This window comes from Lepeophtheirus salmonis, chromosome 1 (assembly GCF_016086655.4).
Source record: "Lepeophtheirus salmonis chromosome 1, UVic_Lsal_1.4, whole genome shotgun sequence".
Classification (NCBI taxonomy): Eukaryota; Metazoa; Arthropoda; class Copepoda; order Siphonostomatoida; family Caligidae; genus Lepeophtheirus; species Lepeophtheirus salmonis.
This window is the reverse complement of record NC_052131.2, coordinates 43,306,612-43,430,037: the sequence shown is the minus strand read 5'-3', so window position 1 is coordinate 43,430,037 and position 123,426 is coordinate 43,306,612. Positions and strand designations below refer to the sequence as shown.

At 33.0% G+C, this 123,426-nt stretch overlaps 16 protein-coding genes and 3 long non-coding RNA genes across 29 annotated transcripts; 10 read left to right on the top strand and 9 right to left on the bottom strand.

The window, feature by feature from the left end:
• The first annotated feature begins 9,059 nt into the window (after window positions 1-9,059).
• LOC121130076 (uncharacterized) lies at window positions 9,060-20,714 on the top strand. Its single transcript, XM_040725782.2, has 14 exons — window positions 9,060-9,281; window positions 9,498-9,566; window positions 9,634-9,727; window positions 9,798-9,943; window positions 10,011-10,321; window positions 11,034-11,269; window positions 11,793-11,931; window positions 18,838-19,239; window positions 19,305-19,505; window positions 19,570-19,632; window positions 19,703-19,786; window positions 19,863-20,166; window positions 20,227-20,335; window positions 20,414-20,714. Exons 2-14 carry the CDS (start codon window positions 9,511-9,513, stop codon window positions 20,594-20,596), a joined length of 2,328 nt encoding a protein of 775 aa, XP_040581716.1. The 5' UTR covers window positions 9,060-9,281; window positions 9,498-9,510; the 3' UTR covers window positions 20,597-20,714.
• Window positions 9,168-9,519, bottom strand: LOC121130097 (uncharacterized). Its single transcript, XR_005868597.2, has 2 exons — window positions 9,385-9,519; window positions 9,168-9,327 (listed from the first exon to the last, which is right to left on the bottom strand). It is a non-coding gene; the product is annotated as an uncharacterized lncRNA (long non-coding RNA).
• Window positions 20,712-21,579, bottom strand: LOC121130088 (uncharacterized). Its single transcript, XM_040725804.2, has 2 exons — window positions 21,365-21,579; window positions 20,712-21,105 (listed from the first exon to the last, which is right to left on the bottom strand). The coding sequence occupies exons 1-2, from the start codon at window positions 21,492-21,494 to the stop codon at window positions 20,735-20,737; spliced, it is 501 nt and encodes a 166-aa protein (XP_040581738.1). The 5' UTR covers window positions 21,495-21,579; the 3' UTR covers window positions 20,712-20,734.
• Window positions 21,580-23,125: 1,546 nt separating this feature from the next.
• On the bottom strand, window positions 23,126-25,821 carry LOC139907213 (uncharacterized). The gene is made up of 3 exons (XR_011783668.1): window positions 23,765-25,821; window positions 23,594-23,683; window positions 23,126-23,511 (listed from the first exon to the last, which is right to left on the bottom strand). It is a non-coding gene; the product is annotated as an uncharacterized lncRNA (long non-coding RNA).
• Window positions 25,822-33,790: 7,969 nt separating this feature from the next.
• PolrMT (mitochondrial RNA polymerase) lies at window positions 33,791-37,702 on the top strand. Its single transcript, XM_040725747.2, has 3 exons — window positions 33,791-34,235; window positions 34,299-35,479; window positions 35,544-37,702. The coding sequence occupies exons 1-3, from the start codon at window positions 34,019-34,021 to the stop codon at window positions 37,629-37,631; spliced, it is 3,486 nt and encodes a 1,161-aa protein (XP_040581681.1). The 5' UTR covers window positions 33,791-34,018; the 3' UTR covers window positions 37,632-37,702.
• A 142-nt stretch (window positions 37,703-37,844) lies between these two features.
• On the top strand, window positions 37,845-39,957 carry LOC121130059 (uncharacterized). Its single transcript, XM_040725758.2, has 3 exons — window positions 37,845-38,292; window positions 38,348-38,679; window positions 38,741-39,957. The coding sequence occupies exons 1-3, from the start codon at window positions 37,998-38,000 to the stop codon at window positions 39,263-39,265; spliced, it is 1,152 nt and encodes a 383-aa protein (XP_040581692.1). The 5' UTR covers window positions 37,845-37,997; the 3' UTR covers window positions 39,266-39,957.
• On the bottom strand, window positions 39,350-39,814 carry LOC121130067 (histone deacetylase 6). The gene has a single exon (XM_040725770.2). The coding sequence runs from the start codon at window positions 39,812-39,814 to the stop codon at window positions 39,350-39,352; it is 465 nt and encodes a 154-aa protein (XP_040581704.1).
• A 5,634-nt stretch (window positions 39,958-45,591) lies between the features above and the next one.
• Window positions 45,592-50,928, bottom strand: LOC121130042 (uncharacterized). The gene is made up of 2 exons (XR_005868591.2): window positions 48,852-50,928; window positions 45,592-48,795 (listed from the first exon to the last, which is right to left on the bottom strand). It is a non-coding gene; the product is annotated as an uncharacterized lncRNA (long non-coding RNA).
• A 6,598-nt stretch (window positions 50,929-57,526) lies between these two features.
• On the bottom strand, window positions 57,527-62,346 carry AspRS (aspartyl-tRNA synthetase). Of its 2 annotated transcripts, none has more exons than XM_040725721.2 (7): window positions 60,435-62,346; window positions 59,564-60,376; window positions 59,212-59,504; window positions 58,839-59,161; window positions 58,404-58,766; window positions 57,890-58,328; window positions 57,527-57,818 (listed from the first exon to the last, which is right to left on the bottom strand). In XM_040725721.2, exons 1-7 carry the CDS (start codon window positions 60,503-60,505, stop codon window positions 57,655-57,657), a joined length of 2,466 nt encoding a protein of 821 aa, XP_040581655.1. In that variant the 5' UTR covers window positions 60,506-62,346; the 3' UTR covers window positions 57,527-57,654. The 2 variants fall into 2 exon arrangements, with proteins under 2 accessions (XP_040581655.1, XP_040581662.1); XM_040725728.2 differs by having other exon boundaries at window positions 60,427-60,455.
• A 759-nt stretch (window positions 62,347-63,105) lies between these two features.
• On the bottom strand, window positions 63,106-65,250 carry LOC121130007 (TLC domain-containing protein 2). 5 transcript variants are annotated; one of them, XM_071893440.1, is made up of 4 exons: window positions 65,113-65,139; window positions 64,975-65,039; window positions 64,516-64,901; window positions 63,106-64,441 (listed from the first exon to the last, which is right to left on the bottom strand). In XM_071893440.1, exons 3-4 carry the CDS (start codon window positions 64,866-64,868, stop codon window positions 64,033-64,035), a joined length of 762 nt encoding a protein of 253 aa, XP_071749541.1. In that variant the 5' UTR covers window positions 64,869-64,901; window positions 64,975-65,039; window positions 65,113-65,139; the 3' UTR covers window positions 63,106-64,032. The 5 variants fall into 5 exon arrangements, with proteins under 5 accessions (XP_071749541.1, XP_071749546.1, XP_071749540.1 ...); XM_071893445.1 differs by having other exon boundaries at window positions 64,516-64,886; XM_071893439.1 differs by having other exon boundaries at window positions 64,516-65,039; window positions 65,113-65,250.
• A 504-nt stretch (window positions 65,251-65,754) lies between these two features.
• Window positions 65,755-71,072, bottom strand: Cpsf160 (cleavage and polyadenylation specificity factor subunit 1). Its single transcript, XM_040725683.2, has 8 exons — window positions 70,937-71,072; window positions 70,699-70,875; window positions 70,434-70,638; window positions 70,181-70,383; window positions 67,590-70,121; window positions 66,744-67,526; window positions 66,311-66,674; window positions 65,755-66,246 (listed from the first exon to the last, which is right to left on the bottom strand). The coding sequence occupies exons 3-8, from the start codon at window positions 70,585-70,587 to the stop codon at window positions 66,038-66,040; spliced, it is 4,245 nt and encodes a 1,414-aa protein (XP_040581617.1). The 5' UTR covers window positions 70,588-70,638; window positions 70,699-70,875; window positions 70,937-71,072; the 3' UTR covers window positions 65,755-66,037.
• Window positions 71,073-71,259: 187 nt separating this feature from the next.
• On the top strand, window positions 71,260-73,975 carry CCT8 (chaperonin containing TCP1 subunit 8). Its single transcript, XM_040725667.2, has 2 exons — window positions 71,260-73,321; window positions 73,389-73,975. Exons 1-2 carry the CDS (start codon window positions 72,110-72,112, stop codon window positions 73,815-73,817), a joined length of 1,641 nt encoding a protein of 546 aa, XP_040581601.1. The 5' UTR covers window positions 71,260-72,109; the 3' UTR covers window positions 73,818-73,975.
• Window positions 73,976-74,886: 911 nt separating this feature from the next.
• Window positions 74,887-76,871, top strand: Rcd5 (microspherule protein Rcd5). The gene is made up of 3 exons (XM_040725669.2): window positions 74,887-75,818; window positions 75,880-76,139; window positions 76,206-76,871. Exons 1-3 carry the CDS (start codon window positions 75,084-75,086, stop codon window positions 76,657-76,659), a joined length of 1,449 nt encoding a protein of 482 aa, XP_040581603.1. The 5' UTR covers window positions 74,887-75,083; the 3' UTR covers window positions 76,660-76,871.
• Window positions 76,872-77,027: 156 nt separating this feature from the next.
• LOC121129986 (uncharacterized) lies at window positions 77,028-81,862 on the top strand. Its single transcript, XM_040725672.2, has 5 exons — window positions 77,028-77,234; window positions 80,239-80,328; window positions 80,385-80,903; window positions 80,970-81,209; window positions 81,286-81,862. Exons 2-5 carry the CDS (start codon window positions 80,247-80,249, stop codon window positions 81,534-81,536), a joined length of 1,092 nt encoding a protein of 363 aa, XP_040581606.1. The 5' UTR covers window positions 77,028-77,234; window positions 80,239-80,246; the 3' UTR covers window positions 81,537-81,862.
• scaf6 (SR-related CTD associated factor 6) lies at window positions 77,287-80,130 on the top strand. Its single transcript, XM_040725659.2, has one exon. The coding sequence runs from the start codon at window positions 77,526-77,528 to the stop codon at window positions 79,917-79,919; it is 2,394 nt and encodes a 797-aa protein (XP_040581593.1). The 5' UTR covers window positions 77,287-77,525; the 3' UTR covers window positions 79,920-80,130.
• A 5,868-nt stretch (window positions 81,863-87,730) lies between the features above and the next one.
• LOC121129897 (uncharacterized) lies at window positions 87,731-90,048 on the top strand. The gene is made up of 3 exons (XM_040725608.2): window positions 87,731-88,662; window positions 88,724-89,182; window positions 89,249-90,048. The coding sequence occupies exons 1-3, from the start codon at window positions 88,098-88,100 to the stop codon at window positions 89,854-89,856; spliced, it is 1,632 nt and encodes a 543-aa protein (XP_040581542.1). The 5' UTR covers window positions 87,731-88,097; the 3' UTR covers window positions 89,857-90,048.
• Window positions 90,035-93,197, bottom strand: LOC121129908 (UDP-N-acetylglucosamine transporter TMEM241). 5 transcript variants are annotated; one of them, XM_040725625.2, is made up of 6 exons: window positions 93,093-93,197; window positions 92,937-93,032; window positions 92,595-92,891; window positions 91,255-91,339; window positions 90,883-91,177; window positions 90,035-90,830 (listed from the first exon to the last, which is right to left on the bottom strand). In XM_040725625.2, the coding sequence occupies exons 4-6, from the start codon at window positions 91,300-91,302 to the stop codon at window positions 90,208-90,210; spliced, it is 966 nt and encodes a 321-aa protein (XP_040581559.1). In that variant the 5' UTR covers window positions 91,303-91,339; window positions 92,595-92,891; window positions 92,937-93,032; window positions 93,093-93,197; the 3' UTR covers window positions 90,035-90,207. The 5 variants fall into 5 exon arrangements, with proteins under 5 accessions (XP_040581559.1, XP_040581567.1, XP_071749532.1 ...); XM_040725633.2 differs by having other exon boundaries at window positions 92,595-92,878; XM_071893431.1 differs by lacking the exon at window positions 92,595-92,891 and having other exon boundaries at window positions 91,255-91,341; window positions 92,938-93,032.
• On the top strand, window positions 91,502-92,908 carry LOC121129930 (uncharacterized). The gene is made up of 2 exons (XM_040725641.2): window positions 91,502-92,025; window positions 92,109-92,908. Exons 1-2 carry the CDS (start codon window positions 91,641-91,643, stop codon window positions 92,342-92,344), a joined length of 621 nt encoding a protein of 206 aa, XP_040581575.1. The 5' UTR covers window positions 91,502-91,640; the 3' UTR covers window positions 92,345-92,908.
• A 4,754-nt stretch (window positions 93,198-97,951) lies between the features above and the next one.
• On the top strand, window positions 97,952-114,331 carry shg (E-cadherin shotgun). Of its 2 annotated transcripts, XM_040725596.2 has the most exons (8): window positions 97,953-98,014; window positions 98,072-98,649; window positions 106,406-106,542; window positions 108,274-111,549; window positions 111,618-111,862; window positions 111,931-112,194; window positions 112,265-112,487; window positions 112,559-114,331. In XM_040725596.2, the coding sequence occupies exons 2-8, from the start codon at window positions 98,463-98,465 to the stop codon at window positions 112,808-112,810; spliced, it is 4,584 nt and encodes a 1,527-aa protein (XP_040581530.1). In that variant the 5' UTR covers window positions 97,953-98,014; window positions 98,072-98,462; the 3' UTR covers window positions 112,811-114,331. The 2 variants fall into 2 exon arrangements, with proteins under 2 accessions (XP_040581523.1, XP_040581530.1); XM_040725589.2 differs by having other exon boundaries at window positions 97,952-98,649.
• Window positions 114,332-123,426: the final 9,095 nt, after the last annotated feature.

Below are 123,426 nucleotides of genomic sequence, written 5' to 3'. Positions count from 1 at the left end.
ATAATAACATTAATTGTCTAAATCTGTATAGATATACCGGGCCAACCGTTATTGTTTACCCATTTTAACACACTAAGTATTAAAGTCCAGGGAAGGATCCTGGTTGAATTAGGAAAAAAACTTAATTAAATATTATAAATATTAATTGGAACCCAAAGGGTTTTTTAGTCAATGTATCCTCCCTCAGAATTGATGGTGAGCTCCAAACGGTGGTGTAAACTGCCACAAACCCTCTGGATGTACTCGGCGTTCATAAAGGCCAAGCCCTTGTCGACGAAAGTGTTCAGGGGGCGGGTGATGTTGTGGCATCTCCTGCAGGCCATGCACCCCACGTGTCTACCTGGAATAGTTTAGGAGGCTAAGGTCTGGGATATATGGCCTGAGGGCACTCTTGGTTTTGCTTTATGGTGTAGGTAGATGCTCTACTTTGTTGGAACTCTCATGGATAATTACCAACAATGGATTTGATCCATGTGAGAACTTTGGTGTCCAGAATTATGATATACTCATCAACCTTCAGTCTGCGTCCTAAAGGGAACCACACAGGATTCATGGACTTCTCGTTGGATACTACCAGGACTAATATTATCACTGAAGCAGGATGCTTGGCGGTGGAAAAATATCAGTGCTCTTCTGCTACATCCCAAATCCAACTACTCGATCATTCTGCCCGTTAAAAACTAGGTCAACAGTAAAGGTCTTCTCATCAGAAAAAAATCACAATTCACGCCACAGAGACTTCCCTAGTACTTTTTCAATTATGTACTAAGAAGATAGAAAAAGAAAATCCTCAAATGGATGAGGAGAAAAAATAAATTAAAGTCTACTGATTTAAATCAAATACCTTCAAATCTTAAAAAAATGAATCAAGATAAACATTCTACCCCGATATCGGTTGAGGATCCTTGGAAATTACTCCAAGAATCTTCTCTCATTAATTCAACCACGGAGGAAGAAGCGGCTACCAATAAAGAGCTCAAAATTTAACTTAAATAGAGATAATCATAAAATAAGTTGCGTGATTTGTAGAACACATAATATCTCCCCTCAACCGAAAGCTCTCAAAATGACTACAAAATAATTTAAGTATGTTTGTTGAAGAAAAGGGATTTATTTTAAATGTCTCTTGAAACATGAAATAGGACATTAATGTATATTAACCTGACATTCTTGTTATTGCTAAGATGGCCCGAGAGATCATTCTATTTGTTATGTTTCGTATAAACCATACTACTTAAAATGTTAAAGATTAGTATGATTTAGATAAAAGGAATTCCATGTATAATAATCAAAATAAAGAAAATAAATATTTAATATAAAAAATAACTCACAAAGAATACCAAAACAGCTCATTCTAATTCACAATTTAATTATTTGATTAATGTTTAAAAGAATTACTTTTATTTCTAATCACACCAATGTTATTAAATCTATAATTATTATAAGTATTATTATATGTTATTTATTAAACCCATTTAACAAAAAAGTTGTCAAGATAAGAACACTACTTGACACTGATTTTAATAACTCTCTTATAAAGCAAGAGACTACTAAAAAGTTGGGTCTGAATGATCCTCCCAACGCTCTGTGAATGATCGTTGCAGATAGATAATCTAACTATTACAGTAATAATGTATGTTATGCTTCATTTAATGAGTTTAGACAACAAATATGTAATTATGTAACAAGTATGGATACTAAAATTAATGAAATTGGAGAACCACTTCAGCCAATACTTATCAATCTTAATTATAAGAATCATTTAAAAGATATACTTTTACAGAAAGTTATCGGATTTAAGTTAGAAGACCATTTCAATGTTTAATTGAAAGTTTTCGTAATACCAAATTGTAAATTGCTAAAATAGAGTGTCATACTTGGCATAAATGAAGAAGTAAAGTATATTTGATAATTAGACATTTTGTATCCTAAATTGAGATTTGAGTTTTAAAAATGAACAGAAATCTCAAAATACTTGCGGGTAATACACGGTACCAAAAGATAATTTTATTTGTTGGAAGCATGTTTGGAACTAAAATACTTATCCCGTGAGGCAAGTTAGAGAAAGATTGCTAAAATACAGTTGCAAAATATATACTTAATCTATAATACTTAATAAAATCAAAATTCTGTAACGTCATTCAAATAATTAATTTTCAAGAAAAAACATCCAAATTTCCTTTTTTTCTACATTTTACAGACTTTCAAATCAAAACACGTCCATGAAGGATTACTTTGGACGTTTGAGGTTTATTTTCTTGTTTAGAGGAATAAAATGCAATATAAAAAATATCCTGCGATACCAAATTCCCAACTTTTATCAAATGTGTACACCTTAATGTACACACATATAAACCGGTAGAGATAGACTGGTCACAACATTACCCCCATCAACCATTCGGCTAGGTCGAAGTTGATTCAGATGTCTGGTTTTAAGTTCACCATCGATGTGAACAGTCCAGATGGAAGTAGATATTTTCTCGATAGTAACGCTGGGGATCAATTTAGGCTTGCGATAGTTAAAATTTTTACACCAAATATTGGTGTTTCTCTGCCTGGCTCTTTCACAGGGGTGCTTTTCTTATGAAGTAAACCATCAAGTAAGTATATTATGACCAAAGAGGCCCGGACATTTTAAAAGGAGAAAGTTGAGGAAACAACAAAGTTACATGTTCTCCGACATGGATTCGTATCAGGAGAAGGCTTATTTAAGTAGAAGGTTTTAGGATCACATCCACAAGTTTCAAGATACTCTTTCAATAAGGCTACAAGTTGAGGTTTACATAGGCCCAGCAGTTCTTCTTTAGACTCGGCTAGTTCCATTCTGGAGCATTCCTCCCGTAGATCATTAACTTAAGGATTGGAAGTAGCTTCACCATCCTCGTATGTCTGGGTGTTATGTATAGATATATATTAATATGATGAGTAATTATATATCTAGGGTCGTCACCAGGATCGACTATTAGATTCCACAGAAGGATATTACAGAGTGAGTACAAAGGTGTACTCATGTTCTTTATTCATATGCAATTAAGTAACTACAAAGAATATAATTTAGCACAAAGAGTATGCACATTGTACACACATATAAACCGGTAGGGATAGACCAATTGTAGGGTTCCCACCGACCAACTACCCCCGTCCTTTAACCCCCAACAATTACTTCCTTTTACCCCCTAGCAATTCAACCTCTGAACCATCTACCACTCACCCCTCTCCCCAACATTTTACCCCCTATACAACAAATAGCAACCATACGACCAAACATTCAATCTTTTAACAACCATACAAACATAATTATTAATTTAACTTAATGACGTATGTATGAGTGATGTATCAGACTTCTCTTCACCTCTTGAATCTTAAAGTAGAGTTTTAATGAACTATATATCTATTTATGATTTATTAATTGTTATTATAATAATTAATATATAATAATAAATGTATAATTTAAGATACAACGGTTAATTATTGCCAGAGGTGGGAACTTGGATTAAATACTTGCGACATTAACGTATTGTTTCTCTGAAGTTACACTTCTCTCAATTAGTCAGACTTCCTGGAAAGATCTACAACTTTACAACCTGGGGATTTATCAACTCGAGTTGAAATTTAGTAGGATATAGAAACACGGGAAATGTCGTAATCTGACGAACACCGTCATTTTCTTGGGGGTCTGTTAGAATATGAGTCTTTTGCCTATTTGGCCATATAATCACATATTTGCAACCCAGATTATGTTCAACTGTTTTTTCCTTCCAAAAGGATAGGTGGGTTTTTCTGTTCTTTTTATTATATTATACATTGGAAATATAGAACTCTGTAAAGAAACACGTCTGAAATTACTGTCTAGTGTTTTATCATAGGGTAAGTATATAATACAGTCCATTAATTTCATTATCCTTGGTTATTGAGAGAGGCCTAATTCCTCAGACCGTCTTTTATAAGCACACACAAATGTTTAATTATATTTTGAATATAATAGAATCATTTTAGGGAAGGATGTTCACAACTCAGAAATTAAATAATATTGACAACTGCCAAGTAAAAGAAAAGTCATTCTTCAGATTACCAATTCCAAAAAAGGGGCCACCTAAAAAACACACGATTTACATTATTACCCTTTTCTATTATCCAGAGTAAAAAGTCTCAAGGCGAAAACGTCGCAAGAAAAAAAACAGAAGGAGACAACTATGTTACAATGGAAAAGAAAGATATCAAAATTGAATGAACATTTATTAGTAAATATATTATAGCTAAGTCTAATATTATTTCATAAAATCGTTTCTATTAACCTTGTTTTCCCAGTTAATTTTTCGGTCATTTATATTCGTTAATCAGTTAAAATTCAATATCGACCTTATTATTGATCTCAATTGTCGAAAAAGCTTCAAAAAATTCAAATTTCCGAAACAATTCTAAGATTTATTTTGACATTTCAATCCCTTGTTTGTGTATCTCATACCCTTTATATAGCACGATGTTAACTCTCGACTAAAAATCTACACTATACTTTGATTCTTAGCTGTCAATTTTTCAACTTCTTTTTCCCCTTATCAGTGATATGAGTGTTGATGGTTAATAACTACCATATTTATTTTCAGTTTGTTTTTTTCAAGAAAAGGGTGTAAGATACAATATAGGTAGTTCCAGAACACAGGTTTACCCCAAATTTTTCTCAGCTGTCCATTGTTTTAAAAATCATCCCCTTATTAGTGTTTTGAACAACGATGGGTGCGACTTTTTTTTTCTCTCTCGAAAATGAGACATGAGCGAATAATAGTTTCATAATATTTTCTTTGTATTGTCTTTCCTCCTTTGCTCGCCTCTTTCCTTCCCTCAATAAAATATTCTTAGCTTTTATATATTATCAACTTTTGACTAGCTTTGAACAATTATTATCTACTATTAAAAATATCATTACCTTGCTAACATTAAAAATTTAATGAGTATATCGTTGCCAACTGTCAATTTTTCTAATTCTTTGTCTCCTATCAGGGATCTGAACAACGTTTATTGGTTGAATTTGAATTAGTTCTTGTTAAGCTGTGAATACTTTTATTATTATTATTATTTTAGAGGGGGGAGTGAGGAAAGATTGCGATATAAAATAAAAGTTAAATGAAGAATAGTTTTATTTAGTGAAGATTTGGCTACCTACCAACTGATGATAGGCCATTTTTTTGTTTCTTTTTGGAAATAGGTTGCACAATATTATAAAAATAACGAATGTAGGATCATATTTTTAAATATGAGAACTTAAGAATGATCATTTGTGAAATCTATGCACAATTATTGTACATATACAGGGGTTCACGCAGAAGGGAGGAAATAGCCCCCCCCCCTCAAAAAAAGAAACTCACTAAACAAATTATTAGTATAATATGGATATGCAAAGATAAGGGGAGAAAGTTATGTTTATTCGACTATAGTCCATTCATTTATCTACTATAATTTAATATTACACTATGCAACAAAATGAAGATCTTGGAGCGTTTGCAGGCTGACCCCCACAATTATTATTCTTATTCCAGCCGTAGAACACAAAAATGAACATTCAAATCAAGTTTTAGGGGTATAACTATGATAAAGGCCTTTATTTTGAAATGAAAGAACTGCATAGGTGAAAATAAAAAGTAAATATAAGTTGATACAAACATTTCAGTATTTGAAAAATGAATTATTCATTACTTTATCTTGATTACAACTAATAAAAAATGTATATATCAAACAAAAAATCTTTTTAAATTAAGACCTTACATAGAAGCTAATATTTTTTTATTTATTCTTCATGTGCTGTATATTCTAGTTGAAGTTATAGAATATACCTTAAATTTCAATTTAAAAAAAATGCATTTAAAGAAAGTCGATTTTGATTGATTTTTGTGGAATTTATTCTTTAATATTTATTAGGATATTTAAATGTATTAAGTTGGCAAGGTTGCGTGAATATATATTAAAATAATATTCCGGGGGAAGGGGGATTTTAATCGTTTAGTATATTTTTTTCTAAAATAATTAAGTTGTAAGGGTATTAAAATAAGTTTATTGATTCTTTATATTCAAAATAATTGATTAATTACAATCACGAGTGATTAATTTTTCCCGGGTTATGAGTTTTTATTAACAAACATACATCTACTGTAATATAATATTATAGTTGTACTAGGATGTACCCTTATTATAGATTTTATTTCGAATTATTTTATTAATACATCCTAAGACAAACTCGCTAATCATCTTCCTAATTTTTTCCGTTAGTAAAGTAAGTCGTTTTTTGGATTTTTAATTTTTTGGGGCATTTTCGAATCGACAGCCCATACCTAAAAATAACCTTGAGACACGGGAAATCGATCTTGTTTCATAAAAAAAAAACTTACCCGGCAGAGCCCAGGAATCTGGTCTGACCAGAATGAAACATAGTCTAAGCTATGTAACTCAAAATTCTAAAAAAAATTATCTTATGTCTAAAGTCTGTTCCTGTCTCTGTTTGTGAAATTAACATCTATATTATATATTATATTATAGTAGATGTCTGTCCGCTAATAAAAACGCATAACTAAGCTAGTTATTTCAAAATTTGAGATAGATACATACCTTAGACATTAAATAAAAGTTGTTTTGAATTCTGTGTTCGTACTTGGGACTAAGTTTAATTCTAATCAGACCATATTCCTGGGTTGCGGAGGTCAAGTTTCTTTTTTTCCTAATAAGTTGATTTTTTTTCTATAAAACTAGATCAAAGTTATTTTTAAGGTATGGGCTGTCGATTCAAAAATGTACCAAAAAAAAATGAAAATCCAAAAAACGAATTACTGCACAAACAGACCCCTATCCGAATATTTGCTCTCTACTAAGAATTATCTGCATCCTACCAGTTACAACCTGTGATGCAAAAATAAGCTTTTCTGGTCTTAGGAGAATCAATACTGTACTGAGATCGACCATGAAGGACTTCAGACTGACAGTACTTACGCTGATGAACTTTAATAAAAGTATTAAGATGGAAAAGGAAGAAGTTGTGATAGGTTTATTCTGTTGCAGCCTAGGATACTTTTTTCTAGTATTTAATCAAAACTAGAATATAATTGTATTAAAAAGTATTTAAAATGCTTGGTTTTTTCTGTTCTCCTTTTCTCCCAAAGAGGAAATTGAGTCTATGAGTTTATTAAGTATTGATAGAGCAGTGGCGCATGTCCAAAATAATTTGCAAGTTTTATTTTCTTATTATTTTTTGTCGATGCTAAAAAATTACCTCCCCCCCCCCTCTTCCAAATAAAATCCTGCGTGCTTCCCTAATACATCATTATTACATAAAAATCTATTTAAAAATGTGAAAATGTTTATTTCTAAGTACGAAAGAATAAATATTCCTTCATAAATAAAATATTATTTTATGCAACTAATTAACGTGGTCTCCCTGACAATATCAAGAGGGTTCGGAAGGAGTGTAGCTTAGCTGTCAATGCTGTTCATTAAATTAGCTGTGAGTAGCTTTGTGATGAAGGAAATTCACACAAATTTGCCATAAGGCAAAGGGAATATACACAAACCCCACTCCGTATCTAGCAATAATATATGCAGATATTACACCAACGTTAGTCCTCAATTCTACTCCGAGTCTAACAAGGACTTAGACCTATAACTCCATAACAAATCCTCAGGCTTACTCTTCTTCTTTCACGCACACGTTCTTTCATGTACACTACAGTAATTTTGTATTTACACTTATAACAAAATCCCCGTTTTAAATCCTTTACAGGGTGCATGAGATAATTTTTCTGCACAGTTTTATTTGATTTCATCTTTATCTGAGGGAGGAAAGAAAAACAAAATATAATCGACCAACAAATTATATTTTCTTTTCAAACCTTTTGGAATCAGACAAAAAATTTGTGCACAACAAGCAAAAAGGCAATTGGTGAGTGATGGTCTGGAAGTTGAAATTTTCTCGTTAAGAAAATCTTCCCAAAAAGAAAGGTCATAAACTGACGAAATAAATAATTAGTTAGACTGTGAACCGAAGAGGTTAAGAGGGCCTTCAGAACAAATCCTCCAGCTGCTCAAGTAATGTGACTGGGCGTCGTTGAGTCTGATAACAAGAAGATGGGTCTATATTTCTTCGATTAAAGAAAAAAAGGCTGATGCCGAGCCTACTAAAAGGTCTTGAGGTGCACTTCCTTGTCGATTATGAAGGCAAACTGACCTGAGGGAAATTATTTATGGATGAGGATCCATTTCATAAGTGACGCATGGTCCAAAAGTTTAGGGTTGAAATTTTTTCCTATTTCTAAGATAAGTTAATCTGTCCCATCCTCAACAGTTCTTAATTCCTTTGGACTACAGTGTGAGAAGCATTTTCAAAGGAAAGTATCTTAAGACCTCTTACCACAATGTGAACGAGTTGAAGGCGGGCATATTGGAGCACTGGAACCAGATGTCCAAAGAATACATCTAGAAAACCTGAGCCTGGTTTCATTCTCGTTGTTGTGTATGTTCCATGGATGAAAGGATCTTCCTCTCTCCTTCCTCTCTTCTTATTGTTCATATTATTATTTAAGATGTGTTTTATATATATGTAAGGTACTTACTTTATTATTCTTAGTATAAATACCTGAAGATATTGTTGCTGTCAGACTAGTTAATATACCTTTGCCTTATTCCTCCATGTCACTCCTCTTTCTCTCGGCCGTCCTGGATTCCCTGTTATTATAGATTGTGTCTTACACACCTCGTCAAGACACAACTCTCGTTTCCAGAATCTGAATATTTCTAAGGATTGTCACGTTAAGTGATGCTAATTATTACATGGAAGAACTTTTTTTTTGTTGAAAAAGTTTTTTAAATCAAGTTCCTATATTTATATATTGCACGGTGATTTTAAAATGGTTAAATTTCGATAAAATTATCTCCTGCACCCTATACAAATACAATCCATGACAATATGTAAGCCTATAGCCTGTACATGATATTATGTTAGGTAGAAGTGCTCTCTTATTGACCTGATAAGTTTTTAGAAAGGCCATGCTACTTGCTCTCTAACCCCTACTCTTTCTACTGACTTCGTTTTAGAGAGCTTCTAAACTATGTATCAAAGTATTTTATTCGTAGGATAGACTTACTTTTTCAAGGTCTTATTACGAAAAATTAAAACAAATAACAAAAAATAATAGCGAAAATTGGAAATCATTCATTTTGATCCTCCTATATTTTCTGTGTTAATATTTTATTCAAAAAACCTTTTGTGAGTGTATAATTTTTAATATTTCTTCATTCATCAGGTAAGATTTATTTATCTCCTTTTCCATCAAGTACAGATCCAGATACCTGTAATATTGAGCTCTTTATATATAAATAGAAAATTAATTCAGATATCATATTTACCACTCATTTTATCATAAGGCCGTCATGCTTAATTCCATTTTAATAAACACCTTCTTAATAATACATTATAAGATTTTAAATTAACAACAAGACTACTTTATATTGGATTTCAGCTTTGAAAGTGGTATGGAGGTTGCTGAAATACCCAAGGACATTGTTTCTACAGATATAAGTCCGAATAGGTAGATATATCTGTGGGGTTTCATATAAAAATTAACAACTGCTTATGCTTTTATTTTTAACTCTTAGTGAGGATAGGAATGAAGGAGATCCTACTGATGTCGTCTCGGGAGAAGATATTGTTATAGAAAAGGCAAGGAGTGAGGAAAGGATCGGAGAGCATGTAAGTGACTCAATCATTTGAATTCAGATGAATACTTTATTCACATAGAATAACGAGATTCGTATGATAGGATGTGAGAAAACCACATTCTCGTAAGGATTGGAATACTCCTTGGATACGGAAGGACGGAAAGGGACTTAAAAAGATTTTCCGAAACGTTCATGGAATAGATCCTGTAGCTGCTCCCGTCAAAACCTCTCATAATCACTTTTATAGGTACATACATCATGAATCATGATGGTTGAGAAAATTGTTCATGAATGCTCTAATTTCTTCTTCTTAGTGAGCCACATTCCTTGTTGGGCCCAGAGCCAGAGCCCATTCCATTAGAAAAATTGGAGGAAATGAGAGAGGCTATATCTAGAACTCATGAGTTACAGCGAAGTGAGAAAAGACGTGAGGAAGAGTCACTCCGGACTCATCGACGAGTAGATTTTGAAGAGTCTGATCCCAGGGAAACGGGGTTTGAAATTATGAAACAAGAGAGTCACGAAAAAGGATCAGAGTCATATTGTCAAGTAGAGAAGTCACAATCTACTTTTGGATCGCAACAATTTGAACAGCAACAAATGGAAATGACGAGCCCAACTCCAGGTTCTATATTTATTTGATGTTTTATTATTAAGGATGTGTTAGTTCTATTCCTTCTACTTTATTCAGAGTATGAAAGAGATCCTTAATTTGATCAAAATAATTTTAATTCGAAATTTTTTGGCAAAATGTTGACTTTAATAAAATTCTTGAGGTTCCTCCATATTTTTTTTTTTCTTTTATGTTTATTGTCCATCAAACATATGAAGAAGAAAAAAAAATTCTTTGATAGGAATATTTTGACTCTATATATGTAAATGAAAGCACTGTTGTAATTATTACAGTGATCAAAAGTGTTTGCCCCTCTATTTCACAATGGAAGCAAGTCCATAGTTGACATATTTTTGAGACTATATATAAATATACATATTTATGAATCCTAACCAGTGATTTCGCCTTTTATAATGATATATATGTTTAATAAAATAACATTATGAGACAAGCAAGTAAACTGTATTATATCACTACATTCATGCAAACATAAGTCACATACCCTATATGCACGCAGGCACATAAAAAAAGGCCAAAGAGTTCTTTCGGACGTTTGAACTTTCTTTTCATTTCCCCCCTTTCCTTGTTATCCGAGTAACATTCATTAAATTCTATCCTACTTCATAGAGACTCCTGCCGTAATGAAATGATATCCACAACAGAATTTCATCCTATATCGTCAAGAGACAGTTAATTACTTGTACTATAATTATAATTATTATAGTTTGTCCAGAGGCTGAATTTTGTGAGGGAAGTGAGCCACCAGAGCTAGAAGAGATATACGACAGTCACAACCATATTCAAGAAGGTGGAGAAGGAATACCATCGTCAGTGTCAAACTCTGAAAATATTTTGTATGACGTTCAAGAAGAGGGCTCCCTGGATCATAAGGAAGAGAGGGAACAACAACACGACCACTTGGAGAATTTGCAAAGTTATTTAGATTTGGAAGAACTCAAGGTGAGATACTATTATATCAGTGACTATCATTTAGACTATCCCATTTTTTTCTTCTTGGGACAATCAAAAAACTGACTTTGGAATATTTTTATGTCTAAATAGTTCATTTTAATGACTTTTGCACCATCTCGAGAGTTGGGATGGCTGTTGATCAACAAGGAGGATATTTATCCTTTGAATAAAACAAGGAAACTGCAAATTATTTAACACATCTTATCCCCTTAAATGACTTAAAAGAAGTTGCCCAATGTTTTTTTACAGAAATCTAAAAAATGTATTAAGAATGTAATTTTTTGACTCATATAATCATACTTGGAAAGGTTTAGGGGCCTAAAAAAGATCCTGTATGACCCAATATCTCATTTTCCTTTTTAATTGAAAGGGCTTCAAATTTTGCCAAAGTAAGTTTTTTTTTATCGTCCCAGAAAAAAAATAACTTTGTACAAAGGGAATAAAAGTACTAACAAGCACAAAACGGGACAGTACTCATGTATAACTCCCTAATATACCTATTTGATCATAGAAAAGTATGGAAAAGTTTACCAGTATGTCGTCAGGGCACGAGCCCTCTGCAGACGAACTCATTCAAGTCCTTAAAAACTTGGAAAATTTGGCTTCCTCTAATACACCCATGTATTTGGCGCTTGTACAGCTGATTGAAGGTAATTATGAATTGAATTATCTTTCTCTCTCTCTCTCTCTTTCTATTTATCTCTCACTGAAGAAAAAGGCTGCATTTTAAAGTTATATTTTTTTTGTGTGTGAGTTTCTATCGTTAAAAAATCAACAAAAAGACAATTTTTTTTTTTTTTTTTGTGATTTTCTTCTCAGGAATTGTGTCTAGACCAAAAAGGAAGGATTGAACTTGGATAGCTAAAACATACAATATATTGTTACAAACATATTATAGCCTTTAATATAATCATTGATTAGGAACAACTGTCTGGAACTAACCAAATTTTATTTGCATATATTTACATATCTTAGGCCAAGTATATTTTTTTCTTTTCTTTTCGTGTCGTAGAGATTCTTCATCCAATACATACATATATACAGAATTAAGAAGTAAAATCCTGTAACATAATATTAATTGTGAATTTAAGAAAATTTGAGAAATATAATCCTTGAACCTATTTCACATTTTATTCTCCCTACTCTTACATTAACAGAATCATCCTTTCTTCTCAAATAAAATAAAACATTTTCTCTTGTGAACGATGGCATATAAACAAACTATTACTAAATTATAGTCTGCAAGGTGGTGCAACCGTACTTAGATATATATATATATAGTAATGCACAAACATGTAAAGAAGCAACTATAACTCCACAACATGAAGAGTCATTGATGGGATCATAGCAAAAATATAAAATACATAGAGGTATGATACAGAGGAAGTCAAAGGGAAATTCTTTGACGTCTCGGAATCAGACGAGAGAAAAAAGATAGTTGACCAAAAAAATCGAGAATCATTAGTATTTACAACTATAAGCTCCAATAATTTTATCAAGTTAATTTACATTTATAGAATGGTAACTTTTAAGAAAATTGATTGGGCCTTTCAATCTATTGATTCATCCTCTGAAGCAAACCATATATTCACATTAGTTAAATTTATTTCAAAATGTTATGCAGGTATAATTCAAGGAACCAAAGTTCGTGAGCATACTCACGAATTTTTTTCCATTTAAGAATAAATTATTATTGATTCTTGAGGTGAATTATGTTCAGAATAATCTCCCAAATCCATCATTAATACTTTGAAAGTCCAAATAAAATTATATTTAAATTTAAAAATTGGAATAAAATATTTATATATTTTATAAAATAATCTAAGCAAAAATACTTTATTGATATATCTAAACTCATATAATTATGGTAATACCTCCTGATTATTGTTATAATAAACATTTAAAAAATTTATTATAATCAAATTTCTATGTTTTTAACATACGTAACTATTACAATTCGAATGTTATGGTCAACTATTTCTTCTTTTTTGAGAGCGTCAACTACTTCTTCAACGCATCACTCTATGTATTTTATTTCTACAGATAATAGTGATAGAAAACAGACACGCCGTTACCTTTATTGTATGACGCAATCTTTTCTCCAAAAAGAAACAGAAAAAAGGCCAGATATCATTTGGCAGTTAGCCAAATAAGCAATCATACCAAATGGTATTTATCTTTTATCTGCTCTCAGAATATCACTCTCATGTTATTTATCCACCATTTTTAAAATGAATTACATATATACATTTCGTAATATTATAATCCTACATATTATTTTATATGATATATTACTTAGTAATATTTTATGAAAAGCGTAGCTATAGGTACTTAAGATTAGTGTATATAGCCAAAATTTCTTCGTAGAAATAATAATAAAATGGTAAATATACATACAACGACTACGAGGGATCAACAAGACATTGTAGTCCTGTCCTTTTGGGTACGGAGCATAAAGATAGAATAACTTATTACTTCGTATATTTATCAAAAGAATAAATTATGAAAGAGCCAAGACTAAAGTATGAAATATTTAGACAACTTCAGCCATGAAATATCTAGTGAGATGAGGGAATCGACTAGAGACAACAAAATACATTGGGTATTTTGTTGTTAGCGAGGTAACGCCGTGCAGAGTGGTGATGTGAAGAAAAGGCTGACGCCCTTGACCAAAAAATTCCAAATGTATTAGTAAAAATTGATGTATATCGCTTCAAATATCATTATGTTCGATCTTCACTGTATTTTACCTATGGCTATATTTTCCTTTATGGAACTCTTCAGATTTTATACAAGTATAGAGTGATTCATTACAAGATCTGGAGTAATTGATTAAGAAATAACTGTACTTCTTTTCAGTGTTTTGGTCAACTAACTTTCAGCTTAGAAAAATTTCCCTTGCTTTTGCTCAACGCCAGCACTCTATGACTATGTGAATTATCTCTATGGGTGGGATTTATACAATTTTAACAATATGATAAAGGTGCAGATTCTTAATCCATATGTACAATTTATTTTCTTATTCAATACATTATTTTTACTCCCTTATGTTTAAGTCACGTGGAATTATGCTTGTGTAGGGGCCTTCACTGGATTATATTTAGGGGTGGGCTTAGTTTTGAATTTTTCTTTTAAATAAATTCTAAAATTTGTTCTCCACAGCATAATTTGATCAAATTACACTCCCTTTTCCTAGAAAAGAAATCCTTATAAAAAAATTCCCTCATTCTTACTTATTTCTTCCAGAGCAATAAGTAATTTTTTTTGTTTAAATTCTGTCATTTGAGTTAGAGGCTACAGTCCCCCCCCCCTTTGGACACCCCTGTTATCTCAACCAAATCATTTAAATTTAATACACAAATAAAAACATTATCCAATTAGAATCGAAACTTAGACTGTTTTTTTTTCTATTTATACAAGACATATGAGTTTTAATAGGTTATTTTAAACGATGAATTTAGAGATCGATTTTTGAAGGAGTATGTGGAATGTACATACTCTATATTATAATAAAAATGGTGGTATTTGTTTTAGATGTAAACTTTTGCCAAATCTTTAGGCATAAAATAAAAGTTTCCAGAGTTTTGAGTTACTTACTGAGAGCTATGTATAATTTTGATCAGACCAGATTCCTGGGTGGGATCTCATGGGCAAGTTGTTGTTTTTTTCTTTCTCTATTCCCCCCATAAAACAAGATCGATTCTCCGTGTCTGCAAGTTTATTTAAAGGTATGACTCGTTTCTACAAAAAAAAAAAAAAAAAAAAAAAAAAAAAAAAAAAAAAAAAAAAAAAAAAAAAACGAATTATTATACCAACAGAAACGTATTGAATACGAATTAAAAAAGGGAATTAGGTGAATAACTACAACAATAACAAAGGAAGAAGAAGATTTTCTTGGGTAAAATACAGTAATACACTCTTTTAGCTCTTGCCTTGTTATTTTTGCGTAAAAAATTATTCACTGGACAGCTTATCATTGTAAATAAAGCATTATTTTTTTAACTGATCTGTTTGTGCAAACAATTTTTTTTTTTCATCAAAAATATCTGAAGTCTTAGATTTTTTATCAAATTCAGTTTTCTTAGTTTTTTTTCTCGTGTTTTTCATAAAAAAGACAATAACTATTATTTGATAAAGTAAATAGGATTTTTTTATAACTGATTTTTAAGGTGTTCAAAAAGACTATATCTTTAAAAGCAACTAATTAATGAATGGTTTTGGGTTTTATCTGAAAACTATCAAAACTTCAAAATAAAATTCTTTAAAAACATATTTTTATTTTTTTCTAATTTTTGTATCTTTTAAATTAAAACCAGAAGGATCCATTTTATGATTTTCATTTTAAAATAAATGCTAAATTTATTTTAAAATGAGAGGAAGAAATGAGATAAATGACGACTGCAAGAACAAAAAAAGAAGAAGAAATATTGACAATTTTATTATGTAACATTGATTTGCGGAGCACAACTATCACAGTTGGGTGTCGGTCAGAAAATCCTAGACCGGTCCGTGGTCGTTATGATTTTTCTTGGACCAAACTATTTCAATCCTTTCAAAAGTTCTGTCTGGACCAGTCTCATGGAACAAATCGCTATAGACCGATTTAAAGGAAAAATTTTGCCATATTTAAAATTAGTTATTTTCGAAAAGACAATTATAAGGCTACACCCCACTGGGCCCAGCTGACGAAGCCCTGCTACTGATTTTAATCTAAATATCTTGCTCAGAAGGGATTTTTGAACAACTCTTCAAGTACAGTGAAATAGAGCCATAGTTCATAAACATCAAAATAAGTTAATTATTTTGATGTTGATATGTTTTATTTCAATATTGAAAATCAAATAGAAGCATCTCGAAGTACATAATATCAACGGGATATTCAAAACTGAAGGTTAGATACATATATTATATCTCATATTTGAAGAGATATTAAGATATACCTATATGAAAACTTCAGAATACGAGTATTAGAAGAGACGGATAATGTGGAAAATTCAACTTTGTACCCACGATAATTAGAACATGTAAAGGTCCAAATAATTAATTGACCAATAGTTTCCTTAAATACAGCTATTAATAGAGTTATTAATATCAAAATATAATAGGTTGATTGTGATTGTTTGATTGTGAAATCAGTTAAGTCGCAAGTTTTTAAATATAAATTCAATATTCAATTTGAGTCTCAAGTCTCCAGTTCAAGCCCCCATCTCATTGATCGAGTTAAACTGTTGACCTCCACAGATTATAATTATGTTGGATACAGAGTTTGATTTTCTACATTATTCGTCTCCTCTAATTACTCGTAGATATCGATTAAGAATCTGCCTCTTTATTTTTTTTTTCTTAAAATGTTATTTATTCGACCGACATATATTTATAGAACTCATGGTCAAGTAGCAACTAGGTATTAAACAAAATTAAATTGTGTTGTATATTTTGTTTCAATCTTTTATCTGTAAGACGGCGCCACTATCCTTGGATTATGTTAACCAAGCTACTATTAAGTAAATAAGACTCGTAGCAGTCATACCCAATTGGTTCATAATACTTTTTAGATATTATATTTATTAATTTTAAATATATATCAATAACATAAACACTCATTAAAATATTTGTTTAAATGAGCAAATAATGAAATAAACATGCTTAACGGCATACCATGTATAAACTAATGTTCGGCCCAACTGCGTAATCCTAAGAGAGGCGTGGGGGTAAAATTGTAGATACTATTTCATGGAGTAGATTAGAATAGATTTAGATTTATTTTTTGAGAAAAGATATGTTAATCTTTTCGGCAACTGTAGAATGTTACTCATCGCCGAAGCAAATCTGATCATCTACTAAGATTTTGATTAAACTATACTCTAAATTAATTCATTTGAAAAATTTTCAATTGTGGGGTTTAAAATTAAATTGTTTTCAGTTTTTTTATTGTTTTGATAATTAAACGTCTTTCCAATAAGAACAGGAATAAAGTTTCTTGGCTATTTTATTATTTCTATGAAGATATTTTGGCTATCAGATAGAAATTAAAAAAAATAATAATATATAATTCATTTTAAAAATTGTGGAGAAATGGCAATGATACTCATGGAGTACTCAGATTTTCTATGTACATACATTTGGCATGTATGACTTATTTGGCCAACTACCAGATGATTTTGGGCTTTTTTCTGTTCGTTATTAAGGAAAGGTTGCCTGATGCAATTAACGTAAAGACATGATATATATATATTTTTTTAAGAGAAACTTTTGAATGACTTTTTTTAATACAAAATTGGACAAAAATTCTGATATTTTTTCATAAGACTCATTTTTATTTTTTTGACAGTTATTTCACATTATATTTGCGAATTTTGACCGGAGAAAAATATATCTTTTGTTGACATGAGGAATTTTACAACATAATTCCAATTGTGATTGATTTAGTAATGTCCCCTATTTTTATACAGACCGGCAGTTGCCGATACAAGCTGTTGTATAATAATCATAGCATAAACAATGAAATAAATATTTGTGGACAAAAACGCCTGAACGCAAAATTATATACTTAATGACTTGAGTAGTAGATATATAAATTAATCATAATACTCTTATATAATTATCTATTTATTCCCCACAAAATATGTCATGTCATCATGAATAAGTAATACTGATCCTTTCTTCTTTGTATGTATTATTAGACCCTCTTCTTTTCCTTCGAATCATTGTTTCCCTTAGGGCTGAAATAAATAGTACGTCAAACTGTAGTCAACATATGTAGATAATAAAATAGCTTGCATGTTTATTACACTCAAGTATGTTGAGATTGTTCTTGTATGTATGAGTATTCACGTAATATGTAGTTAATTGCCTTATAATATAGTAAGACTAGAGATGTGTGACTCAACTCACAGGATTCAAATCACAAAGTTCGAATACTACTAGTAAATTGAGTCAAACAACTTAATTAAGATGGCACAAGTACACTCAACCATTTTGTAGTGCAGTGTAGTAGACTTGTTATATAAGGCTCCAGAAAGCCTTCAAACATTGGAGGGGCACAAACCAAATTTATTCCTTTTGGGGGAAAAACTACAGAAAATATGTTAGAAATTTTGTATTTAAAAAGGTGAGAATTACAGGTAGAGATGAGAAAATTGTCGAAATCCTTGCGATTTTTGTTAAGTTTATGAAGGTACCCTACAAGCTCTTGATTTCCACAATTTTCACATCTCTTATTATGGTGAGTGCAAATGCAGCCGCCAGCACACGTATATACAGCCCAGTATGTATTTCTATCGAGAGTAATTGTGTCTTCTTAATTAATTCATCTGGCTTCCGACTCGAGTACACATCGCTGTTCATCAAATTCACTGAATGATCTCATTTCATACTTATTATCATTGTTTTAATGGGACTTGCCATGAATTAGTCATAATCGTATGTTCGTACACTGCCTATGTGAATGTATATTACATAACAATATAATAACTAATGCTTAGCTTACTTGCATCTTGATGTTCTTACATTAAAAAATCTCATATCATAATCCTTAACAAATTTGGCTTTTATAGCTAACCAATCAAACTCATTTAACGATACAATGAATCACATGAATGAAGATGTTAATTTAACAACTAATGAAATCCTAAATACTCAAGAGCAAAGAGAGGACGTTCAATGTGAGAAGAAAGAAGGTGAGGATCGGTCAGTCGAAGAAGAAGAAGAAGGAAGAGGTGGTATGCCGGCAAGGGAGATGAATGAAGATACAGAAAATAATAAAGAAGAAAAAGTACCAAAAGAATCTTCTGAAGCCGAAAAAGTTCAGGATGAGGTCAGCATCATTCAAGAACAAGAAGATATTTCTATGAAGAAAGAAAAGGATCCTGCTGACCTTATGGAAAGGATTGCTGTCAAGAAACAAGAGGTTCGTCGAAGAGTTCATGCCGAGCCTAGAAAAATTAGAATTGTAGCGGGTAAAATCGACTTATTTTTATGTATTGCATTGATAATATATATAATCCTGGTAACTCTTTTATAGGTAGCCAACATAGGGCTTCATGGCCATGCGCACCAAATGTTACAAACACAACCTGTCCTAAAGTAATTGAGGTGATTCTTGGGGAAACAGAAGAGGACTCCTTTAGTAATAGAAAGGAAGTTGCTGAAAAAGCTGGTTTAAAACACATTGACGTCATCGTTGGGGATGATTCATTTTATCCTCAGCTATTTGAGGATTTTGGTAATAATTGTACAAAAAAAAATATTATGAAGCATTTTTAAACTTTGTTCATTTACCCTCTTAGAGTACCCATGGAAGGGCTCCCTCCGCCCTGTCTCTGACAACATGCATCGCCATGAGAGTAGAGGTTAGTAAATTGTACACTTAAAATTGATTATTACCCCCTGCTTTACTTGTATACATTTGTATTTACACAGATTTTGATGACGAGGGTGTACCATGGGCCAGTTCTCTTCGGCATGTACCTGACTCCCAGAAAAGAAAAAAACCCAGCAAAACCGGTAATAGAATTTTACATTTGTACAAAAAAAAACCTCACGGATTGATTAATTCATGCCTACAAATGTATTCTTCCAGAATCTACGACGGCTCCATGGGTAGGAACCCTACGACATGTAAAAGCCACAAATAACCCTCCCAAAAAGTTTACAAAACCCCAATTTAAAAGATATCCCGATGAAGATGCGCCTAATCCATTTCAATCTCTACGTGGAAAAGATGCACGCCCTGCCTATCCCCTCACTCCAGCTGCATATGTAAATAGCTCATCCAAGGATGGAGACGAGCTTGCAGGGAATGCCAATGATGATGTAGATCGCATCAGAGCCAATTTGAGAGAAACTCGAGCCATTTCCAATGCACTGCTTCGTGTCCTTATGCCGTAAGCATCATAAATACATAATATATATACATATAAATAAATTCACTTCTTTTGTGTTAGAAAATTGTTAAAGGAGCATGAATCAAAGTATGAACCTCTTAGCTTTGAGGAAAGTCAACGGATCATGCAGGAAATTTTGTCACAAAAAATTGGAACAAAGGAAAATGAGGTAGGTACATACGAGTATAACGGGTTTTTGTTTTTCTTGACTTGATTTGTTTTGGGTATGATATTTATTTTTTTATAGGCATTGAATGATTTAGATCTCAATAAGGAGATTGATGAGGCTTTATTGGGTAAAGTGGAGGATGACTTGAAATCAGCCATGACTGCAAAGAAGAAGAGTGATGGGAAATCCAAGAAGAAAAAGAAGAAGGTTACATCCCCTAAAAAGGTCGATAAGCCTGTAGAAGCCGTTCCTGCTCAATAATGAATATATTTTGTTTACATCCTTTGCTTTTTAGATTAAGTTAAACCTGTAATTTTATTTGCTTTGTAATAAATTGTTGTGTGCTTTTTTAAAATAAATAAAAAAACAACCAATATAACACACTATTAATTCCTTTATTTAAGTTCTATTAAAAGGAGGGAAAAGATTCCGATCTGCAGGTCCATGCGATGCAAGTGGTAGAACTCCAGCGTTATGATTCCCGTAATCTACAAAAAACTCCCCTTTCTTATCCCTAGTTCGGAGCTCCACTGTTTTCTCAATGATGATTTGTCCAAAGTCTGGAAGAGTATTTAGATTTTGTCTTTCCTTGAAAAATATCTTTTTCCGAAGAGGTTTCTTAAAATCCGGTAAAGTATCATTCTCTAAAATGGAGACCTCATTGTTTAAAATTATAGGTTCCCCACGAAAGTCCCTCATAGGCCGTATATAAAGAATGGGTGGACGTTCGTGTGGGCTATGTTTTTCCTTGAGCAACTTCTTTGCAACACCTGTAATATCAAAAAAACTACTTGAAACGTAATAAGAAAACTATAATGATATTAATTATTGTTATTTTGCAATACATTACAAAGTAATGATTAATACTGTTGTTTTTTTTTTTTTAAATCATCATCTTGTATTCCTACCCTTCACACAATTAATTGCAAAAACCTGTTTCATTTCAAGCTTTGTTCTTCAAATTCAGTTCTTGCATAATGGCTCAATCGTTGAGCATAAAGTCTTCTAAATTTAAATTTTCCAACTCACCTGGTTTTTTAAGTAAATCATTCCGAGATTCCTTTGCTGACTTTCCTAATCTTTTACACTCTCCTCCTTTGTACTCTGCAAACAGCACCAAAAAATAAAATCCCACTCGTATAACAACTGAACTTTTCATGTTAGTTCATGCATAGTTTCTATTCTTATACACAATACATGGACTCCTCACTTGGAGTCCCAGTACTTTAATGAGGATCATTTTTTAGTGATAATACTTTAGTTAATTCTACTACTCTTTAAGTGTTGAAAAGATGCCTTTATAGGCTTTACATAATAGAACCTGCCTAGCTTATGTTACGCCTTTGTCGGTCTAAGAAATAAAGAGTATCGTATAATACTGAGGCAATGATGAGATGATTATACGTATATAGGATTCTTATATAAATTGTATGCATACTACGTTAGGTCAAAAGACAATGAAAATATTATCTAATCCACATATTCGCAGTCCCATCTACAATTTACAAAACAGCTCGGAGGTTTTAATAGATCAGAAATCCTTTTGAAAATAGGAAGGGGGTTCGAATAGAAATATTTTTGTCAAAAAGGGGATTTCTCAATAAAAAACCCTCTACCAACCATATAAAATCAGATGAAGAATTCATAGTAAATAAAGACAAATCCAGAAAAAAGAAAAGGCTATTTTTCATATGAAAAGTGGACTATATTCGGATTTTCTTATATGCGAAGCATATTAAAAAATATATAATTTTTAGATACTTTAGAAAATATGTAATTTCGAAACTCCCCCATTTTGAGGCAATAGTTTTGAGGTAATCCTGGTGACTAACAAGTAAACAGAAGGAAAAACATAATTAATTAGGGTGAGCCAAGATGAATAGAAATACAAGGTTAGACAATAACGTAATCGGGCTTGCTAGAACTTTTCAATTTGATGTATCGTACCTACTGCTCGGCAAGAAAGGCAGATTTCGACAAAACGCACAAACAATTATAGTCCATGACGTCACTATTGCTAGAATTTTCAATTTGATGTATCGTACCGACTGCACGTTAAGAAAAACGGATTTTGACAAAACACGAAACCACTCATACACTATGACGTTTGTATATTGGAGAGCGTGGGGGAAGTCAAACCTTGATATTTGAAATTTTTAAAAAAAATTCCTAAAAATTGAATTTTGTTAATTAAAACCGAGCCCCCTCTTAAATATAATCTTTTTTTTTTAATAAAATCAAATTTGTACGATGGTATTTCTATATTTCTAATTTTTACTTTTACTTTAAGTCAATTATCAGATTGACTTAACCCATAAAATCAATTTCGGGAATTTATAAAAAAAAAAAAGTCACCGGGTGCTCCGAGCAGGATATAAAAAGAGTACAATTAGTCACCCTAAACTAAATAAGTAATTTGATAGTTAAAATGATCAGAGAAATAATCACAGTGGGGACCAGCATGACTAGCTTTTTTTTATCCACACTCAGCCTCCAATGTTAAAAGAGAAATGAAAAACTTTTTAAAAAAATGATAGGTAACATTTTGTATTTTTCCTATTCCCTACTGTTAAATAGATATTTAGCTATTATATAAGTTGAATTAATATCCTGATCCCTGACTAAGTATGAAATGAGACGAAATCTAAACGAAGGCCCTTAATTGATATAAATTAATATATAAAAATCAAAATCCCATATAAATTCTTTTTTGAGTTCACAATAGGTAAAGTCAGCTCCATTGAATGATACAAGGGTCAACTTATGAAAATTAATGAAAACACCTATAAGGAAAATATAATACATTTTTATTTGTTTCAAATATTTTTTTCAATAGTAGTATAAATCGACCCTATTAGTAATTAGTCATCATCCATTGACTCCAACAGTCCCCCCTCCCCCACCCAATAACAAAACCGCACTCATGATTAAAATGGCTAATAAGGTAATGAAGTAATACGTAATAAGACTGTAACTCGTACAATCTACTTAGTTATAAGTTATTTTACTAGTGACAAATTTTACAGAAATTGCAACTTCCAGACAATATACGTATGTATGCATTGTTCATTATTGACTTCAAGTTAAGCCCTCTCATTGACCAATCCTCCTATTTTATTACTCCAATATAACAAAAATAAATGGAAGTAGCACTTAATAGTGCACAAAACCTCCTCCTGAAATGTAATTGAGTTATTTATCTCAATTAGTTCTAAAGTTATGGTGGATTATGCATTTTTAATTAACGTTTTGTGTTACCTTGAACATAACCTCTCGAAATTTAAAGGCCCATTGCCATATCTTCGTTACAAGTTTGATCAAAATCGATTTGTAACTTTTGCTGTTGTCCTGGTGATAAACAGAAGCAAAACATAACCTCCGTTCAACTTCGTTGGCTGAGGTAATTAATATCAAACACATAATATGTACCTTGAGATGCAGGATGGATTCCGAACAGAAATTGCCATTGATATATGAGCTAGTGCAGAGGTGTCTACCTTTCAAACTTCATTGCTTTAACTAACGAGCTTGATCCTTTATTGAAGGAATTAGAGTCGTATGTGAAGGTAGTGCTGTCATTGTGGTACCATATGCCTCCTAATGATATGGAAGTATCACTTTTAAATAGCCTTTATTAATGAATCCCTGACATTTAATTCAGTTCATAGTTCATATGAGTACGTTATAGTATCACGTATTCTGTGTATTTGTAGAGGAGTGAATACAATGACCTCATACACAAAGGCAAAGTCGTCTTGTATTGTTATTGGGTAATAAAGATATTTTTAAAGTCTAAATGGGCATTTTTGTTTTGTCTTGCTTTATTCTGTTTGAGATGTGGCATTAAGGTATGTATGTAAGTTAGAACAAATTAGTTAAAAGTGGGATCACAATAATAGATAAACTACCACAAAAACAACAAGAATTAATAGCCTCCCTTGAATATGAATCTCATTATTTTATTTTACAATATGCGTCATTCATTAAACATACATAATAATAACTATTGCAGGTCTTTCAAATCTCATGCAATTGATTTTGAGAGATTCAAATTATATTTAACGCCCTTATATTAAACAAATAAAAAACCGAAAATTAGCCTGATCACCCAGGCAATTTGAAGAATGTTTGAGAGCATCTTAGCTCTCATGACGTTGCATTCAATTACCTGCGAGCGGCTATGAGATGAACTGCATTAAAACGTGTTATCGAAGTCTTCCTTGGTCTTATAAACCTTTTTTGAAGGCTGCAACTGTATCTTGGGTGTCGTTATAAAAACTAAATTAATTTTCCTTAAATAAATGGTTTAATTTAAGCCTGAGATATGGTGATTTTGTTCTACCAGAACACTAATAAGACGATTATAATAGTATTGGATGTTTTATCATTTAGATACATCTTTTGTTTCATTGCTCTAGTTTTACCAGTTTTTTTAGTAATTTATATTTAAAAAGTTTGGAAAAAATTTAAAAATGATTTACTTCGTGCTAGGGTTCGATAGGTCTAAAAACTAAAAAGACCGCAGTCTCATCAGTCCGATTCTAATAAAATTATACGTTCCTAGGACGATCCTTATTTTATGGTAAGTATATGAGGTGAAATGACCTAGTTACGAACTCTGTTCTTTCAGTTGTTCAACATAACCTCTTTCAAGAGACAAGATACCTTAAGTTTAAAATAGAAGGTGTGTGGTTTTGACAGATATATTTACTTATATATTATTATTTATTATTTTCTTCGTTTTTATATGATTCAATCCTAGAAATATGACGTAAATCTTTAGTATATAATTAGAAAAGAAATAGCAGATCGAATGGTTGAATGATGATTACTTGATTAATAGTATTAATATTATAGTAGACAGTATTGTGTACGTGCCATTTTACTTTTTTAACCAATATTATGAATTAATTTTGTGCATCCTTCGCCAAAGAGATGACTCCTAATTTTAACGGATAAAATGTTCGATCTAAACTTTACTTTTGGTAATTTTTTTGTAATTGACTTGTAGAAAATGTTAAAGGTAATATTTGGATCACTCTCTGATTTAAACACTTACTCTACGCAAGTTTTTTTTTCAATCAAAAGCATTTTTATTTCAGTTCAAATTTTTGTCTTGGTGGACGATATATTAATTGTAGGTCGTGACTTCACATACATTTTTAACCATAAAATACACATCTCCCTACATGAGGTTAAGTGATTGAGCCTTGGTTCACTTCAGATATTAGTAGAACTCATCGTATATCAATTAGGAATTATGATTGGACTGATGTGTGTCTTCCACCATGCGTTTTCCTTTTTTCCTTTGTCGATGAAGCGTGACGTCACAGCCGATATACGATTAAATTCATCGATTGAATTAAACCTATAATTATAAAATGATTGATCTAAATAATGAAAACTTAAAAGCTTTTCAGTTTTAAACAAATTTAACAGCGTTTTAGATACAACTTCTAAAAATGTTGAATTTGATAGTTACAGATTTATGTTCCGATATGAAGAGCCAAATTCCTTCTGTGAAGATATTAAATGATATTTTAAGTAAATATATTAAAATAATGCTAAGACATATGGGTTTACTAAACTAAAGACATTCAATATTATACATAGAAAAAACTGATTAGAATGCCAAATATATATAATTTGAAATAATATAACAACCTCTTTATCAAAAGTGAACTCATGAGAACACCTCTCAAACGTATTCATCCAAACATTTCCAAAGACGAGAAAGAATCCTTGAAAGAAATAGTTAGACTCCAAAAGAACCTACAATTGATCATTAAAGTGTCAGATATATGTGGAGGTGTTTTTCTTGCCGATTTTCATAACTATTTGGAACCTTGCAATCTCCCATCCAAAACAGCCAATGGCAATCCATACTACAAAGAAGTTACGGAGAAGGCATTCAAAAATGCCAAGAAAGAAATCAAATAAGTTCTAAATGATGGGATATTAAATGGTTTTATTGATAAAACCATGAATTTTCATGTATGAACCCCGACAAAAAGAAAGCTGCTCGATTTTATGATATATTTAAAATTCACAAAGACCATAAAATAGGGAATCTTCTACCAGGACGTACCATCATATCCAGCGATGAGTCCATCATTGAGAAGATAATCCAGTTTGTGGATTTTCATTCGAAACCCCTCGTAAAATCTCAAGAAACCTACATCCAGGATACTCCAGACTTCTTGAGCTCCATCAACGAGATCAGCCAAAAGTGAAACTCTTCCCACAAACGCGACATCTATCTCAATTGATGCTGTTGGTTTATATAGAAATATTCCCATTAATAAGGGAATCGACACATTGAAAGAAGCTCTTAAAACTCGAACCAACAAATCAATTCCAACATCGTTTTTGATATCATTGTTGAAACTTGTTCTCTGTCTGAAAATATCTGAATTTGATTCGAAGCTCTTCATCCAGTTGTGGGACACCACAATGGGAACCACGTTTGCCAATATTTTCATGGGCAAAATAGATATCATTATCAAACAGATGGTAGCACAATCTTTGAATCAAAATATTTTTGATCCTCTCTATTTTCTGCATAGACTTACTCAAAAATTGCTTGTAACAACTTAATTCAGTTCATCCCACAATAAAATTAATGGAATCATACAAGTTTGTGACAAAATCTACCCAGTTTTTAGACACCAGGGCTTACATAAGAGGCATGAAAATCCATACGGATTTGTACCAAAAGAAAAAAAACACGATCGAATTATCTATCTTTCCCCCTCGTCATCACATCCATCCCCTTGTGTCGTAATATTCCCTAGAGTCTGTATTTAAGAATCTTTAGAATTTGAAGCAATGAAAATGAGCAAGAAAATCATTTTCAAGAACTTGAAGAAATGCTTATAACACGTAATCATCGATAAAGAGGTATTGATGCTTCCATTGAGAAAAAAAAGCTAATGGAAGGAATGAAGCACTCAAGAAAACCTAATGATCGCCATGTGTTTGCCATAACTCATTATCTGCAGGTCCAGCAAATGTCATACGTGAATGAAATCATCATTGGAGAGCATTAATACTAGATCCAAGAATGGAAAGAATGGTTCCAAAGCCAACTATGATTGCCTACATGCAAAAAGAAAACATCAGGGATCTACTTTCTCGTGCAAAAGTTTTTCCAGAGACTCCAAGTAGGTCATCACGTAGTGTCAATGAAGTGGGTTTGAAAAAGTGCTTAGAAAACGGATATAGAACCTGCTCATATGTATGTTCCACCAGGCTTGGTTATCAAATCATCGGCGTCAGGTGTTACACAGAAGCTGTCTCACGTGATTACATGCAATTTCACAAATTTGGTGTGTGCGATCGGTTGTACGAAATGTTCAAAGCAATGTGTTGGCCAAACCAAAGAAAGATTAAAAGATCGGATATGTGATCACATTATTTTTTTTCGTCTTCTTTGTTTCAAACAAAGGGCACCATTGGGAATATAGATCAACGTGTTCATGCAAGAAAATACAAAAAAAAATTATAAAACAATGTAATGGATACCAAGCAATTTAATGACAGGAGAAAAGTGGGATATGCAATTTTTACTATACTGCAGCTTAGTTCGAAAACTTCAAGGGCTCGCCGCCCCCCCCCCCAGGAACACCTACGATTAGGCTAATATTTTGCAAATATTTTTTTTTTCACTAAGTCACACATTAAAGAGAATAGACAAGAAAATCAAAGAACATAAGGGCGTTTCATGCGTTGAAATGCAGTTATTAAATGGCTGAAGCCTAAAATATGGACAAGTGATATGGACTAGTTTTATCCTCTCACAAGGAAAGCATCCCTCTACCCCCAAAGTCTTGCATTAATGTCTCTAACAATAAATAATAATACTAAAAACAGAGCCCACCTGACTGGAGAGGTTAACACTTTAGACAAACTAGAACCACTGTGGGTATATCAGAGATGAACTCAGAGGAAGAATTAAAAACCTTCTGAAAAAAATCAGCAATGCAATTGAAAACCAATCAGAGGCCTCTCCAAAAAAAGTTCACCCATAAAATAAAAAACTAAAATCCCACTGGGCCTGACAATTCAAGACCGACTAGACCCCAGTCTTATGGGTGCAACTTGGCTCAAATATAATGTTGGAAAAATAAGTCCGACCCGAAAGTCGGGTTAGGCTCGGGGTCACCTTTATTTTTTCTTCGCAAAAAATTATGCCACCTCTCAATAAACTGCTCACTTAGCATGTGGCTATATTGTCTATGCCACGGATAATCCTTTCGAGTAAATAAGGTAAGTCAGAAAAAATATGTCGGTTCAGCTATTTTTTTAAAGGAGGGAGGCTATTAAAAATAAGTTGGATGTTGCCTTGAATAAAAGTACTGCCTCTATTTTGAGCCTATTAATAAAAACAATTTGAAGAAAATGAACACCATTTTATAAAAAATAAGTGTATCATTTTAGGACGCCTGGGATTGCCTGTTTTGATTTTAGTAGCCTACGCCCTTGAGGCTCATTTTTATGTATTATGAAACAAAAAGACCTTTATATATTAATGAGTATTTTTTTAGGTTGGACTTTTTATACTAGATAAATATTAAATGTTAAATAAAAATTCAAAAATGAACGATTGAACAGGGGAAAAATGACCGAATAAACGGCGAACGGAAAGTTTTTAAAAAATGAACGATTGAACAGAAAAAGAGTGAACGGGTACAACCTCATAAATATGGAATGGAAAAACACGTATTTACATCACTATCTTTATGTATCAACAAAATATTTAAATATCATTGTACCGACACCCCTGAATTAATCCATAAATAAATATAAAAATACAACATTAGTAACTTGATTATAATTGACAAATTAAAACCAAATTATGTTTATAAAAATTTCTATAACGCTTTAAGTTTTTTTCCTGATTCATTAGTTTTTTTATAAAGATGTTAGTATCTACAGTAATAATTTTTTGAAAATAAACCAAACATTTTAAAATGAATTAAATATTATAAAAATTTGCAGAGTATTATTTTTTCGATACTATATTATAATGTTGTTTTGTAATATTTTATTTAAACTGAAGTTATAAATTATTATTAATTGTGCAGGATAGCCAAATTTTCTTCATAGAAATAATAAAGTGGGCAATATATTACCAAAAAATTGAATTGCTGTTCTTTTGAAAATTGAGCATAAGTATAGAATAACTTATTACTTTGTGTATTTGTCAAAAATAATAAATTATGAAATAGACATGATTTATCAAGGGAGAAGAGGGAATCGGCAGCTGACAACAAAAACACATAGGGTATTTTTGTTTAAGTGAGGTGCTAGATATATGAATGAGTGGAAATTTTAAAAGTGAACGAAACCTCAGAAGCTCAACTTTTTCTATTAATAATTAGTAGGCTTGTTGATCGGAGATTTTTCTGATGGGCGATCAATTGCTATATGGCGATATTATATAACTGATTGCAGTATTGCAATGTTACATGTTACAACATGAGGAAACATAGAAAAACTGTAATTTATTATATTCAATCATTTATTTTTATTTTAATTACAGTTTGTCAGCATAAAGTTAATACTTATAACGGTATTTTTCTATTTATGTACATGGTTTGGAAGGAAAACGTGAACTGTTAATAAATGCTAATTATGTAGCTGAAATAGAGAGGTTTTGTGATTTTTGCATATTCCGAATCTCCTTTCCTTTTTGATAAGTAAACAATAATAAACATGTCTCAGTCCTGAATACTCAAATGCCATAACTTCTTAACTAATTACGAAGGACTTCAAGTTGAGTAAAGGAAGATCTTAAATTATATGCGGAAGATACATTTATGCTATAATATATGCATGAGGGTGAAACTGTACAGGGCGTAACTTCCGGTCACGCTCAAATTGTACTTAAAGGGGCAAAATTCACCGTCACAATTTTAGAATGAGAAAATTAATTAACTATATTTCTAAGAATTTATTGGGACCAAATTAAGGGCAGGGCGAAACTTCCCAGGGCAGAACTTCCCTGGTGAAACTGCCTTTGCCGTAGCATCCTAAAAACCCAATATGAGGTACATTCAAAGGATTAATTAGAATCATTTGTTGATTGAAATGAACTATAATTTGTCGGAAAATATATTTCATATTCACTTTTGAGAAAAATTATTTTAGCTTCGTTTTGGGTTAACGTGCTACGTGCTATTTTTTTAAATATTTAATGAATAAGAATGGGCATTTTTTACTTGAATTGCATCAGAATTAGCATGGAGATTTTTTTTTAAATCATCCCATCACTATTATTAACCTTGAATTGAGCAATCATAGATATTTCCCACCGGAGTTAAATTGTGCTTTTTAATCCATTTTCCCCTATATAACATAAATCTTGTGGCCACAGTCGAGAGCAAGAATGCGTTAAACCTGTTCAGCGAGGTTTAAAAGAAGAAGAACCATTATTATATCTTTGGTCTCCTCCAGAACTTGTAGAATTAGAGCAACCAGTCGACGAAATTCACAGACGAAGTGAGGGAAAATTTCTCCCACCTCTTCATCACTCCTACCGACACTAGGTGGAACAGTGTTTTTGATAGGGTCAAAAGGGTGAATGAACTCAGAGAATCGTACTGGATTCAACAATCTGCTAGCTGGATCTAATCGACTGAGACATAGTGTTCATAGAGGAGTGGCTGCGTGTTATGCTGCACCTAGCCACCGCCCTTGAAGTGCTCCAGGGAGACAAGAGCATATTTTTGGGGCACTTGTTTCCTACCATCACGTATTTAAAGGCATACCTAGATAAGGAGAAGGACAACGTCGACAAATGCAGCCCCTGGTCGACGCCTTAGTAGACGGGGTTGACAAACACTTCGGAACGGAACCTACTTTGAAATGTGGGAGATGCTAGTCTCCTCAGCTTATCTCCCTCAATTCAAAGTAGCCTTTCTTAATGAGGAGACTCAAGAAAAGGCTAAACAGTTCCTTCTATAGGAGACCACCTTATTTGAGGATCAGCTATCCACCTAGCTGTCTCAGGATGTGCAGAAAGATACTAATTTATTCACCAAACGTCCCAAAAAGATGGATACGGCCAAATAGGAAGTGGAAAGATACCTGGCATGACGACTGAAGGTTTGGAAATGATATTTGCCTACCAGAAGATCAAAAAAGGTATTTCAAATATACAATGCTCACCAGTCGTACCAGCAGCGAGCATTTGTTCTCCAAGACCAAACTGATCCTCAGGAGGAATAGACAGAGGCTGATGAACGACACTTTTGAGAAGCATCTTCTGTTAATGTCAAATAAAGACCTATTAATATCATAGTGTAATATTGTAGATAAATATATATGAAAAAGGTGTAAAAATCGTAAAAAGGTACATATACATATATAGGTTTAAAAAGTTGATATTTGAGTATGATCTCAATTAAATTGATCAAATTGCTGATCGCAAATGGTACTGATCGTTATATCGCAGTGAATTTCTGATCGCTCACAAGCCTAATAATTAGTACGAAGGACAAATATGTAAACTTTTTAGTAGTACTTCATAAATACATAGAATGATGATAATTAAATATTTAGTAGTATTTGAATTTTTAAACAATAACTGAACTACAAGTTAAAAAATGGAATATTTTGGAATCAAAAAATAATATAAATACAACTGACTATAAGTATCCGTATAAATCTTCTAAATTCACAATATACTAAATTTTATAACAGTATTTTTTATTAAAAAATATAAATGCCATCTACATACGTAATTCCATCTAGTAAAATTGGAAAAGTTGCTAGAAAAGATGTTTAAGAGCATAAAGAAGCTTCTTTTCATCTATTTCTTAGCAAAAATCTCCATTTCTAGAAAAACAGAAATGTATCGCACCTCGAAATTGGATGCTTATTAAGTCTATTATCAAACTTATCTTAATTTTGGTATAGATAGCAATACACTCAAATATAGAATCGGTTTGTTCTAAAAAAACTAAACTTACTAGAAATAACTAAATTAAACATTCAAGAGACATAATAACTGCAATGAGTTTGTATTTAATTTAGATTTTGAAAACAACTTATTTACTTTTGAAAAATCATTTCAAAATTATATTTTACTAAATAAATTTTAAAAGACCTTACTTATCAATTTTTTGTAATAATTATAGATGGAAAATTAGCTGATAGTAAAAAGAAACTTATTTGTTCCCTCCATTTCAAAGACGAAGATTTTCGCATAGAATATATATGTTTGAACTTAATGAATACTGTTTGCTAAAGGAATATAAAATTCCTTCATTAAATCTTTAGATTTACTTACATGATTGAGAAAAACACCAAAACAACATCAAATGTTCTTGTGCTGAAGCACGAAGGAAGAAGACAATAAATGAACGTGATCAAATGTCTGATTTTTTTGTTTTGGACCAAGATAATGTTTCATCTTTATCTGAATTGAAGGAAAGTTAGATTTGAATTGCGTTCCAAAAGGAATTCAAGTTATTTGGGTGGAATTGAAAATAAATTTTTTATTAAATTTTACACTTATACTGATAACTCTTTCTCGAAAACCTCAACGTGTTTGATCATTTATAAAGATATTCTAGATATAATCATATATGTTGACGTAAGTAAATTAGGCAATCCCGTGCACTAATGATCCTGAAATATATCCAGTTACATAGATTATATACGATGATTCGGTGAAAGATCTTTAGGAATTTATGTATAGGCACAGAAGTCACTAACACAGATCTTGATTTGAAGAAGTACCGGCACAATGAGTGATCCTTCGGTTAAAGGAGATGAGATTCACCGAGTGAAGCACTTATTTAAGGGATCTTGCCTAAACCCTTAACGGACAAATGTTTAATATTAGATACATAAGTTTTTAACAGAATATATAGGTATTGGTATATTATATTCATCAAGGAGGGATATAATAATTATTATTATATCCCTCCTTGTTTAATTTTAAGGTCAGAGGTGCATCCAAATTAATGAAGGATCAGCTTGGTGTTTTCATCTTCCTCTCATTAAAGTCTTTCTCTAAGGAGGAGGATATCCTCCACCACTATAAATAAGTAAATACATTTGCTGTCTCGGAGTAAAATTTGACATCTTGAATCCCATAAGACAACAATGAAGTAGATGCATAAATCAGTTCAGGAACTGATTCCTTTACTTTTTACGAGTCATATACATGTAATTAATAGCATTATTACAAGTCCTAAGTGTTATCACAACAGTAATAATAAAGATAATACAATATGTGAATATCCTTTGAATAACCAAGGACTAAGTAGTCCTTGGAATAACTAACTGAAAAATTGAGCTTCAGAAGTTGCGTACCAAGTGGGCATCCATATAGTATAGTAATTGATGTATTATTATTTATTAGTTATCACAAACGAAAATTTCATTATAAAGAGGTTGGGCGGTTTAAGGGATAGAAACTCTGTTCTATTCTTAAATATGTTTATTGTTATTATTATCATTATGTGAGTACGACCAAAATAAAAATAAATAAAATGTACGTACGTATGTTTATTTTTTTAACATTAATAATGATTGAGCAGTAAATCAATCACATGTTTTAAACATGTACCAATCAAGCTCTTAATTTGATGTTAATAATTTGTAATGGTGCAACTGTAAGAAATAAAAATTGATTCAAGTACTTTAATTTAATAATAAAGTAATGGAGACATGAGGATGTTTCGACTTATTGGGACTTCACGGAAACTTGCATCGATCCGTGCATTAGGATCAAGGCCCCAATCTCAACGTGTTTACAAGGTTAATAAAGCTAAGAAATTGGATTTGAATGAGATTCGAAGTAATCAATCCAGGATTTTGAGCTATCATCAAAAGGGTAATTTAGCCGAGGCCGGAGTTTTACTTTCTCCTCTGAGCAAGGATAGTAGTGAGTCTATTGATTAATCATGATGTGTCAGTGTATAATGTTTTATGTTTGTATGTATTCAAGGTACATCTGAAAGCAATAGCAAACGGAAGTGTTTAAAGGATAGCCCCTCTTTAACTTCAACGCTGTGTGCCTATGTGGATTGTATGCTCCAAGTGGGTGAGCTGTATCTCGTTTCTAAAGCAATTCAACTTGCTTCCTTTTCCTTATCCTTCATACCACTCCCTGTTCTCTTGAATTTCCTAAGAGCCCTTGCTACTCAGGGACAGCATCCCAATGAATTCATAAAAATTTGGAACAAGTATGAAACGCAGGAAAAGCTGTGTCGTCCAAATAATTGGTATGAACCAAGAGCTTTTATGAGTTTTGCTATTTGCGTTGGGAAATTTGAAAACTTTCCATACAAACATGTAGAAAAACCGCCACATCCTCAGTTTATGAACTATGTCATAAATGAGTCCCTATATCTTAATTCCGAGAATCGTGCACATTTTTTAAAGGGAATTCAACAACTTGAATGGTTACCTTCTTCGAGCTCTTCAAACTTGGAGCAACCCCGCTATCAAGTCAAAATACTTTCAGATCTTATGTTTACTCGTGTAAAAGACTCACAAATTACTTCTCAACTGAGTGGGTACATCAAGTCAGACCTCATGAACTCATATAAGATTCAGTTAGAAACGGAGAAGAAGGGATTCACGATTATTGATTCTATTCTTCATGCTACTGAAGAAGTGGATACTCTCAAAGCTGTTGAATTAGTCAGAGAAGAGCTTTGCAATGAGTGGAAAACTAAAATTAAAGCGTCGCTCAAAACTCGTCTAAGTCGCCTCAAATCTACTGAATTGGGGGCTAAAAAATTAAATAGTATGTCTGGCTATCCCTTTTTGAGTGTTTTGCCTTTAGATACATTGGCTGATGTAGCTGTTGAGGAAGCTACGCGGTTATTGACTCAGTCAGAAACTTATTGTCCTTCTGTATATTTTATTCAAACAGATTTAGGTAAAAAAGTGTTTCGAAGGTTGGAAGTGGCGTCCAATCTTGATCCGGATTTTATAAAGTCTTTTGAATCTACGTATTCTTCATACTGTGATTGGTACCTGAATCCTGAAGCTAGTGAATGGTGGTGTCATCGTGAAGCCCTTCTTGGGATATCAAAAACAGAGACATATAGACATCCTGAACGCCCAGTTCAAGGTTGGACTCATGCTATACATATTTTTGTGGGAAAGGAATTGTTGAAGGTACATATCTATTAGGTCAATTGATTTAATCAATTTGTTTATTTTGAAATATCGCAATTTTCAGGCTATTATGGACAATGTTTTAGTGAGGTTAGACCACGGATTTTACATTCATTTTGGGTCGAAAGGGCAAAAAATAAAATTTACAGCAAAAAACTATCCCATTTTTAAAAATTCACTTGAAAAGGAGGAACATCCTATTCCTCCACTATGTCCTGGATTGTACAAGATATATCGTCAAAGAAAATTCTCTCAAGTTGAAGAAATTAAACCTCATCCAATATTGGCAAAGCTCTTTAACTATGCCAAACTCTCTTCACTTAAGTTTAATACAAATGAACTACCTATGATTGCTCCTCCTTTACCCTGGATATCATCCTCCAGAGGAGGGTATTTACTCACTAATTCAGAGTTTATTAGAACTGGTGAGATGGCAGATGACTCAAAAAATAAAGAAATAAGTATATATGATATATCTGAAGAATCTCAACAAAATGTCAAACCAGTAATGGACTCTATAAATATTCTTGGATCAACACCTTGGAAGGTCAATACTAAATTACTTGATTTAGCTATAGAGTTATTCAACTCCAAAAAAGAAGAGCATATTCTTTTAATTAGGAAATTAGATATTCCAAGACACCCTGATAATCTCTGTGCTCCCGAATTAGACCCTCACGTTCTGCAAAAGGTTCAAGCCAATACATCTCTCTCAGTGAAAGAACTTGAACTTTATAAAAGTTTTTCAATCAACAAGCAGGTGTTTTTGCGAATTAAAAATGAGAATTACTCACTCTGGTGTGATTGTTTATATCGTTTGTCGCTTGCAAATCATTTTCGAAATAATATTCTTTACTTCCCCCATAATTTGGACTTTCGCGGACGAGTTTATCCTATTCCTCCACATTTTAATCACATGGGTGGAGATCTTCCTCGTTCCTTACTTGTCTTCGCCAAGGGTCGTCCCTTAGGGCACGATGGTTTGAAATGGTTAAAACTACAGGCTGTTAATATGACTGGTTTAAAAAAGCGTTGCTCTGTCCATGAGAGATTACAGTATGCTGATGAAATCCTTCCGGATATCTTGGACTCAGCTGTTAATCCTCTCACTGGGAAGAAATGGTGGATTGAGTCAGAAGATCCATGGCAAACTCTCTCTGTTTGTAATGAAATAAAAGCAGCTCTAGACTCAGGAGATCCTAAAAACTATACTACTCATATACCTATTCATCAAGATGGATCATGCAACGGTCTTCAACATTATGCTGCCATCGGGCGGGACGTTTTGGGAGCTGGTAGTGTTAACTTAATACCAAATGAGCTTCCGCAGGATGTCTATTCAGAAATAGCTACACTGGTCGAAAAGAAACGAGCTTCCGATTCAAACAGTCGTGATATTGCCCGGATCCTTGAAGGGTATGTCAAACGCAAGGTTATAAAACAAACTGTAATGACTACCGTGTACGGAGTTACGGCATATGGGGCTAGACTTCAAATTGCTCGTCAATTAAAAGACATTGAGGATTTTCCTTCTGAATATGTTGAGGAAGCATCAAAATACCTTGCCGTTAAGACTTTTGACTCATTAAATGAGCTTTTTACTGCGTCACAGGAAATTCAACTATGGCTCACAGAATCAGCAACGGTCATTTCAAAAATCTTTGGAGCTAATGTAGAATGGGAAACTCCTTTAGGTTTAAAAGTAATACAACCTTATCGAAAAGCTCTCAAAGGAGGTAACAAATCAAATAACCTTTGGGGATCCTCTACAGCAAAACGGGATACTGTGAACTCTGCCAAGCAACGAAATGGGTTTCCTCCCAATTATATTCATTCTCTTGATTCTTCTCATATGATGCTTACTTCTCTTCATTTGTGGAATAGCGGAGTTACTTTTGCTAGTGTTCATGACTGCTACTGGACGCATCCAATCACTGTTTATAAAATGAATGAGTCCTGTCGTGAACAGTTTATCAATTTACATTCTCAACCCCTTCTTGAAAATCTTTCAGACTCTTTTAAAAATCGTTATATGAATAGTTCTACAAATAAAGTAGATACTGCTAAGGCCGTACTCCTATTTAAAAACATACCCTCCAAAGGATCATTAGATCTTAATGTTGTGAGAAATTCTGTATTTTTCTTTAGTTAATGTCATGTAGTGAAGTGTCAATATATTTGTATTATATGCATTGATTATTGGATAAAAAAATGTCGATAAAATGGATTTATATTTTTAGGGATAGAGCGATGAATTAATATTCACAATTAAAATATACCTAGGTATATGATTAAAAAAAATAATATCATGATGATTTCATATGTAACTTTATGTTCAGGATCTCGTCCACAAGAAAAATTTAGAAACAAGGTCACATAGTCTCATTTACTTCAAGCTTTCTTATAGACATAGATAATTAGGAATTCTGAGATATCTATTAATTATTCAATCAAGTGGAAATCATTTTAGTTTTAGTTTAGTCATTGCTGTGTTCCAATAGTATACATATTCATTTGAATGGGAAATTCGAAGAAACTCATGTTGAAGAAGCGAAATAAAAAGGGGAAATATCTCTGCAGCAAAACAGTGGATGTAGCAATAGCATCCGTATGTATTGTAATTTTATTCTATCACATTTTGGTATGCCTTGAGAAATACCTTAGTAAACGAACGAGGGTCATATCCGAATTAAAACCCTCTCATTTGGAGGTTTTGCCGTCTTATACCTTTTGCCCGGGATTCACAAATTTTTCATATAAGGATAGCGTTTTTGAGGCTTATAACACAAGCAGATTAAGGTTCGTGTATAATGGTAAGGTTCAAGAGTGCATCCTTTGTAGTCATAATCTTGATTGTTACTCTTATAGGAGATTTTTTTAACAATGGAACAGACCCTATAAGAGTCTATAGGGAGGCAACACATGAGCTAAGCGAATTGATCTCCAATATAACAATTGAATGTCTTGCAACTCCATCATCGAATGGTCAAATTTTCATCTACATTTCCAACAAAAAAAATTCCGATTTCTTAACATGGAAAACGATTTACACACAAAACCTAGGAAGATGTTATGAGATGAGAATTAACTCATCAAAGATTCATTCTCCCATTATATCAGTAACTATTAACGGAAAGGCAAGTTTTTATGTATATCTACATTTCCCTGGCCAATTTGGGTACATCAATTCAGCTTCAAAGGTAGGTCATTATCGAAATAAGATAGGGAATATAAAAATACAGGGTAATTTATTTCCCCAAGATTCCAATCAATTTAAGCGATAAGGTATTTGTTGATATTTCCTACCAAGTGAATAACAACAAAATAGCGCTTGAAGATTGTAACATGGATTCAAACTACAATTTCAATGCCTGTTTGGATCGAAAGATACATCAAAAACTCATGAAGAAATTTCAATGCTCGGTCCCTTTTGTAAGAGACACTGATGTTATTTGCATATCAAAAAACAAATCATTTCAAAAAAACCTCATGCAGCTTTACAATCGATATTACAAATTGAAACAAATAGTTCTTTGTGGACCTCCCTGCTCCACCTTGGATATATTTAGTGGAATGCCGCACAGATCTGTCCATAAGGATCCACATCAAAGCTACATGAAGTTATATATGAAGACAACTATACGTGTAAAAACGTCTATTATTGATTACTCTGCAGATACAATGCTTGGAGAAATTGGAGGGAGTACGGGACTTCTCTTAGGAATATCCTTGATGAAAAGTGGAATTAAAATCAAGAGATGGATTATGGGAAATGAGGATGAGTAGGAATGAACGTTCTCATGTATTTGTATTATGAAATATTTAAATTGATGTATTATGAATCAAATATAACAACATGTACTCAAGAGGTTAAGAAAATTCTAATGTTGGGGGAACGTCTGGGTATTTGGGTTTTATCATTTCTTCATTAAATTTGTAGCGATGAACCCTATTCTTAAAGGAATAGAGTATTTCATTATCCACATATGAGTCACACACGTAGCACCAAACGCTCAGATCAGAAAAACTCAATGTTAAAGGATGCTCTTTTTCAAGTCCATGGAAAAGTGCATGTTCTTGTACGTATCGACCACAATACACGGCCTCACAATAAAGGCAATACCAGTTCTCTCCAACGTTTTCACAATCAGAACAAGGAGTGTCCGTATTAATGACAGTGTCCTTAAGCCTGGGGGACTTTGGGATATTCTTTAAATGTGGACACCAAGGCAGTGGTACGACGAGAGAGGCACCTTGGTTTTCTTGAAGGGCTAAGATATCATTGAGGGTCGTAGGTTTGATATTCCCAGAACTAGATCCAGGTTGACTCTCCATTGATTATATTAATTAATTATTATCAATTATATTGAACGAAAATTTTACTTTGTTAAAATGTGTTTATATTGACTAATAATTAATTAAATAGCGTATTTAAATTTTCGTAATTCTTTTTAAAATTTACTTGATTATTTACAATTTTGTCAGAAAAAAGTAACAACAATGAAATTTATCTTGGCGTTGTCACATAACCTCTAACTTGAGTAGAAAAGATGGATACTATTTCTGATTTAATAGATCAAAATAAAACGAGTCCTATAATTTACAATGGTAATTTTAAAAATACCCTCGAAACTATTTTCTAACTTCCTTGTTCTTAAATTTTATATTCATTGAAGACAATTTAGATACCTATTGTTCTAGCGTATTTTGTAAGACGCAGTTGTTGGTTTATCTACGGACTCAGGTTTAGGATTCATAGATTTAGTTACTTCAGCTTGAGCATAATTGCTTGATAATTGAAGCAGCAAAATTGAACTGACTTCAACTATCGCCATTTTTGAACCAAAATAATCTTTACCGAAAAAAATTATTGATAGAAGAGAGCCTGGAAAACTATCATCATCAAATTACACTGATTTGAAAGTATTGGGTGGGGGGAGAGGTAGAGCTTCGGCATATGTAGTCAATGCAAAGGCTGAATTTATATTAACTTCTCTTTCATGAGAATCTGATTCACTATTTATTGACCTTAGAAGAAGTTTTTTTTATATCACTTGACACTAAAGGCACGATATTTCTTAAAAGATAACCATTATTTCCTTTATATAACTTTGTCTTTTCCGATTTAAATTTTTCGGGGATATACAATGTTAAGTCTTGAAATGATATTTCACTCTTAAATAAACTAAGAGAAATTGTTTCTTTAATGTCTGACTATACTTCCACAATTCCCGGAGTCCCAGATTTAAAGGTAAATACGTAAAATTTCTTTAGACCTATTATTGACCGGAAAAACTTATTAATAAAGGTTCTCCAATCATACAACTCTATTGCACGAGATCCATTTATTGTTGACGGTATAACAGAAAAATAATGAGAGGCTCCATCGACAATAACGACCAGATCTTCCATGTATTCTACATTTTTTATACATATGACTTAGGTATTATTTCAAAGCTATGTCTTTCTGAAAACTCCGAGTGGCCTTCTATATGAAAATGTTCGGATAATTCATTAAAATATCCACACATCACCATATATGCCAAGAACCCTAGCACAGAATGGTTTCTCATTTGATCATTCAATTATCAAATTGCATTTTAATATGAGGAACTTTCGGATTGTTTGAAAATTCGTGAAAAAGGAGGGATATTATAGAATTTGTGCCTTTTTTTTTGCATACTTTCTAAGATTGGTATACGAATAAAAAACCATTAATGTGATTCCGACCATGAAAAATACAAAAATATTTTCCTCCTCAATCTCGTCATACATATAAATATGAGATGTTTGCGAACCTTCGTTTCCAATTGCAAAAAGATTGAAAAGGGAATTAGACTGGTTTTTGTCACTTTGTAAACAATAATAAATATGGGTTCTGAAAAGTTCCTTTCAGTTAGCATATGGTAAAAGTGCTCTTTGATATCTTTTTTGATGTTCAAAGTCAAATCATGCAATGGATTTCTACACTAGAGATTCCTTAATTTAAAAATCTATTTGATCAGGATTATTGTGACAGATCTAAGTAAAGTTTCTTCTTCGTCCCAAAATATCAATCTGAGGACACGAAACCTACCAACGGATTTTAAAAGTTATATTAGTAAAAAAAAATTACACCCTTGCTTAATGTGTGATTGGATATATTTTTTGTTCACTATTTCCTTGTTCCAAAGATCTGGAAAGTGATATGAACTTAAATCATTAGGAGATACAACTTTTCCAGGTATGGGAACTCCATATCTCTGCATTAAATTCTCCAAGAATAACCTAATTCCTTCTCTTCCCTCATATATGTATATCCTCGTTATAAGGATTTTTGGCAGGCTTTCCAATAGACTGATGTACTCTTTAAGTAAACCCATTTCTCAAAGATTGATAAATAATTACCAACCTGTACTAAAATTTAAGGATATTGAATATTTTAATTTTTAACCTCAACAAATGTTATTTGGCTCTTAAACGTTTCTAGGGCCGAGCCTCCCATTCTTGATTATGAACCAGGGACGTCCGCATGATTATATTTGGAGGGGGGCTTGGTTAAAAAAAAAATCCATAGTTATTCACAAAAAATTTAAAAAGTCAAATTTCGAATAATAAATTTCTTGAAAAAATTTCAAAAATCCATAGCTACACAGAGAGAATAAAATTTCTTGGAAAAAAATTGTATGTATTAAATTTTTTACTCCACTACATAATTTGACAGAATAACGAAACCCAATTTCCAATAAAAGACAAAAAATCCTTAATTTGAAGAGGAGCGCAGACCCTCCATGCCCAATCCTTGCAAACACACCTGTGACCACCTTTGCAACCCCAATAGGAAGTCAAATGGATCATATAATTAAAAAAAGTTGGTTATATTCTAGAAGTCAAATAAAAAAACCCAGTAAATTGGCGTGGGGATTTGAGCCCATTAAGTGGGCGCTGGTATATTGCACAACTTGTGTGTAGAAAAAGTAAACAGAGTCTCAAATAAGGGTTTCTTTTGCCAATTACAATGATTTGGGTGTGGATTATGAACCTACTCCGGGCCATATTGACAAATTTTTTTACTACTATAAGCTTCTATTTTTCAAACGTTATTTTTTACTAAGAAAATATAAATAAACTAGAAAGAGTGTTTCCAATGCAGAGGAAACTCCGACAAAGACGAAATTCAGACGAAGATGAAACTATGACAAAAATCATGACGATGACAAGACCCAATAAAAGATAACTATGACGAAACAATGACGACGTCTGACGAAGATAATATTATGACGCAGACGAAACTATGACAAAGACGAAAGCGGACGTAGACGAGACGAACCTGAAAATAGATGACGAAGTGAACACTGGAGGAGACTCGGAGGAACACCACTATCGAATTATTTAATTCAAGAAGAGCACAGTCAACGAAGTCTACAGCCGCTGGAAGTAGGAGGGACATATAAGAGAAAATCCCACATGTACTGGAGTGATAAAAAACGAAACGGTCCGTGAAGACATCTCCTGGAGGTCTGATTAATGTTCTTGCCAAATAGTGCCAGTTAAACCGTGCAGCAGTCTCTAGGCCATAAACACTGACCTGAGGATGAAGCCATACCGCTTCTACAAAAGACATATCCTTTAAGACAAAATGAAGGCGACCCGGTCTACCCATGGAAGGAAATTGAAGAACGATTTAAGTCCCATAGTAACCGATATTATTTTATTCGAATGATAAAAAATGGACTATCGACAGATCTTGCAACCTCCAGAACGACAGATGGTTAGCCACAAAGAGAGATAATGCCTCCCACGTCTTTAAAACCAAGTTTCCGGCCAACATCATGCCCCTTAGAGTCATAGAGAGCAACGACGGTGTCATATCTTCCATCTTCTTTGAGCCAAAGGAGAGAGTGGATGCCGACAGGTACTGTGAACTTCTGTCTGACCAAGTGATACCTGGGATGAAAGCTGATACCAATGGTGTCGAGTTCCTGTTTCAACGAGAAAAAATGGTAGGAGAAAAAAAAAGGATAAGAGTCTAAGTGGAAAAAATGCCAAAATTCTTTTAAACTGATATAATTCGGTTCCTATAAGCAATATATTAAGATAAAAGAAAAATAAACAAACACGACCGCGGTTCGAACGGAAGAAGAGCTAATCACTTAATTCTCCTGTTACTCATGAGTCATGGATCGACGAACTATCATTAGAATAATATTAGACAAGAGCAGGGATTTTCTCTCCTTTATGATCCAGGATGTGTCAGAAGAACAGGCGCTTGGCTGTGGCGTGACAAACCACTGTGAGGATTTGGAGAGGTAGTTGGAGAAGTAGTCAAAGTTCGAGTTGTTGGGGAGTGGTGTGAAAACTGTAAAGCTCAGTACAGTTGGAGCAATCAGAAATTACAATAGAACGATGGTCTTCTTCTCCTCAAAAACATTATTTCTTGTCCAAATTGAACGAAACAGGCTGCAATACGTAATTACCTAAAGGACTCAAATCCTCGAGTTGTATATCTCGGACTGTCGAATTCATTCTTCAAATGTATAAAGCCAAGTTATGAGAACTGTAATGTATTCGTGTCTCCTTCCCTCTGATTCGCTTATTTCTTGTATGTAAATATATTTGTAAAGTACTGTCTTTACCTCTTTATAAGTATAAATAGTTATGTATATACCAGAGTAGTGCTTTCTATTCATAAGAATATAATTGTTCCTATTAAACAATTCTTGTATTCCTCCACGTCCTTTCCTTCTCCTCATTTTTTCCGTTCGTCATGGATCCCTCCTTTGATTAAATACTGGTACCTCGGCAACCTTCGTCAAGACACAACAAGTGACTTTTAGGATCTTTCAACGAATTTTTATGTGTTATTTTTCTAGCATGATACAATGACATTTGAATATGTAACTATGATTGTAATAAATAATAATGGTCTTCAGTGATATTTATCATCAAATACGAATATTACAATTCTATATATTCATTCATTTCAATTTAGAATGAAAAACCGGCTCCAAATTGTAAAATAAATATTAATGTAAATTCCTTTGTCAATGTTTCAATACATATTTAATGACGAGAGAAACAACTCTAAAAAAATATATTCTACACTAATGTAGTTATCTACATAATTTGGTTAATTTTGGTACGTATGGTTAAAGTCAATTTAACGAAGGTTTCAGCCCTTCAAGATTTCAGGTGCCTAGTATCTTACTCTTAATTGTATTGTATTTAAAAGTTTGGCATTTGTGAAACTGTTTTGTCTATTTAACTCTAGGCTTACCTTTCAATTACAGAAAAATTCAATCTTTTTTATTTATCATGGATCATAGATCAGTAGACCATTTCTGGTGATCTTAAATACAATAGTGATTTTTCAAATGCCCATAAAATGTCGTTTTATGAATAAAATATATATCCTCAAATTAGTGAATTCGATCGTTATTTTCTGCTTATATATATTTAAAAAATTTAAAATTTTCAACTAATTTAGATGAAATATCAAAAAAGTGACATCTATCAATTGATGATAAAATAGATAATGTTAAATTGGTCAATGTCTAGTCATACGCCCTCTTCTAAACATTATAATGGAATAAAATAAGAGACTTAATGTCGTATTTGTAAATATAATGCAGTAAAATATGTCTACTTAGGATTATCCATGGATCAGTTAAATAATCCATGGATTATCACAACATGAATATGATAAAATAGTCATTATCTCAATTTTGAAACATATCAAACATTTTTAATTTAGATGAGATTTTATATGGTTGGATGGATCTTCATTCATTAAACACAGAAATACTTCCATGTTCTCTAAGAATTAGGACAAAAGAAGAGATTCGAGATATTTTATCCTACACAAGAGATGCTCAATTTCTTATATACGGGGATGATGATGGGATAAAAAGGTATGCTAAGAAGTGAACCAAAGAAAGCAATGCTTCATACGAGAATAGCTTAGATTGCTTCCTGGGGTAGAAATCTATATATAACAATGAATATATTCCAGGGTTGAAACTATGACGGGATCCATTCACTTTGAGATTCAGATATAAGGCTCCGGATGGGAAAAATTAAATAAGATATGTGAATTACAAATACTAATAGGTACTACAAAAATTTGAATGTACTACTTTAAACTAAAATATATATTTAAAAAAACACATTTAAACAATTGAATCATTCTAAGAGAGATAAATTTGATATTTTGATGTGCTTTTAATTTCACAATTGCTAAGGCCGAAGAGCATTGAAGAGTTGGAGCAAAAGAAGGTATAAGGAATTGAAGGGAACATACATCTATCTTGATCATCCATCTCAAGAGATGTTCGGATTCCGAATTCTACGAGGGACGACGTGATGAAAATTCATCAAGGAAAACTAGGAAGCATCTTAAGGGAGTAAAGTGGACTCCTTCTTTGCGACGGAGATTCCACCCTAGAAAATTTTTAGGTACCTTGTATTTTTCAATATATTATGCTAATACTTGTTCGTCTTTCCAGCTCCCTTTCATTCGAACCGTTGTTGTGTTTGTTTATATTTCTTTCATCTTAACTCTTTACCTCCTGAATTTTATCTAATGAATTAAAAAGAAAAATTCTCATTTCTGTAAAATTTTATAAGCATCAGGATATTATATAAATGAAAAAACCTCAAAAAAAGACTTTGAGATCCACTTGGTAAGTAACTATTTATATCTATGTACCATGGCATTCAAAGTACATTCGGGCTACTATAAATAATAATACTAGAAATTTAAAAAAAAATCTATAAAGAGAAAAATATATATAATTTCCTTGAAAAAGATATTCCTTATATAAACATAAAAATATATTTCTTATATTGATCATAAACTAGCTTTCATCACAAATAGGTAGAAGATATATACTTGGAAATTAATGCTATACCTGTTTATTTTAAAAGAGGCTTTAAAGTACATCCAGGCGGTAAAGGGATAATATATATTATATTGGTGGTAGGTATTATATCAGTTTAAAAGAATCTTGCAATTTTTTCCACTTGGACACCTTTTTTTTGTCCTGACATTTTTTCCCATTCCATTTTTTCCCTGACACCGTCATTTTGATACCACCATATTGACCCTCTAACTTCACCCCCCTCCCCTCCTATATGAATCCCATGGAATACTTCTTGTATGCGTTTTTAGAGAAGAAGGTATCTGCCAATTCACACAACAGCATCGACTCCTTGAAGATCTCCATCATCAAGTAACGTAACAAAGTATCCACCGTGATCGTGGGCAAGGCCTCCAAATCCTTTAAGCATCGAATCGAGCGAATGAATGGCAAAAATGGCAAACACATTAAATAACATTTTCTTTTATATTATTAGAACTTGTAAATAAAATTTCAAACCTATGCTTGCTTCCCTTATTGAACGGGATGCAGTTAGTTAGTCCTGATTTACCTGTACGACCCTCAAGATCAATTATGTCTTGCAACGATATTTCATTGGTCAATCAATACAGAAGATCTTCACATATTTTAATTATGGTGGATACTGCTATGTTTCGGCCATAAGCAATTAATTTACCTCAAGTACTAATCACTTTATTCAAGGTATTAACAAATATTATATGATATCATGAACTCGTATACTTTTTATTTATATGTTGATATGTGTACCCGATAAGTGATATCACAATTAGATCTTACTCGAATTGTCTTGTACCTTCTCACTCCTACTTCATGTTAATCCCGATTTCCTTCAACACATTCCCCTTCTCTCCCTCATTCAGTCTCAAGAAACGTCTATTTTATAAAATATTCATCGTAATCAATCACACTTGATATTTTTTATTGTCTCACTTAGCAATAATTCGATAAATAAGTATAAAGTAATCACTAGTGTGTCAAAGACGAAGTGTGACACTGACGATTTTTTTGCGGAGCTATAAGGATAAGTCATAGAGAAAAATTGGACTTGGAGTAGGATTGAGGATAGATACAGGAGTAAATATATATCATTGCTGGATACGGAGTAAGATTTGTCTCATAGCTACTCGCAGCAAAGTTATTAAATATTATGACAGTTAAGCTCCACTTCTCCAAATGTGATGTGACCTATTTATACATGATAAACAACTTATTCCTCGTCTCTGAAAGGGTAGGCTCTAAAAGGCACCAGGCACGCAAGTGATACAGAAAGGAGGATGAGGGATTCCCAAAGGCGAAATACGGTAATACCGAATCAAGGACTATGAGCAATAATTAAAGGTCTCAGCTCATAAGATTCCCATGTAGAACTGCTTACGACTTAGTTTATTCTATTTTATTTTTATTTACAATGTATGTACATAAAGGAAGATGTAAAGAAGGAAGGATTAGAACGACTAATAGTATCTTAAAATCTATAATACTCTCTCCCCCCAAGATCAGGATCCATAGATAGAGGAACAAGATTCACATTAGCTCCTAATTCTAGAAGAAATTTGACACTTTTTCGATGTGTGGACAAATATACGTGTGTTCGGTCGGCATCATCTTGTTTAGAAAGTCTAAGCACGGTTGAACATGAAGGAGTAGGAATCGCCTTGCAAGAGGAACTGAAATCGTTGGCCTTCACACATTTGATACATTACTTACCCATGACAGGACAACCCTTTTTCATGAATAGATGAGTAGTATTGCAAAATTTACAAAGTTGGGAAGGCTTCATTGAAATCTTGATCATCTTTTTCCTTGTTGCAGGCCCTTAGCACCTTTGTACTCCGACATAGAAACAAAAGCGGACGCACAAGTTTCCATCTCAATAGAATGAATATCGGCGGATTCTATAGATCTTCCAAGGGAAATTACTTCGTGGATGTTACAGAGATCATTCTCAGAAGCAGCGTAGCGGAGCTTGAGATAAAGAATACCCAAGAGAAAGGGAACTGAGCTATATGTCCTCCTCATAAGGCGCTTCACATCCCCGACACAAAAATGAACAGAAGCGTGACTGTTTCCTAAGACGAGTAACGAGGTCATCCAGAGTCACCCTGACTTTACTTGAGTTTAGTCAGGCGATGACGCTCACCAAGAATTGACTCGACTAGAGAGAAAGCATCGTTAACACACCTTACCAGTGTAGAATAAGAGTCCACATTTGGGTTTTTCTCAATGTTCAAGGTATTCCTACATTGTTGAACCTCAGGACCAGCATAGTGTAATAGGAGTCCAGACTTTTATATCCTGGGACATCTTACCCATTCAAGACACTTAGTTGTTGAACTCGTCGAGCCATGATACTCATCAATGACCTCTTTGGGGACCAGATATCCCGAACAAGGGGTTGTTGAGTTACTCCTAGTGACAAAAATGACAGTTTGACTGCTGCAAAGACACCGGAGCAGTCCTTAAATTGATAAGATTTAGGATAAAACCCTTACTTGATGAGAGGATCCTTTGTCAACATAATAAGCTCGGCGTTCCTAAGTTTAAGAAGCTCCTCCTCACTCGAAACAAATTCCATTGAGGTACTTATTAGTTATTTTCCTCGTCGCCAAAAGGGTGGACCCAAAAGGCACCAGGCATGTAGTGTTCCACAAACCCTACCTAAATACTGAAGTACAGGACTGAGGAAAGGCCAAAAAAGGAGACGATTTGATTGGGGGTACAATCATACACTGAATTATATTTTTAAGGGATTAATTATTTAAAAGGATGTACATTAGACATGTTTTAACTTTTTTTTTTCTTCAAACCTTTTAATATTTGGTTTGAAAATGTATTGTTAGAGGCTCTAGAAAAGGCAAAAAAACTTAATTTTATTGTATTCTTTTGACTATAGCTTCACAATGGCTTTATATTTTTTCCATTTTCCCCCAGCCTTTTTAGATATTCTCCTAATTTATTATTATCTTGACGTATACTTATGTATACAAAAATAGAATACAATAGAATAAAATACATTTTTTCCTTGAACAAAGCTTATAACTCTATACTAAAAAAACAATAATATAACATACTAGATATACATTAATTAGATTTCTTGAAACTAATATATTTATTTTCTGTGGTATTCCACAACATGCAGTAAACAGTTTCTCTGCTCTTGGTCGATGGCAATCCTAGTTGCAAAGTCACTCATGAGTTTTACGCTTATTTAGTAACATAATTAGTCACTTTTACTGACTTCACAATCTCCCATTCTGCTCTATAGTTTTCATTATTTTCCCAAGTTGTAATAAGCCAGTCACTTTTCAATCCAAGAGAGTCAAAAATATAATGTGACTAAGGTCCCACCAAGTCTGTAAAGCATGCAGCATCAGTGATGACTTGAAAAACTGGCTTATCTTTTCCGCAACACTCCAGCTTTTCGGTTTTTGATAGCTTGATTGCCAGCTTTTGTTTTATAGGCGTTGTCATTCTCTCATGTGAACTGAATAAGGTGAAATGAACTAATTTCTGAGTCGGATACTCACCGTGATTTCTCATTTTCTTCAAAACAGAGGTTGCGAGTTTATTATTAGTATTTTGATACTGAAGCATGCTCCATTGCAAATCGATGGTAAATTTTGCTGTTATGCAGTACTTTATATAAAATAAAGCCAGGTTTTTTTTGGTTTTTTTAATTATCTCTAGTTCAATGATGTTGTCCTTTTCATATTTTAGTCCATTTGAAACATTAACATTTTCATAGCATATATATACAAGGCCATGATTAGATGATTTGCACCGGGCTTGATCCAATGAATACCTCTACTTGGTTTCTTACCGAGAATAATCAAGCACAGCTCTGCTACTTCTCTGAAGTCTACCCTTGGAGATGTCTTCTCTAGAAAATTGTTTATGGTATTAATTGATTTTTTACTTCATGAGGTCCAAATCTTTTTCAACATTGGCTAAAATTCTTGGATTGTTCTTATCAAACATGGACTAAACTTCCTTTAATTTACCAAAAATTGTATTGTCTAGACCCTGACTCTTGCCAAAAATAGCCTCCCAGGCTCCTCCAATTATCACCTCTGATATATGATGTCTGCAAGCAACGTAGAAAATTTTCTATTTTGTATTTACACTGTATATAAAGGAACAAGTAAAGAAGGAAGGGTTAGAACGACTACTAGGATCTAGAAATATATTAGAGAAAAATTCTTCAAACTGGGAGGATTACCACTTTAATTTTCGGTTATTTTTTTCATAGCTTAACTGTAGATCATATTATTTTCATCATCGCTTATCAGTTACCTGAATTAGAGGGATTTCCCTTAATCACTTCAAAATGCGGCACCTAGGGGCAAAACACTTGTATAGCATGATGAATTATGACTTATAAATTAATGCAGGGGTGTGCATTATATCAATTATTCCGAAATTTGTAAGTACATAATATATTACCATACTAAATACCTGGAGTCAAATAGATGAGTTTAAAAAAAAAACCTGACACGTACCTGTCTACATCATTTTTATTCGAACATACCAATGGGAAATATTAAATATTGTAAGAATTTCAAGCAAATATATTTCAAGTTTTTTAGAAAAGCAAAATAAAATTTGAAGGTTACATCTCCTTATAATAATCATGAAAATTCCAAATGTATTTAAGAGCTGTAATTCAAAACAAATGTAAGAATTTCTTTAAAAATTGGATTTTGTATCAAAATGTAAATAATATTGTTATTGAATTTATCTTTAGTAAGAAACAAAAATGATTTCATATCCTAGTAACACTCAAATCCATTTATAAATGTACTATATGTACTCGTATATGTCAATTATTAGTTTTAAGATTATCATGTATATTTTTGGGTATGAGGGATTTTAAATTTGCTTGTGTAATTGAAAAGTTGTATTTGAAACCTTAAATATTTTTTTTTTCTCTCCTTTTACGTTGAAACACAAATACGAAAGTAAAGAAAAAACTTCTTGAACCGAGTTACATTCTTGAGAATTTTAACCCTCGAATGAGAACACAGAAAATAATAGGTTTTTTAATAAAAAGGGGACGTTGTGAAGTTGTGAACCCCAAACACAACGGAAAAAGAACTAAAGTACTTAGTTTTATTCTTTTGTCACTTTAAAAAAATATTTCTCACTCTCGAGATCTTAATCCCCGAATGGAAAGGTCAAGGAAAAAAACTTCAGAAAATACACTAAATTAACCAAAATTAATTAAGGAGCTCACTTTTTTTACTCCCAAAGTTGAGAATAGAAGGTTCAAGCAAAAATAATATCAATTGAATTTGAGTCTATTAAGATACCTCTCTAAAGGATGCACCAGTTGAAAAAAAAGTCTTCTGAAGCTCACCGTCTACTCAGAAAAAAGAGATCCAAAGATCTTCACTGCCTCTTACAAACTGGTGATATTTAAAAATAGAATATTTATTTATTTATTTTCAATTTCTACAAATTATATTTCTTTAACTATTTTTTTTTTTTGTAATATAAGTTGAGGAAAAAGTAATTTCGTATTTCTCGCCCCTTTTTTTAAACTAAGTATATATTGTTATTATTGGTAACATCGGATCATACGATAAGGTGTTGTAAAGGTGTGAGTGTATACTACAAACCCTTTTCGGACACTATTGTGCTTGGCTGGTTGAGTTATGAGTTATCCTGCGTAGAGTATTGAGGTATCAAGTGAAGAAATAGCAATATATTAAATTTTTAGTACTTGAAAGGGAAAAACCCGTCGAAAGCCACCAAGAAAATTTGCCATGTATACGGAGCCGATACTATTTTGGTTCGTATTGCACAAAAGTGGAGCGAATTATCTTCCCCCCCCCCCTTCCCTCAAATCTGTCCTCTACAGTGAACAACTCGACTATTTGAAGTTGGCAATCTGACAGAAGTGACCAGCATTGGTGAAGAGGAGATAACAAGACAACACCAGGCTGAATACCTTTATGAATGGGAAGTTCTTATGCATCCATCCTACAGTTCGGACCTAGCACCAAGTGACTACCACATGTTCCTGTCTATGGCCAACGTGCTGGGGGTACAAATTTGGCCTCATTAGAGGCTATAAAAACTTGTTGGAGTTTTTTACCAATAGGGGCAAGTACTTCTACGAGAAGGGCGTTATGAAGTTGGCTTCTCGTTGGTAACGGGGCATACTTGGCATAAATCAGATAATTGAGCACTTCTTATAAAGCGAAAAAAACGAAATTACTTTTTCCCAACCTATATATTATTATGTATGAATATTCAAGAATACCTATTTGTAAGGAGATCAAATACATATATATTATATTATTTAATATCTGCCTAAGAAAGACTTATGGTATCATTGTTTAAAATACTGATGTGATTATCAACTGCCTGACTTATTATGATTTTTGAGGGTATAACGAATGTATTTATTAGCAAAATGTTTAATGAAGATATACTACGTATAATTTACTTGACGTTTTTGATCCGTTACAGTAGATTTGAAAACGTCACACTCCATGAAATTGTAATTCATTTTGAACCAAATTCTCAAAATAAAAACTAGTGAAAGGACAAAGTAGAGTATTTCGAAATATATTTGAAGTTCAAAGTTTAAAAAAGAAGGCTTTAATTAAATATAATCTACATACTAAAAAATATACCATCATACATTTATGTTAAACATACAAAATTAAACAACTGTAATCATATAACTAATAACAATAAATTATAAATACAGAATATTGAAATAATAGATTGATCCAAGTAATATTTTCTTGTTCTGACATGAATTCAGTTAAATATGTCATAACTTTAAGTTGCAAAACACAAGCCAACCGTGGAGTTTAATCAAAAAGATAATCACCCTTTTTTCCTGATATGGTAATACAACTGTGCACAGGATAGATATCGATGAGATCTAAATAATTATTAATAATAAAGTAAATGTCAAAATCATAAAATTAGACAATAAATATACTAATAAAAAAAATGTTAGAAATAAATCCATCCTAAAGATTTCGTGCAAAAGCTAATTATGTAGTAATGTCCGGCAATATTACTCCTTATTAAGGGCATCAAAAAAGATTTCCCCCCGTTATTTATGCTTATATAACTGCATACTATTATCATGAAGAATACGCACAATTGCTAATTATAATACTATAATGTTAAATTTTTTGAACGTAGGATGATTAGCAATGGATAAAGTTATATTACGTGCAATAAGCATCTTTGTGAGATCAAAGTTAAAGTCTGACTTGATGTATTCATCGTTAACTTGTTTTATAGATGAATATCCATACTCTGGTTATGAGATGAGGATAATGAGTGGCGTGTAATTCTAGACAGGGGACTAAAGACCCATATATATCGACAAATCCGACAAGCCATCTATTTCTCATCCGGTAAGTATTTTCCAAAATTCTGGGCCTCCATTTTCAGAAATCCAGACAGAAGGCGACGTTATTTTAGGCATTTTATTCAATTCTCTATCAACTGTCAGAATCCAATATTATATTAATATTGAATAATAAAGGCGGGAATGATAACGTTCTTGATAGAGGAAGATGTATGTTATTTAATCAATGATGCCATAAGTATTTCTTCCCTTTTCCTGGCACGCTTTTGTATTCTTACCAAAATTATCAACCTTACAAGTTATTCTTCACCATTATCACCATGAAGAACCGCAAGTGATCTTCTTCTTTGACTTTGACTCACATACTTCACTACAACGTCGAAGAACATCAAGGGGTTTAAATGTATCATTCATTCCTTTTAGTAAAATGAAGACATTGTTGTGATAGTAGATTTGAATGCAGAGTCAGAGACTCAGAGGAGAGGGTCTTTTTAGAGTTCTTGGATGACAAATGATCCAGGAGACGAATGTGCTTCAATTTATTATCAGAAATATGAATTTCTTAAATCCAAAAACACAGTTTGATGGCAAGACGACAAAATTAAAAATATGTAGATGTTCATGTAAAATTAAATTTTGAAAGTTTTTAATGAAATGATATCGTTTGTCATCATTAGTATTGCTCTGTTCTAATATAAACTATAAATCCTCACTCCTCACTGCAAAGAATCCCGCCCAAATAAATTTCGAAAGATATAACAAAGATTATTTTAATAAACTTTTATTTGTGAAATTAAAAAAAAACATAAACAAAAAAATTATTAATCATAAATTTGTTTAAGCTACATACTTAGAGGATTGTTACGTAGCTATCCGTTGATTGTGACTGATTATTTGGTATCTTTGCAATTTATGTGGTTGTCTTCAAGGCATGCGTAAATGGGGAGTAGCAATACCTGTTTAGGAGTAACTCTGACGAATACACTTTTTTTATGAAACCCAGCGGGGTGGTTAAATTTTTTTTTTTTTTTTTTGCGTTTTTGGGTTTTTATTAATGTTCTGGATTAAATTAGGTACCTTTACATTCGATTCAAATAGACAAACATAAGTTATGAATAACATTATTTTTTTCAATTTTTCAATTATTTGAGCACCACCATTTTGTGCATTTTTTTGTCCAAATGCCCCCCCCCCCTATGCCCATGGGACGGAAAGGCTCATTCTAGTAGTTAATACAAATAATTGTAAATCCAGTGTTTTTTTAGATGCCCCGCTAATTTATAATTGGTAGTATAAAAAACGAAATTTATTTTCCTTAACATTTCTCATTATTATTTAAGTCCTCGTAGTGAATATCCTTTTCTAAATATATTCAATTTTATTCGAAACCTGATTGAACGTTTTTGTTTGCTGCTTAAAAGAGGGAGCATAACCCTGAGGATTTGTTGCGGAGTTATAATTGTAAGCCCTTGTTGGACTTAGAGTAGAATTGGGGATTAAAATTGGAGTAATTCTAGCAAATGTCCAATTATATATTCTTTTTTGCTTCCTCTCTTGTGACATCTGATTGTAGCTGATCTAATGAAACATCATGAGCATTATTATTTCTCTGTTCCATAACATTCTTCAAATTGTTAGGGTTAACATGTTGATTTTCGGTTTCTTTCTTTAACATGCCCATTTCACACCGGATCAACACCTTTGTTAATAATAATACGCTCTAGAGAAGGAGTATGCACTCTTTTTGATATTTTACAAGTTGTCATACAAAACATATTATTCCAGTTTATTCAATGTATTTCAATGATATCAGATTGAATAAAAGTAGATAATATTATATATATATATATATATTCATAAAATTAAACTTCGATATATTACCAATAAATTTACCTTATCTTAAAAGTCCTTTTTAACATTATGATGGAAAAAATATTCATATTTGACCCATTGTATATTTTCAAAAATTTCTCGAATAGTTTCTTATGCCATCGAAATTTCGTCTTCCCATCTTTTGAAAATAACAAAATTACATGGCATTGAACCTATTTTTGAAAAGGAAATAAGCATGGGAATCAAATATGCGCATAAATTAACTAATAAAGTAATTCATCCACATACTATAGGAAAAAAAAAGTTAACTGTTTACTAGAAATTTTATGAATCAACAATAGAGTCTTTAAATCATTATGGTAAAAATAACGGGGAATTTCAAAGTTACATCGAAACCTTTTCATATAAAATAAAGGGATGCCAGTTGAAAACCAATTTCAAACGATCAAAGAACACAAATATAGTATCTTATTTCATTTGGAGAATAGTAATTGAAATGAAAAACAGTTTTTTTGTAAGCGCAACAGTTTATCCAATGAATCATTTCAAACTGCAATTCACACAGTAAAAGGATCGGCCTAGGACTTATCCCCCACATATATGTATAGTTTATATTACTCAGAAAAATACATTATGATCCCATTGAAAGGAGATTCGGATGGTATTGCCAACTTGGTGGAGTTGTGGTCATTTTTTTAGAGGTGAAAAAATTGAATCAGGTCCTTCCTTATTGAAAATTAACATTAGGTCCTTAAGTTAATTAAAATGAATTTTCCCATTTAACTCTTTTTTACAAAACATTGAATGTCATTCATAAACATTTTTGTGAATTATTTCTCACATAGATATCACAGACTTAGATGAAATTACCAGAATATAAAATGTAATTTATCACGTCAGCGGATTTATAGACTTTAGCATAATGAAATGCCATCAACAAAAATGTTGTGTTGAATTAGACGGTTCATCAGAAAATGATGTTATTTATGTCGATGAAACTGGGACAAATTATATCTTACATTCATTTTTAGGATGCCGTGAATAGAAGTGGACTCAAAAAACCAACAGATGTCATGTATTTAATCTTTATCAAATATTTATTTGTCATTTTTTTTTTTATGAAATGAACAGCCAATATTATTATGTTAAAAAATGGAAAAATTTAAGAGATAAAAGTAAGTCTGCTAAATGAATTTATAGGATTTGATCATTAAATTAATAACTTTCGATTGAGTTCCTATTTATAAATAAATAAATATGGCAAGTAAAGTTGTAAAAAACCAATTTTTTTTCAAGTTTCATATAAATCATACAATTTCATGAATCAAGAAACTATTATAAATATTCACATAACATAACATAATATCGATTAATAGTTATGTTCTCCGATTGATTTCAAGAAATGATGAACTGATTTGTTGATTTTAGAAATATTCAGAAGTTGACGATTGAATCACACCCATATATAATTAATCTCTTGGGTTCTAAAATTGAAACAGTTTTTATAAGATTAATTTAAAATAATACTAAAAGTAATTTGATATCACATTCCTTGACATCGTCATAGATAGATAATCATAATCTAGACGCAGCTCAAACATGATCCAATGACCTTTGAAAGTTAAACACTGTAGCTTTGACGTTAATCAGTCTCTGCCAAGTATTACATATATTTAATAAGCAATTATATATTATGATAATAATTGAAGAACGACCTACATAGGAGAAAATAAGTATTTAATGGCTTGCCGATTTGGTATGTATCCTAATACAGGGGACAAAACCATTAATTTTTTTTATGGTATTGAGATTTGAGGAGTTTATGTTTTATAATGCGTCAAACTGACATTGTTAGATTTCTTTTAAAGATAATTAACTAATTATTGCCTAGAATAATGATTTTATAATAGTTCTAGGGAATTGAGTTCATACCATATTTTTTGAAATATACTAATCAACTCAAGCCTAAAGAATGAATAAGTTAATAGAAATAACTTTGAATTCAAAGCGATTTTTATTCCCGATAATAAATATCTCATATCCAACTCAAGAAGGAGTTAGAGAGAAGTATATTGACATATACATATATTATGTAGATAAGACAAAATAATAAAGATATCTCTTTAAGGAGTAAATCTCTTAGGATCACGAGGAAACATGGACGTTTTTCGGATGTTGTGTAATCCTAAATACAACATACAAACCCGCTCCATTCCAATTCCACCCCCAGCATGAGGAGGACAACCGTACCTGAAGGAGTCAACGTATGCCTTGATTGAGTCCAAAGCTAAACCCCAAGGAAGGAAAAATGTAAGTCTGCATGAGAAAATTAAAGTCATAAGTCTGCATTTTACATACCGACTCCATGGAACTTTGCTCTTTGAATAAGAAAATCAGGATCATGGATCCGTTGTGCACCGCTCAGAATCTCTTCACCCCTCATAAACATATCGTATGAATTAGAAAACTTGGAACTTTTAGGATCTGGCATCGTATAAAAAGGTCGAACAGCAAGGGGATACTTATCAAGAATATAGAAATCTGTGTCATATTTAGCCTTAACTAAACGTCCTAAAAGTTTTTCATTGGGTGTGGAAAGATCCTCTTCCTCGCCCATTTCCACGCCGGCTTCTTTGAGCATCCCTACACCTTCAATATATTCCAGGACTAAGGGTGGATCAATAAATTTAAAAGGCTCACAGGGGAATTGCTCACTGATGGCTTTGATTTCTGAGCTATAATTATCACGAAGACCCTTAAACATTTCTGTGAACATAGCTCCAATTGTATTTAAAACCTAGAATAGCAGATAAAGATACATAATTAATATGAATTAACGGGTCTAGAATATAGAAAATTTATGGGAAAATACCTCATGGTAATGAAACTGGAAGGCCATTTCAAGATCCAAACCAACAAATTCTGTCAAATGCCTATGGGTATTGGAATCCTCAGCACGAAAGACAGCACCAACAGTAAATACTTTATCAAAATCGGCAGCAATAGCCATTTGCTTGTACAATTGAGGCGATTGAGCTAAATATGCTTTTGTTTTAAAATATGAAACCGAAAAAACGTTTGCTCCTCCTTCGGAAGCAGCAGATATAATTTTGGGAGAATGCATTTCGATAAAGCCCATTTTTGTTAAAATTTCACGGAAAAGCCGACAAACTCCACTTTCAACTCGGAATATAGCTTGATTTGTTGGGGTTCGAAGATCCAAAACTCTATTATCCTGAAGAAAATTAAATTTTTACAATCATAAAAAACTCTAAATATTATAGTATGGAATATGGTCGTTTCTTACCAATCTTGTATCCTGATTGACTGTAATGTTTAGTGCATTCTCATCCTCTGTTTCTTTCCTCATAGCATCCTCGATTTGAAGAGGAAGTTTTGGCTCTGAGGCAGATACAACCCAAAATTGGATTAACTGGAGTTCAACATTTTTAATAGAGCAACCCTCAATAGGATTATTGACAGATGAAATTCTAGCTTGAACATCAACAATACTTTCCTTCGAGACGTGAGAGATGTACTTGACCATTTGCTTGCTCATATTTTCACTGACGAAAGCCACACACTGAATGGTAAACTCCTGCTGTCTAAGAACGCAAAAGCATTGCTTCCCTTCAAATAAGAAATCATATAATTGAATCACAACCAAGACAAAAGTTTACCTTTAGCTCTACTTGTGTGTAGCCGAGCTCTCATCCAAATAATTTGATCAGATAACTTAGGAGACAAAATCTTAATGGGGGTTAATTGAATATCTGGTTTATCAACAGATTGAATCATTGGTCGTTTACCATAATACCCTTTAGATACATCTGGCCCATCATTGGCTTCCTCATTTGATGAACTTTTGCCCTCAGAATTATTATTGGTGTTATTTGCACCCTTTATTTCTGCAACTTTGGCCTTTTTATCTGCCTTTTTCGCCTCTCTCTTTAATTGCTTTTCAGATTTCTCCCTTCATTCAGAAAACATGAAATTTAACTTAAAAATATTAATAATTATCTATTTTCTTACCCATCGGCCTTGGGAGGAGGTTGAGCAGATTTCTTTTCTTTCTTGGACTCTGTGCTTTGATCCGCACCTTTGGGCTTCCAATCATTCCCTGTTTTCTTTTTATATACTTGTTTCAAAAATAGCAAGTTTGAGACTTCCAAGTCAACTTCTTCCTTGGGAGACTTGTTTGTCTTTAATTTCCTAATAAAGTCTCCACACTGTGTGATTTTGAGATTGAGAATGTCTTCCGCAGATTTTAAAAGCTCAGTTTCATCTTCAGGAGTGTGTTTTTTACCCGGAGTATAAACAAGTACAACTGGTGCATCACCCGACTTGCTTCCTGAACTGGAGGCTTTAGGATCCCAATCCTTCCCCATAAGTGACTTGTACTCCCCCTTGAGTTTAAGGAGGACTTGAACCTCGGCAGTAATGAGCGACTTTTCAGCAGAGGAAGACTTTAAATCTCGAATTTTATCTCCTTGTTCCTTGATTTGAAGAGAGAGTTGATCCCCTCCACTCTCTCCTGCGGAGGAGCCGCCCATCTCAATATCAGGCTTCCAGTCCTTTCCAGTGGTTGTCTTAAACTCAGCCTTGAGTGCGAGCAAAGAGGATACTTCCGGTGTGATGAGAGACTTGGCAGCCTTGTCGGCTTTCATCTTTCTGATTTTGTCCCCTTGTTCGCGAATTTTCGCGTCTATTTCACTACCTGTTGTCATTTTGAAATCCTTCAGTAGTTGAACTTCTTCACTTTTGGTCAATTTAAGTCTAATTAAGCAAGAACTAACTTGAGTTTCCGATCCAGGAGGATCACGTTGTAAACAGAGAGAGATCAAGCTGAAAATGAAATAATGTGTAAAAATAAAAAATATACCCGATCTACGTACCTACTTACCCTACGTATGTACAGCAGCAGTACTCACTAATAAGAAAAGTGACGTATATTGCATTCAATTTTGACGTCATTTTGCATTCCACATTTTCCTCATGGATGATGATGTAATTATTGATGAAGGTGCCGGAGCTATTAAATTTGACAAGGGCATCAAATACAATAACGACCCAAGAAGATATTAAACTTTTAAATATGAAACGTATGATAATTGATAATATTTAATTAATTGACATCGAAGCCTCGACTTTAATCGGTTTTTTTATATCTCCAATTCATATACTTATTAGTAATTAATAATTAAGAAATAACTCAATAGGAAAGAGTCATTACTTGGACCTACTCTGTAATACAATGGTTAACAATTATAAAACCCTTTTAATTTATATTCATATAAATTAAAAACTGTGTTAATTGATGAAAAGGACCTCTAAGTTTAATCGTAATTTTATATTTGATAATGTGAAACCAAAATCGAATAAATAAAATATTGAATGATAGAATCACATCTTTAAATAGACACAATTATACATAGTATGATAATAATAAAATAGAATCAACGTAGGTACTCATTCAGTATCCTATACTATTTGAGTCATTATAATATCCAACAATCCCAATTTTAAAAAAGGATGTGCTTTTTTGTTTGTTTTAGTAATAATACTGTTCATTCAGTATAATCTATCTCTTAGATTTTCTATTGTATTTTAATATAAAAAATAAAGGAAAAATTTGCAAATAATAATTATGTATATTAATAAAGGCAAGTTTATCTAGATGAATGCTTGGCGTAGATCCATTTTGATCAAAGATATAACAATGTAGCAAAGCTCAGCCCGTAATATTACAAAAAGGGGATATTTATTTTTATTATTAAATCAATGTTAATTGACGCCTAATAAATCCGGGTACTCCCAGGGGTATCCACTCGCATGTGGTAGGCTAGAAAGACAGTAGCCCCCTCTACAAAAAATTAAATCCTTCAATTATTTTGCCATAAAATTTAATTTTCTGTAATTACCTATAGATTTTTGAAATTATTTTCGAAAAAATTTAATATTTATAATTTAATTTGGGAATTTTTATGTGAACAGCTTTAGATTTTTGAATTTTTCCCCGAAAAATGTAATGTTTTGTGAATAACTATTGATTTTTGAATTTTTTACAAAAAAATTGATTTTTGGTGAATGGCTGTAGATTTTTGAAATTTTTTTACAAAAAAATTTAATCGGTGAAAATTATTTCTTGAAATTTTGATCTAAAATTTGATTTTTTGTGAACAGCTGAGGACTTCTAAATTTTTAAAAAAATAATTTTTTGTGAATAGCTGTGCATTATTTTCCAAAAAATTTAATATTTGAAATTTTTTTCCAAAAAAAAAACTCCACAAACCATTCCCCCCATCCAAAAAAAAAAAAAATCCAGTGGACGCCCCCGACTCCCTCTGGTATTATAATGCCAAAAATAGAGAAACACTAGTCACTGACTCTGGTATACATAGACCATGGGTTGACGATATTAATGTTAAAAAAATAATATATTCTCAAAATAAAGGGCATAACAAGTGTTGAGTTACGGACGCTTTTTTTGTGTTGCGTCTTAAGTAATTTTTTCTAGACCCATCCAGAGCAATATTTCGTTCTTGGGCTATGATTTATTTTCTTAAAAAAAGGTTGCACATAAGAAAAAATTGAAAGACGATGAAGACAGATATTTTTTGTAAACTAAATTTTACTACAAGACCGGTCCAGACCGAAATAGTCCAAATCATAATGGTCTATAATTTCCAAACCGAAACGCAATATTAGGCATAACAGTTAATTTTATTTTCTATAAAAAAACATCAATTATATTATAGAAAAAATAAGTTAATTTTGGGGCTGGGGATATTAGTCAAATTCTGAAAAGATGTAAAAAGGGTTAAGAAGCACTGTTTTAGAGAAATCGAAAAAGAAAGGGATATTTATATGCATACTTATAGAAGGAGATACAAATGTCATTCATTCCATTCTAGCTTAAAGGAACTGCTTCTTCAGGATATCAGACGACCTATATCAAGGAGGATATTCATACCCATTAGACTTATCAAATAATAGTAGAGTATCAATTATATCCATTTCAAGGAGTAAAAGGATTCAATATTAGCAGTGGCGTCCACAGGGGGTGGGTTGGAGGGACTGTAGCCCTCCCCCTCCCAAATTAGGGAATTTTTGCTTTTTACTAGAAAATTTAATATTTGATTTTTTTTTTTCAAAAAATTTATTTATGAAATTTAATTTATTTATTCAAACTTTTTGACAAAAAGTTTAACATTTGATTTTTTTTTTTTAATTCAATTTTTCGTGAGAAGGTTTTTGAATTATTTTTCCAAGAAATTAAAATTTAAAAAACCCAGCCCCCCCCAAAATGTAATTCTGCAGACACCCTGATTAGATACATCATATAATTTTTAATCACCGTGCATACATGGATGATACAATTATACGGGAGTGAGGAAGAAAATCGGATTTGTTGTCTTGTGTCAACAATAAGGGCTTTCCTATTTCAATATAAATATATATATATTATTCTTGCTACAATGCAGTTGTATATAGTTGCTGTTCTAAAAACTATTCCGTACATCTGTGCCACACACGATCTTTTTCTTCTGTTAACATAGGTTTTTCTTCTCAAATTTTATAATTTAGAAAGTTTTTTACAGTATATTTACAAAAACAAAACAATAAAGATGATTGACAAAATGGATTTAATATGTAAATACATAATAAATGGGCTTATTTATCTTCATTTAATATTCAAGCCACTACAATATAATAATGAATGAATAATTATAAAATAATATCAATTGAACTTTAAAAGTTTAAACGAAATAAAATAGAACTTATTTTATACGAATATTATGCCTGCAATTCAAAAATGTTTTTTGGAAGACATTAAAAAAATGTTCTCAGACAAAAAGTATAATAATAAAACTTATAGTTCAAAAGAGCTGAATTTTTTTAAAATTGGATAAAAACATCACTTTTTGTGTGTGTGTTCGTTTCACGAGGTGCAACGTTAGCATCCTTGAGATTATGCTTGAACGTCTCCAAGGCAAAATTTCATCCAGACATAACAATGATATCAAGTATTTGTTATAGCACGACTTGCCATGATTTTGTTTTTATAAATGAAATAAAAATTATAATGGTGATATAAGAATTTAAAGCTCATTTTGTCTTTGGTTTTGGATTTAACAATAACAGTCAGAATTAATATTTAGTATAATAGCTTGGTAAGTATAATATGAATATTAATGTAATATTCTCTAATAAGTATTCTGCAAATGGTAAAACGTATCATCATAGTCAAATAAGGCACAAGCAAATTGTGACTTTTAAAATGACAATTCCCACACTAATTTCCGGTGCTTATAAATTATCTTTGTAACTAAACTTCTAACCTTGCATAGCTGAAATTTCAAGAATAAATCATTAACATATTTATAGAACCACAACGTAAAATGATCCTTTTTAAAAGAAAAAACCCACATTACTTTGGATTAGTTATAAAATCTCTGCCAAGTGTGCCTTTTAAAACAGGATGAAAAAAATCTTATTTTTTAAGATGAAGCTACAAATTTCTTATTGTGCAAAAAGTCAGAGACAAGAATACGATAAAATAAAAGAACATTGAGCCAAGCAATGGTGGCCAACGTGAATGCAATAATGGTTCCAGTAATATAAGGAACATTGTTTGTGTGAATTATGAGCCAGCGAGTGAGCCAGCCAATCAAAAGGATCCGAAAAGCAATGAATGTTCCAACGTTTAAGTATGAAATAAGGACATAGAGAGAGGAATTACGAGGGACACTATGGAGAATGAGGAGTTGTCTTGCATGTAAAAAAATAGAATTGAGCTCTATAAATAGGCATAGAGTTGCGTAGGGTAGGAATGTTTTCGTAGTAACAGCAATGGAGAAGCACATGATGACTGTGAAATGATGTAGAAGGAGTTGATATGTTTGTCGGCTGAAATACGAAAAATAATCAATTTATGAAGGTAGGTATAAGCATGTATGTAATATAGATGATCTCCGACTTACCTCCGCGTGTTGGCCGATATTTGCAAACTCATATCTACAAAATCATAGAGGAAATATCCAAGGCTGACAGCAATAATGGAATGGACATTCAAGTCATAGGCTCCTACAAGATCATTGGAGAGTACTGGATTGAATACGAAGCAGAGTGGTGCCCAAATCCCCGTTAAATTGGAATGAATAAAGCTCACCATGGTGTTTCTCCATTTCCAGGAGAATCTCTGATTATCGTTCCATGGGAATTGGAGACGTATACAATAGTTAAGAGCCCAAAAACAGGTGAAACTACCGGCAACGCAGAGAAGAGGATAATGGCTCTTATCCAATTGAGATATATTTAGTTGCATCGACATCATCTTGCAATTATAATATAACTAGAAGGATGTATTCTGTAGGTGGATACGATACGGCCAACCCAATGGATGAATTACTAATCACTGATTAGTAATCAGTAATCCTCACTTATTTGTTATCTACACCATCAAGTATCTGAAGTTCCGAAGTAGGTGTAACTCTTCTAATTATTACTAATATCAAATATTATATTAGTAATGTTATAACTTCTGATATTATTATTTATAATAAATACTGAATACTGACTACAAAATTAAAATCACTTGAGTCTAGCTAGCTACTCGCAACGTATCGAACACTTCTCTCTCTCCCTCCCTTTTCTCCTCCTCCAATGCCCCCAGATATTATTTATTATTCGCCAGCTCTTTCTTTTCCCTTCTTTGTATCTAAAGCTTTATTTTTGTATATAGTGGTCGCTCGTCCAACTAATAAGACAGCTTTTCATTCTTAATTTACTTCTCCTCCCACGGGCTTCTACTCCATCAGACGCTAATCCTTATATTTGATAGTACAGTGGAGAAATGAGAATATTTATTCAGCTATTTTTATGCTATTAACCATACCTATCTTAATGTCACATATTATAATTTCTCCCCTTACACATTGACATATTATGTACGTACAGTTAATTTAAAATGACATATACTATTTTCATAACAGGATTTGGATTTTGTTATCATATATTATGATAACAATGAAGAAGCACAATAACATGAATATTACTATAATGATAAAAGATTCTTGCTAGTATTACTACTGCATCTCAGCTCGAGTTTAATCATAATTACAATGAAATGACCCACATTCATGGACAAAGATCAGGATTGCTACTAACTAACACACAATAAATAATTAGGTAATACATAAGAATGAAAAGCATTTCATGAGTGCGTTTAACTTAAAAATTCTATTACATGAAAAATGTCAGAAATTCGTAAAAAATGAAAAGAAAATGACAATAATAATTAATTAATTATAAATAAAAAAAGTTATATGTATACTTATTATAACATATTATTGGGATGGGTGGATAGAAATGGCAATAAATAAAGATATGTATAACTTATATATTTTTTTTAAATCTAGGGCGGGGCATATGTAGGTATAATGACTTGAACTTACAACTACATTATCAACATACTAAGGCGAGAGTAGAAGGACGATCTATAATTTAAAAGTGAGCAGCCATTCTATCTAATTCTGCGAGATCCTCCATTAATTCTGTTAACTTTGTTCCAATCTTCTTTGATATTTCTGCCTTTTGAAGGAGAGGTAGATCGGTAAAACAATAAACAAGATCTGCATCGATGATTCCTCGACATGGATTTTGTAAATCTCGACGTCTTGTGCGTACGAGTCGAGAGCCTTTGGGATTTAAACCTTAGTTGAAGTGATATAAATAAATGAAAATCAGTTGGCCCTAAATGACTAAGTTCTAAATTACCTGCAATATGAGGTATGGCCGAGATGAGAACATTTTGAAGCATTAAGAGTCTTCGATACATTTTTTCGTTTATGGGTAGCATGTAGCCAATACCACCATCTAGGGTGGCAAACCAAGTAACTTGACGCTTTTCCCATCCTGTAAGGATTCTGTTCCCAGAGGATGGCTCCATGAGCTTTGCTCGTATTCTGAATATACTGCACACATGTTGTCCCAAGTTAAAATCAGCTTTTCGAAGTAAACGGGATCCACCAGATGATTCACGCGCCTCCGGTTGATATACAAAAACGATTATATTTTTGTCGGCATCAGTTACCAAGAATCCAATGTTTGTGTTATCGACTAAATATTCACATCCATAGACCTAAATATGAATATATAAATTGATGTAGACTAACAGGGTTACTTATAAATATATTCTTATAAAAATAACCTCTAATGGCTTGGAATCACGTGAGATCACAGAGAGGGTTCGATAGTCCTGTTGGAATTGAAGAAGATCAACGGACTTCATGACGTCCCCGACCAATATAAAATTTTTAATGGATGTAAGCTGATGAATATATATTTGCGAGTCAATGAATGCAACACCGAACAAGTCTTTATTCTTGAATTGAAAAATGTATATTTTTTGACCAACAGTAGCAACTAAAAATCCGTTGACAGAGGTTATAGCAGTAATAGGCCCCTTTTGCTCCTTGTCATACACTGTCTTTATTTTATTTTTTGTGAGGGGTTGCCCGGGCTCAGGAATAACTTCAATTACGTCGTATATTCGAATGTATCCCCTGGGTGTAACATCCTCTCCATAACAAAAGGATGTACTACAAACAATGTAACCTCTTTGACCAGTATGAAGTCCTTCAGATGACAAATATAAATGTTTCATAGAGGTACATCGTTCCCATTCATCTAATTGAATTTTAGTTCCAGGAATGGGCTCCCAAGAAACAGGAGAAAACAATTGAACGAAAAATCTATCTTTGGATGGCCAAGGAAAACGCTCACTCCTTTCTTCATCCCGTAGTTCCTTGTCATCACCGTTAAATTTCCAAAATTGCTTCGTAGCCTCACTCACAGAAGTAACAACTGCATATGTTTTTGACTCCAAGTGATACGTAATAAAATGTGGAGTACATCGAAGAGGAACTTTACGCACAGGCCAGGGCGCATCATAGGACAAATGTGTGGGTAAAACACAAATACGAAGTTCTCCCTATAAAATATGTATATCAAATTCATATAAACTGTGCTCACACTCTGCATGGTATGAACTTACCTTTCTATTGAAATAAATGAAACCATTTGGGCAATTAACATTATGAAATGGAGCAAAGAGAGGGATGGACCCATCTATTCCCATGGGGTGTCTTCGTAGCTCACCACGTCCAGTAAGAAGAACCCAATGTGGATAAGGCCCACCTACAAATACACCCTCATAGCCAGCAACGTTTTGAAAGTACTTAAGCGTATGTTTAGAGGACAGCTTTGGAACATCCTTTTTAGATGCTGCGGATTTGGACCGCCTTTCACGAAGAATTAAACCATGATTTAATTTGCAAAATCTCATTTTCAGAGAATTCTTATCCATTTCTGAATCACAGTAAGGATAAACTTCATACATCAAAAGCTCCTGATCATCAAGTCGAGCCATAAGTACAGGCCTTTTACGGGGCTCACTTCCAAGGGAAACCATTAATAGCTCCGTAACATTAGGAATAGTGACATCTTCCATTGGAATATCCGTCTCCATTTGGGCTTTATCTGAATGTGAAAGGATTTTAGACCCCAAATAAAATTGGGCAATAGAAAATTTAAGTGTGAAATTAGGTAATGAATAGATTTCCAAGTCCCCATTATCTCTTATTCCTAGAGCCCAAAAACTTGGTTGCACTGTTGTAAAATGACGATTCCAATTGGATTTTTTGTCCTTGGAATTGGAAGACACTGGCTTTTCAAGATTACTAAGCACATTTGTGAAAACCTCTGGAGCTGAATCCCCATAGAGTAAATCGTCTTCATTTTCAATGGCTGGTTCTTGATTAGATACATTTTTAGAACCATTCTTGTTGACTACAACATTACCCAAATCATCTGGCTCCATTTCAGATGTAAAGATACCAGATACATCCTTGAATGCTGTGATTGTTCTCATTTGACTTCTTTTGGCATTACTTTGATTGGATCTAATTATATTGAGCTTTGGATCACGAGATTTAGACGAACGTTTATGTGATTCTTCAAGGGTAACAAGAATAAGTTGCCCTTTTTCGGTGAGTAATAGAAGATGTGGATCCGCTGAGCTTGCAGAAACAATATTTTCTGTAAAAGAAGCTTGGGTCAACAGCTCAGATCCATGTAAAAGTCGTACTTCATTCTCAATTACTTGAACGATGTACTTGTTTCCACCTAAATTTCCAGTGAAAATCGTAGGACCTTCAGTGTAGAAACCCGACTGATCAAGTTGATTAATTTCTTGTTCTGTTCTTAAAATCATGGTAGAATCTTGACGAGAAAGTATCAAATATGCGTGTCCATCAGAGATATCTGAGGAATCACCAATGACTGTCCATACGTTACTGCAGCCAGGAAGCTCTAAAGTAGTAACGACCTGAGGCCTAACATTTCTCTGTAAGACACATAGGGCACCATTTTTACCATGCCCAGAAGTTGACACTAATTCAATGTCAGGATCCGGAGTAGTAGAATTCATAAATTCCTCAGAAAGGAAAGCAGGCTCACCCATGGTCACATTACCACAAGGCCCAATATTTAAGAGTGAATCACATACTTCAAAGGTAAATGTGGATATTTGATGCGAAGACGAAGTTTCCATTTGACCGTAGACTTCAAAGTCAATATCAATGGGCTCAGATACGTCAATTCTCTTTTTCTTTGTCGGAGGTTCTTTATCAGAGCTCAAAGAAAGGGATCCCAAATCTTTTTCTGTAAATTGAAGAAGTAACGAATTGCCAAGTCGAGAGCCTAAAAAGAGATATTGATCATCACAGACAGTGAGACATGTTGTAAGAACTGAAGCAGCGGATTTGTCCATATGAAAACCACGAATCATTCTCATAGAATCAACTAATAAGGTAAGAACATAAAGTTCCCCGCCCTTAAGGGATATCACAGCTCTTTCTGGAGACATAAACTCCGCCTTTGCACAGTCCAATGATATTTTGGTTCCTTCGAGAGGCTTAACGTGTATATCTGTTGTTACATCACGGTCTCCGATAGAGTTGAGGGATACACCATAAGGGGGCATGCCTTGATTGAGGTAGAACATAGAATTAACTGCAAATACCAAAGTGCCTCCAATTGGTTTTGGCACAGCCAAGGCTGCAACACAATCAAAAGGTAAAACTTCTCTTGACCAAATAAAGGCTGATATTCGCTCTTTGACATCCAAAGTAATAACATCCAGACGACAAGTATCCTTGCGAACTGCAATTCTCCCAGCAAATGTTTTTAGAGGTTCATATAAAATTAGTAGTGTAGGTTGATTATAGCCATGAAGGAACTGAATGTCTATGATATTATCAACATTATTAGTTTGGATGACAGACTTCAAATCCAGTGTGTATGAGGCCAGAACTTTAGAAGAAGAGGAAACAATTCCAGATTTGTTATTTCTAATGATGTCCTCGGCTTTGACAGTGTCCTTTTCAGGGAGAGCCTCTCCCCCTTTAAAAGGAAGAATGACGATCTGCCTTCCGTACACAAGCATTGCTGCACAGCGAGAATCTGGATCTGCTCGAACAAAAGGCACAACGTAATTATGCACAAATCCTTGTCTAGTTTCCTCATCCTAGACAATAGATCCTTAAATTAGCATTGGATTAGTAATGAAAAGGAAGAGCTTTTTACCTCAAATATGTGTAAGGAAATGGTTCGCAGATCGTTGGTCTCTGGGTCATACTCCACGACACTTAGCTTTGCTTCTTGAAATGAGAGGATAAGAGTATCACGAAGAGATCCTGGGAGAGAAACTTTGGCCATGGATGTGATGGGGGAATGAAGAGACCAGGAGGAGTAGCATTCCAAACGCATCTTGGGAGATTTATTTCCATCTAAAGTCACACATTACAATCACTATAAATAAACACAATCAAGGACTCACCCAAGGGCAACTCTTCCGGTGTAAGCCGAAATACTCGAAGAACATTCGCTCCAGCAACCACCAAATTTGTTTCATTTCGAGAATAAAACTCGGCACTTAGAGAATGCTCCACGCCGGTTGCCGCATGAGGCATCCGTACTAAAGAATTCGACATTGCTAATCACGCACCACAAAGGATCACATAAATGGAGAAATCAATCCAAATCTAAAAAATTAAAATTAATCAGGTTCAATCAGTTCCAAGTATCTGGAGATTCGATCGTACCTTCCTCGGATGTCTAGGATCGTAATTCTAGATGAGTATTTGATATTAATTTAGTATACAAATTTGAAGAAGTTACTCCATCCAATGACGTCACATAGAGGCAATGCTTCTATTAGTTCAAGAATAAAGCTAGAGCTCTATCATCCACCACTCAGCAATCAGGAAACTGCATGAGTCCTTTTTATAATTTTTTCTTTTAATTTAAAAACCTGTATAAAAAACTATTTATAAATATTACCTCTCATTAGAACTCCAAGTCCTCAGTAGACTTTTATCCATATTATTATATCATATTAAAACTCATATCATATCTACATATTAAATATGTAATCAATCTTAAGTTGCTGAATACTATAGAATATAGAATTAAACACATCTTATATTATATTTTATATATATTTTACGTCACGAGTGGTATTTCATATTTGTTTTTTTTTTTTTCCTGAATGTATGTTTATTAACCCGGTATGCAGTACATGAGTACATGAGGTATGCCAGAAATCTTCTGTGTAGTTTTGTCAGTAGTTTATTATTTTATTTAATAATTGCCATTTGGTCTCATAGGCCATAGCCGCATGGCTGGCTTGGATAAAGTACAATAGTGCATTATTAATAATTATTTTGTGTTATAATACACAGATTCGTTGTAATGATTAGTTAATAAATACTAAATAGTTATATGAACATGTAATTAAACTAATTTTATGATATTGTTTTTTTATCCAAATCCAAAATCTTGTTTATATCCGTCATATTTATTTTCATGATGCTAGAGATCTTTTTTTTAATACTTAATTTTGAACTTTCCACTCCTGCATCTTGTATATTTGATCGAATTACATGATTTAATCAACGATTATGGAACTATTAGTAGTTATTATCATTTATCAGTAATTAATAATCATTCATTACTATTTCGATACAATCTTTAATAATACAAGATATTTGATCTACTTTGTAATGCCCCATTCTATATAACAGCTATTTGTCTTACATAGTGGAAAAAATGACTCATTTTAAAATTCAAGAAAGATTTATAGAGTAAGATTCCAAATTTTACCTTTGAATTAAAATATCAAGCCATTTATTTCTATTTACCTATATTGAATATTTTTTTGTAGAATTGTGTACCTATGAGTGATAAACTATTAACATTTGTTTATATCAAATATCTTAGCATAAGCATTTATTTATTATAATAATGAATACCTAGTAGTCTTTAAAATTAAAAGTCTACCTACCGGCTAACATGTGAATTCGGGCCTTTTTTTTCTTAACAGCATTGATGTGGGAGAGGTTGAGAGACGCAGTGAGAATCCGCTTTATGACAAGGAGCGAGAATATTCCAGAAAATTCCTTCTCTTCCACCCTCTATTTGAATTTATAATCCAAGTCTATCAATACCATCGTGATGGCTCTCCATGTTCCTAAAGCTCCGGGGTTCTCCTCCATGATGAAAGATGGAGCCCGCTTCCTCTCTGGATTAGAAGAGGCCGTGATCAACAACATCAGCGCTTGCAAGGAGTTTACTTCCACTCTTGGCAGTGCTTATGGTCCCAATGGTATGAACAAAATGGTGATCAACCACCTTGAGAAGCTTTTTGTGACGAATGACGCCGGGACCATCATGAGGGAATTGGAAGTGGAGCATCCAGCCGTTAAAATCATGGTTTTAGCTTCCCAGATGATGGAGCAGGAGGTCGGTGATGGAACCAACTTCGTGGTCGTGTTTTGTGGTGCTCTACTCAAAGAAGCCGAGGATTTGCTTCGTATGGGTCTTAAACCAACCGAAGTTGCAGAAGGATACGAATTGGCTCTCGAAAAGGCGATTGAAATCCTGGAAACACTCTCAAATCTCTCTATTAACAACAATCGATCTGCTCAGGAAGTCCAAAAGGCCATTTGTGCCTCCGTTATGTCCAAACAATACGGATATCAGGATTTTCTCTCAGAGTTGATAACAAAAGCCTGCATTTCTATCCTCCCTGAAGAGACCTCATTCAACGTCGACAATATAAGAGTATGTAAAATTTTGGGATCTGGTTTGCTTCAATCACAAGTTCTCCCTGGAATGGTCTTCCTTCGCGCCGTCGAGTCCAACATCATCAATGTCAAGGATGCTAAAATTGCAATCTATACATGTCCCGTGGACCAAACTCAAACGGAGACGAAGGGAACGGTACTCATCAAAACGGCTCAAGAGCTTAAAGATTTTTCCAAGGGTGAAGAAGATTTATTAGAGGGACAAATCAAGGCCATCAAGGATGCCGGTATCGATGTCATTGTTTCTGGAGGGAAAATTGGGGATCTTGCTATGCATTATATCAACAAATATGATATTATGGCCATTCGGCTGACATCCAAGTGGGATGTTCGAAGATTGTGCAGAACAGTTGGAGCCACTCCATTACCAAAAATGACTGCCCCAACTAAAGAAGAAATGGGGTTTGCCGACAAAGTATATGTTGATGAACTTGGTGATACCTCTGTAGTCATTTTTAAACTCGAGTCCAAGGAATCTAGAGTTGCCACCGTCGTTGTTCGTGGTTCTACTGAAAATTATATGGATGATATTGAAAGAGCTATTGATGACGGAGTGAATACTTTTAAGGGACTTTGTCGGGTATTTTAATTATTTATATTTATATATTTTTAAGGAGAACTTTCTAATCCTTAATTTTTTTAACTAGGAACCACGCCTTGTTCCAGGAGCTGGAGCCACAGAGATTGCCCTCTCAATTAAAATTGGAGATTATGCAAAAACCTGTCCTGGGCTCGATCAATACGCCATCAACAGGTTTTCACTTGCTTTACAATCAATTCCACGTATTCTCGCAGAAAACTCTGGATTAAAGTCATCTGAGATGATTGCTCAACTTTTGTCAGCTCATCAAGAAGGAAATTCCAATGCAGGAGTTGATATTGATGCGCCCAATGCTGCTGTTGTAAATACAGCCGAGAAAGAAATTTATGATCTCTTGTTAACCAAGTTCTGGGGTATAAAATATGCAACTGATGCAGCATGCACCATTCTCAGAGTCGATCAAATGATTATGGCCAAACGTGCGGGTGGTCCCAAAGCTAGAGGAGGCGGTGCAATGGACCAAGATGATGATTAAACTTTACTATCTCATAATTTAATACTACTACCATTATAATCAACGTAATACCTGCTAATGTCCTCTTTTTAAAAATGAAAAGGCAAAGGAAGTGTTTTCTTTGTCCCCTAATATTGTAATGTTTTCACATTAACGGAAATATAACTGTTTTAAATGCGCGATCGAGATTTTTCATTCTAATTACAATATCCATCGAATGTGTGACGAAAAGTTATATTAACACGTCTCGTCTTGAGAGGCTGACATTCTAATTCTCAAATAAAAGCTATCATATTTTTACTTAATCTCTTAATATTTTTTGGATATCAATATGGATCAGTCTGTATTATACAGTTACTCCTATTTTGTGGTGAAGATGATTGAAATATTTCAGACTCAAGTTATTAAATCTGGCTGTCTTAAAAAAGGCTTCATATAATATGTACACTATTTATATGCTATAGATATTAGGCAGTTGTTAAGACTGAACATTAAAAAAACTGAGTACCTATTCGACAGATATATAATTATTGTAACTGATTCAATATTCATTTGAAGTATTTTTTTTAATTACATATAAATCCGATTATTTATAATGTGTATAACTTATGGATCGTTAAAAATGCGATTTAAGCTTTTTGTACTACGTGAGTCATATCTCACGGACTATGACTGATAAAGAAACTGCATCATCAAAATTGCATTATTAAAATAGGTGTTTGAATTTGTATTAGAATTTATCATATTGGGATAGGGTAGACCGGACAAGATTTTATACATTTCTTATTATTTTAATAAACTTGTCATGAAGAAGACGACCTTTCTATCATTCAATTCATGAATCGTGATCATAGAGAGTGGAAAAGGTTATTACGATATTATTTGTTTGATCATGATATTTTTTTTTATACATACGAGTAGGTAGTAAGTAAAATGGGGAAGCAATAATGAGCTAAATACAAAAATATCCAATGCTAATAAAATGATATTGGTTAAAAATGACTATTATAAGAAGACCTGTCTCCGGCTTCCCTATATACGTACCCTGGTAGAATTACAAACAACAGCTGAACTCGTGGCTGTTGATCTGGAGCTGAGTCGTCAGCAGAACTAGCTTGATATATACTGAGTATGTAATAAAAAAATCGAAGAAATAGCTAGAGGGTTTTGTGGCAGGTCAACAAGAAGTGACTTGAATTGTGAGACTTGATTGAAGGCTAGAGGCAATGAGACTGGATGGAAGCGGGATGAGAAATGAATGAACCTTGACTGAGGAGGAAAGGAAAAATGAGTTCCTCTTCTGAGAGCAAAGGCTTATCCTCTGCCCAAGTGGAAACGGGTAGGGCTCTGAATCTACCCTCCTACGGCTCTAACCTTCCAGTGGAGCTTCAAGGATCTTCTTGGGAAGAAGGGCAGCCTCGTAAGAGTCGCCGTACCATTAAAAGGAAAAGATTCGATGACGAAATTGTTGACTCTGGACCAGGGATAATTCTCAACAAACCCACGCCAATTAGTCAGCAACAACCCTCCCAACAAGGTCTAGGAGCCCCAACTCCTGGACCTTTACAAACAATCTCTACTGTGGTTGGCAACAGCAGTACTGTTGCAGCCTCTCCCCTTCCACCCCTAGACCCAAATCGAGTATCTCCACCTAAGAAGAAAAAGAAAAAGAAGAAGAAAAGCTCTAGTGGCGGGCGTAGCCGAGAAGGTGGGCGAAATTTAGGGCGTTGGAAACCATGGGATGACTATGCCTTGATTTTAAACACTGTAAGAGTGCGTGATCTATCACTCGTTTGGAAAGGAGTCTCTTTTAGCTGTCATTTCACGTTAGGAGAAGTGACTGAGCGATGGAGCTCACTCATGTACAATCCCCTTATTTCCAAACTAGCCATGAGAGCAGTTCGCAATCTGCATCCTGAAGTCGTCACATCTATTGAGAGGAAGCTCCTCTTCTCACCACAAGAAGAAAAAATTCTTCTGGACATACCCATTCAGAGTCCGCTTCGTCCATCCGACAAACCTGTAAATAATAGAACCTTCAGCAGCATTTTATATACATATCTTCTTTTCTTTTTTTCGGTAGGATCCACAAAAAGAAGAGTTTGATGAGATTCTTAGGAAACATCCACTTGAATTTCATTACTCTCGCACTCCCATCATTTTACTCAAACATTGGCAAGTCATGAAGCAAAATTTTCTTCTCAATGAACAGGCAGTTCATCCCTTACCAAAAGACAATAACATTCTTAACTTTCATGATGCTGAGGACTCCATAAATGATGGGGAACTTTTTGAGCCCAAGGATCAAATATTGGATGCGGAACTAGCTGCTTCTGATCGAAAGTAAGAGCTTTTTCATGTTGCATTAAATATGGTAATACTAATTTAATCTTATTTCTTCTTTTATAGATGTAAAATGGAAATTCGGCACTTGGAGGCAGAAGTGAATCGATGGCAGGTCATGGTCGACAAAGTAAATGGGAAAGGCCCTCCAGATTTTGATAATCAAACTTTAGCTGTACTACGAGGACGTATAGTTAGATACCTCATGAGAAGTAAGGAAATAACTCTCGGTAGAGTGTCCTCTGATTCTTCAGTCGATGTGGATTTAAAACTTGAGGGGCCTGCATGGAAAGTGTCCCGGTGTCAAGGAAGAATTAAGTTAAGGAACAGTGGGGAGTTTTTTATTTATAATGAGGGGAAACGCTCATTATTTGTGGATGGACGACCTGTTCCTCGAGGAAACTCTTGTAGATTGACAAATGATACTGTTTTAGAAATTGCTTCTCTAAAATTCGTTTTTCTAATAAATCAAGATCTCATTGAGGCTATTCGACTGGAGGCTGGAAAGCCGTATGTGTGACAATAGACGCCTGCTTTCTAAGATATTTGCATCTATGTACAAATAATATATAGATTACTCAGAATATTAATATTTATATATATATTATATATACATACACATGATAAAATATGATCGTTTTCTAATTATAAATCCAATTAATTAATGCACCGTATATTAGTTCTTTATTTTACATATATATATATTTATATTGTAATAAATCTTAATTTATTTTCTGTTGCACCCATTTCCTTGAATTGGCCCAACTCTGTCATTAATGTAGTATGTTCACATTCTTATATTACAGTATTGTATTCCACTCCTTGAATATTATGTACATAAATAATACAAACGAGTGGAGTTACGTCATGCATACATTTAGAATAATCATTGATGGACATTTTGATGTAGGAGGAGAGGGGGGGGAAGAGTATTTAAGGCTATGTTGCAAAAGGTCATTCGATCAAATCGTAGTTCTAGATAAATAAATAATGATGACAGGCACCAATTACACATTTGTTCGATCGAACGAAGGAGCTAAGGAGAAGCTGAAAAAGAAAATACGGAGGGATATTCAACTATATTGGAGTATAATGGTAATAAATAGAAAATAAAACTTAATTGGATGAATTTAAGAGATTTAGTCTGCGCGCACAGACGCAGCTCGCAAGTATGCTTTATGTTATTCACTTATAAATAATTTATGTGTATAGAAATACGATGTTTGAGAAGAGAGGAGGTTTTGTTGATTAGCTACTAGTGTATTTTTAGCTGAATCCGACCATAACTGATCAACAAAACTAACATTATCAGCATTCGATCCTCAAGTTAGTTCTGCAACGCCTCAGTTACAATTAATTGTAACTCTCCAAGAAATTCTTTGAAGAATGGAGCCTCTTCCTCCTCCTGATGCAGAGCTGCGTATCATTATTGACAAATTGGCCATTTTCGTTGCTCGAAATGGTCCTGAGTTTGAGGAAATGACGAAGAGTAAGCAGAAGAATAATCCGAAGTTTGGTTTTCTATTTGGAGGTGATTTTTACGACTACTATGCATGGAAAGTAATGAACCAACAAAAGGCTCTGGGACACCATGAGCCTGAATGGCCACCACAGGCATCTTCAGGACGTTCTGAGTTTAGAGAAAGGATTCAAGCACTTGAGAAGCAACAAAAGACACTGAGAGATCAAATTCGTGAGTCGGAGTCTAATTTGTTGGCACAGGAAGAAGTGATGGAACAGCAAACTTTGAGTGTATCCACTGAAGCCATTTCTAGTGCAAAGTTTGAGAGACTGGAACTTTTGGGCGCGGACACTGGGCTTTCACTCGAGGAAATGTCTCACGTTTTTCAACCCATCATTGACTCATGTACCAAAGACTCCATCTCTAGTGGCAAATCATGGATATTTGCTAATGCGACGTCTCATGACAAGAATCAGCTCATTGCTCATTACTTGTCATATCGAGTGACGCAAGAAGACGTTTCCTTCCTTACACGACTTCATCTCATCTATCTCATGAACGACGTTCTTCATCATTGTGTACGAAAAAATGCAGATGAGCTCAAGCATTCTCTGGAGTCTGTTGCTGTTGAAATGTTTTGTGCAGCAGCTCTTCATGCAAATGATGATCAGCAGCTTAAATTAAATAAGCTCATTAATTTGTGGGAAAGCAAATCCATTTTTAGTATGTCAACTTTGAGCAAAATGAGACAACCAGAGGAGTCATGGCAATCTTATAAGCAAGAACTAAGTGAAGACTATCGTAATGAAGTCCGGAATGTAACAGAGTCCTTCAAATCAACTTTGGAGAACTACAAAGCTCAGCATCATAACTTTGTTGCACATGCAAATGCCAACATACAGTCTCTCTCTCTACAAATTGATTCTATTCATGAACAAATGTCTGTTGAGGAAAATGTCACTGGAAGATCTCATGAATTTGTTGCTCCACCCCCTCAAGACACTTCATCCTCTTCTTCGTCACTTTACACAAACCCTAAGGAATTTTCATCAAGTCATGAGTACCCTATACCACCAACACATGATTACCCTCCGCCACAAGCACCTTGGAGTGCTACACCCCCTGGATCCGAAGATCAGTCTCAAAGACCAAGTCGATGGGACGAATCCTCCCAATGGCAACAACAACAGCACCAGCAGAAACAACCTCCCACTCATAATCAACCACCCTATGGGCCTCCCCCTCAAATACCAGTCCTTCCTGATTTATCTCGGCCTCCTCCTGGATTCAACCCATCATTACCACCTCCTGGAATTCCTCCACATCACATGCCACCACTCACTCCCCAACAACAACAACCCTCCCAGCAGCAACAACCTCAACCTCATCCACCTTCTCTCATGTCTATTACACCCATGATTGATGATAAAGCCTTACAACCCACACTTCCTTATTACGACCTCCCAGCTGGGCTGATGGTTCCTCTTGTCAGACTAGAGGACCAGGATTACAAAAGACCCATAGATCCCTCAAAAATACGATTACCTCCTCCAGCACCACCAACCGATAGACTTTTAGCCTCATTAGAAGCCTTTTATTCTCAACCTTCTCATGAATCTCCGCGTGATTTAGACGGATTTGAAATATTGGGACTGTTTGAGTATAGTAAAGAAAAAAATAGTGCTATTGAGAAGAAGAAAAACGATATTCTGTGTGGTAGGAGGGAAGAGTCGCCAGCTATTTCCCCTGAAAGATGGTCTATGTCCTCTACTCCTGAACCAAGAGCCTCTCCTATTCCCCAACACAATCGTCATCGACGTGAATCGAATGAAGGAAATCGAAAATCAAAGAGAAGATCCTATCGCTCTCGAACTAGGTCTCGCTCTGGCTCTAGAGAATCCACTCCTGACAGACGTAGAAGTGGAATGCGAAGATCCCCTTCTCCATCATCGTATTCAATGCCATCCTATCTCACCAAAAGAAGTCCATCACCACAACAAAGGCGATCTCGACGGAGAAGTGGAAGCCCTGATAATGATTCTTACCATGGGGGATCCAGAAACTCATCTCCAGCAGTTATTGATTCGTCTAATAAAGGTCATCAAATGATGCAACGAATGGGTTGGAAATCAGGAACAGGACTTGGTTCCTCTGAGTCTGGTATCGTAGAACCTATCTCTGGTGGTGAGGTTCGAGATAGAAAAGATCTATATAAGGGCGTAGGTATTAGTAATAGTGATCCTTTTGAAGCATTTCGTAAAAATAAGGCGGGATCCTATTATACAAGAATGAAGGAACGCTCTGATTCGAGGAAATGAACTATGAAAAATCTTTTTCTATGTAAATTTTGTATTATTTCCTTAGTCCTTGTTTAATGAAGACTGGAATCATGTTACTCTCAAGTTCATCTTTTTAATATGAGTAAACTCATAGCATTTTCTAAGAATTATTCACTAGATATTCTACCTATATAATGATTAATAAGTGATTCTTCTTTTGTATTTATATTAATAAATAATATGTGTCTAACTCATTTCTTTTCAATAATATTGAAATACATGTGGAGGTAAAAAAAGTTAGATCACTGTAATTGAGCTATATGAATTAAACATCAAATTCGTATTTTCTATCTTTTAGCGTTTAATATGAGCTATCAGCAAACTAATTTATATCCTAACATAGAGGCATCATCAAGAGATCGTCCTCAAGATCCTTCGTCACATCCAAGTTTGTATTCAGTGATTTGCAATTGGTTATTGTTTAACTAATTCTTATTCATGTAGATGCATCCGATACCACATCCGGAAAGGCAGCTTCTAAAGCTGGGGCCTATGGTGGGTCGGAAGCGGGATCCATGTTGGGTAATATGGTTGGCCCCCCTATTATTGGAGGGGTAATAGGTAACTTGATTGGAGAGCGGGTTGGTGAAAAAATCACAAAGGAAACAGGTCTGGATGATGCAGCCGGAAGGATTGGACAGAAAGTTGGGGGTGTGATTGGACAGAGAAACGCTGACAAGGCCGGAGAAATTGCTCTCTCAGCTTTTGGGTATTCAGAACGAGAAGAGTGCGTTTGCTGTCCCTGTTTGCCAGCATCACAGACCATGCTCTGGGTTATGATTGGTTTCTTTATCTTTAATTGGTACAGACTTGGTGTTGGTATTGATTTTGAAAAAAGTTGTGATGCTCAGAATAACGGATCCGTAAAAACCGTCACTGTTCCTTCCGACGAATTGGTTAATTCTACTTCTAGTATTTCTATTTATGCTCATAATACAATGACAAACGAAACTACCTACATGGGTATTCACGATATTTTACCTTTCTCTGATTTTTAATTAAATCCTTGATTCCTTTTACTTTTAATAGTATCGTATCCTTGCGAATTTGGCTTCCACTATTTAGTTTCTGGATCAACAGTTTGGTTGATTATTCTCCCCTTTACAATACTCACACTCTTTGGAAATTGTTGGAGGCAATGTTGTTGCTGTCTCTGTGATCCAATTGTCTGTGTCTCCACAATTTTTGATTTTATTCGTCGCTGCTGTTGTGAAATTAAAAGATTCAATTGCATTGACTTTATATGGTACTCTTTTTGTACCTTTCATTGTAAGTGATTCTTAAATGCATAATTCGTATAAAAATTTAATTACACATATTCTTTAAAAACACACCTTCTACATAGTTATATGGGCATGTTGTGCACTTAAATGGTTCATACAAGTCCTATACTTTAAGGACGAATCACTCAACTACGAGGTCTTAATGGATAATACTCTCAAAGACGCCATGATATCCTCTATTGTTTTGGACCTCCTAATTCCTGGTTCTGAAATATTTCACAAAATCCGTCTTTTTATCAAACATGAAAAAAATCCTACAAATGTAGGCACTGAATTGGATGAGTCCACTACGCTTCGTTCAAAATATCCTTAAATAAATATATTTACATAACAATATTCAAATTCATTCTTCCACTCCAATTGCCCTTAATGCTACTTTGATTAATTCCTATTAAAGAACCTAATGGCTAATTCATTAACCTATTTGTTAATCAATTATGATTATAAATTTGCATATATTTGAAAATGTATATTTATTTTATAACTTTAATAGTACCCAGCTCGTTCCACTCTTTATATTAAAATTATGCTTTTGTTGTTATCATATCATATCCTAACATGTTTAACTTTATTATGCCACATTAGTATACAATAATACTTATCAAATTGAAATATAGTAAATGTTATTTTTTAACTTCACTTCCTCAGTCGTATCTTTGTTTATGTGAACAAGTTAGTGAAAATGGTTTTTTGTATGTTCAGTAAAAGAGATTCCATATATTTTGTTGAGAAAACATGGCCGGAGAATTGGGGTGTATCCACCAATCAGATAGATAGGTGAGTAATTATGGGGAAATAATTGATAAATATTTCCACATAGATAGATTTAACTACAAAAACCTATTAATGTAATAGCCGTAGAGAAAGAAATTTATCCATAGGACAATTTGCAAAAATACTAAATAAATAGAATAGAAATGGGATAAAGTTCTTATACTGAAAGCCAAGTCGAGTCTCAAGTCTTTATTCTTAAGTCCAAATCCATGAATATTTTCATCGAGTCCAGTGAAAGTCTTCAGTAAATAAAATATACATTATAGCCTATAGGGTATGTGGGGTCTAATGTGTTCATTTTTTAAACTTTTTCGTGCATCATAACTAAGAAAAATGATACCTTTTGAAAAAAATATATAGCTTATCTACATTTTGACACTAAAGTTAATTCTGTTTAAGGTTACCATTTTGTGTTAAAGTACGTTAAAAAAAAAGAATGATTGTCATTTTTATAACATTATGTTTAAATATCACGTATTTTATTTTGTATCGAGAAAAAACCAAATTCTTAATCCAAGAAAACATGTAAATTCGGGGGAGATAGGTATGCTAATGCAAGGACTAGTCCTCCTTGGTGAATGTAGTAAGCGGAGGAAGGAGATTGGAATGAGTGGATGACACACTAAATATGTAGTTGACATAGCCATATATTAATTTCATTTTACCTATTTTATCCCTGTTGGATCCAACGTTAGAAAAAAGTGATTTTTTTATTAACCTAATTTAACCTAAATGAGCTTATATAAAAAGTTATGTCTATTTATTTTCTATGAGTTTTAGGAACCTGAATTTAGGTAATTTTTCCCGTTATTATTTTTTAAAGCATATATTGCCCAAAAAACATACAATTAATAATATAAATTTGATTGGAATCGATACAGTTTAATAACCCATAGTTTGGGCTACATTTAAGTATTTAAAAGAAAATTTTATGATTTTTGTAACTGTACAGTTATTATCCGTTAACTAAAATGCACCTATTTGACCCCACACTACCTATCCGGGGATCAAATTTAAATAATTTCAAGTCTAAGTTGAGTTGCGAGTCTTAGGTTTTAAGACTAAGTCAAGTCTTGATTTTTTTATTGTTAAATCAAGTTGAGCCTCGGGTCCTAGTCCCAACCACTGAACTGATTAATGTACTAAGATTTTGTAGGAACTTATGTTAAGTTATTTGCCAAAAATTGAAATGATTAAGTAGTATTCAGTTTTAATTAATTTCATAAATCATAATGAGGAGACTTTCATTTGTAGAATAAATATTTAATTTCTATTTTCTTGGTTTATTCTATTTAGGGACAAATATTGGTATAATATCGATAATGAACGAAAAATATCAGCATATATACCATATATGCAATATCGATATTGGGAGTGAAGAAATGGGATGCATATATTATGGGTTATTCCATTTTAAATTTTCAGAAGGAAACGGATTTGATTCAAATTCAATGATATTTGGTATTATTGATAGTAAATCAGCTCATAAATGAAGTTTTGGATCAGAAACTCAATCCAACTTTGAATTCTAAGTTCTATACGATGAAGAAATTAGCATTTTGATGAACGTTTGATTTGTGATATCTTGTAAGCCAAAGCAATGATAGGCAAGTATAATACATCATTGGAAAGCTATCAAATAGCTAAACTAAGATTTGTCAAATTTTGTATTTATTTTTAAAAGTAAACCATGACCCTAGACCTTAACCTTAATTTTTTCAAGGATTTCCCTTTGATTTTTTTAAAATTTTAACCATCTAAAGGAAAAACATATAAAGTGGAAAATTCATGAAATTAAGAGTAATGGTGCAGAAACGTCCGCAGTAGCCCCCCAAAGAATGAATTTTTGATTCTTATTAAAAAATTTATTATTTGATTTTTTTTTCAAAAAATTAAATAATTGAAGTTTAATTAAATTTTTCAAATTTAAAAAATTAATTACTTGTGAATAGGTATGGATTTTTGAAAAATTTCTCATTAAAATTTAATATTTGAAATTTAATTTTAGAAACTTTTTTCCGAAAAATTTAATTTTTGAGAGTAACTATAGATTCTCTAAATTTTACTCCCCAAAATTTAATTTTAGATTTTTTTTCTAAAAAAACTCATTTTTTGTAAACAAAATTTAAAATTCAGACCTATTCACATAATATTTATTTTTTTGTCCTAAAACTTCAAATATCCACAGCTTTTCACAAAAATTTCGAGTATTATTTTATTTTTTTCCCTAATAATCTTTTTTATGAAAATAAATCTTTTAAAAAAAAATTTTTACCCCTATTTACGCGTAAAATTTTTGATCTTCACCAAAAAAATTCTAGTGAAAAGTAAAAAAACAAACAGTTACAGTCCCTCCAGCCTACTCCCTACGAAACCCCCTGGTTTTCTTAAGTCAGTATTCCGAATTTATAAATAATCACATAAAAAATAAAAAAAATAGTATGAATTTAGAATTACTTTCAAGTTACAAGGGGACATAAATAACGGCATTATCAATTTATATCTTAATCTAACTTTTGAGGATTTTGATTTACCCCAGGAGTACCATAAAAGTTTTAAAGTTCACTACCGAGGACTAAATATGAACAGGTTCCCTACTAGAGTTTCTCTCTCGGTATTCTGTTTGCATGGAATTTCTCAGGATTTTATGGCTACAAAAAATCCAGTTATATAATCCACCAAAAATTAAATTGTTCATCACCTACTATTTAATTTTTTTACGGGTCAGATCGGTTTAAGGAATTTAAACAAAGCTGGACTTACAGATTTAAAAAAGTAAATCGCGCACTATTAATGATAATTATAAAAATAGAAATATAGCTTATATGAGTAAGACTAGCATAAAATTTATTATTTATTCTTAAAATATAAAAAAAACTTCAATTTAAGTATTTTTTATTTACTAATGGGATCCCGATATTTAGACATTTGTTCCCATAGATCCAACTCAAAAACAATAAGGGACCCTAGTATACACATTATTATTTAATTGAATATGAAGCAAACGTTCCTAAACTGGGGTTAATCCCTTTGCTTCTAAAATATTTAATACAAATTTAAATACAATCAGTCATATATTCGACTTAATTATATTTTATTTTGGAAGTATTATAGCGCAACCTTTATTGTTTATTTGTCCAATAAGAATATTAAAAGCTAAATTGAAAAAATCAATCAATATTGAGACTTTTTTTAGGGTAAATTGGTTTAATTTGTAATAAAAAGTTAATTCTTTATTTTGGCTATGATATAAAGCAATTGAAAGAAAGTGAAACCAATATTAGCTTCCAAATAAGATCCTTTATTTTACTCGATTTTTTTATTAGACACATTCCATAGGAATGAAGATAATGTCATAAATCCTGTATCCTTCAAGTGCCGGAGTGTTTTTTTACAATTGTTATTACCTTTGATTTTCATCTATATAGTTCTTTCACCTCGAAATATAGCTCGTGATTATACTCTAAAAGTTTGATTTTTTTTTAAAAGGCTCTAAAAACCAAACTTAGGTTGGTTGAAGGTTTTAATTATCATTTTCGTGTTATACGGCTTAAATATCAATAATATATATAGGTTTCAGACCATAGGCAAAAATGCTATTACATAGTCTAATTAAACATATTAATTATCTGATTAGCTTTTAGTATTTTTTGCGAAATACTGTTCTTGTACGATTAATAAGTTAATAACAATGTATATGTTTGAAATAATGGTATAATTTATTCTAATATAAATCTGTGGAATTTGTGAATAGGTATCATTTGAAAATAAAAAGGTAATAATTATTAGTTAGAATCAACTCTGGAAGTGCATCATCGTCTATTTTCCACTTGGCTGATTGCATACAACACTTGAATGAGCAGTTCCAATAAACTATTAGTTCAACAATTAGGAACTTTCATCATAATCTATAATAGTAATGTCAAATTGAAGTTTGTTCATCTTGGAGAAAGAGTCGAACACGTCGTCCAGATGATGGAGAGTAGTAGGATGCATCATTTATTCGATTTTTTAGTATAGATTGAACGGAATTATTTCCATTCTGAGTAAAAGTGGGGGTGGCTTTATGTAATCCTAGGGGAAAAAATATATGCATTGATCCCTGAGCTGAGCATGTGTTAGTTATTATAACTTATATAAACTTATCAAGAGTATAATAGTGACTTGAGGTGCGACCTACCCTGCTTATTTTCCAATGGATCATGGGTTTGTGAAGGCGAAGAATAAGAGCTTTTGACTTTAACTGGAGCATACTTTATGGTAATAGAAAATGTTTTATTGTTAGAGTCATTCATAGCTTTTTAAATAAATATGTTGCCACTACTAAACATTAAATTATTACATCTCACCAAGGTCACTCTCAATAACCAACTGTGATCGTTTTAATTCTGTTACTTTACTATTATAATAGAATAGTTCTCTTCCTTAGATCACACCACTCTTTGATGTATGCTCTATGTATATATTTTTTGTATGATTAAGTGTTCTGTGTTACAGTTAAGCCGTGGCCGGAGGAATAGGAATATAGTAGTAGTACATATTACAACATAAATTCAACAGAAGAGGAGATACTTTTTTTTAAATACATCTTTCTGATCATGATATAAATGTCATTGTTGGTTCCACTTGTTACTTCCTATATTAGTATACATAATAACTAATATATAAAAATATGATTTGAATTATACCGCCATAAGACGTCATATAACCTGTTATTGGTCCAAATAGACAACAGTTAAATTAAAATAATATATATCAAAATTATGATGTATTTAAACATATACATAACAAATAAGCTCTAAGTCAAGAATGCACTTTTAGGGATAAGTAATTGTTTAAGATCCACAATCACACCAAATAGTGAGTTGAAAGGAAATGAGATTGTGAATGATGGCCGATGGGATTTGATTGGTCAGGCACACAATAATTATTATTAATGTACTGTTATATATATATATGGTCCTTGTTCATATGCAAGGCAATTAACCATGGTGCATCACTTCTATAGAATACTATGAAATATTTCCAAAATTCAGTTATAATCCGTAATATTTATTGTATGTATGTGATAATATGAATTTTTAAACTATAAAAGCGGTCGACAAACAATCTCAAAAACTTTTTTCAACCCTTGTTATTGTAAAATAGTTTAAAATATGAATGCTACACTATTTTGGTAGCAATTTAACATGTGTACCCTCATTTTTTGTTGATAAAGGTCACCTTTGTATTGACCTATAAATACATTTTTTATGACAATTGTAGTCGTATCGCATTTGGTTCTTTTCATCGAATTGAGAAAAGGATTTAACTGATCTAGCTAGTTATGAGATTGCTCCAAAAAGAATGTTTGTAAATCAAGGGATTTGATTTGTAGTACCTATATCTAAAGGATTCAATTTGATTGGACGATTGTGATTCTTTTTTTATCTTTAGCTAATCAAAATGAGTTTTGAATTATCTTATTAGTTAATGATAATCATAGCTACTAGATACTCAAGGTTAATAGAATTATATTTATATTATCTTGCTAGTTAATAACTCTTTTGCGAGTTAAGACCAAAGAATATATAGAAGTTCTTTATATATACTTTGGTTGAGACAAACCATTTTAGTGATAGCATTTTTACTTTTTACTTGTTAATGCAGTAAAATATTGATGATGATAAATGAATAATGATTTATAATAGAGAGGAGTAGGAGGGAAAAATAAGGTATGTTTATAAATATGCAGGCTCTCCTAAGGTATGCTTTTGAATGTATGTAGGTACAAGATTCAACAACATAGCCTATTTATTAATACTGACTGTATGTAAGCAGAAGGTATTTACTCACACTCAGACTGCTGTTTAAATGAGTAATAACTAATATATAGCCTGAGCGTGCCTGTGTAGTATTGTAAAGACTAAAATATCAAGATATTAAATGCTTTTATTAAGGAAGGTCTCCTAGTTAGTAGTTGAGCCATCCCATTTCTCCCTTACTTCTACTATTATTTACTAACCAAGATACACCATCAATTATTTCTTCATACTGAAACACCTAAGCAGTAGAACGTCAAAAGCAATGATCATTTGTAGGGAATAAATGCCAAAAAATAATGGCTATTCCACCCCTTATTGTCGTTTGCACTCTACTAAGTAGTCTAGTAGTCGGAGAAGAGGATGTGGCGGTGGTGGACTCAGACTACAGTTTGCTACCCCAAGATAACTTGTGTAGTCTTCACATTCAAATTTATAACACTTCAGCAAATTATGTTCATTTTGGCTGGAGCTTCAGCTGTGATGATTCCGGAACGGCCTATAAAATCCACTATGAACATCTAGAATGGATGTCCTGTCCACATGGGACCAGGAGCAAGGAAGAAGCCCATGGAAGAGGCTACATTCAAACTTCAGATGAAGAATATAAAATTAGTGGACTCATACCTTTCTCAGTTTATCGGATATCCATTAAAGCCATACCTAAAAATCCCAATCTACAAGTGGTAGAAAATTTCATTATGGCAGAGACAAAGCCCTTGCCTCCTAAGGTTCAATTTGGAACAAGTATTCTTCCCACTAAAGTATCGAAAAACAGTTTGAAATTCTTTTGGAGAGATCCGTCAACTTCTCAATGTAAGGATTTTAATGGTATCATATCTCATGGACGATACATTTTCAAAGGTATGTATTGCCGAAACAATGGAAATAAAGTCAATAATGCCTCATTTTCTACGTTCCTTAGGCGAAGATCATTGGAATATTAATGATGAACGGGAAGGAACGATACCAATTACTGAAAACTCTATAGAATTTACCAAACTCCGTCCTTATTCATTCTATTCCCTTAGTCTATATACGCTTAACTCAAATAAAATGCTTAATCCAATACCTCTAATAATCAAGGCTCGTACGAATTCATCAGTTCCTCCTTCACCATTAAATGTTGAGGTCTTAACATCATCATCTAAAGATTCTGTGCCTTTGAGATGGCAACCTGGCTATCCACCTACAGGGGAAATTGAACGTTATGTGATAAAATGGAAGTATAGTGGAGCTGAGAATTGGATGAGTTCTCTCTCAGTTCCAGAACTTATTGCTAAGGATGTTTGTGATAAAAATGAGTACAAATATAACTGCTACTCCATTCCAGAATTGAACACAAAGCATAATTTAACCTTTGTCATCAGTGCTTATAATAAAGGTAATACAAAAATACTTGTTTTAAAAGATACTCTTCATTTACGGACTTTTTTCTCAAAAAAAATAGGAGTACAAGAGAAATCGGAGTGGTCTAATGAAGCCAGATTTGTTACAAATCATACTACTTCTATAGTTCCTTTTGGCAATTCTGGATCTCTTGCCATTTGGGAGATTTTATTAATTTTATTATTTTCATTATTAGCCATGACTTTAATCCTTGGATTTGTTTGGCTTAAATTTTGTCACAACAAGGATGGTAAATACCTGTCTGTACCCATCTACCACATGTCCAGAGGAGGTGGGAACAAAATGAATGAAGAATCTAATTTATCTTCTCCTCTAACGAGAGAACTATCTAAGTCGATACAAAATGTTCCTTTACCTCCTGTTCCTGGCGAACATTTATATGAGGAGCTTCCGACTAAGTCAACACTCCCAGCCAACAAATTGGAGTATGATGAAGAAATGTACCTCAAGCCTAAGTATAATATTTCCAATGCAAAAAGCTCAGATAGTTTAGATACTAGTGAATATCTACAACCAACTTTCAATCAAGTGACAGTAGACACTTCTAACCTACACCAAGGCGATTCCAATCTGGTGAGTGAGAATCCTCCACTACATTCTTCCCCTATTCCCGTACGAAGCTATGAACAAAAGACACTCAATACTTGATCATTAATCATATGTATACCTTTAGTTAATATTTCTTTTTTTCAAACTATTGTTGATTATGTATTTAGTCTCTACCGTCATTCATTTTCGTCGAACCCAGATATATTTTATGTCATGCTAGTTCTGTGAAAGTTCAGTTTATATAATTTATTTAGTTTAAAAAAGTAATATAGATATATAATTTTTCTAAAATTATCATTTATTGAATTCATGAATCAACATAGTATTTTATAAATCTTATTTATATTTTGTAATTTCATGGGGGAAAAATAGAATAGAATAGGCGAATATGTATTTTCTATGCCACATACACACACAAAAAAAACTCTTAAATGAAATAATGAAATGCATCTAAGCGAGTAGAACTTCCTTGTCAAGTTCATCGTCTCCTGAATGAGACGCTTCGTCCTCATCCTCTGAACCATAATACGTAGGAACAAGCAAATGTGAAACAAGATTCACTGCAACAAGGATCCATGCCCAATTAGGAAGTTGAGCTTGTGAAAAGACGATCCAGGACCCAACTACACAAACCATAGTTCCGACATGCGCAATGATCCCAGAAGGTGGAGATTTACAGAAATTACAGATGTAAGCATTCAATCCAGCGCCGCTCACACCACTGACAAGTGATCCCAAAAGAAAACTCATTTGTCTTCTATGTTGAAAGTTGAGGGCTTCAAAGGCTTCTTCCAAATATATAGATGCTGGGGCTAATACTATAAAACTAAAAACATATCCATAGTATAATCTATCAATTGCCATGTATCGAGCATCACAGATTCGGCTATGAAGGGATGCAGCCAAAAGGCATACTATATGAATCAATAGCCAAAAGTAGGGCGAGTAGAACCCATCTTCAGTTGTTCGGAAGAAAAAACCATACACTCCAAATATGAGACTCGTCGTGGTAACAATAACTGAAGCAACTTGCTGCACACAGAAGTTTTTCCGTTCAGATATGAGAAATATCCCTGAATAATAATGAGTCAAATTATATTTTGATGTATAAAAAGTCCTACAAACCTGCCGGTACGAACGTACAGCCAACAGCAAATTCTGTAATAGATATAACACTCAGTGCTTTGGAACCTGTAATGAGTGAAGCCGTAAAGAATAAGAAGAATGGAAATAAGGACACAAAGCCAGGTTTGTCAAGGGGCGTAATAGACTTTTTGAGTCTCAAATTCAAGGGCAAGTAAGAGGACGTCCACATCCTGAGGACTATGAATCCAACAAGGGTTTGCCACCCTTGAAAAACCATGGGATATTTGAATCCCAGCTCTGTCAGAACATATTTGTTGCAGAACCATGTTGTTGTCTAGAATTTAAATATAAATTATATAATATATAAGTACGTTTGTACTTTTGCGAGAGTTAGGAGGAATGAGTAAGTACCTGTAGGACTGAAATAGTGAAAGCAGTTCGAAAATGATCCTTAATCATCTTGAGATAAAATGTGATTCTTTCAAAAAAAATTATACTGAAATAGACAAAAGAGAAACATATCATTTATAAATTATAAGGAATGAATGGATACTATCGATGAGCGTATGTATGAATAAATGATTAATTAATTATTATTGAAAGGATGAAGCTGCTAGTGACCGAGTTGCGATTAATTTTTAATATTAAGTAAGGAGTAAGGTGGGTAGGTTAATGATGGCGAAGACTTGAGAAGGGGAGAGGGAGAGAGGGAAATAGATTCAACTCATTGTAAATGAAAAGAATTCCTAAGAGAAAAAAGATATTAACCGGATTTACTTCATTTATTTGACTTCAAAATGTGGGATGACAGTTCCGAAAATGACCTTTTACTACGAGTTCAGGACCCCATCTTAGGCTCCACTAGTCGTGACAACAGTCATTCAGAAGAATTGGTGGACCTTCAAAATGCAGCAAGTTGCCAGCATTCACTCGAAGAAAGTCCTTTCAAGGCTATACAAGAGAAGGAGTGGGACTTGGATGAATTACTTGAAAACGAGTCCATCAAAGGTTTTTCCTTAGAGAATGACAAAGACACAATCAATACTTCTGTGAATATACCATTCAATGCTCCTCTTCACCTACTAAAAAAATCCTGGGTTGAATCAAATAAAACAAGAGCACGGATCCCACTCAAAAGTATCGATATCAATAAGGAAAATATTCACTTCCACGGATCCAAAAGTAATGCAGCTCCTCATTTCCTTCCTTCCTCTCCATTATTCTCCTCTTCATCATTTTTAAACGCCTATTTATTTTTTCCATAGCTTTGCTTCGAAAGCCAAAGGTACAATACTTGATCAATGACACTTCCAGTGGGCTTCGCCTTCCAAGGAGAAAAACTCTGAATATTCTGAAGAAACAGCGCTTAAAAGAAGGCACAACAGAAGATCAAAGCTCTTCTTTATCCACTCTTGCGTTCTTAGATTCAAGAAAAACAGAAATGGTGGAAAAGAGATCCCGAGCCTTCTGCTGGAAAGCAAGAACTTCTCATGAGCTATGAATTGATGGGGTCCCAGATCATTTTCGTAGTGTCTGTGTTTTTTGTTTTCAGTTTTAAATTACACTATGCAGCTATTAGAAATTCAACTTAGTTTACAATGAATTGAAATAGGTTTAAAACTATTTTTTAAAGAGGGTTTTTGAAGGGGTTGAGGAGTTAGTAAGGGAGTTGAGGCTCCTTCTAAATTATAAACATATGCAAAACATTTAATGTGATTAATTATTATTATGTATTTGTTCTAATACTTTACCTCAATATATATATCTCTATTTATTTATTATATATCAATAATATGTATTTACGAATACTACTGTTATTATTTAGTATGCTTCCTGACTGAAATGCCAAAACATTCCTCAACAGCAACCATCAAACTCATTAATATTGTTTATTACTAAGTAATAAATCCAATTTAAGTCTTAATTTTATCTCTATGCTTTTTCTCACTCCCTTTTGGTTAGTAGATTTAAAAATTTTACGATGAATTTATCCCTATAAGTATTTATTATAAATGATGAAAGTCTCCAAACAACCCTGGAATAAACACCTATTTTTACTTGAAAATTAGTACGTTATTAAGTATTATTGTTACTAGTATCAGTTCTTAAAAGACACGTCACGATCATCACATCCTTGATAACTCATATAATATCATACGTAGGTAATACATAGCTTGGTTGTTGATTAACTAAGGGGATTCATAGATACAATATTAAGAACAAAAAATGACAGTTGTACGTACAATTACGTCAACAGAAGAGTAAAAGATGACGTCAACAAGAGTGTGTGTGGGTGCCCTGGTTTGGGTATTGTATATTATATCAATGATATATCGGAAATAAAAGTGACTTTCCACATCTATAGGACGTGTGCAAGTAAACATCGTGTTTGAGAATGCGTTTCTCCAGACTTGAGGACTCTGCATATTACAATCTTTCAAGCCTCAACGGTTCTTTTTACCAAATTCAACAGATTTTGTAGATTATAATATTTCAATGTGCTACTAATAAATACATGCTTCGAATATAATTTTTATATATTGAGGTGTTTTTTTTCTCTTAACAACAAATATTTAAAACAGCAAAACCTCTTCATTTTGATAAGGATGATTGTAGAGGTTTAAAGATTATAGTATGTAAAGTCCTTGAAAATAAATTACCCATTCCCATCCGCGTTGTTTACGTGTACACATTTTATAGATGTACCTTCAAAAACTCACATAAGTGAGTTTTTGATGCTCATTCGGACTAAAAGAGGTCTTTGGATCCGTAGCGACATCTATGTACATCATCCTGAGTACTCCTGACTATGCACCTTGTAAATTTCACTTCATTGAATTATTATCACAATGATGGAGTTGATGCAATCGCAGCCATTTTGATTTTCTCCATATAGTACAGAGCCCTATAATATTATAATTCTTATAGGGCTCTGGTATAGTAAACATGCATGCATATTTAATTAACACCTTTACAAAATTATTTATACAATATATCTTGCATCAAAAAGCCTTAAATAATATGAATGGGTCTTTTACTGATAGCGTTTCTCTCTATGCTATGATGAGAAATATATTTTATGTACCTATGTAGTACACCTATATAATCTATTATAAAATGTATTATAGTATTAAATGAAGAAATAGGAGAAGTTGTTTCTCCACAGAATTTTCTTTTGTGTTCCTAACTAGGTATAAAAAAGTACATTTTTATTTATTCCATACATTTTTTTATTTTTAATTTCAAGGTATTATTCTCTCCATCACATCACTTGTTGATTCATGAATTCTGCTGAAACTGTATGTATTATTATATATACTTGATTGAATAAGCAATGCAGCATGCCCTGGCCATGGGTATTGAAAGAGGGGGAATGTGGATGAAGAAGCCGCAGAGTAGTTCAAACGGAAATAAAATTAACTGAACTATGTAGGTTTTGGCTTTTGTGGTAGTGGTCATGAATCATGACGATGGTGTTTCAGTTTGGATATTTTGACAAGGTTTGACAGGTAAAAGTGGTATTTCAGGGGCGTCCGCAGGGGAAAGGCTCCAAATTAAGGATTTTTTTCATTCTTACTAGAAAATTTGATATTTGAAATTTTTTAAACAAAAAATTTGATATTTAATTAATTTTTTTCAAAAAGATTAATTTTTTTTCCAAACAATTATATAAGCCCAGCCCCTGTATTTTATGGGGATGATGAATGGTGACTATAAATGAGTGCACTCTTATACAATATTATGCTGTATACAAGTTGTAACTTGTATAATTAAGTAGATTTTTACAAGTTAAAAAAAAAGTGATGAAGTATTTTAAATGAAGAATATTTATTGCACTTGTGATACGGAGGGTAATGCAGCTATTGAATATTTATTTATTATAATTAAACCAAGACAAGTTCTTCATAGAAAACGGCGTCTCCTACACCTCTTCCAATTCTTTTTATTATATTCATCCTTGGGGTAGATTAATAGTATGAACGTACAAAAAACATGCATTTAAACCTCGATAACTATTTTTAAAATTTGTTAATATCTCAGAAACTAATGGACTAACATCCCAAAAAAGTAGGAAATTTACATCGAAAGTGTAGCAAAAGTGTAATAAACACAATATATTTCATTTTTGGGATGAATAAACTCTCCAAGGAAGAAAAAGAGGGTTAAATGTAGTTTTTTGGCCGGCCTTATTTAGCACCTGAAGACTGCAATCCTTTCCGGTTCAGTCTCTATCCAGTCAAGTCTAGTCCTGCATATCAGTTCTAAAACTTGTAAAGTTCGGTCTTTGATGACGTCACTCAACTTTATTTCTTCTTTGTTTAATCAGTTCTAGTACTGACAGTCTTAAGGACCTGTCCTAAGACTGGACTGAACTGGACCAAATAAATGAGGATCGACACAATATTATTTAAATGGCTATTGTATTAATAGTATAATTTTCACTTTTTTTAATTGAAAATTACTAATTTATAAGTACATATTTTGTAGTCGCTTATAAAGCTCAAATGCTAACGGTTATAACTTATATTACTCGTAAATTGCCAACCCTCCTCTGTTCTCCGAACATGTTCTCCTTCTAGATTTTGTCGAGAGCGTCCAAGTACTTTTTTTTTTTTTGATAAATTCCTGATATGTCCAGTTTCATGTTGGTTAAGTCGATTTCTATTCGATTTAAAAATTTAAGTCAAATTTAAAATAACGAAGGAGTCCAAAATCAAAATTTATAAATATTTTAGTTGGATGTTCTTAAATTTAATTAATGCCAAAATATTAACTCATAAACAATTAAAACTGTCTCTGTCCTCTCTTTTTAAAATCAAAATATGGTTATCACCCAATCATAAATCTATATAAATAAAGCAAAGTTTGTCTGTCTATTTTATTGGATGAATTAAAATGAATCAATTTTGAGTGTTACCACTTGATCAAAGAAGTAACTATGGAGCAATTGCTCAGCACCTCATATTAAAAAATAAAAGGAAAGGGAATCCATTGGATTATAAATCCTAAGCATTTTTAGCGTGTGAGTTTTGTTGTTGTTGGCAACATAAACAATGTTTATTTTTTTCTCATACTATTACAATTATTCTTGAGTAGAGAACATCTATGTATTAAACAGTATTGTGTAACAAAGTGGTAGTGTGTTCATGAAATATTGAGCGTAAGACTGAGGATTTGTTGCGGAGTTATCTTCTTATTAATAAACCAAAGTTTATCTTTATGTATGTATGAAAAATAGTCTTCACCGTAACTTGTATCTTGTGATATATATAATATACACAACAGTATAAAAGAAGAAAAAGGGAGTATAATATGCAGAGAGATTTAAGTCTCACATTTATTTTGTTCAACTCATATCAAAAAAGGAAAAAAAGGAAGTACTTTATATAAAATTTAAGAAAATGAATGTGACTTTAGACGAGGTTTAGAAAGGAGTTCAAGTACTCCTTGCCACATCAAATCATATAGTTTTTTTGTTTGTTTTTTCAAGCTATTAGTATTATTTTTTTATTCTTGAGGAGAGAACGTCTAAGTATTGATTGAGTCCATTTGTGTGAGTATGATTATAAAAAACAGAGAGTAACACCAAGGATTTCTTGGGGTGTTATCTTCTATATTATGAAAGCAAAATATGTATGTTCGTCGACGCCTAATTACTCCGGGCAATGCCGGGTAATACCGCTAACTTATTAATAAAGCAAATCTATATTATTAAAACAAAGTTTGTACGTTCGTCGACGCCTATTAATTCTAGATAATGCCTGGTACGGCTAGTACATAATAAATTTGCCTTTTCAATGAATCAAAATGAAATGATATTAGCATCATATATTATAGTTGGAAATTAAATTGACCGATATTGTAATGAAATAAGGCATTAGAAGACGAAGAAATTGCAACAACTATTACAATCTACTTATAGAAGTTACAACTCGTACAAAATTGCAACTTGTCCATGATAAAATACATACCTACATAAATATCCCAAATTTTTGTATCATATTAATACTTGACTTTTTCTAGAAAGTTTTTCTTTGGACTAGTGATATAATAGTATATAAATTCTAATATTATGTATTCATTTTCCCTTCAGATTGAGCCATTTCATTTTTGAATCCTTTGAAAAGAAGATTATTTCTTAGGAAATTCTTTATTTCAAGTGATGAAGCATCATAATTTGATACGATATTTACGTGGAGTGGAATATCTTAGTGATGACTCAGATAAATCAGGGCATTCTATTGAAGCCCTTAGTCACCATGGAAGAAAATATAAAATATCATTAAGACTCCAAAAATACATATATGATAATATTATCATCTGAATTGACTAAGAATTGTGATGACATTTCATTTGTGAGCATGCAACCTCTTGGGGAGAGAAAATCGAGGAGGAGGATTGAAAGCCTTGGGCGTGTTCAGCTCATCCACAGTTACTTACTTACCTTAGAGACTGTTCACACTCCACACCCCTCCTCCCTCCCTAATATTATTATTTATTTTTATATCACCATAATTCACAGCTTGTTATAGATTCCAGTTAATAGATGTCGCTCTGAGTAAGCTCTTCTTAACTTATCGACTATCATATTTCATGATAGTACTTACGAGTTTGCTCAATGCATATTCTTCATGAATTAATAATGAATGTGAGCTGATATTAATGTTTCGATCAAATCGTGTCAATTATCATTCATTATGAAATCATCGAATAATAGAGCCATGTTCATGCTTTGTTTGAACTGGAGGATTGAATTACTTCTTTGTTTCTTCCCTTTTATCGTCTAGGTATGTATATAATATTAATATAGTATATTTATACAGATTAAATCGGTAGAGGTTTTGTAGAATTTTTATAAATTTTTTAATCATCTTCTTTTGATATTGTTGACCACCTGTTTTATAGCTAGCTTAGGCTAGCTAGCTAGCGTGCATTTTGTTTCAAGTTGAGGGAAAAAAAGGAAGAACAGAAAAAAAGGGAGAATTTATTATAAAGGGATGAAGTGAAATAGTATAGAAAAAAAAATATGTCCAAAAAAAAAGGTAAGGAAAAGCGCTCGTAACGCGGGTGTGTATGAAAAAAAATAATAATAAAAAAGCGGTTATTTTAGTTGGCGTGGAACTCTTGATGTGTGTAGAGGGGGACCTATTTTCCACTTTGACTCCCAAAAGTAGTAGTGCAGTTGTTGTTAAGTTACTAGTGAAAAATGCTTTTATTGCTATTATAGGATGCTGGTTGTTGACTCTTCGAACTGTGAGGAAAAGAAATCCGCCTAAATCGATTCTGTTCCAATTATTACTATTATTGTGATTATTGAGAGAGAAAGAGTAATTCAAGTTACTTGCATTATGTGAGCCGTTATTCTACCTGTGTAGTAGTAGTTGACGACGTCGAGTGGTGGTGGTGAAGTGATTGCTACCTGAGTGAGTGAGTGAGTGCCTGTGCCCTTCCTTCCTCTTATTTGAGTAGTATTATGGGGCTGCTGCTGCCGTGTTTTCATTGGTAGACCTAGTAAAACCTCATTCCCATCCTATAATAAATAAATAAGTGTTGAGGATAAAGACGATTTCATTGTTGAAGGGAGTGAGTACTACTACTACTTAGTCTTAACTAGTAGAATGAAGTTCTCCTTACTCCTCCTCATCCTCCTACGGATAGGAAGCACGTTTGGAGAAGCGGATCCCTCCATTATTGGAGGAGAAGAGTCACTTTCTATCAGTGCGGAGCAGGTGTCAAATCGATACAAACCCAAGTTCGACGAATGCGAAAACTACGCTCCAGAAGTGCAGGAAGAAGCTAAAAGAGGTCAGCCTAAAACAAAGAAAAAAACCCTTAAATAATAACTAACCTAACCTTATACGTAACTATGTGCTTCTAATAATATTCATTGTAGAATGATAGTAATTAATTAAGAGTAGCATATTATATGACTGGGATATACTATATGTATGTACATAATAATCCCGCCAGACAGCCAGCTCTTTTTTATAATACATATAACTTTATTACATATAATATGAAGGGTATTAATTCCCTGTGGGTTCCTTCCTCAATCCCCCTCCTTCCTTCTACCAGACTCCTATCCTTTTCTACATTAATATTAATTAGATCAATTCTAACCCCCCCTCTTTTTGTTTGTATTCTTCGTCATCATCATCAACAGATATGTCCTGATTCGTTTCTTTTTTTTGGGATACAGAATTGGAGACGAAATGTACAATTAATCACTCGTCGTCGATTAAAGATTAATGTCATTATCTGTTGCTGATTATATATTTGTAGGAGTAAGTCTGACCTTCAAATACAAAAGGAACTTTCTGTAATTTTGACATGTTGGAATTTCGCACATCTATAAAATGTTTCAATGAATATCTATATACATAATTTGAGAATTATCATTATTATTGTTATAATAGGAAATAGGAGCAATAACACCTGGACAGAACATATTTTATCTTTTCCTCCCTCACTAGTCCCTCCCTACTCCTTCATCATCATTATTATTTGGGATAACATTCCATGACTCATCATGAATACTCCATTCTTGCATAATTCTTACCAAATCCTTGTCTACATATATTGTGTTAACCTGTATAACCAAATTGTACACGCGATGTTGCAATTTTTTCGTCTTTAAATACATTTTGTATGACAAAATGAGTAATTTTAATTACAAATGCCATCTTATCCTTTTGTTTTATTTAAATTTCTAATATATTATTTATTTACGAGTAATATAACTGTAGTCATTTGAACGTTATAATATGCTACTTATCTATCAGTCATTTTCATCAAAAAAGTTAGCAATTACACGATTACCATATCGACAATTCAAGGAATATTCAATTATTGCATTATCTTCCTTATCACAAGTACATTGTAAATTATTTACTTACAGACAGTACTTCATTTCATTTTCTTGTTGGAACTTGTACAGTCTGTTCATACAAGTTGCAACTTGTACGTGATATATGTATATATACAGAGAAGCACAATTTTGGAATAGTCATTTATGCTTTCCACCACTTTGTCAAAAGGCATTGAACGACAAAGCCTTTTGTCTCAAGTTGGATCACCTTTCTTTCTTATGAATGAAGGAGATTCCTTATAAATATAGGGAAGGGGGTGTTGTCCCCACAAACAAATTTGTGCCAGCTCAAAAAAACATCCCTTCTTCGACTATAGGGTGTGTAAAGGAGAATACTAATTATGTACGTGTATTTTATATGGGAGATGGATAAACAGTAGTGTTGAGACTCGGTCCGAGACCGAACTTTGTTTTCGTTTGTTCTCAAGTGATGTTTTTCTAGAGCATGGACCGAGTTTTTTTAAAAGTCGCTCATATTTTTTTCAATTATCTTTTATAAAAATGTCAAATTTAATTAAGAAAAATTACGTGTACCCTGATAAAAACATAGTTGGACTGAATGTGTTAAAAATATAATGCCATCAGACTCGTTTAACATTTCTAAATCCGAACCCAACACTATTAAATAGTCTCTTATTTTTTTAAACAGAAAAACACTGTCTGAAAAGGAGGTTTCGTAGCCCCCTTTTTCCATGAATAGTGTACCACAGAGTCATATAAATGCATTCTACAATGTTTTTTTAATGGCAATTAAGTAGCTATTACTTTATATATATTTATGTATATTCGTGAATGTTGGTAGAATTAATTATCCATCAAATAAGAGGGGGCATTAATCATTACTGTTGCTTTTTCTGTATATATATATATATATTTCAAATGGTTAGTATTATTAATGAGAATGTCTATATATATTTATAAATATCTGTCAGATATAATACAATATATTTACACCTAACCACATAAATCCTTCTAAATAATTGTTGGTAATTAAAATTCTTCTGAAAGTGCGGGAAATTGAGTCTATTTTCCTCTTCTTTTTATGCTCCTATTATATAAGAAAGTTTGCTCATTGAATTGCACCAGATTGTTCATTTTTATATTTATATTATACATACAGATATATATTAGGGTGGTTTGTTTTTGAACTTTGATGATTATGTTATTTTTAGGTTGCATAGTGTTTGTCGGTCCGGCCTAGTTTTAGGACCGGTCCTTCGAATTTTCTTTACAATGTTGATGGCTTATTAAGCCAAATTGGATATATGAAATATTTATTAAGAGCATTTATTCATTGCACATTTTAGCAAAAAAAGAAATCGTAATATCATATTTTTCAATATAATACGAAGATATGTTATTTGTACTTAATTATGTTATATAATTGAATAATTTATAAAAAAAACTTTCGTTAAGGATTAACAAGTGGGACTGTACCTTGTTCTTCAGTCTTGAAAATAAGTACTGATAAGACACTTATTAAAGGCAAAAATCAAACGATCAAAATAAAACTCAAAATTTTCTTGCGATATTCTCCCATGTTGCTCCGAAGGGTTACTTTAGACAGTAAAACATTATAAATATTTTTTATGGATATCAAAATGAATTTATGCAAAATAACACGAATAAGGTTTTTTTAGAATCTTTATATTGACTTATTATAGAATGTTTGCCTTTTCTCAAACTTTGACCAAGATGTCCGCGATGACGTCATTGTAGAACAATGCTTATATGCAATGGCTATTTCTTTCCCCCCCTAGCCGTAATCGAAATTCCAAAAAAAGTTGAAGAATAATCCGCCCTAATATATATATGTATTTTATATAGAAATAGATAACAAAACTTTTTTTAGTTATTATTATTATTACTATTTTATCAACTATATTTTTAGTCTGCTGACATTTTGTTACTTATTGCACTATTATTAGTAGATCCTTTCCTTTAACTAAAGATATGTCTATTTTCAACAAACTATTGTAAAGAATATTTTATTGCAGTGTTTCTTGCTGATTAATTAATGATATTGCTTTTAATGTCTATATCCCTTTACATCATGGAGGTCTGTGCCATAGTTGGTAATTATTCGGCTGTAATAAATATGGCTTTTCTCTCTCTCATCCAGCATTAGTTTTGTCAGCTATGACTGGACGAAACAGATTCATGTTTTTTGCAGGACGATTACGAGACATTTTGTTTTACTAAAACAAATCGTTTCTCTTTCCTTTTCTTGACTAAATGTGACACAAGACGGGACAAAATCAATTCTCTGTCCCCTTCATTAATGGATACTGATCATTTATTTGGGTTAATTCTAAGCGTAATTAGTAACGCCTTTGTGTGAATTATACTCTGTATATTATATATTATATCGAAATGGCAACTTATTAGTCGCGAAATACGAAAGGGTGTGCAGTCTTAACATCACTCATTTTGTAGAAACATATTCCTGCTTTTGCGTTGACGGGCCAGATATTATAATATACAAGAATATGTGTCATACACACTTACTCAGACGATTATTATTGATGATGAATGATGTATAGTACATTGAGTCGTATATCAATTAAAGGCTATTAATGAAACCGGAAATGTATTGCTTGGTTATTACATATTTCCATCATTAATAATGGAAAGGCTATAATAGTACTTTGCTCAACTAAATACATACATTATTCGAAAGGATAAGTGATATCCAAGAGGGAGGCGCGCAAAGGGAATTGAATCTATAATATATTATTATGTGGTATTGACAAAGGGGATCACTCACCTTAGCCCTTCTTTCCTCTATTTTTACTTGTGTAGTGTATATATATATATACATTGTAGTTTTTTCCAATTAATAATTCATGGACTCAATATTTATGAGTATTTCTATGTATAGTATATTTAGTGAGTAGATGCCATGTTTCCTCTGTGCATCCATTTATATTAATATAGAGTATATTGTTTGTTGTATTTAAAAAAATATAGGAGTTTGATAGTATGTACTTAAAAGAAGGAGCAGGTAGAGTGGAACACTGCGCGAAAATGAGGAGGAAAAGGGAGAAAGAGGGTCGTTCAACCTTTTTATGTTGTATGTAAATTACAATAATGTTTTTTATCGTAATTTAATAATGAAGACGTAATTCTAGTAGAAGGATAGGATATATATTTAGGATGAAGAGGTCAGAGGTCTTTGTATCCAGCTATAGAAATAGATGTACATTATCTATTCGAACATCTGGGCCAGTATTTTTTTTTCTCTCTCTCTCTCTCGCGTTTTCCCTCTCTTTCTTTCAAATATTTGTGCCTTTTATTAATTTAATTTTTTTGTTTTTTATATTTAAAAAACAAATGTCTTGGAACATGTGTGTGTTCTCATATGTTGTTGTTTACTAGTTTTAACTTGTATATGTTGTTGCAATTTCTTCGCCTCTTAAAAAGCCTTATTTCGATTACATCAGTCATTTTAATGATCAATTATTATTGACAAGCTGTCCTTTGGTTTGGTCTCTATTAAAATTACGCATTTACTACGTATTTACACTATTAATAATATATCTACTATATTAATAATATTCAATTCAACATACGAGTTGAATTTGTTCTTAAATGGAGCTCGTAAGTAGTTTAAATCTTTAGAAATAATTGTTAAAGAAAAGAAAAAAGTTTGAAGCGGTCACCAACTCTAGACCAGCTCGTATATCTAAAAACTTGTTTGTTGGGTATTACTGTATTACATTATGTTCATCACAAGTAAAGAATACTTAATCTCATTTTTTTGGGAACTGCAACTTGTACAATTTGCTTATAGAGCGTTTTCACTGACGTCATAAATTGTTTCATAGAAGGAGACTCCATCTTTCGGACTCGAAGTCTATATTTTTACTACATAAAATGGACAAATTTCTAATAAATTTTGATGAAACTCCATCAAATGGCTTAATAATAAAAAAGACTTTACACGTCCATTGAATACTTCCTAATGCCAATGATAAACAGTGCTATTTGAATATTATCAAAGTATTATGTACTGAAAATCTAAAAAAATGGCTAGATTTGTATATTTTTATCGATTAGGAACGAGAAAAGTATGATGATTTGAGAAAAATGTCTTATTCTTTCCATTATAATAGTTAATATTTTTATACAAATGGAAAACAGATTTTATAACGTTTTAATAGCATATTTTTAATACATTTTTGGGTCATATATATATAATCAAATTATACATTAGAGATGATTATTTTTGATGGACAGTAAGGTTTAAGTCCTTCTATTTTTGGCCCCATTTTGACATCCCACTATTTTCCTTAGAATTAAATAAAAAAGGGTTATCATTGTTATAAAGCTTTGTTATTTAGGCCCCCAAAATGGAGTACATCTAAATTTTGACGTCACGTTAAAATGCTCTATACAAATTACAACTTGTGCACCACATATATGCCTATATATGTTGTACTTATTCTTTATGAATGTACGAGGGAAAATATGTTGGATGTAACTCCTTATCTGTTTGTAGTAGTGATCCTTTCTTTCATATTTATCTCCTTCTTACCCCCTCCCTCCCTCCCTCACTTTTAGAGAAGGGATACTACATAGGATTCTTTCCTAAATTATATATAATATATATAAATATATTCCATTAAAAGAGGAGGTAGGTAGAAGGTGGTTGGTTCTCCGTATATAAACATATTGTGTTATATATCAGAGGGTGGAATTGCTGATGATGGCCATCCCCCCTATCCCCTCTTTCTCCTGCTACAACTACTACATACATACAAGAAAGAAAGGGAAAGAACATATATTGAGACGTCTGTTTATTATACATTTAACATGTATACTAACTTCGATATGAAGAATAATAAATGTAACTTGACTCCTAAATGAAGAGAAAATAAATACAGGGAGACCTTCCATTCTCTTCTCTTCCCTCCTTTTCATTTAATGGGATTTATAAGTATTATAACAAATTTTTATATACTTCCTAAAGAAGGGATCTGTGTAAAGAAAAAACTAAGTTTAGCGATTAGAAAAGGAAAAACAGTGAATGCGTGTGCTCTTTCTTCGTTTTTGTTCATTATTTAATAAGTTGTGGGTGTGGTGTGTTGACATCTCCCTCTAAAAGAAGAGCTATCGTCTATCTTTGGACTTACAAATTGACTTAAAAATGCATAAAAAAATTAATATATATGAATTTAAATATTTTCCTTGTTCTAATGCTATTTTAAATTTAGAAGATTCTCTTCTTTATATCAGTAATTCATTTTCTTCAACCAAAAGTATACTTCAGGCGGCTGATATTAACAAAGGTCTTGATTCAGTAATACCATATGTCTCGCGCTCTTACACAGTTTACTTACACTCTTTATTCCTCAATGCCTATACATGTAAATTTGGTGTTTTTTTTTAGCTGGCCTGCTAATTTGTAATTGGTAGTACTAAGAACGAATTTTATTTTCCTTAGCAGTTGTCAATATTATTCCATTCCTGAGTAGTGAACATCCTTTTCTAAATATATTCAATTATATTCGAAACCTGATTGAACATTCGTGTGTGCTCCTAAAAGACGGAGCGTAACCCAGAGGATTTGTTGCAGAGTTATAATTATAAGTTCTTGTTGGACGGAGAATAGAATTGGGGATCGAAATCAGAGTAATTCTAGCAAATTTTTTTATATCCTTTTTTTTCTTCCTCTCTTGTCACAACTGATAGGAGTTGATCTAATGAAACGTCATGAGCATTATTCTTTCTCTCCTCCGAAAACATTCTTCAAATTGTAAGGGTTACCATGTTGATTTTCGGTTTCTTTTTTTTTAACATGCCCATTCCACACCGGATTAACACCTTTGTCAATGCCACTTCCACTTAGCCCGATTTTAGTCGGGATACCAATATGTCCCCCCCCCCCGTTGGGCAATTCACATGTACTTACATGATTCTCCCGCAGAATTTTTGTTTGGGAAGTGGTTCTAAAAGTCAATTTTCATTCCTGCTTTATTTTTTAATAAATAATTCTTTAGCTCTGAAATTAGAGGAGGGGGGTACATTTATCAGGGGGGCCAATTTTTTACAAGTTGTGATTTTGTATATGAAAAAGGAACAATTTGTACGTCTTATTTAATTTCAGCATTAATCGTTTTAATTGCCAAAGGCTATACATTGAATTACTTAATTATTATGTATTTAGGACTACTAAGAAAACGGTGGGCATTTGAACTTTGTGATGTGTCAGAGAATATCTATGTATCTATTAATTTTGTTAATTAAATAAAAAGGTTAAAAATTACAATATATCGACTATCCATGAAATATTCTATCATTGTACTACAATGTTAATTCGAAACTTTTAATGATGAATTTACGGTGTACTAGTACTAAGGAGGATATTGCAACATTCTACTAATGTTATTTTTGATTTTAGTGAGAATTACTAATTGATAGGTATTCCGTGGAACATATTCAAATAGTTCCAAATGCCCAGAGTGACATTACTCGTAAATACATTATAAATGCGTAAATTTTACTAAATCAAAATGAAAGGATATTAGCATCAAGTAATAGTTGCGAATGACTAGAAAAATGTCTGATTTTACTTGTAATTATATAAGGCATTTGAAAACGAATAAATAGAATTTTGTACAAAACTAATATACATTAAAAAGATTGAAAAACAATATAATTAATTATTGGTTTTTTTCTTTCATTTTCCAGGCACAAAAGTAATTCGAGTCCATGCGACGGATAGAGATGGGAAACAAAATCCAAGTGGTCAAGTCACTTATTCTATAGTATCCACTGATAAAAAGTTCAAAATTCATCCAGAGTCTGGATGGTTAGTAACGGACGCGGTAAGTAATAACAATGACGCATCGTTTACATAACATACAAGTATGAATGAATGATCGAAGGAGTCCTCGTTTTTTATATTTGTGTTTTACTTTGTAGCTGTATCAAAGCTCATTTATAAGGTTTCTTACTCTTTATATATATGTATAAATGTACCTTGTATTTTATATTTTTATATATAGAAATCTGTCTCTAAAGCGGGAAAACATTTATTTATAAAGGGGGATTTTTTTCTTTTTTTTTCCTTTAAAATTGGTTCATCGTTAGAAATCTCTTTGTGTGTGTCTCTCTTTTCTTTATACTACATACACACATACCAAGTAGTCATTTCTTGTCTTAAAATAAATGACTCATTCACCTGGATGCGCTTCGACCTATTTTGTGTTCATTTTAAATTATTATTATTATTATCATGATCATTTATTGAATTGATATGATGAATTAATTCGTAAAATGATGAGTGCGATTGAAATTGCATCATCATTTATTATGAAAATATTCATATTCATCTTAAAGAGTCAATTCTATTAAAATATTATTTATGTGGGCTCATATAATGGAGAGGGAGAGAGCTTAGTTTAGACCTTTTGATTATGTATAAAATGTAGTAGGGAAGACCAGAAGTAGTTGCATCAGGCCTTTTTTCTATTTATACAAACTGATGATATACAAGAATAGCTATTAGGGTAACACTAAGTCGATTTTTACGCATTTATATTTCATTTCTTTGTTATATAAACTTTGCTTTGAGCTGGGTTTTTCACATTTCATAATGTTTTCAGTCAAAATTATCATTTCAAATCCTGTGAGGTATTACCTCGATACTAGCGCCGTGCCTCTGCAGACATGTTGCGCCGAACGAAAACAGTCCCAAAAAAATCAATCATTCATGTCAATTTAAAAAAAAATATAATGAAGGAAAACGGATTTTGTGGGATAAAAGTATTTTTTAATTGGGGAAGTAAGGCTTTAATATGTTCGTTTGCTGTAATTTATAGATGATTTTCCTTGATACTATATATATGAAGCGCTGCCGCCATATTGGAGGCGCATAGTTCATGTATATTTATATAGTAATGGATCATTCTAATTTTGACGGAACTGGGGATTCTATATAATTAAATGAAGCTTATATTATGAAATAATTAAATGTGGAATTTCCAATAGGAGTAAAACCCCGAGGAAACGGGGTACTGAGAGCGATTTCCTAATATTGTATTGAATTTTAACGTGTTAAGTGTCAAACCAGTACGAGTCAGAAGCGATAAATGTTGAACTCTATCCCACGTCTCCCCCTAACTACCTATACATAATATTAGCAATGTTGCAGGAATTTTCATACAAACAAAGACATCCCCAAATGGATTACAGAAAAAGAAAGAAAGGCTCTTTTAAAAAAAAATTATAAACCTCATTTTCATATCAGATTAATAATATTATTTTAATTTTTGTTGTGTTCATAAACAACAAAGATATGTACACATTTAATGTATTTCTACGTTCATTTGTGGAGCTTGCCAAGTTTTATTTTGTATTTTGTGACTGTATTATTATTATAAACTTTCGAATATAATTACAGTAATGATAGTAGTGATAAGTATGGAATTCATCCCTTTTTTTAGAGCATCTTTCCTTCATTATTAAACTTAAATTGATTACTCGCTCCAATTCTTATTATGAAATTATGCGTGCTGAGCCTTTATATTTATTCTGTTTTTATTTTTTCCTTATAGATATTCGATCGTGATGAACCACAAAAAGACAAGCTGGTTCATGTGACCGTAAAAGCCTCTGACAATGGTCGTCCACAATTGGAGGACGTCTGTACACTTGCTGTTAAAATCCTAGATATCAATGACAATTTCCCTGTCTTTGATCGCGGTGTCTATGACGTCGTTGTTCCTCGTGACACACAGGTTGAAACTCAAATTGTTCGAATCTCTGCATCCGATGTTGACGAAGGAGATAATCAAAAAATATCATATCAACTCAAAGCTGCTCGTGTCCCATCGGATCTTGATTATTTTAAATGGGATGAAAAAACCGGAGCAGTTTTTCTAGGGCAGATGCTAGACAAACCCATTTCCTCTATTATTGAGCTCAAAGCCAAGGCACTTGACTCGGGGAGTCCTCCAAAATCCACTGAAATTGATATTACTATTGAAGTCGTTCAATCTAATAATAAGCCCCCGAGCTTTCTACAAGGTCCAGGAGCGGAAATCAAAGTTTCAGAAATGTATAACGATTACTCCGAGGCCATTGCCACATATACTGCCACATCCAATATTGAGGATGATCCCACAGTTTTCTTCCAGCTAGTCTCTGGGCGCACGGAGCAAACCAATAAGGATGGCACCTTTCGTGCAGTTCAAGATCAAAATCGCCCTCATATTTGTAAAATTTATCTGGCCAAACAATTAGAATATGAGTCTGTAACTCAATATACTCTCACTCTTCAAGTCCGAAATGCTCCTGATTTAGTTGCTGAAGCTCAGTTAGTTATCAACGTCCTTGACAAAAATAATCAAGCACCTATCTTTGTTAATATCGAGTCTGGAAGTGTTTTAGAACATGAAAAAATCGGAACAACTGTCATGCAGGTCTCGGCCATTGATCATGATGGTACTTATCCCAATAATCGTGTGTACTATCGAATTGCAAGCGAGGAGATGAAAAACAAATTCAATATTAATCCAGACACTGGTGTTATTACTACCAAAGTAGAATTCGATAGAGAAGAGCGTGCGGTATACTCTTTACCTATCATTGGAGAAGATGGAGCTGCCTCTGCTCTTTTGAAAAATGGCCAACCCAATAGTACTCCTCTTAGTTTTCGTATTGTAATTGCAGACATCAACGATAATCCGCCTTATTTTCCACATTCAAACTATAGTGCAGATGTTCCAGAGAATCAGGATCTTGGATCCAAAGTTATGGAGGTCACTGCAAAAGATAAAGACACAGAGGCTTCCATCACCACATACAGCATCAAATCAGGAAATATTGGGGGAGCTTTCTCCATTGAAGAAAAGACTGGGTTCATTCGAGTTGCGTCAAAATTGGATTACGAGTCTATTAAAATTTATCATTTGGTTATTCAGGCCTGGGATGGAAAATATTCTTCAGAGGGTCGTGTGGACATTCATATTAGTAATGAAAATGACATGAAACCCGTTTTTTCAAAGGAAAGGTACACTGCCAATCTCAAGGAAGAACAAATTCCAACCTACCCCATTTTTCAAGTATCTGCTATGGATCCTGATATTGATCCAGGAGGCCCACAAAATATGTCGTACTATTTGGATTCAAATTCACAGACTGCATCTCATTTCTCCGTCAATTCCGTTACGGGGGATCTTAATATCATTAGAAAGTTAGATCGAGACTTGCCATATGGCTTTCCTCAGTGGAATATCTACGTATTTGCTAAAGATGAAAATGGTGGGCCCAAAGGTATTGAGAGCTTTGTTGAAATGGTCATCGTACTTGAGGACATAAATGATAATTCTCCTTTCCTTAATATGCCGAACGGCCTAGTATGGTATGAAAATCAAGGCCCTGGTATTGTTGGAGAGCTCCTCGCTGATGACTATGATACAGAGGAAAATGGACCACCATTTACTTTTGAAATAGATCCATCTGCTAATCAAAATCTGAAAGCTAAATTTGCTGTGAAGGAATACAAGAACAATGGAACTTTCTATTTGGAGACCCTCACTTCATTTGATCGTGAATTGCAAAAGCGTTATGACATACCCATCAACATTTGTGATAGAAAGAAGAACTGTGGTGTGAGTAAGTTGTTTGTTGTCATTGGGGATGTGAATGATAATCCTATGGAGCCAGGAGATAGCAGCATTTTCGTGTACAACTACGAAGGAAGAGCTCCAGATACAACTATTGGAAGAGTCTATGTGTCGGATCCTGATGATTGGGATCTTCCTGACAAAACGTTTCGATTTGCAGAGGGATCCGATCATCGAGGTAAATTCGATTTGAATCGACATAATGGATTTATAACAATGAGAAGAGGTATTCCTCTCCCTGAAGAGAAAAATCATTTTACAATGAAGTTTCTTGTTGAGGATCCAACACATGGTCAGACAAATGAACACGCAGTGTCTGCCACTGTTAACGTAACCATTCAAAAGATTCCAGAAGAGGCCGTAATCAAGTCAGGATCCATGAGAATCGTAGGAAGTCCTGAATCCTTCATTCTTCCCGACGAGAATGGAGTATCGAAACGGGATCTTCTTGTTGAAAAACTTAAGGACTGGCTTAATGCTACGTACGTAGATGTTTTTGCAGTTCTTCCTTATTCAAGGTATTACACGGATATTCGTTTCTCGGCCCATGGTTCACCATATTATCCACCAGAAAGGTTAGAAGGCTCTTTGGCCAATAGAAGATCAGAGTTAGAAGAGAGTCTTGGGATTGAAATTGTTATGATCAAAATTGATGAATGTTTATATGAAGGTATTAATTGCAACGAAGGAGAAGGCTGCACAAACTATCTCGATATTGACGAATCTCCTGTGACAGTATATACAAATAAGTCTTCCTTTGTTGGTGTTGGTGCTTGGGTCAAGCCTTTTTGTAGCTGCAGTCTACCGGATGCTCAAAAAAGTGTTTCTAAGTACAAAAATCCATGTGATCATAATCCATGTTTAAATGGTGGTAACTGTATCTCAAACGGACTGGCTAGTTATAAGTGTGAATGTCCTTCTAGTAATAATGGACAGTTTGGGTCCAATTGTGAAAGGCTTGCTGCTTCATTCAATGGTGAGGGATGGTCGTGGCACCCATCATTATCTGCCTGTGGAGATTCTGCTCTATCTTTGAGCTTCAATACGGACAGAGATAGTGGAACACTCCTCTACGTTGGACCTACTCCAGGATCTGTCGTTGAAAATATTACAGATTATCTAGCACTTGAAATAGAAGCGGGAAGATTGAAAATGTATTTAAATTACGGGTCTGGCACAAAGACATTGTCCCTCGGACAAAGAGTAAGTCATTATTATTGTATTTGACATTAATGTAAATAATTCTTTTTCTTATAATTATTAATTATTAGATTGATGATGGAAAGACTCATGAACTAGTGATGAAATGGACGAATACATCTGCAAGAATGGAGCTTGATGACAATTCCTGTACTTCAACTGGTCGAAGTGATAAGAAAAATCAATGCTTTATTCAAATATCCATGAGAAAAAGCAAAAATTCCTTCTTGAATGTAAATGGGCCACTTCAAATTGGAGGAGTTTCCTTTGGCACAAACGGATTCCAGGACTTGCTTCAACGATTAAGTTTGAAGAGGTATTTATACATATTTTGACTTGTACGTTTTATATTTATTTATTGATTAATTAAAAATTGAATTATAGTTCTGAGATGCCGTATGGTGATGGTTTTGCAGGCTGTATACGAAATTTAACTTATCGAGCAGGCTCTCGGACGGTGTTATATGATTTGGGGGATCCCTCTGATGGAGATAATTATACTCCTGGGTGTGATGCAGAGTTTGTACAGGCAGTGAAAGCTCTCAAGTTTTATCACTCTTATGTTATAGTCGTTTTAGTTTTTCTTGCCTGCATTTGTGCAGCAGTCATTGTCTTTGCAATCTACAGAAAGAAGAGAATTGTATTTAGGTAAGTGAATGGTTGTGTAGTAGTAAGTCTTTGATTTTGTTCACTAAGTAATTATTATCATTTTTATTAGTGACAAGGATATTGATTGCGACATTCGAGAAAACATCATCAATTACGAGGATGAAGGTGGTGGCGAAGGAGATCAAACAGGCTATGATCTATCTGTTTTAAGAATGATGGCAGATGGGACTCCATCCTTACAAACCGTCCCAAATGTTGGCAAATTACGTCCCGACAATAACTCAAACTGTGATCTTCCAGATGATATTAATTTATTCCTTACAAAAGTTAAAGTGAGTCTCTTTTTATATATATATATAACAATAACTGATTTTTAAAACTCTTCTTGGTTTTTCTTTTACAGGATCAGGCGGATTGCGATCCTGATTCAACGCCATTTGATGACCTCCGTCATTACGCATATGAAGGAGATGGCAACTCAAATCGAACACTCTCCTCGCTTCATTCTGGCTCAAGTGATGCTGATTTAGAGTTTGACTATCTCCATAGTTTTGGTCCTAGATTTAAAAAATTAGCAGATATGTACGGTGAAGAACCTGACTCAGACGATGAGGCTCCTGCTCTACCTCAAGCAGCCTCAGAATCATGGTGCTGAAAATAAACTTGACGCATTTTCCTCTACTTAAACGAAGAAGAAGAAGAGACTAAAGACAATGAAAAAACTATTTGATCTCAATGACACATTATCTACATATTATGCAGAGAGAAAAGAGGTCTAAAATGAGTATGAATTGCTCGAAGAAGTGATGTACTCCTTGTTCTTATTTGATTGTGGTTCCTAAAATATGCATAGATAATGTTTGATGATACAGGACCCTCATTGCTTCTTGTTTTTCGACCGCATACTCTAGTCAAGAAGAGCGAAGTTGCTTCGTGTACTCATCATGGACCATCAACATGTGTGCATGTGTTGGAATATATATAAAGACATTGACATAACTCTTCAAGAGTGAAACGTACCCTCACTCTGTTCGCCCGTTGTCTACTTTTGAAAATTATATGTAGTTCCCCGAACTACATATCCCCCTGCCAATTAAAAGCAAAAAACAAAACACAAGTGTATAGTTTGCAGAAGACAACGACAACTCCTATATTTTGATAGCAACTTTCATGGAAGTATTATTATACCTTCAGTTTTCATTTAAGAAGAATCCCTCAGAGCATCATCAACTATCCTATTTCCTCATTCTCTCATGATCTGTAAGACTCATGGACATTCCAATCTTTATATATAACATATATATATATATATATAAATAAATAACTCTTATTCTTTTTGAATTATAATAATAATTAATTATCAAAGAGCTTTATTTGAATAGAATAATTAATATACATTTTATTTAAACCAAAGTTGGAGGTGCCTTAGCGATGAGATTGATGCTCTGTGGGAAGTGGGGATTGGCGGATGTGTCCTTTCTTTTTAAATGAAATATTAATATATATATATAGCTTTTTCTTTTGACCGCTACATGTTTCTATATAATAATTATTAATTAATTATCATTATATAATAATACTATAAAAGATAATCCCAAATATTTTTATACTGTTCAAATGTATATTATACACCCGAGCCCCGTCCCCTTTTCTTTCCCCCTCCTATTTGTTTATCTTAAAATTTAGCGCAAGTAGTTTAAATTATAATTAATTAAATATCATTCAATGCCATTCTTATATTATATTATTCACAAAATATTTAGTATTATTTTTTTGTTACAAATTAAATGTGCTGTTGTGAGATGAGAGAAATTTTTCACAATAACTTGATTGGATTGAAATCTTTTTCCCACATTTATTTACGATATATATATCATTTTTGATGAATCTCAGATTAAAATGAATTAATGTACTTCTGATCCTTTGTAACGAAGGATGTTTTTTTTTTTTAGATTAAAAGTTCCGTATATAATATATTATACTTAAACATAGTATAATATATATATATTAATATTTGTGCAGTGAATTCAATCCTCGTTGGAGAATGACGAAGAGTTGCCGTGTCTCTTTCTCTTCCTCACGACTCACATTTCAATATTATTATGTCTGTCATTATTATAGATTATAATGCCTTATTAAGAAATAATACATTTGTGTGATTTCTCTCGACTCTGAACTCTGTTCTTTTACCTAAAGTATGGGAGTGTAGTCCGTGTATGTATTGGATCAATATGTAATAAAGGATATCAGCATGGATCTCGAAGAGGTAATATCGATATTGGGAGAGGCACAATAGACCGCAGGCAGTGCTGTAACGCTACTTGTGCCTCGTTACAAACTCAAATATATCAACATAATTTTAATTTAATTTTACCATGGAATTATAGACACACTCATGTAGCTTAGTTTGTTTTCTTTATTTTCCCTCTTGAAGGAATTGAGTAGAAAATGATGCTGACTCTATTTCTTGTGGTGGATTAAAAATTCTGCGGGATTATTCCAGGTCTCTAGAATTCCATGATCAAAATAAAAATGCAGAATTTTGAACACATTCTAAACTATTGTTCATAGCAATTTTTAAATGTGGCCCTATCCTGTCACTAGGAGGGTAATAATAAAATAAATGTTCAATCAATCGTCTTTTCTTGAAAATAAAGATAACTTTAAATGTTGGGGTTCTATAAAAAAAACTTTCATTAAAAAATTTCAAAAAAATAAAATGCCATATCTTGATAATAAGTAAGAAAAATCTTAGTAACGGCCCGGGCTCCTCCTAGAATTTGAAATGCTAGTCCTTGGTTCTATTTCTAGTTATGGGACTGACTGCAGATATAAATATATATGATTACCTTTTAGTCTTTCTTTAAATATGGCACCACAAGAAGTTTCCCTTCAATGATTTCAGAATTGGACAGAGAGACAATATTTAAAGGAACATTGACAAGCTCTGGAGTGCATTATATATAATGAAGCCTGTAAGTGTTGAATCTGCAAGGTTTTTTTTCAGTAGTGATGTTGTAAGTCACAAAATTGAGATTCAATCTATTTGAAAATTATCTGATGTTTTCTGATGTCAGTATTCCAAAATAAAGAATAATCACCATATTTTTAAATAAAAATAACATCAATTTATGAATATTTATGTAATATCTACTTTTGTCTCCTACAGAGAGCAAAATAATCTGGAGAGTACGAAGTCAGAATTATCACCTATCTTGAAAATTGTTTTAAATATATGTGGCCCTTCAACACAAAAGCATCCTAGTTTATTATTTTTTTAATTCAAAATTGAGTGTATTACATTTGTACGCTTAGAAAAAAATATCCTCAATTTCTATTCCAAAAATATTCTTATTAACCTTTTGGGAGGCACCAAAATTTTAAATCAAAGTAATGGTATTTAAATATACAAAATTTTAAAGTCAAATTTAACATCATGTCTCCCAATAAAATAAATACGTAATGCCTAAAAAATAAAAAAATTGATAAATATTATTATTAGAAGAGCCATTTCAGAGCTTTAATACAGGGTAATTTCACACCAAATCGATCAAAAAAGGGACATTTTTTACGGCGCCATCTCTATTTTTTTGAAATTTTGCATATAGTTTAATATTGAATAGATACTCAAAAATCTAAAATTTTAGTCTTTTTTTACCTCCATATCAGGAATTAGAGGCTCCTAAAGTTCAAGCCTCGAGGCCAGCACCCATGTTTTTAAACAGCTATGTCTCGTGTTTTTTTGAATGATATCGATCTACTTTAAACGTAATTAGATAGATGTTTACACATTAACTATTCTATATTTTATACTTTTACCCAATAAAATGTCTCTTTGGTCTTGGGGTCAAGAGGTCAAATCTTTGACCTTAAAAATTTCAAACATGATATACTTCAATTTTTCTCAAATTTTCAAGAAATGGTTGTCAACATACATTAATTAATTTCAAAAAAGTTTTGGGGCTGCTTTCAAATTTGGGTCAACGCTATAAGTGAAATACTAAGAATGGGATGTACAAAACTTGGGTACAAAACATTAGAAAAGATAATTAATTTAGAATTGCGGCGAGATAAATTTACACTCATTTATATATTTTATTATATGTTATATAGATTTAGTAGAATAAAAGTGTATAAGTATATAATTGTATAAGTGATAAGGCTATAAATCAGAAGGTAACATTTGGGCTTGATTAGATCAAACGGTAATTCTGCCAAATATTCAAATATCTTTGAATAACAATTATTAAATTGATAAAATTCACATTACCACATGCAAATAAGATAGTATTAAGTGCTAATGGGTAGTAGTTCCCAAACAGTGTGTATTGTGACAAGTTCAAGTGTACCACACGATTTTTGACGACCATACATTATTTGCAATAGCTTATAATTATCCAAATACTTGGTTTAATTGAAATAGGTATGTTAAGAAATTGTTATTTGTCAATTTTATCGTAAAATATTTTTACACTAATCATTTAGTCATTTCATTATCATGAGCGAGCAACAAGCAAAAAGGCAGCGCATTTAAGATCTCCTAGATACTGGAGTTGAGGTGATGAAGATTAAGGACATTGTTCAGTGTTCTAGAAGCCTGGTTTTTTAAGTTAGCAAAGAAACAAAATGGAAAAGACCTCCAGGATGTCAGGAAGTGAAGGGCTTGATTTAAAAAGGGATACGAAGTTCTTGTAAAGTTTGGAGAATAATATAAAGGAAGATCCCAGTAAGTCCATGAATTGCCTCGCCAACGACTTCTCTGTGGCTCCTGGGCCCATCGTGAGGGCTATAAAGCACAAGGACCCCACACCACCTTCTGATAGGGCATGAAAGCCAGGAACTTCGAGAGTTGCAAGAATATTCTCACATGGATCAAAGCAAATAATTCAATTAGGAAAATTGTATCGGATTTACACAGTTGATCATTTTTACAACCACCGGAATGACTGCTGGCTTACAGAAACCAAAGAAGAGGTCCAAGGGGCTTACCACACCAAATATTCGCCCCAAGCAATGGTCCTCGGCATTGTGGCCTCTGATGCAAAGAAGATGCCTCCGTTCTTTTTCAAGGCTGGACATAAAATCGGCTAAGACGCCTACTATAAAGTGCTTAGGTACACTATCTTGTCATAGCTGAAGACCAACTATCCAGAGGGTAACTACGTGTGGACTCAGGACGGTGCCCCCTCTGACACATCTGCCAAGTGCCAAAAGTTATGTGTTGATGACATGGCTCGATTCTGGTTCAAAGAGATATGGCCCCTTCCTCACCAGATTTGAACCCACTGTGGTGCACTTTGGAGAGGGAAACCAACAGGACCTCACACCCAAATGTAGACTTACTGAAGACCTCCATAATGGTTGCATGGGACAACTTGTCAGAGGAGTTCGTCATCAACTCCTCCATGGCCTCTAGGCGACGTGTAAAGGCTGTGATTGATTATGACCTTGTCTACATGTTTTGTTAGCATTATTGTTTCGCCTATTATTAAAAATATAAAATTATTGATGTATTTATAAATCCATCTCTCGACTCCACGTTTCGCTACCCTACCCTGTATATGTTGTGTACATGTTGCAACTCAAAAATTAGATGAATAATTTTGAATGAAGAATAAGTAGAACTAGTGATGAGGATATTGTAATAATTGAAATTTCCTTTAATGGGCCATGATACAATTTTTGACATTTTTAGATAAAAATTACCAATAAATAATTATACTGCGACACAAAATAAAGTTCAAATGTCGCCAGTTATTTTATTCGTAAATACCTACACTATAAATAATTAATTTCAATAGATTAAATTGAAGTGATAACATCAATGTATATTTGTTAATTAAAATGATTAAATAAGGGAATATTGACGAAGAAACTGTAGCATGTATGGATTAAAAAAAAAAAGATTTTCTGATTTTCTTGATTTTTGTGCAAGATTGTTTTTATATTAACGCAGCTGATATTAACAAGGGTCTTTATTTAGTAATACCTTTCCTTACGCTATTTATTTTTTTACAAAAATGACAACTCTGGTTATGAGAAGGGATGTTATTTAAAAAAAATAAAATAATAAAGAGGACAGGGAGAGGAATAAATATGGTATTACAGAATAAAGACTCTTATTAATATCAGCTCCCTTTTCTATGATTTTGTATTTGGAGGGGAAAAATGAATTATTCCTATAAAGAGGAGAAAATGCAGTGAAAATATTGTAATGATTTCTGAATTCATTTACATTTATTTTATAATGCATTTTTGAAACAATTTACCTAAAAGATAGGCTAACATCAGATGGAGAAGTCAACACTACGACAACCTATTATTTAATGAGTAAAAAGTAAGAAAGCCAACACGTAACCACTCTGTTTCTTATTCAAACTTAAAAACTTAGTTTTTCCTCTGCAAAGATCCCTTCTTCACTCATAAGCAGTGTTAACTTCGTCAAGCCTGACGAGACGATATCATTTCGTCAACAAAACTTTTTGTCTTGACGAAGACTAAACTCTATATGCTTTCCTCTGATGTGGCGTTCGTAGTGTTTTGCCCAATTATTTTGAATCTACATTGTTGGTTATTATTTCCTATGAGGAATTCAGATGTATTTTCAGATTTGTTGTAAGAGTAAGGAGTCCATAAATTTACTCTTACCCTTTTAGAGCTCATAGTCTTCAATCTTCAAAGTTATTCATCAAAGTAGTAGCTAGTATTTTTTGGCCGGATAATCATCATTATTATTCAGGGAGGTTTATTAATTTTTCTGCAATTTGGCGCTATTCACTGGTGATGTGTTTGCAAACGAATATGTGTAAGTAAACAACGCTCATCCCCTATTCAACACACCCACCAAAAATTGAATCTCATCTCTAAATAATTAAATTTCAAACCAATAAAGCTATCCTCAATCTAATAATAGATGAAAACAAATAAATTATGCCTATAACTTCAAAATCCACAAATCTAAACTTCTTACTTATTTTATAAAAATTTCAATTACATCAAAGAAAAGTTGTAAAATGCCTAAAAAATGACCCTTTACACGCTTGAAAATATCCAATAATAAAAAGTTTAGAGTGGTTTGATTAATGTTAAAAAAAATTTATTGATTTTTTTTTAGGGTCGTGGATATTTTTAGTCTTGATATTATTATGCAGGGAGTTTAAAGTTGTTAAATATTCTTTCATTCTGATATAAGATTCAATATTATTATTTACTGCCCAGAGTAATTAGGCATCACCTAAATGACAAATTTTGCTTAATAATATAGAAGAGAACTCCCCAAGAAATTGTGATCGTTACTCTCAATTTTTCTTGAGCATAATCACACGTAATTACTATATACTTATATCAATCATATGTGTTCTCTCCTCAAGAATGAAATAATAGTAATAAGACTTTGAGTGAAAAAACTTCAAGATTTGATTAAAATGACTTCATTGTTATTTATTAGATCCAAATATGTTTATGATATATTTAGGATCTGTAAGAACAGGTTTATATTTACATATTATCTTAGAAGAAGTTAATAAGAAATACATTCAGTCTAGTCTATATAGGTGTTAACTTTTTTTATATACATAAAACATATACATATACCTGTTTAAACAACGTAAGTTTAGCATTTGGAAAAGGAAAAACGGTTGTTGCGTGTGCTCCTTTTTTTTTTTTTTTTTGTTCATTATTTATCAAGTCGGTTTGATATAAACTTCCCCGTTTGAAATAAGAATTCTCGCCTATCTTTGATGTTTATTAATTTAAAAATTCATTATGAATAAATATATACGGATTTAAATATAATAACAATATTTTCCTTGTACTAATGCTATTTTCAATGTAGAAGGTTCTTCTTTTTATAGCATTAATTTATTTTATCCCTTCAAAATCCTCAAACAGGCAGCTGAACTTTCATATTGATATTCTCTTTAATGATATGATTGTTAAGCGTAATAAATCAAATACTATCATCGATTTATCATAAAACTCAATTATATAAAAAATAGATTTTAAATATCTCGTCAATATCTTGTCTGGCAGATATTTTGAAAAGGTGGAACACCTCAAAATAAACTTTAGTTATAAATAGAAATGCAATTTGTGTAAGAGCTCGAGGAGAAAATGGGAGCGAGACATATGGTACACCTGAATTAAGACCCTTGTTAATATCAACTGCCTATTATTGATTTTGGGAGGGAGAAAATGAATTCCTGATATAAAGAGGAGAACCTTCTACATTTAAATAGCATTAGTGCATGGAAAATATTTTGGTTATATTTAAATTCATATATATTTTTTTAATCATCCATTTTTAAATCAATAATAATGCATTGTACATATTAAAAATTAAATTAAAAAATGAACAAAAAAGAAACAAGAGCACACGAATCAATCGTTTTTCTTTTTCTAATAGGATGAAATTATTTTTTTCTCTGCTATAAAATATGGTCTGAATAATTTTATGATACAGAAAATGGATATACCGGGTCGTGTGAAATGGTTGTACTACTATTATAGATTAATTTTTCGAGATATAGTAATTATATTTAGTAAATTTCCTATGTTTCACGTGACAACTTACTTTTTAAGATTTTCAATGAGCTATTGCAATCGCCTCTATCATTTCTGTAAACCAAAATTGAAGCAAAAATATATCAGATTACTGCTTTGATTTACACCTGAAATCGTCAAAAATGTTGGTAATCGAGAGGCATACCGACTACATGGTCAAAAAGCTCATGAAAGAGGGGAAAAGCCTTAAAATCGACTCAAGAATGCGTTTGAGACAAAGCTCACTATAGCCAAATTTGACTAAACGAAGTCAGTGGCTCCCTCCACCGTGCCCAGGGCGATCAAGGACGCCGGAGGAAGTCCAAGAGGTATGTGGAAAGAACGTTAATGACTCAACAGCAACAAGATTTCTGTTTGGAGGGGGTCAAACCCTTCCTAGACGACCTGAAGCATTATGACAAGCGTGTGATCTTCTTCTCGGACGAAAAAACATTCACTGTCAACCCCATCTTCAAAAAAGCAGAATAATTGGATTGTTTGCTTTGCACTTCTGAAGACCTCCGCCACGTGTCCAAGACGGGTGGGTGCGTGCCCCATCCAGCTTGAAAGACGGGAGGACGCCTTACCCGACTACTTGGAGATTTTGAAGACCAAAGAAATCCCGTAGGTCATCAAGATCGCCAAGAAGTCGGACAAGGCGTCCTACGTCTTCCTGCAGGATGGGGCACCCACTCACAGACCCAATATTGTGCAAGCCAAGATGGAAGAGAACATGGAGTTTTGGCCTCAGAACTTTTGCACCCCCCTCCCCAAGAGCCCCGATTTGAATCCTTAGGATTACTCTATCGTATGGCAAGTCGAGTCCAATGCCTGCAGATCACGCCACAGCAATGTCGTGACATGAAGTCCTCCGTAGAGATGCAGTGGGAGCTCATGAGAAGGGACTACATTGCCAGATTATGCTCCACCTTCCGTGGCCCCTTGAAGGCCGTCATTCAGAGTAATGGAGGTCAAATTCATAAATAATATCTGCCACTGTGTCCTTAATAAATGTCTTTGGGTAATCTATCACGATTGACTTAATTGAGACTCAGGAGGGACAAAAGTTTGCTCGTGTTGATTAGTGGTGCATCCATTTCGCACAACCTGGTGTCATTAAACGATAAAATGCAATGCATAATTGTTTATTTCGATACAAATGACGATTTAATGTCAAAATTAATAGTTTTTGAGAATAATTCTCTTTTTTAACCTTTTAATATTTAAAATTAACGAGAATTTGCTCTATGTCTCGTATATCATACAAATTATTGATTTTATTCGAAGACCTAAAATTTACTCTGTAGTAGTTTTGAATTTTTAATCAATTGGGGCATTCCATGTCAAGTTTGCACACCTTTCTGCCATCTCCATCCCCGATTGTGATAAGTTTTGGTTAGGATGTCTATCCCATTAAAGAAAAAACATGTGTGATATTTTAGATTTGTAGAGACGCGAGGGCTCGTTGGGGAGTCCCTCATGACTTTCGAACTTGAGTAAGCCATAACTCAATTTAGAATACACCGATTTCATTTTCTTTACATATAAATACTTTCAAGAGTAAAAACTTCAACTCATATTTCATAAAAAAATGGCATATGCTTCAATATTTATTTTGAGAATTTTCTGTAAGAACTTTAACTACTCATATTGTATAGTTGTGCAAAATAGAGTGTGATCTCAATGGAATCATCTTCATTCAGGCCTATAACGAGTCAATAATAGTAAATTCCGTCTTTCTTTAAAAAAATATGTCCTACTGTGTTATTTTTCCTTTCTATCCTCTCTAACTTTTAAATAAATATAATCTTGTCATAGGTCTTCGACATGTATAATTTTGGAACGGAATGTAGCCTAGCTATTTTAGAAACAGACACTAAAACTTTACAATAAAAATCAGGTCACCCTAAATCTCACACCATCTAAAATGTGTAGTCTCTTACATCATCCTCTTTCTAATTCTACCTTTAAGAGTCAAGAGTATTAAATAAAAAGAACTAGTTAAATAAAATTTAATAAACATGAGTGAAAAATTCGTAGAAATAAGGACGCAGGACAAGCTATCGTCCTTCTAGACATGCTGTATTAGCGACTCCCTATCCCCTTCAGTGGAGACGTCGGGCACGCACGGGGTGACCTACTCACAATCTAACGCAAAATTAAAATCCCTTATGGATTAATTTTATAAATTAATGGAAAATATTGATTCACAACTGGCTATTCCGATGGAAAATCCGCAAATTGAGCGATTGGAGGCAGTGCAGAAATTATCACTCAAACTGACATACACAAGAATTTCAGATTGTCTTCTAGACCCATTATGGGGACCTATGAGGGAATAAGTGACAAGTTAACTGAGATCCCTACCTCTGCCAATCTTTTGGACGAAGTAGTAAGCTAAGAAGGAAACCAATTTTTTATTAAGCCATAGCTATGTGATTAAAGTAATGAAATACATGTTTCCTTCATGGAACCCTTCACTTTTGCGGAAGGGAATGTTTTTTACTCGGTTTAATGCCTGAAAAAGAATGGAAAAGCTCATTAAGAACGCTAGAAGGATATTTTTAGTCTCTTCGTTTAAAGAGCCCCTTAAAACATCAATCCTGGAGGAGGAATCATAAGACTCGGCTCCAGGCCATCTTATATTTGGTCCTTCATCAATCAAGATGATGTTCGACAATGTTTGGAATGACCAAGCTTTGTCTAATGCAATATGGAGGGATTCAGGAT

Excerpts from the sequence above, each read along its gene's own strand:
- CCT8 (XM_040725667.2), top strand. The coding sequence starts at position 72,110 with ATGGCTCTCCATGTTCCTAAAGCTCCGGGGTTCTCCTCCATGATGAAA. Across the intron at positions 73,322-73,388 it reads CTTTTAAGGGACTTTGTCGG|GAACCACGCCTTGTTCCAGG; the intron begins GTATTTTAATTA and ends TTTTTTAACTAG.
- LOC121130007 (XM_071893439.1), bottom strand. The coding sequence starts at position 64,868 with ATGATGTCGATGCAACTAAATATATCTCAATTGGATAAGAGCCATTAT. Across the intron at positions 64,442-64,515 it reads ATATCGGCCAACACGCGGAG|CCGACAAACATATCAACTCC; the intron begins GTAAGTCGGAGA and ends TTCGTATTTCAG.
- LOC121129897 (XM_040725608.2), top strand. The coding sequence starts at position 88,098 with ATGGCTATTCCACCCCTTATTGTCGTTTGCACTCTACTAAGTAGTCTA. Across the intron at positions 88,663-88,723 it reads TGGACGATACATTTTCAAAG|GCGAAGATCATTGGAATATT; the intron begins GTATGTATTGCC and ends TACGTTCCTTAG. Across the intron at positions 89,183-89,248 it reads CATCAGTGCTTATAATAAAG|GAGTACAAGAGAAATCGGAG; the intron begins GTAATACAAAAA and ends CAAAAAAAATAG.
- scaf6 (XM_040725659.2), top strand. The coding sequence starts at position 77,526 with ATGGAGCCTCTTCCTCCTCCTGATGCAGAGCTGCGTATCATTATTGAC.
- PolrMT (XM_040725747.2), top strand. The coding sequence starts at position 34,019 with ATGAGGATGTTTCGACTTATTGGGACTTCACGGAAACTTGCATCGATC. Across the intron at positions 34,236-34,298 it reads TCCTCTGAGCAAGGATAGTA|GTACATCTGAAAGCAATAGC; the intron begins GTGAGTCTATTG and ends TATGTATTCAAG. Across the intron at positions 35,480-35,543 it reads TGGGAAAGGAATTGTTGAAG|GCTATTATGGACAATGTTTT; the intron begins GTACATATCTAT and ends CGCAATTTTCAG.
- LOC121130076 (XM_040725782.2), top strand. The coding sequence starts at position 9,511 with ATGGAGGTTGCTGAAATACCCAAGGACATTGTTTCTACAGATATAAGT. Across the intron at positions 9,567-9,633 it reads ACAGATATAAGTCCGAATAG|TGAGGATAGGAATGAAGGAG; the intron begins GTAGATATATCT and ends TTTAACTCTTAG. Across the intron at positions 11,270-11,792 it reads TAGATTTGGAAGAACTCAAG|AAAAGTATGGAAAAGTTTAC; the intron begins GTGAGATACTAT and ends ATTTGATCATAG.
- Rcd5 (XM_040725669.2), top strand. The coding sequence starts at position 75,084 with ATGAGTTCCTCTTCTGAGAGCAAAGGCTTATCCTCTGCCCAAGTGGAA. Across the intron at positions 75,819-75,879 it reads TTCGTCCATCCGACAAACCT|GATCCACAAAAAGAAGAGTT; the intron begins GTAAATAATAGA and ends TTTTTTCGGTAG. Across the intron at positions 76,140-76,205 it reads CTAGCTGCTTCTGATCGAAA|ATGTAAAATGGAAATTCGGC; the intron begins GTAAGAGCTTTT and ends CTTCTTTTATAG.
- LOC121130088 (XM_040725804.2), bottom strand. The coding sequence starts at position 21,494 with ATGAAAAGTTCAGTTGTTATACGAGTGGGATTTTATTTTTTGGTGCTG. Across the intron at positions 21,106-21,364 it reads TGATTTACTTAAAAAACCAG|GTGTTGCAAAGAAGTTGCTC; the intron begins GTGAGTTGGAAA and ends TTGATATTACAG.
- AspRS (XM_040725721.2), bottom strand. The coding sequence starts at position 60,505 with ATGACGTCAAAATTGAATGCAATATACGTCACTTTTCTTATTAGTGAG. Across the intron at positions 58,767-58,838 it reads TCAATCAGGATACAAGATTG|GATAATAGAGTTTTGGATCT; the intron begins GTAAGAAACGAC and ends AATTTTCTTCAG. Across the intron at positions 58,329-58,403 it reads TCCAGTTTCATTACCATGAG|GTTTTAAATACAATTGGAGC; the intron begins GTATTTTCCCAT and ends CTGCTATTCTAG.
- LOC121130059 (XM_040725758.2), top strand. The coding sequence starts at position 37,998 with ATGGGAAATTCGAAGAAACTCATGTTGAAGAAGCGAAATAAAAAGGGG. Across the intron at positions 38,293-38,347 it reads ATTAAGGTTCGTGTATAATG|GAGATTTTTTTAACAATGGA; the intron begins GTAAGGTTCAAG and ends TTACTCTTATAG. Across the intron at positions 38,680-38,740 it reads ACATCAATTCAGCTTCAAAG|ATTCCAATCAATTTAAGCGA; the intron begins GTAGGTCATTAT and ends TATTTCCCCAAG.
- shg (XM_040725589.2), top strand. The coding sequence starts at position 98,463 with ATGAAGTTCTCCTTACTCCTCCTCATCCTCCTACGGATAGGAAGCACG. Across the intron at positions 112,195-112,264 it reads AAGAAGAGAATTGTATTTAG|TGACAAGGATATTGATTGCG; the intron begins GTAAGTGAATGG and ends CATTTTTATTAG. Across the intron at positions 112,488-112,558 it reads TATTCCTTACAAAAGTTAAA|GATCAGGCGGATTGCGATCC; the intron begins GTGAGTCTCTTT and ends TTTCTTTTACAG.
- LOC121129908 (XM_071893431.1), bottom strand. The coding sequence starts at position 92,970 with ATGATCGTGACGTGTCTTTTAAGAACTGATACT. Across the intron at positions 91,342-92,937 it reads GTCTTTTAAGAACTGATACT|AGTATAATTTTTTTTGAAAG; the intron begins AGTAACAATAAT and ends TTTGTCTATTTC. Across the intron at positions 90,831-90,882 it reads CTGTACGTTCGTACCGGCAG|GGATATTTCTCATATCTGAA; the intron begins GTTTGTAGGACT and ends ATTATTATTCAG.
- Cpsf160 (XM_040725683.2), bottom strand. The coding sequence starts at position 70,587 with ATGTCGAATTCTTTAGTACGGATGCCTCATGCGGCAACCGGCGTGGAG. Across the intron at positions 70,122-70,180 it reads TTTCCTTACACATATTTGAG|GATGAGGAAACTAGACAAGG; the intron begins GTAAAAAGCTCT and ends TCTATTGTCTAG. Across the intron at positions 66,675-66,743 it reads GTGATTCCAAGCCATTAGAG|GTCTATGGATGTGAATATTT; the intron begins GTTATTTTTATA and ends ATTCATATTTAG.
- LOC121129930 (XM_040725641.2), top strand. The coding sequence starts at position 91,641 with ATGTGGGATGACAGTTCCGAAAATGACCTTTTACTACGAGTTCAGGAC. Across the intron at positions 92,026-92,108 it reads TCACTTCCACGGATCCAAAA|CTTTGCTTCGAAAGCCAAAG; the intron begins GTAATGCAGCTC and ends TTTTTTCCATAG.
- LOC121129986 (XM_040725672.2), top strand. The coding sequence starts at position 80,247 with ATGAGCTATCAGCAAACTAATTTATATCCTAACATAGAGGCATCATCA. Across the intron at positions 80,329-80,384 it reads AGATCCTTCGTCACATCCAA|ATGCATCCGATACCACATCC; the intron begins GTTTGTATTCAG and ends TTATTCATGTAG. Across the intron at positions 81,210-81,285 it reads CTCTTTTTGTACCTTTCATT|TTATATGGGCATGTTGTGCA; the intron begins GTAAGTGATTCT and ends CCTTCTACATAG.
- LOC121130067 (XM_040725770.2), bottom strand. The coding sequence starts at position 39,814 with ATGGAGAGTCAACCTGGATCTAGTTCTGGGAATATCAAACCTACGACC.